The 133,935-nt window shown below is 45.1% G+C and overlaps 1 protein-coding gene and 1 pseudogene across 3 annotated transcripts; both read left to right on the forward strand.

Moving 5' to 3' along the window:
* The first annotated feature begins 64,845 nt into the window (after nucleotides 1-64,845).
* LOC148345681 (uncharacterized) lies at nucleotides 64,846-115,595 on the forward strand. Of its 3 annotated transcripts, XM_088325858.1 has the most exons (7): nucleotides 64,846-65,001; nucleotides 101,175-101,335; nucleotides 113,648-113,830; nucleotides 114,289-114,436; nucleotides 114,533-114,582; nucleotides 114,741-114,862; nucleotides 114,966-115,595. In XM_088325858.1, the coding sequence occupies exons 1-7, from the start codon at nucleotides 64,878-64,880 to the stop codon at nucleotides 115,057-115,059; spliced, it is 882 nt and encodes a 293-aa protein (XP_088181984.1). In that variant the 5' UTR covers nucleotides 64,846-64,877; the 3' UTR covers nucleotides 115,060-115,595. The 3 variants fall into 3 exon arrangements, with proteins under 3 accessions (XP_088181984.1, XP_088181982.1, XP_088181983.1); XM_088325856.1 differs by having other exon boundaries at nucleotides 114,741-115,595; XM_088325857.1 differs by having other exon boundaries at nucleotides 114,536-114,582; nucleotides 114,741-115,595.
* Nucleotides 101,348-104,538, forward strand: LOC148345682 (uncharacterized; annotated as a pseudogene).
* Nucleotides 115,596-133,935: the final 18,340 nt, after the last annotated feature.

A 133,935-nucleotide genomic window follows, 5' to 3' on the forward strand; every position in this document is an offset into this window, starting at 1 on the left:
CTGCATTGCCGCAAAAACGCCATCGGAGGGCACTCATTAAATCGGCGGCTGTTCATTTTCAACGGCTCATTGTATTTCCAATGGTAGCTGCGTTGCCACAAAAAACGCCACCGGAGACACTCATTAAATCGGCTGCCGTTCATTTCCAACGGCTGGATATATTTCCAATGGTAGCTGCATTGCCCCGAAAACGCCACCGGAGGGCACTCATCAAATCGGCGGCTGTTCATTTCGAACGGCTTGACGTATTTCCAATGGTAGCTTCATTGCCCCAAAAACGCTACTGGAGGGCAATCATTAAATCGGCGGCGGTTCATTGCGAACGGCTGGATTTATTTCCAATGGTTGCTGCATTTCCGCAAAAAACGCCACCGGAGGGCACTTATTAAATCAGTGGCTGTTCATTTCAAACGGCTGGATGTAATTCCAATGGTAGCTGCATTGCCGCAAATACGCCACCGAGGACACTCAAATAATCGGCAGCCGTTCATTTCCAACGGGACGAAGTATTTCCAATGGTAGTTGCATTGCCCGAAAAACGCCACCGGAGAGCACCTATTAAATCGGCAGCCGTTCATTTCAAACGGCTGGATGTATTTCCGATGGTAGCTCCATTGCCGCAAAAACTTCACCGGAGACACTCATTAAATCGGCTGCCGTTCATTTCCAACGGCTGGATGTATTTCCAATGGTAGCTGCATTTCCGCAAAAAACCCACAGGAGGGTACTTATTAAATCGGTGGCTGTTCATTTCAAACGGCTCGATGTATTTCCGATGGTACCTGCATTGCCGCAAATACGCCACCCAGGGCACTCATTTAATCGGCGGCCGTTCATTTCCAACGGCACGAAGTATTTCCAATGGTAGCTCCATTGCCGCAAAAACGCCACGGAGGGCACTCATTTAAATTGGCGGCCGTTCATTTCGAATGTTTGGATGTATATCCAATGGTAGCTGCATTGCCGTAAAAACGCCACCGGAGGGTTCTTAATAAATCAGTGGCTGTTCATTTCAAAGGGCTCAATGTATTTCCGATGGTAGCTGCATTGCCGCAAATACGCCACCCAGGGCACTCATTAAATCAGCTGCCGTTCATTTACAACGGCTCGATGTATTTCCAATGGTAGCTGCATTGCCGCAAAAACGCCATCGGAGGGCACTCATTAAATCAAATGCCGTTCATTTCCAACGGCTCGATGTATTTCCATTAGTAGCAGCATTGCCGCAATAACGCCACCGGAGGGCACTCATTAAATCGGCGGCCGTTCATTTCCAACGGCTGGATGTATTTCCAATGGTAGCTGCATTGCCGCAAGAACGCCACCGGAGGGCACTCATTAAATCGGCGGCTGTTCATTTCGAACAGCTTGACGTATTTCCAATGGGAGCTTCATTGCCCCAAAAACGCCACCGGAGGGCACTCATTAAATCGGCGGCGGTTAATTTCGAACGGCTCGATGTATTTCCAATGGCAGCTGCATTGCAGCAAAAACGCCACCGGAGGGAACTGATTAAATCGACGGCCGTTCATTTCCAACGGCTCATTGTATTTCCAATGGTAGCTGCATTGCCGCAAAAACGCCACTGGAGACACTCATTAAATCGGCTGCCGTTCGTTTCCAACGGCTGGATGTATTTCCAATGGTAGCTGCATTGCCGTAAAAACGCCACCGAGGGCACTCATTTAATCGGCGGTCATTCATTTCCAACTTCACGAAGTTTTTCAAATGGTGGTTGCATTGCCCCAAAAACGCCACCGGAGGGCACTCATTAAATTGGCGGCCATTCATTTCCAACGGCTCATTGTATTTCCAATGGTAGCTGCATTAACACAAAAACGCCACCGGAGACACTCATTCAATCGGCTGCCGTTCATTTCCAACGGCTGGATGTATTTCCAATGGTAGCTGCATTGCCGCTAAAACGCCATTGGAGGGCACTCATTTAATTGGCGGCCGTTCATTTCTAACGGCTCGATGTATTTCCATTGGTAGCTGCATTGCCGCAATAACGCCACCGGAGGGCACTCATTAAATCGGCGGCTGTTCATTTCGAACGGCTGGATGTATTTCCAATGGTAGCTGCATTGCCGCAAGAACGCCACCGGAGGGCACTCATTAAATCGGCAGCCGTTCATTTCCAACGGCTCATTGTATTTCCAATGGTAGCTGCATTGCTGCAAAAACGCCACCGGAGACACTCATTAAATCGGCTGCCATTCATTTCCAACGGCACGATGTATTTCCAATGGTAGCTGCATTGCCGCAAAAAGCGACCGGAGGGCACTCATTAAATCGGCGGCTGTTAATTTCCAACAGCTCGATGTATTTCCAATGGTAGCTGCATTGCCCAAAAAGGCCACCAGAGGGCATTCATTAAATCGGCGGCCGTTCATTTCGAATGATTGGATGCATGTCCAATGGTAGCTGCATTGCCGCAAAAACGCCACCAAGGCACTCATTAAATTGGTGGCGGTTCATTTCTAACGGCTCAATGTATTTTGAAAGTTAGCTGCATTCCCCCAAAAATGCAACCGGTGTGCATCATTAAATTGGTAGACGTTCATTTCGAACGGCAGGATGTATTTCCAATGGTAGCTGCATTGCCGCAAGAACGCCACCGGAGGGCACTCATTGAATTGGCGGCCGTTCATTTCCAACGGCTCATTGTATTTCGAATGGTAGTTGCATTGCTGCAAAAACGCCACCGGAGACACTCATTAAATCGGCTGCCGTTCATTTACAACGGCTCGATGTATTTCCAATGGTAGCTGCATTGCCGCAAAAACGCCATCGGATGGCACTCATTAAATCGAATGCCGTTCATTTACAACGGCTCGATGTATTTTCATTGGTAGCTGCATTGCCGCAAGAACGCCACCGGAGGGCACTCATTAAATCGGCGGCTGTTCATTTTCAACGGCTCATTGTATTTCCAATGGTAGCTGCATTGCCACAAAAAACGCCACCGGAGACACTCATTTAATCGTTTGCCGTTCATTTCCAACGGCTGGATGTATTTCCAATGGTAGCTGCATTGCCGTAAAAACGCCACCGAGGGCACTCATTTAATCGGCGGTCATTCATTTCCAACTTCATGAAGTTTTTCAAATGGTGGTTGCATTGCCCCAAAAACGCCACCGGAAAGCACTCATTAAATTGGCGGCCATTCATTTCCAACGGCTCATTGTATTTCCAATGGTAGCTGCATTAACACAAAAACGCCACCGGAAACACTCATTCAATCGGCTGCCGTTCATTTCCAACGGCTGGATGTATTTCCAATGGTAGCTGCATTGCCGCTAAAACGCCACCGGAGGGCACTCATTTAATTGGCGGCCGTTCATTTCTAACGGCTCGATGTATTTCCAATGGTAGCTGCATTGCCGTAAAAACGCCACCGAGGGCACTCATTTAATCGGCGGTCATTCATTTCCAACTTCACGAAGTTTTTCAAATGGTGGTTGCATTGCCCCAAAAACGCCACCGGAGGGCACTCATTAAATTGGCGGCCATTTATTTCCAACGGCTCATTGTATTTCCAATGGTAGCTGCATTGCCGCAAGAACGCCACCGGAGGGCACTCATTAAATCGGCGGCTGTTCATTTCGAACAGCTTGACGTATTTCCAATGGGAGCTTCATTGCCCCAAAAATGCCACCGGAGGGCACTCATTAAATCGGCGGCGGTTAATTTCGAACGGCTCGATGTATTTCCAATGGTAGCTGCATTGCCCCAAAACGCCACTGGAGAGAACTCATTAAATCGGCGGGCGTTCATTTCTAACGGCTCGATGTATTTCCAATGGCAGCTGCATTGCAGCAAAAACGCCACCGGAGGGAACTGATTAAATCGACGGCCGTTCATTTCCAACGGCTCATTGTATTTCCAATGGTAGCTGCATTGCCGCAAAAACGCCACTGGAGACACTCATTAAATCGGCTGCCGTTCGTTTCCAACGGCTGGATGTATTTCCAATGGTAGCTGCATTGCCATGAAAACGCCACCGAGGGCACTCATTTAATCGGCGGTCATTCATTTCCAACTTCACGAAGTTTTTCAAATGGTGGTTGCATTGCCGCAAAAACGCCACCGGAGGGCACTCATTAAATTGGCGGCCATTCATTTCCAACGACTCATTGTATTTCCAATGGTAGCTGCATTAACACAAAAACGACACCGGAGACACTCATTCAATCGGCTGCCGTTCATTTCCAACGGCTGGATGTATTTCCAATGGTAACTGCATTGCCGCTAAAACGCCACCGGAGGGCACTCATTTAATTGGCGGCCGTTCATTTCTAACGGCTCAATGTATTTTTAAAGGTACATGCATTGCCCCAAAAACGCAACCGGAGTGCACTCATTAAATCGGTGGGTGTTCATTTCGAACGGCTGGATGTATTCCAATGGAAGCTGCATTGCCGCAAGAACACCACCGGAGGGCACTCAGTAAATTGGCGGCCGTTCATTTCCAAAGGCTAAATGTATTTTTAAAGGTAGCTAGATTGCCCCAAAAACGCAACCGAAGTGCACTCATTAAATCGGTGAGCGTTAATTTCGAACGGCTGCATGTATTTCCAATGGTAGATGCATTGCCGCAAGAACGCCACCGGAGGGCACTCATTGAATCGGCGGCCGTTCATTTCCAACGGCTGGATGTATTTCCAATAGTCGCTGCATTGTCGCAAGAACGCCACCGGAGGGCACTCATTAAATCGGCGACTGTTAATTTCCAACGGCTCGATGTATTTCCAATAGTAGCTGCATTGCCGCAAAAACGCCACCGGAGGGTACTCATTAAATCGGCGGCCGTTCATTTCGAATGGTTGGATGTATGTCCAATGGTAGCTGCATTGCCGCAAGAACGCCACTGAAGGGCACTCATTAAATTGGCGGCCGTTCATTTCTAACGGCTCAATGTATTTTTAAAGGTAGCTGCATTCCCCCGAAAATGCAACCGGTGTGCACTCATTAAATTGGCAGGCGATCATTTCGAATGGCTGGATGTATTTCCAATGGTAGCTGCATTGCTGCAAAAATGCCACTGGAGTGCACAACTTTAAATCGGCAGCCGTTCATTTCCAACGGCTGGATGTATTTCCACTGGTAGTTGCATTGCCGCAAAAACGCCACCGGAGGGCACTCATTTAATCGGCGGCCGTTAATTTCTAACTGCTCGATGTATTTCCAATAGTAGCTGCATTGCCGCAAAAACGCCACCGGAGGGAACTCATTAAATCGGCGGCCGTTCATTTCGAATGGTTGGATGTATGTCCAATGGTAGCTGCATTGCCGCAAGAACGCCACTGAAGGGCACTCATTAAATCGGCGGCAGTTCATTTCGAACGGCTTGACGTATTTCCAATGGTAGCTACATTGCCTCAAAAATGCGCCTGGAGGGCACTAATTAAATCGGCGGGCCTTCAATTTGAACGGCTGTATGTATGGCCAATGGTAGATGCAATGGCGCAAAAAGCGACCGGAGGGCATTCATTAAATCGGCGGCCGTTCATTTCCAACGGCTGGACTTATTTCCAATGGTAGCTGCATTGGCGCAAGAACGCCACCGGAGGGCACCCATTAAATCGGCGGCTGTTCATTTCGAACAGCTTGACGTATTTCCAATAGTAGCTTCATTGCCCCAAAAACGCTACCGGAGGGCACTCAAACGGCGGAATGTATTTCCAATGGTAGCTGCATTGCCGCAAAAACGCCACGGGAGACACTCATTAAATCGGCTGCCGTTCATTTCCAACGGCTCGATGTATTTCCAATGGTAGCTGCATTGCCGCAAAAACGCCATCGGAGGGCACTCATTAAATCGAATGCCGTTCATTTCCAACGGCTCCATGTATTTCCATTGGTAGCTGTATTGCCGCAAGAACGCCACCGGAGGGCACTCATTAAATCGGCGTCTGTTCATTTCGAACTGCTTGATGTATTTCCAATGGTAGCTTCAGTGCCCCAAAAACGCTACCAGAGGACACTCATTAAATCGGCGGCGGTTCATTTCGAACGGCTGGATGTATTTCCAATGGTAGCTGCATTGCCGCAAAAACGCCACTGGAGAAACTCATTAAATCGGCTGCCGTTCATTTCCAACGGCTTATTGTATTTCCAATGGCAGCTGCATTGCCGCAAAAACGCCACCGGAGGCACTCATTAAATCGGCTGCCGTTCATTTCCAACAGCTGGATGTATTTCCAATGGTAGCTGCATTGCCCCAAAAACGCCACCGGAGGGCACTCATCAAATCGGCGGCTGTTCATTTCGAACAGCTTGACGTATTTCCAATGGTAGCTTCATTGCCCCAAAAACGCTACCGGAGGGCACTCATTTAATTGGCGGCCGTTCATTTCTAACGGCTCAATGTATTTTTAGAGGTAGCTGCATTGCCCCAAAAACACAACCGGAGTGCACTCATTAAATCGGTGGGTGTTCATTTCGAACGGCTGTATGTATGGCCAATGGTAGATGCAATGGCGCAAAAAGCGACCGGAGGGCATTCATTAAATCGGCGGCCGTTCATTTCCAACGGCTGGACTTATTTCCAATGGTAGCTGCATTGGCGCAAGAACGCCACCGGAGGGCACCCATTAAATCGGCGGCTGTTCATTTCGAACAGCTTGACGTATTTCCAATAGTAGCTTCATTGCCCCAAAAACGCTACCGGAGGGCACTCAAACGGCGGATTGTATTTCCAATGGTAGCTGCATTGCCGCAAAAACGCCACGGGAGACACTCATTAAATCGGCTGCCGTTCATTTCCAACGGCTCGATGTATTTCCAATGGTAGCTGCATTGCCGCAAAAACGCCATCGGAGGGCACTCATTAAATCGAATGCCGTTCATTTCCAACGGCTCCATGTATTTCCATTGGTAGCTGCATTGCCGCAAGAACGCCACCGGAGGGCACTCATTAAATCGGCGTCTGTTCATTTCGAACTGCTTGATGTATTTCCAATGGTAGCTTCAGTGCCCCAAAAACGCTACCAGAGGACACTCATTAAATCGGCGGCGGTTCATTTCGAACGGCTGGATGTATTTCCAATGGTAGCTGCATTGCCGCAAAAACGCCACTGGAGAAACTCATTAAATCGGCTGCCGTTCATTTCCAACGGCTTATTGTATTTCCAATGGCAGCTGCATTGCCGCAAAAACGCCACCGGAGGCACTCATTAAATCGGCTGCCGTTCATTTCCAACGGCTGGATGTATTTCCAATGGTAGCTGCATTGCCCCAAAAACGCCACCGGAGGGCACTCATCAAATCGGCGGCTGTTCATTTCGAACAGCTTGACGTATTTCCAATGGTAGCTTCATTGCCCCAAAAACGCTACCGGAGGGCACTCATTTAATTGGCGGCCGTTCATTTCTAACGGCTCAATGTATTTTTAAAGGTAGCTGCATTGCCCCAAAAACACAACCGGAGTGCACTCATTAAATCGGTGGGTGTTCATTTCGAACGGCTGGATGTATTTCCAATGGAAGCTGGATTGCTGCAAGAACACCACCGGAGGGCACTAATTAAATTGGCGGCCCTTCATTTCCAACAGCTAAATGTATTTTTAAAGGTAGCTAGATTGCCCCAAAAACGCAACCGGAGTGCACTCATTAAATCGTTGGGTGTTAATTTCGAACAGCTGCATGTATTTCCAATGGTAGATGCATTGCCGCAAGAACGCCACCGGAGGGCACTCATTAAATTGGCGGCCATTCATTTCCAATGGCTCCTCATTGTATTTCCAATAGTAGCTGCATTGCTGCAAAAACGCCACCAGAGACACTCATTTAATCGGCTGCCGTTCAATTCCAGCGGCTTGACGTATTTCCAATGGTAGCTTCATTGCCCCAAAAACGCTACCGGAGGGAACTCATTAAATCGGCGGTGGTTCATTTCGAACGGCTGGATGTATTTCCAATGGTAGCTGCATTTCTGCAAAAACGCCACCGGAGGGCATTTATTAAATCAGTGGCTGTTCATTTCCAACGGCACAAACTATTTCCAATGGTAGTTGCATTTGCCCCAAAAATGCCACCAGAGGGCACTTATTAAATCAGCAGCCGTTCATTTCCAACGGCTGGATGTATTTCCAATGGTAGCTGCATTGCCGCAAAAACGCCAGCGGACACACTCATTAAATTGGCTGCCGTTCATTTCCAACGGCTGGATGTATTTCCAATGGTAGCTGCATTGCCCCAAAAACGCCACCGGAGGGCACTCATTAAATCGGCGGCCGTTCATTTCCAACGGCTTGATGTATTCCCAATGGTAGCTGCATTGCCGCAAAAAACCCACAGGAGGGTACTTATTAAATTGGTGGCTGTTCATTTCAGACGGCTCGATGTTTTTCCGATGGTAGCTGCATTGCCGCAAATATGCCAACCAGGGCTTTCATTTAATCGGCAGCCGTTCATTTCCAACGGCACGAAGTATTTCCAATGGTAGCTCAATTGCCGCAAAAACGCCACGGAGGGCACTCATTTAAATTGGCGGCCATTCATTTCGAATGTTTGGATGTATTTCCAATAGTAGCTGCATTGCCGCCAAAAGCGACCGGAGGGCACTTATTCAATCGGCAGCTGTAAATTTCCAAAAGCTCGATGTATTTCCAATGGTAGCTGCATTGCCGCAAGAAGGCCACCAAAGGGCACTCATTAAATTGGCAGGCGTTCATTTCGAATGGCTGGATGTATTTCCAATGGTAGCTGCATTTCCGCAAAAATGCCACTGGAGGGCACAACTTTAAATCGGCAGCCGTTCATTTCCAACGGCTGGATGTATTTCCGATGGTAGTTGCATTGCCACAAAAACGCCACCGGAGGGCACTCATTAAATCGGCGGCCGTTAATTTCCAACGGCTCGATGTATTTCCAATGGTAGCTGCATTGCCGCACTAACACCATCGGAGGGCACTCATTAAATCAGCGGCAGTTCATTTCGAACGGCTTTTCGTATTTCCAATGGTAACTGCATTGCCTCAAAAACGCGCCTGGAGGGCACTAATTAAATCGGCGGGCCTTCATTTTGAACGGCTGGATGTATGGCCAATGGTAGCTGCATTGCCGCAAAAACGCCACCGGAGGGCAGTCATTCAATCGGCGGCCGTTCATTTTCAACGGCTCGATGTATTTCCAAGAATAGCTGCATCGCCCCAAAAACGCCACTGGAGGGCTCTTATTAAGTCGGGAGCCGTTCATTTCCAACGGCTGGATGTATTTCCAATGGTAGCTGCAATGCCGCAAAAAGCGACCGGAGGGCACTCATTAAATCGGCGGCCGTTCATTTCCAACGGCTGGACTTATTTCCAATGGTAGCTGCATTGCCTCAAGAACGCCACCGGAGGGCACCCATTAAATCGGCGGCTGTTAATTCCAAACGGCGGGATGTATTTCCAATGGTAGCTGCATTGCCGCAAAAACGCCACCGGTGACACTCATTTAATCGGCTGCCGTTCATTTCCAACGGCTCGATGTATTTCCAATGGTAACTGCATTGCCGCAAAAACGCCACTGGAGGGCACTTATTATATCGATGGCTGTTCATTTCAAGCGGCTGGGTTTATTTCCAATGGTAGCTGCATTGCCGCAAATAAGCCACCGTAGACACTCATTAAATCGGCTGCCATTCATTTCCAAACGGCTCATTTTATTTCCAATGGTAGCTGCATTGCTGCAAAAACGCCACCGGAGACACTCATTAAATCGGCAGCCGTTAATTTCCAACGGCTCGATGTATTTCCAATGGTAGCTGCATTGCCGCACTAACACCATCGGAGGGCACTCATTAAATCAGCGGCAGTTCATTTCGAACGGCTTTTCGTATTTCCAATGGTAACTGCATTGCCTCAAAAACGCGCCTGGAGGGCACTAATTAAATCGGCGGGCCTTCATTTTGAACGGCTGGATGTATGGCCAATGGTAGCTGCATTGCCGCAAAAACGCCACCGGAGGGCAGTCATTAAATCGGCGGCCGTTCATTTTCAACGGCTCGATGTATTTCCAAGAATAGCTGCATCGCCCCAAAAACGCCACTGGAGGGCTCTTATTAAGTCGGGAGCCGTTCATTTCCAACGGCTGGATGTATTTCCAATGGTAGCTGCAATGCCGCAAAAAGCGACCGGAGGGCACTCATTAAATCGGCGGCCGTTCATTTCCAACGGCTGGACTTATTTCCAATGGTAGCTGCATTGCCTCAAGAACGCCACCGGAGGGCACCCATTAAATCGGCGGCTGTTAATTTCAAACGGCGGGATGTATTTCCAATGGTAGCTGCATTGCCGCAAAAACGCCACCGGTGACACTCATTTAATCGGCTGCCGTTCATTTCCAACGGCTTGATGTATTTCCAATGGTAGCTGCATTGCCGCAAAAACGCCACTGGAGGGCACTTATTATATCGATGGCTGTTCATTTCAAGCGGCTGGGTTTATTTCCAATGGTAGCTGCATTGCCGCAAATAAGCCACCGTAGACACTCATTAAATCGGCTGCCATTCATTTCCAAACGGCTCATTTTATTTCCAATAGTAGCTGCATTGCTGCAAAAACGCCACCGGAGACACTCATTAAATCGGCAGCCGTTCATTTCTAACGGCTGGATGTATTTCCAATGGTAGCTGCATTGCCCCAAAAACGCCACCGGAGGGCACTCATTAAATTGGCAGCCATTCATTTCCAACGGCTTATTACATTTCCAATGGTAGCTGCTTTGCTGCAAAAACGCCACCAGAGACACTCATTAAAACGGCTGCCATTCATTTCCAACGGCTCGATGTAGTTCCAATGGTAGCTGCATTGCCGCAAAAAGTGACCGGAGGGCACTCATTAAATCGGCGACTGTTAATTTCCAACGGCTCAATGTATTTTTAAAGGTAGCTGCATTCCCCCGAAAATGCAACCGGTGTGCACTCATTAAATTGGCAGGCGATCATTTCGAATGGCTGGATGTATTTCCAATGGTAGCTGCATTGCTGCAAAAATGCCACTGGAGTGCACAACTTTAAATCGGCAGCCGTTCATTTCCAAAGGCTGGATGTATTTCCACTGGTAGTTGCATTGCCGCAAAAACGCCACCGGAGGGCACTCATTTAATCGGCGGCCGTTAATTTCTAACAGCTCGATGTATTTCCAATAGTAGCTGCATTGCCGCAAAAACGCCACCGGAGGGAACTCATTAAATCGGCGGCCGTTCATTTCGAATGGTTGGATGTATGTCCAATGGTAGCTGCATTGCCGCAAGAACGCCACTGAAGGGCACTCATTAAATCGGCGGCAGTTCATTTCGAACGGCTTGACGTATTTCCAATGGTAGCTACATTGCCTCAAGAACGCGCCTGGAGGGCACTAATTAAATCGGCGGGCCTTCAATTTGAACGGCTGTATGTATGGCCAATGGTAGATGCAATGGCGCAAAAAGCGACCGGACGGCATTCATTAAATCGGCGGCCGTTCATTTCCAACGGCTGGACTTATTTCCAATGGTAGCTGCATTGGCGCAAGAACGCCACCGGAGGGCACCCATTAAATCGGCGGCTGTTCATTTCGAACAGCTTGACGTATTTCCAATAGTAGCTTCATTGCCCCAAAAACGCTACCGGAGGGCACTCAAACGGCGGAATGTATTTCCAATGGTAGCTGCATTGCCGCAAAAACTCCACGGGAGACACTCATTAAATCGGCTGCCGTTCATTTCCAACGGCTCGATGTATTTCCAATGGTAGCTGCATTGCCAAAAAAACGCCACCGGAGACACTCATTAAATCGGCTGTCGTTCATTTCCAACGGCTCGATGTATTTCCAATGGTAGCTGCATTGCCGCAAAAACGCCATCGGAGGGCACTCATTAAATCGAATGCCGTTCATTTCCAACGGCTCCATGTATTTCCATTGGTAGCTGCATTGCCGCAAGAACGCCACCGGAGGGCACTCATTAAATCGGCGTCTGTTCATTTCGAACTGCTTGATGTATTTCCAATGGTAGCTTCAGTGCCCCAAAAACGCTACCAGAGGACACTCATTAAATCGGCGGCGGTTCATTTCGAACGGCTGGATGTATTTCCAATGGTAGCTGCATTGCCGCAAAAACGCCACTGGAGAAACTCATTAAATCGGCTGCCGTTCATTTCCAACGGCTTATTGTATTTCCAATGGCAGCTGCATTGCCGCAAAAACGCCACCGGAGGCACTCATTAAATCGGCTGCCGTTCATTTCCAACAGCTGGATGTATTTCCAATGGTAGCTGCATTGCCCCAAAAACGCCACCGGAGGGCACTCATCAAATCGGCGGCTGTTCATTTCGAACAGCTTGACGTATTTCCAATGGTAGCTTCATTGCCCCAAAAACGCTACCGGAGGGCACTCATTTAATTGGCGGCCGTTCATTTCTAACGGCTCAATGTATTTTTAGAGGTAGCTGCATTGCCCCAAAAACACAACCGGAGTGCACTCATTAAATCGGTGGGTGTTCATTTCGAACGGCTGTATGTATGGCCAATGGTAGATGCAATGGCGCAAAAAGCGACCGGAGGGCATTCATTAAATCGGCGGCCGTTCATTTCCAACGGCTGGACTTATTTCCAATGGTAGCTGCATTGGCGCAAGAACGCCACCGGAGGGCACCCATTAAATCGGCGGCTGTTCATTTCGAACAGCTTGACGTATTTCCAATAGTAGCTTCATTGCCCCAAAAACGCTACCGGAGGGCACTCAAACGGCGGATTGTATTTCCAATGGTAGCTGCATTGCCGCAAAAACGCCACGGGAGACACTCATTAAATCGGCTGCCGTTCATTTCCAACGGCTCGATGTATTTCCAATGGTAGCTGCATTGCCGCAAAAACGCCATCGGAGGGCACTCATTAAATCGAATGCCGTTCATTTCCAACGGCTCCATGTATTTCCATTGGTAGCTGCATTGCCGCAAGAACGCCACCGGAGGGCACTCATTAAATCGGCGTCTGTTCATTTCGAACTGCTTGATGTATTTCCAATGGTAGCTTCAGTGCCCCAAAAACGCTACCAGAGGACACTCATTAAATCGGCGGCGGTTCATTTCGAACGGCTGGATGTATTTCCAATGGTAGCTGCATTGCCGCAAAAACGCCACTGGAGAAACTCATTAAATCGGCTGCCGTTCATTTCCAACGGCTTATTGTATTTCCAATGGCAGCTGCATTGCCGCAAAAACGCCACCGGAGGCACTCATTAAATCGGCTGCCGTTCATTTCCAACGGCTGGATGTATTTCCAATGGTAGCTGCATTGCCCCAAAAACGCCACCGGAGGGCACTCATCAAATCGGCGGCTGTTCATTTCGAACAGCTTGACGTATTTCCAATGGTAGCTTCATTGCCCCAAAAACGCTACCGGAGGGCACTCATTTAATTGGCGGCCGTTCATTTCTAACGGCTCAATGTATTTTTAAAGGTAGCTGCATTGCCCCAAAAACACAACCGGAGTGCACTCATTAAATCGGTGGGTGTTCATTTCGAACGGCTGGATGTATTTCCAATGGAAGCTGGATTGCTGCAAGAACACCACCGGAGGGCACTAATTAAATTGGCGGCCCTTCATTTCCAACAGCTAAATGTATTTTTAAAGGTAGCTAGATTGCCCCAAAAACGCAACCGGAGTGCACTCATTAAATCGTTGGGTGTTAATTTCGAACAGCTGCATGTATTTCCAATGGTAGATGCATTGCCGCAAGAACGCCACCGGAGGGCACTCATTAAATTGGCGGCCATTCATTTCCAATGGCTCCTCATTGTATTTCCAATAGTAGCTGCATTGCTGCAAAAACGCCACCAGAGACACTCATTTAATCGGCTGCCGTTCAATTCCAGCGGCTTGACGTATTTCCAATGGTAGCTTCATTGCCCCAAAAACGCTACCGGAGGGAACTCATTAAATCGGCGGTGGTTCATTTCGAACGGCTGGATGTATTTCCAATGGTAGCTGCATTTCTGCAAAAACGCCACCGGAGGGCATTTATTAAATCAGTGGCTGTTCATTTCCAACGGCACAAACTATTTCCAATGGTAGTTGCATTTGCCCCAAAAATGCCACCAGAGGGCACTTATTAAATCAGCAGCCGTTCATTTCCAACGGCTGGATGTATTTCCAATGGTAGCTGCATTGCCGCAAAAACGCCAGCGGACACACTCATTAAATTGGCTGCCGTTCATTTCCAACGGCTGGATGTATTTCCAATGGTAGCTGCATTGCCCCAAAAACGCCACCGGAGGGCACTCATTAAATCGGCGGCCGTTCATTTCCAACGGCTTGATGTATTCCCAATGGTAGCTGCATTGCCGCAAAAAACCCACAGGAGGGTACTTATTAAATTGGTGGCTGTTCATTTCAGACGGCTCGATGTTTTTCCGATGGTAGCTGCATTGCCGCAAATATGCCAACCAGGGCTTTCATTTAATCGGCAGCCGTTCATTTCCAACGGCACGAAGTATTTCCAATGGTAGCTCAATTGCCGCAAAAACGCCACGGAGGGCACTCATTTAAATTGGCGGCCATTCATTTCGAATGTTTGGATGTATTTCCAATAGTAGCTGCATTGCCGCCAAAAGCGACCGGAGGGCACTTATTCAATCGGCAGCTGTAAATTTCCAAAAGCTCGATGTATTTCCAATGGTAGCTGCATTGCCGCAAGAAGGCCACCAAAGGGCACTCATTAAATTGGCAGGCGTTCATTTCGAATGGCTGGATGTATTTCCAATGGTAGCTGCATTTCCGCAAAAATGCCACTGGAGGGCACAACTTTAAATCGGCAGCCGTTCATTTCCAACGGCTGGATGTATTTCCGATGGTAGTTGCATTGCCACAAAAACGCCACCGGAGGGCACTCATTAAATCGGCGGCCGTTAATTTCCAACGGCTCGATGTATTTCCAATGGTAGCTGCATTGCCGCACTAACACCATCGGAGGGCACTCATTAAATCAGCGGCAGTTCATTTCGAACGGCTTTTCGTATTTCCAATGGTAACTGCATTGCCTCAAAAACGCGCCTGGAGGGCACTAATTAAATCGGCGGGCCTTCATTTTGAACGGCTGGATGTATGGCCAATGGTAGCTGCATTGCCGCAAAAACGCCACCGGAGGGCAGTCATTCAATCGGCGGCCGTTCATTTTCAACGGCTCGATGTATTTCCAAGAATAGCTGCATCGCCCCAAAAACGCCACTGGAGGGCTCTTATTAAGTCGGGAGCCGTTCATTTCCAACGGCTGGATGTATTTCCAATGGTAGCTGCAATGCCGCAAAAAGCGACCGGAGGGCACTCATTAAATCGGCGGCCGTTCATTTCCAACGGCTGGACTTATTTCCAATGGTAGCTGCATTGCCTCAAGAACGCCACCGGAGGGCACCCATTAAATCGGCGGCTGTTAATTCCAAACGGCGGGATGTATTTCCAATGGTAGCTGCATTGCCGCAAAAACGCCACCGGTGACACTCATTTAATCGGCTGCCGTTCATTTCCAACGGCTCGATGTATTTCCAATGGTAACTGCATTGCCGCAAAAACGCCACTGGAGGGCACTTATTATATCGATGGCTGTTCATTTCAAGCGGCTGGGTTTATTTCCAATGGTAGCTGCATTGCCGCAAATAAGCCACCGTAGACACTCATTAAATCGGCTGCCATTCATTTCCAAACGGCTCATTTTATTTCCAATGGTAGCTGCATTGCTGCAAAAACGCCACCGGAGACACTCATTAAATCGGCAGCCGTTAATTTCCAACGGCTCGATGTATTTCCAATGGTAGCTGCATTGCCGCACTAACACCATCGGAGGGCACTCATTAAATCAGCGGCAGTTCATTTCGAACGGCTTTTCGTATTTCCAATGGTAACTGCATTGCCTCAAAAACGCGCCTGGAGGGCACTAATTAAATCGGCGGGCCTTCATTTTGAACGGCTGGATGTATGGCCAATGGTAGCTGCATTGCCGCAAAAACGCCACCGGAGGGCAGTCATTAAATCGGCGGCCGTTCATTTTCAACGGCTCGATGTATTTCCAAGAATAGCTGCATCGCCCCAAAAACGCCACTGGAGGGCTCTTATTAAGTCGGGAGCCGTTCATTTCCAACGGCTGGATGTATTTCCAATGGTAGCTGCAATGCCGCAAAAAGCGACCGGAGGGCACTCATTAAATCGGCGGCCGTTCATTTCCAACGGCTGGACTTATTTCCAATGGTAGCTGCATTGCCTCAAGAACGCCACCGGAGGGCACCCATTAAATCGGCGGCTGTTAATTTCAAACGGCGGGATGTATTTCCAATGGTAGCTGCATTGCCGCAAAAACGCCACCGGTGACACTCATTTAATCGGCTGCCGTTCATTTCCAACGGCTTGATGTATTTCCAATGGTAGCTGCATTGCCGCAAAAACGCCACTGGAGGGCACTTATTATATCGATGGCTGTTCATTTCAAGCGGCTGGGTTTATTTCCAATGGTAGCTGCATTGCCGCAAATAAGCCACCGTAGACACTCATTAAATCGGCTGCCATTCATTTCCAAACGGCTCATTTTATTTCCAATAGTAGCTGCATTGCTGCAAAAACGCCACCGGAGACACTCATTAAATCGGCAGCCGTTCATTTCTAACGGCTGGATGTATTTCCAATGGTAGCTGCATTGCCCCAAAAACGCCACCGGAGGGCACTCATTAAATTGGCAGCCATTCATTTCCAACGGCTTATTACATTTCCAATGGTAGCTGCTTTGCTGCAAAAACGCCACCAGAGACACTCATTAAAACGGCTGCCATTCATTTCCAACGGCTCGATGTAGTTCCAATGGTAGCTGCATTGCCGCAAAAAGTGACCGGAGGGCACTCATTAAATCGGCGACTGTTAATTTCCAACGGCTCAATGTATTTTTAAAGGTAGCTGCATTCCCCCGAAAATGCAACCGGTGTGCACTCATTAAATTGGCAGGCGATCATTTCGAATGGCTGGATGTATTTCCAATGGTAGCTGCATTGCTGCAAAAATGCCACTGGAGTGCACAACTTTAAATCGGCAGCCGTTCATTTCCAAAGGCTGGATGTATTTCCACTGGTAGTTGCATTGCCGCAAAAACGCCACCGGAGGGCACTCATTTAATCGGCGGCCGTTAATTTCTAACAGCTCGATGTATTTCCAATAGTAGCTGCATTGCCGCAAAAACGCCACCGGAGGGAACTCATTAAATCGGCGGCCGTTCATTTCGAATGGTTGGATGTATGTCCAATGGTAGCTGCATTGCCGCAAGAACGCCACTGAAGGGCACTCATTAAATCGGCGGCAGTTCATTTCGAACGGCTTGACGTATTTCCAATGGTAGCTACATTGCCTCAAGAACGCGCCTGGAGGGCACTAATTAAATCGGCGGGCCTTCAATTTGAACGGCTGTATGTATGGCCAATGGTAGATGCAATGGCGCAAAAAGCGACCGGACGGCATTCATTAAATCGGCGGCCGTTCATTTCCAACGGCTGGACTTATTTCCAATGGTAGCTGCATTGGCGCAAGAACGCCACCGGAGGGCACCCATTAAATCGGCGGCTGTTCATTTCGAACAGCTTGACGTATTTCCAATAGTAGCTTCATTGCCCCAAAAACGCTACCGGAGGGCACTCAAACGGCGGAATGTATTTCCAATGGTAGCTGCATTGCCGCAAAAACTCCACGGGAGACACTCATTAAATCGGCTGCCGTTCATTTCCAACGGCTCGATGTATTTCCAATGGTAGCTGCATTGCCAAAAAAACGCCACCGGAGACACTCATTAAATCGGCTGTCGTTCATTTCCAACGGCTCGATGTATTTCCAATGGTAGCTGCATTGCCGCAAAAACGCCATCGGAGGGCACTCATTAAATCGAATGCCGTTCATTTCCAACGGCTCCATGTATTTCCATTGGTAGCTGCATTGCCGCAAGAACGCCACCGGAGGGCACTCATTAAATCGGCGTCTGTTCATTTCGAACTGCTTGATGTATTTCCAATGGTAGCTTCAGTGCCCCAAAAACGCTACCAGAGGACACTCATTAAATCGGCGGCGGTTCATTTCGAACGGCTGGATGTATTTCCAATGGTAGCTGCATTGCCGCAAAAACGCCACTGGAGAAACTCATTAAATCGGCTGCCGTTCATTTCCAACGGCTTATTGTATTTCCAATGGCAGCTGCATTGCCGCAAAAACGCCACCGGAGGCACTCATTAAATCGGCTGCCGTTCATTTCCAACGGCTGGATGTATTTCCAATGGTAGCTGCATTGCCCCAAAAACGCCACCGGAGGGCACTCATCAAATCGGCGGCTGTTCATTTCGAACAGCTTGACGTATTTCCAATGGTAGCTTCATTGCCCCAAAAACGCTACCGGAGGGCACTCATTAAATCGGCGGCGGTTCATTTCGAATGGCTGGATGTATTTCCAATGGTAGCTGCGTTTCCGCAAAAACCTCACCGGAAGGCATTTATTAAATCTGGCTGTTCATTTCAAACGGCTGGATGTATTTCCAATGGTAGCTGCATTGCCGCAAATACGCCACCGAGGACACTCATTTAATCGGCGGCCGTTCATTTCCAACGGCACAAACTATTTGAGACTGGGAGGTCGCTGGTTCGCGCCTCGGCCGAGACATACCTAATTGGTATAATGGCGGCGCCATCTGTTGGCTGCGGCTGCATCGACTCGCTACAACGGGTCAGGTGTATCGACATTTCGTTCTGTGTACATTGTTACAAAGAATGACAATACGAAGGAAATTATTATTATTATTATTATTTCCAATGGTAGTTGCATTGCCCCTAAAACGCCACTGGAGGGCACTCATTAAATCGGCAGCCGTTCATTTCCAACGGCTGGATGTATTTCCAATGGTAGCTGCATTGCCGCAAGAATGCCACCGGAGTGCACTCATTAAATCGGCGGCTGTTCATTTTGAACAGCTTGACGTATTTCCAATGGTAGTTTCATTGCCCCAAAATCGCCACCGGAGACACTCATTAAATCGGCTGTCGTTCGTTTCCAACAGCTCTATGTATTTCCAATGGCAGCTGCATTGCAGCAAAAACGCCACCGGAGGGAACTGATTAAATCGGCGGCCGTTCATTTCCAACGGCTCATTGTATTTCCAATGGTAGCTGCATTGCCGCAAAATTGCCACCGGAGACACTCATTAAATTGGCAGCCATCCATTTCCAACGGCTTATTGTATTTCCATTGGTAGCTGCATTGCTGCAAAAACGCCACCAGAGACACTAATTAAAACGGCTGCCATTCATTTCCAATGGCTCAATGTATTTCCAATGGTAGCTGCATTGCTGCAAAAAGCGACCAGAGAGCACTCATTAAATCGGCGGCTGTTAACTTCCAACGGCTCGATGTATTTCCAATAGTAGCTGCATTGCCGCAAGAAGGCCACTGAAGGGCACTCATTAAATTGGCGGCCGTTCATTTCTAACGGCTCAATGTATTTTTAAAGGTAGCTGCATTCCCCCAAAAATGCAACCATTGTGCACTCATTAAATTGGCAGGCGTTCATTTCGAATGGCTGGATGTATTTCCAATGGTAGCTGCATTGCCGCACAAACACCATCGGAGGGCACTCATTAAATCGGCGGCAGTTCATTTCGAACGGCTTGACGTATTTCCAATGGTAGCTGCATTGCCTCAAAAACGTGCCTGGAGGGCACCAATTAAATGGGCGGGCATTCATTTTGAACGGCTGGATGTATGGCCAATGGTAGCTGCAATGGCGAAAAAAGCGACCAGAGGGCACTCATTAAATCGGCGGCCGTTGATTTACAACGGCTGGACTTATTTCCAATGCTAGCTGCATTGCCGCAAGAACGCCACCGGAGGGCACCCATCAAATCAGAGGCTGTTCATTTCGAACAGCTTGACGTATTTCCAATGGTAGCTTCATTGCCCCAAAAACGCTACCGGAGGGCACTCATTAAATCGTCTGTCGTTCATTTCCAACGGCTCGATGTATTTCCAATGGTAGCTGCATTGCCGCAAAAACGTCATCGGAGGGCACTCAATAAATCGAATGCTGTTCATATCCAACGGCTGGATGTATTTCCATTGGTGGCTGCATTGCCGCAAGAACGCCACCGGAGGGCACTCATTAAATAGGCGGCTGTTCATTTCGAACTGCTTGTTGTATTTCCAATGGTAGCTTCAGTGCCCCAAAAACGCTACCGGAGGACACTCATTAAATCGGCTGCCGTTCAATTCCAACGGCTGGATGTATTTCCAATGGTAGCTGCATTGCCCCTAAAACGCCACCGGAGGGCACTCATCAAATCGGCGGCTGTTCATTTCGAACAGCCTGACGTATTTCCAATGGTAGCTTCATTGCCCCAAAAACGCTACCGGAGGGCACTCATTAAATCGGCGGCGGTTCATTTCAAACGGCTGGATGTATTTCCAATGGTAGCTGCATTTCTGCAAAAACGCCACCGGAGGGCATTTATTAAATCAGTGGCTGTTCATTTCAAACGGCTGGATGTATTTCCAATGGTAGCTGCATTGCCGCAAATACGCCACCGAGGACACTCATTTAATCGGCGGCCGTTCATTTCCAACGGCACAAACTATTTCCAATGGTAGTTGCATTGCCCCAAAAATGCCACCGGAGGGCACTCATTAAATCGGCGGCCGTTCATTTCCAACGGCTGGATGTATTTCCAATGGTAGCTGCATTGCCGCAAGAATGCCACCGGAGGGCACTCATTAAATCAACGACTGTTCATTTTGAACAGCTTGACGTATTTCCAATGGTAGCTTCATTGCCCCAAAAACGCCACCGGACGGCACTCATTAATTCGGCGGCGGTTAATTTCGAACGGCTCGATGTATATCTAATGGTAGCTGCATTGCCCCAAAACGCCACTGGAGGAAACTCATTAAATCGGCGGGCGTTCATTTCCAACAGCTCGATGTATTTCCAATGGCAGCTGCATTGCAGCAAAAACGCCACCGGAGACACTCATTAAATCAGCTGCCGTTCGTTTCCAACGGCTGGATGTATTTCCAATGGTAGCTGCATTGCCGTAAAAACGCCACAGAGGGCACTCATTTAATCGGTAGCCATTCATTTCCAACGGCACGAAGTTTTTCAAATGGTGGTTGCATTGCCCCAAAAACGCCACCGGAGGGCACTCATTAAATTGGCGGCCGTTCATTTCCAACGGCTCATTGTATTTCCAATGGTAGCTGCATTGCCACAAAAACGCCACCGGAGACACTCATTCAATCGGCTGCCGTTCATTTCCAACGGCTGGATGTATTTCCAATGGAAGATGAATTGCCGCTAAAACGCCACCGGAGGGCACTCATTTAATTGGTGGCCGTTCATTTCTAACGGCTCAATGTATTTCCAATGGTAGCTGCATTGCCGTAAAAACGCCACCGAGGGCACTCATTTAATCGGTGGCCATTCATTTCCAACGGCACGAAGTTTTTCAAATGGTGGTTGCATTGCCCCAAAAACGCCACCGGAGAGCACTAATTAAATCGACGGCCGTTCATTTCCAACGGCTCGATGTATTTCCAATAGTAGCTGCATTGCCGCAAAAACGCCACCGGAGCGCACTCATTAAATCGGCGGCCGTTCCTTTTGAATGGCTGGATGTATTTCCAATGGTAGCTGCATTGCCGCAAAATTGCCACCGGAGACACTCATTAAATCGGCTGCCGTTTGTTTCCAACGGCTGGATGTATTTCCAATGGTAGCTGCATTGCCGTAAAAACGCCACCGAGGGCACTCATTAAATTGGCGGCCATTCATTTGCAACTTCTCATTGTATTTCCAATGGTAGCTGCATTGCCACAAAAACGCCACCGGAGACATTCATTCAATCGGCTGCCGTTCATTTCCAACGGCTGGATGTATTTCCAATGGAAGCTGAATTGCAGCTACAACGCCACCGGAGGGCACTCATTTAATTGGAGGCCGTTCATTTCTAACGGCTCAATGTATTTTTAAAGGTAGCTGCATTGCCCCAAAAACGCAACCGGAGTGCACTCATTAAATCGGTGGGTGTTCATTTCGAACGGCTGGATGTATTTCCAATGGAAGCTGCATTGCCGCAAGAACACCACCGGAGGGCACTCATTAAATGGGCGGCCGTTCATTTCCAACAGCTAAATGTATTTTTAAAGGTAGCTGGATTGCCCCAAAAACGCAAGCGGAGTGCACTCATTAAATCGGTGGGTGTTAATTTCGAACAGCTGCATGTATTTCCAATGGTACATGCATTGCCGCAAGAACGCCACCGGAGGGCACTCATTAAATTGGCGGCCGTTCATTTCCAATGGCTCCTCATTGTATTTCCAATAGTAGCTGCATTGCTGCAAAAACGCCACCAGAGACACTCATTTAATCGGCTGCCGTTCAATTCCAGCGGCTGGATGTATTTCCAATGGTAGCTGCATTGCCCCAAAAACGCCACCGGAGGGCACTCATCAAATCGGCGGCTGTTCATTTCGAACAGCTTGACGTATTTCCAATGGTAGCTTCATTGCCCCAAAAACGCTACCGGAGGGAACTCATTAAATCGGCGGTGGTTCATTTCGAACGGCTGGATGTATTTCCAATGGTAGCTGCATTTCCGCAAAAACGCCACCGGAGGGCATTTATTAAATCAGTGGCTGTTCATTTCCAACGGCACAAACTATTTCCAATGGTATTTGCATTGCCCCAAAAATGCCACCAGAGGGCACTTATTAAATCAGCAGCCGTTCATTTCCAACGGCTGGATGTATTTCCAATGGTAGCTGCATTGCCGCAAAAACGCCAGCGGACACACTCATTAAATTGGCTGCCGTTCATTTCCAACGGCTGGATGTATTTCCAATGGTAGCTGCATTGCCCTAAAAACGCCAGCGGAGGGCACTCATTAAATCGGCGGCCGTTCATTTCCAACGGCTTGATGTATTCCCAATGGTAGCTGCATTGCCGCAAAAAACCCACAGGAGGGTATTTATTAAATTGGTGGCTGTTCATTTCAAACGGCTCGATGTTTTTCCGATGGTAGCTGCATTGCCGCAAATATGCCACCCAGGGCTTTCATTTAATCGGCAGCCGTTCATTTCCAACGGCACGAAGTATTTCCAATGGTAGCTCAATTGCCGCAAAAACGCCACGGAGGGCACCCATTAAATCGGCGGCTGTTAATTTCAAACGGCGGGATATATTTCCAATGGTAGCTGCATTGCCGCAAAAACGCCACCGGTGACACTCATTTAATCGGCTGCCGTTCATTTCCAACGGCTCGATGTATTTCCAATGGTAGCTGCATTGCTCCAAAAACGCCACTGGAGGGAACTCATTAAATCTGCGGCCGCTCATTTCCAACGGCTTGATGTATTTCCAATGGTAGCTGCATTGCCGCAAAAACGCCACTGGAGGGCACTTATTATATCGATGGCTGTTCATTTCAAGCGGCTGGGTTTATTTCCAATGGTAGCTGCATTGCCGCAAATACGCCACCGTAGACACTCATTAAATCGGCTGCCATTCATTTCCAAACGGCTCATTTTATTTCCAATGGTAGCTGCATTGCTGCAAAAACGCCACCGGAGACACTCATTAAATCGGCAGCCGTTCATTTCTAACGGCTGGATGTATTTCCAATGGTAGCTGCATTGCCCCAAAAACGCCACCGGAGGGCACTCATTAAATTGGTGGCCATTCATTTCCAACGGCTCGATGTATTTCTAATGGTAGCTGCATTGCCGCACAAACGCCACCGGAGTGCACTCATTCAATCGGCAGCAGTTCATTTCGAACGGCTTGACATATTTCCAATGGTAGCTGCATTGCCTCAAAAACGCGTCCGGAGAGCACTAATTAAAACGGCGGGCCTTCATTTTGAACGGCTGGATGTATAGCCAATGGTAGCTGTATTGCCGCAAAAATTGCCACGGGAGGGTAGTTATTAAATCGGCGGCCTTTCATTTCCAACGGCTCGATGTATTTCCAATGCTAGCTGCATTGGCCCAAAATTGCCACAGGAGGGCTCTCATTAAGTCGGCTGCCGTTCAATTCCAACGGCTGGATGTATTTCCAATGGTAGCTGCATTGCCCCTAAAACGCCACCGGAGGGCACTCATCAAATCGGCGGCTGTTCATTTCGAACAGCCTGACGTATTTCCAATGGTAGCTTCATTGCCCCAAAAACGCTACCGGAGGGCACTCATTAAATCGGCGGCGGTTCATTTCAAACGGCTGGATGTATTTCCAATGGTAGCTGCATTTCTGCAAAAACGCCACCGGAGGGCATTTATTAAATCAGTGGCTGTTCATTTCAAACGGCTGGATGTATTTCCAATGGTAGCTGCATTGCCGCAAATACGCCACCGAGGACACTCATTTAATCGGCGGCCGTTCATTTCCAACGGCACAAACTATTTCCAATGGTAGTTGCATTGCCCCAAAAATGCCACCGGAGGGCACTCATTAAATCGGCGGCCGTTCATTTCCAACGGCTGGATGTATTTCCAATGGTAGCTGCATTGCCGCAAGAATGCCACCGGAGGGCACTCATTAAATCAACGACTGTTCATTTTGAACAGCTTGACGTATTTCCAATGGTAGCTTCATTGCCCCAAAAACGCCACCGGACGGCACTCATTAATTCGGCGGCGGTTAATTTCGAACGGCTCGATGTATATCTAATGGTAGCTGCATTGCCCCAAAACGCCACTGGAGGAAACTCATTAAATCGGCGGGCGTTCATTTCCAACAGCTCGATGTATTTCCAATGGCAGCTGCATTGCAGCAAAAACGCCACCGGAGACACTCATTAAATCAGCTGCCGTTCGTTTCCAACGGCTGGATGTATTTCCAATGGTAGCTGCATTGCCGTAAAAACGCCACAGAGGGCACTCATTTAATCGGTAGCCATTCATTTCCAACGGCACGAAGTTTTTCAAATGGTGGTTGCATTGCCCCAAAAACGCCACCGGAGGGCACTCATTAAATTGGCGGCCGTTCATTTCCAACGGCTCATTGTATTTCCAATGGTAGCTGCATTGCCACAAAAACGCCACCGGAGACACTCATTCAATCGGCTGCCGTTCATTTCCAACGGCTGGATGTATTTCCAATGGAAGATGAATTGCCGCTAAAACGCCACCGGAGGGCACTCATTTAATTGGTGGCCGTTCATTTCTAACGGCTCAATGTATTTCCAATGGTAGCTGCATTGCCGTAAAAACGCCACCGAGGGCACTCATTTAATCGGTGGCCATTCATTTCCAACGGCACGAAGTTTTTCAAATGGTGGTTGCATTGCCCCAAAAACGCCACCGGAGAGCACTAATTAAATCGACGGCCGTTCATTTCCAACGGCTCGATGTATTTCCAATAGTAGCTGCATTGCCGCAAAAACGCCACCGGAGCGCACTCATTAAATCGGCGGCCGTTCCTTTTGAATGGCTGGATGTATTTCCAATGGTAGCTGCATTGCCGCAAAATTGCCACCGGAGACACTCATTAAATCGGCTGCCGTTTGTTTCCAACGGCTGGATGTATTTCCAATGGTAGCTGCATTGCCGTAAAAACGCCACCGAGGGCACTCATTAAATTGGCGGCCATTCATTTGCAACTTCTCATTGTATTTCCAATGGTAGCTGCATTGCCACAAAAACGCCACCGGAGACATTCATTCAATCGGCTGCCGTTCATTTCCAACGGCTGGATGTATTTCCAATGGAAGCTGAATTGCAGCTACAACGCCACCGGAGGGCACTCATTTAATTGGAGGCCGTTCATTTCTAACGGCTCAATGTATTTTTAAAGGTAGCTGCATTGCCCCAAAAACGCAACCGGAGTGCACTCATTAAATCGGTGGGTGTTCATTTCGAACGGCTGGATGTATTTCCAATGGAAGCTGCATTGCCGCAAGAACACCACCGGAGGGCACTCATTAAATGGGCGGCCGTTCATTTCCAACAGCTAAATGTATTTTTAAAGGTACCTGGATTGCCCCAAAAACGCAAGCGGAGTGCACTCATTAAATCGGTGGGTGTTAATTTCGAACAGCTGCATGTATTTCCAATGGTACATGCATTGCCGCAAGAACGCCACCGGAGGGCACTCATTAAATTGGCGGCCGTTCATTTCCAATGGCTCCTCATTGTATTTCCAATAGTAGCTGCATTGCTGCAAAAACGCCACCAGAGACACTCATTTAATCGGCTGCCGTTCAATTCCAGCGGCTGGATGTATTTCCAATGGTAGCTGCATTGCCCCAAAAACGCCACCGGAGGGCACTCATCAAATCGGCGGCTGTTCATTTCGAACAGCTTGACGTATTTCCAATGGTAGCTTCATTGCCCCAAAAACGCTACCGGAGGGAACTCATTAAATCGGCGGTGGTTCATTTCGAACGGCTGGATGTATTTCCAATGGTAGCTGCATTTCCGCAAAAACGCCACCGGAGGGCATTTATTAAATCAGTGGCTGTTCATTTCCAACGGCACAAACTATTTCCAATGGTATTTGCATTGCCCCAAAAATGCCACCAGAGGGCACTTATTAAATCAGCAGCCGTTCATTTCCAACGGCTGGATGTATTTCCAATGGTAGCTGCATTGCCGCAAAAACGCCAGCGGACACACTCATTAAATTGGCTGCCGTTCATTTCCAACGGCTGGATGTATTTCCAATGGTAGCTGCATTGCCCTAAAAACGCCAGCGGAGGGCACTCATTAAATCGGCGGCCGTTCATTTCCAACGGCTTGATGTATTCCCAATGGTAGCTGCATTGCCGCAAAAAACCCACAGGAGGGTATTTATTAAATTGGTGGCTGTTCATTTCAAACGGCTCGATGTTTTTCCGATGGTAGCTGCATTGCCGCAAATATGCCACCCAGGGCTTTCATTTAATCGGCAGCCGTTCATTTCCAACGGCACGAAGTATTTCCAATGGTAGCTCAATTGCCGCAAAAACGCCACGGAGGGCACCCATTAAATCGGCGGCTGTTAATTTCAAACGGCGGGATATATTTCCAATGGTAGCTGCATTGCCGCAAAAACGCCACCGGTGACACTCATTTAATCGGCTGCCGTTCATTTCCAACGGCTCGATGTATTTCCAATGGTAGCTGCATTGCTCCAAAAACGCCACTGGAGGGAACTCATTAAATCTGCGGCCGCTCATTTCCAACGGCTTGATGTATTTCCAATGGTAGCTGCATTGCCGCAAAAACGCCACTGGAGGGCACTTATTATATCGATGGCTGTTCATTTCAAGCGGCTGGGTTTATTTCCAATGGTAGCTGCATTGCCGCAAATACGCCACCGTAGACACTCATTAAATCGGCTGCCATTCATTTCCAAACGGCTCATTTTATTTCCAATGGTAGCTGCATTGCTGCAAAAACGCCACCGGAGACACTCATTAAATCGGCAGCCGTTCATTTCTAACGGCTGGATGTATTTCCAATGGTAGCTGCATTGCCCCAAAAACGCCACCGGAGGGCACTCATTAAATTGGTGGCCATTCATTTCCAACGGCTCGATGTATTTCTAATGGTAGCTGCATTGCCGCACAAACGCCACCGGAGTGCACTCATTCAATCGGCAGCAGTTCATTTCGAACGGCTTGACATATTTCCAATGGTAGCTGCATTGCCTCAAAAACGCGTCCGGAGAGCACTAATTAAAACGGCGGGCCTTCATTTTGAACGGCTGGATGTATAGCCAATGGTAGCTGTATTGCCGCAAAAATTGCCACGGGAGGGTAGTTATTAAATCGGCGGCCTTTCATTTCCAACGGCTCGATGTATTTCCAATGCTAGCTGCATTGGCCCAAAATTGCCACAGGAGGGCTCTCATTAAGTCGGCAGCCGTTTATTTCCAACGGCTGGATGTATTTCCAATGGTAGCTGCATTGCTGCAAAAAACGCCACCGGAGGGCATTTATTAAATCAGCGACCGTTCATTTCGAATGGCTGGATATATTCCGAACAGTAGCTGCATTGCCGCAAAAATGCCACTGGAGGGCACACCTTTAGATCGGCGGCCGTTCATTTCCAACGGCTGGATGAATTTCCAATGGTAGTTGCATACCCACAAGAACGCCATCGGAGAGCACTCATTAAATCGGCGATTGTTCATTTCGAAGGGCGAGATGTATTTCCAATTGTAGCTGCATTGCCGTAAAAACGCCACCGGAGGACACTTATTAAATTGGCGGCCGTTCATTTAGAATGGTTGGATGTATTTCCAATGGTAGTTGCATTGCCGCAAAAACGCCACTGGAGCAAACACCTTTAAATCGGTCACCGTTCATTTCGAATGGCTGGATGAATTTCCAATGGTAGCAACATTGTTCTACATTACTCCCCAAGCCTGCCTGCAAATGAAATGAGTCACAACACCTGGTAATATTTCTTACCTGGCGTTAATGTTTTAAATCAGGGAAAACTAACATCAAATTCGACAAACAAAATGAAATTAGGTCCAAACAGGTTTCTCCCATTACATGTGGTCCGTTACTTCCCAAGCCTGCCTGAGAATGAAATGAGTCGCCACTCCTGGTAATCTTTCTTACCTGGCGTTAATGTCTTTTAACTCCGGCAATACTAACATCAAATTTGACAGAAACAAAATGAAAATAAGTCCAAACCAGTTTTTACCTTTACATGTATTACGTTACTCGCCAAGCCTGCCTGCAAATTAAATGAGTCACAACACCTGGTAAACTTTCTCACCTGGCGTTGATGTCTTTCAACTACGGCAAAACTAACATAAAATTTGACAGAAACAAAATGAAAATAAGTCCAAACAGGTATTTACCGTTACATCTATTACGTTACTCCCCAAACCTTCCTTGCAAATAAAATGAGTCACAACACCTGGTAATATTTCTCACCTTGCATTAATCAACTCCGGCAAAACTAACATAAAATTCGACAGAAACAAAATGAAAATAAGTCCAAACAGGTTTTTACCGTTACATGTAGTCCGTTACTCCCCAAGCCCTCCTGCAAATTAAATGAGTCACCACACCTGGTAATCTTTCTTTCCTGGCGTTAATGTCTTTTAACTCTGGCAAAACTAACATCAAATATGACAGAAACAAAATGAAAATGAGTCCAAACCGGGATTTGCCGTTACATGTATTACATTACTCCCCAAGCCTGCCTGGTAATAGAATGAGTCACAAGACCTTGTAATCTTTCTTACCTGGCGTTAATGTCTTTCAACTCCGGCAAAACTAACATAAAATTTGACAGAAACAAAATGAAAATGAGTCCAAACAGGTTTTTACCGTGACATGTATTACGTTACTCCCCAAGCCCTTCAGCAAATGGAATGAGTCACAACACCTGGTAATCTTTCTCACCTGGCGTTGATGTCTTTCAACTCCGGCAAAACTAACATAAAATTCAACAGAAACAAAATGAAAATAGGTCCAAACAGGTTTTTACCGTTACATGTATTACGTTACTCCCCAAGCCTGCCTGCAAATGAAATGAGTCACCACACCTGGTAATCTTTCTTACCTGGCGTTAACGTCTTTTAAATCCGGCAAAACTAACATCAAATTTGACAGGAACAAAATGAAAATAAGCCCAAACCAGTATTTTCTGTTACATGTATTACAGTACTCCCCAAGCCTGCCTGCGAATGAAATGAGTCACAACACCTTGTAATCTTTCTTACCTGGCGTTAATGTCTTTCAACTCCGGCATAACTAACATAAAATTTGACAGAAACAAAATGAAAATGAGTCCAAACAGGTTTTTACCATGACATGTATTACGTTACTCCCCAAGCCCTTCAGCAAATGGAATGAGTCACAACACCTGGTAATCTTTCTCACCTGGCGTTGATGTCTTACAACTCCGGCAAAACTAACATAAAGTTCAACAGAAACAAAATGAAAATAAGTCCAAACAGGTTTTTACCGTTACATGTATTACGTTACTCCCCAAGCCTGCCTGCAAATGAAATGAGCCACCACACCTGGTAATCTTTCTTACCTGGCGTTAACGTCTTTTGAATCCGGCAAAACTAACATCAAATTTGACAGGAACAAAATGAAAATAAGCCCAAACCAGTATTTTCCGTTACATGTATTACAGTACTCCCCAAGCCTGCCTGCGAATGAAATGAGTCACAACACCTTGTAATCTTTCTTACCTGGCGTTAATGTCTTTCAACTCCGGCAAAACTAACATAAAATTTGACAGAAACAAAATGAAAATGAGTCCAAACAGGTTTTTACTGTGACATGTATTACGTTACTCCCCAAGCCCTTCAGCAAATGGAATGAGTCACAACACCTGGTAATCTTTCTTACCTGGCATTAATGTCTTTTAACTCCGGCAAAACTAACATAAAATTTGACAGAAACAAAATGAAAATAAGTCCAAACCGGTATTTACCGTTACATGTATTTCGTTACTTCCCAAGCCTGCCTGCTAATGAAATGAGTCACAACACCTGGTAATCTTTCTCACCTGGCGTTGATGTCTTTCAACTCCGGCAAAACTAACATAAAATTTGACAGAAACAAAATGAAAATGAGTCCTAACAGGTTTTTACCGTTACATGTATTATGTTACTCCCCAAGCCTGCCTGCAAATGAAATGAGTCACAACACCTGGTAATCTTTCTCACCTGGCGTTGAGGTCTTTCAACTCCGGCAAAACTAACATAAAATTCGACAGAAACAAAATGAAAATAAGTCCAAACCAGTATTTTCCGTTACATGTATTACGTTACTCCCCAAGCCTGCCTGCAAATGAAATGAGTCACAACACCTGGTAATCTTTCTTACCTGGCGTTAATGTCTTTTAACTCCGGCAAAACTAACATCAAATTTGACAGAAACAAAATGAAAATAAGTCCAAACCGGTATTTACCGTTACATGTATTACGTTACACCCCAAGCCTGCCTGCAGATGAAATTAGTCACAACACCTGGTAATCTTTCTTACCTGGCATTAATGTCTTTTAACTCCAGCAAAACTAACATCACATTTTACAGAAACAAAATGAAAATATGTCCAAACCAGTATTTACCATTCCATGTATTACGTTACTCCCCAAGCCTGCCTGCAAATGAAATGAGTCACAACACCTGGTAATCTTTCTCACCTGGCGTTGAGGTCTTTCAACTCCGGCAAAACTAACATAAAATTCGACAGAAACAAAATGAAAATAAGTCCAAACAGGTATTTACCGTTACATGTATTACCTTACTTCCCAAGCCTTCCTTGCAAATGAAATGAGTCACAACACCTGGTAATATTTCTTACCTGGCGTTAATGTCTTTTGAATCTGGCAAAACTAACATCAAATTTTACAGGAACAAAATGAAAATAAGTCCAAACCAGTATTTTCCGTTACATGTATTACAGTACTCCCCAAGCCTGCCTGCGAATGAAATGAGTCACAACACCTTGTAATCTTTCTTACCTGGCGTTAATGTCTTTCAACTCCGGCAAAACTAACATAAAATTTGACAGAAACAAAATGAAAATGAGTCCTAACAGGGTTTTACCGTTACATGTATTATGTTACTCCCCAAGCCTGCCTGCAAATGAAATGAGTCATCACACCTGGTAATCTTTCTTACCTGGCGTTAATGTCTTTTAACTCCGGCAAAACTAACATCAAATTTGACAGAAACAAAATGAAAATAAGTCCAAACCGGTATTTACTGTTACATGTATTTCGTTACTTCCCAAGCCTGCCTGCTAATGAAATGAGTCACAACACCTGGTAATCTTTCTCACCTGGCGTTGATGTCTTTCAACTCTGGCAAAACTAACATAACATTTGACAGAAACAAAATTAAAATAATTTCAAACAGGTATTTATCGTTACATGTATTACGTTACTCCCCAAGCCTTCCTTGCAAATGAAATGAGTCACAACACCTGGTAATATTTCTCACATGGCGTTAATCAACTACTGCAAAACTAACATAAAATTTGACAGAAACAAAATGAAAATAAGTCCAAACAGGTATTTACCGTTACATGTAGTCCGTTACTCCCCAAGCCCTCCTGCAAATTAAATGAGTCACCACACCTGGTAATCTTTCTTTCCTCGCGTTAATGTCTTTTAACTCCGGCAAAACTAACATTAAATTTGACAGAAACAAAATGAAAATGAGTCCAAACCGGTATTTACCGTTACATGTATTACGTTACTCCCCAAGCCTGCCTGCAAACGAAATGAGTTACAACACCTTGTAATCTTTCTTACCTGGCGTTAATGTATTTCAACTCCGGCAAAACTATCATAAAATTTGACAGAAACAAAATGAAAATGAGTCTCAACAGGTTTTTACCGTTACATGTATTACGTTACTCCCTAAGCCTTCCTTGCAAATGAAATGAGTCACAACACCTGGTAATCTTTCTTACCTGGAGTTAATGTCTTTTAACTAACATCAAATTTGATAAAAACAAAATGAAAATAAGTCCAAACCGGTATTTACCGTTACAAGGAATTACGTTACTCCCCAAGCCTGCCTGCAAATGAAATGAGTCACAACACCTGGTAATCTTTCTCACATGGCGTTAATCAACTCCGGCAAAACTAACATAAAATTCGACAGAAACAAAATGAAAATAAGTCCAAACAGGTTTTTACCGTTACATGTAGTCCGGTACTCCCCAAGCCTGCCTGCAAATTAAATGAGTCACCACACCTGGTAATCTTTCTTACCTGGCGTTAATGTCTTTTAACTCTGGTAAAACTAACATCACATTTGACAGAAACAAAATGAAAATAAGTCCAAACCGGTATTTATCGTTACATGTATTACGTTACTCCCCAATCCTGCCTGCAAATGAAATGAGTCACAACACCTTGTAATCTTTCTTACCTGGCGTTAATGTCTTTTAACTCCGGCAAAACTAACATAAAATTTGACAGAAACAAAATGAAAATGAGTCCAAACCGGTTTTTACCGTTACATGTATTACGTTACTCCCCAAGCCTATCTGCAAATGAAATGAGTCACAACACCTGGTAATCTTTCTTACCTGGCGTTAATGTCTTTTAACTCCGGCAAAACTAACATAAAATTTGACAGAAATAAAATGAAAATAAGTCCCAACAGGTATTTACCGTTACATGTATTATGTTACTCCCCAAGCCTGTTTATATATATATATATATATATATATATATATATATATATATATATAAATATACCGTAAATTCCTGACTATAGAGCGCACCTGATTATAAGTCGCACCCACCACATTTTAAGAGGAAAACCGATTTTGTACTTACACAAGCCGCACCTGTATACAAGCCGCATGCGAACCCAAACCCGACTTTAAGTCCCGCGATTGAGACTAAATGTCCTTCATTAAAGTACACAGTCCAAAAATCACAGCCAGCAAAATGAACGGAAAATGATACCCGTACTTAAGGTTTGATGCAGACCTGCAGAGTCCGGGTCCTGTCTAAAGTAATCCAAGGAAAAACATGTATATTTCCAAATTTAATTTAATCTTCCTCCTTAGAACTGAAGCCATCATGGGGCGGCAGTGGCTCAGGGGGTAGAGAGCTCACCTTGGGATCAAGAGATCGCAGTTCGAATCCCGGCTCCTCAGTGTTACATGTCGAAGTGTCCTTGGGTAAGACACTGAACCCCTAAAGCCCGCAATAAGCAGGTTAGCGCCTTATATGGCTGCACGGCCACTATTGGGAAAATGTGAAGCACACTGTAAAGTGCTTTTGACTTGAAAAGCGCTGTATAAATGCAGATCATTTCATCAAAGTCGTCTTCCTCGGTGTCGGAAAGAAACTTTGTCATTTAGACGTCGTCCCACGCTCCCTTATTCCAAAACACGCTAGCAACACGCTCGCAACACAGGAAACGGGTCTGGTAAAGTTTACGTGCAGTAGCTCTGTTTCCTTCTTTATCGGACTGCTCGATTGCTTTTAGCTTGAAAGCTGCGTCATGTGCCTTTCTTTTTGCATTTTGCATGATGAGGGTATGTTTACGCTAATTTAATTTGTGCAAAAGCCAAGAAGTTGCAGTCTTCCTCGGGGCATATATTATAACGGTCTAAATCTTACCTTTTGTACTCGAGCGTCGCTGGCAGCCGTTAGAAAAATTTCATAAATTGGCCGCATCACTGAATAAGCTGCAGGGTTGAAAGTTTGGGAAAAGAGTAGCAGCTTATATTCCGGAATTTACGGTATATATATATATATATATATATATATATATATATATAAATATATATATATATATATATATATATATATATATTTGGGGACTCCAGCAACTGTTGATATTAGGCTTCATTATTTAAAATAATTGAATAAATGTTATCAATACACAAAAGAGATGTAACACCAGAAGCATCTCTCAAAGAGAATAAAGCACCGCAGTGGATGCGCTTTATAACAGTCAACAGAGTTATGTGCATGACACAAGAACAGGAGCTTTACCAAGGGCGAAGGAGGTGCAAAGGCTGTGTCCCACCCACGGACTTGCTCTGACAACCCAAAAAAATATTTATGTAGTGGTGAGAGCAATTTGAAAAAAAGAAGAAAAAAAATCAATCAAAATAATAACAAAATTAAAAAGAAAGAAAAAGCTGGAAAAAAAACTAAGCAATAGAATAATTAAAAAAGAAGGCAAAAGAAAGGAGCTGAATAAAAACGTGAGAAGAATAGGAAAAAGCAAGAAAAGGTAAAATCTTGGGGAAAAAACATAAGACGGTCAGTTGGATGCTGACTCAATTAATTACTACGATGAGCACTTGAAAGCAGTGACCACCGACTATCCAGCGGAAGCTGTAAGCACCACATTTGGTCAGACCTGCCTTTACCTTGATTGGATTTTTTGATGTTGTCCTTTCTCCATTGGAGCACTTTATGTTCACCCCCCCATTAAAAAGAACTCAGGTTGTGTCCGCACCTGTGTCCTGTTGATGGCCACTCAGAGGTCGAGGGGCTACATAATACTCCTGGATATTTGAATGCATGGAGGGCGGGGTATGGTTGCAATGACTTTAAAGACACCCATCAATTCATGCTTCACAACAAGTTAGCTGGAGGGTCATTGTGTCGACCAGTCTGTTTACTCACCCTACAAGGGCATTGACTTTAATCCATGCAATTGTAAGTGCTACTTGTTGGGGTAATAGCACAGGCATGGAAGGTTATCAAGCTGAACAACATCAAACAGCACTACTCTCTTAATGCAACTGCATAACTTGGATAATGTTTTTAGCAAACTGTGATGTCCTCAAAAGTTGCACTGATGTTTTTTATTCTCATAAGTGCTTCATTTTGGGGTTGTCTCAGCTTTGCATGATCCTACGGGTGGGTTTTTTCGATTAAAGACAATCTTAAACCTTGTGTTGATGGCTTCTGCAGTTATTGCTATTGTTTATGTCATGTTGACGCACCAGTGCCTTGCCTAAGTGATGAAATCTCGGCTAAGCTTTCTTTTAATGAAGAATTACTCGCTATATGGAGCTGCATAACTTTTTTTTAGCAAACTTTGATGTTCTCAAAAGTTTCACTGATGTTTTGTAATCTCATAAGTGCTTCCTTTTGGGTTTCTCTCAGCTGCAAATGATCCAATGGGTGGGTTTCTCTGATTGACAACGATCAGAAAGAATCGTGTGGATGGCCACTCAATGTTTGAGGTGCTGCATAATACTCCTGGATATTTGTATGCATGGAGGGCGGGGCACGTTTCCCAGATTGATAATAATCTCACATGTTATTTTTGATGCCTTTTTATTTTTGAGGGACTTCAGATTACTCCTGGACATTTGTATACATGAAGGGCGGGGTAAGGTTGCAATGACTTTAAAGACAACCATCAGTTGCTACACAACAAGTTAGCTGGAGGGTCATTGTGTCGACCAGTCTGTTTACTCACCCTTCAAGGGCACTGACTTTAATCCATGCAAGTAACAAGTAAGTGCTACTTGTTGGGGTAATAGCACAGGCATGGAAGGTTATCGAGCCGAACAACATCAAACGGCACTACTGTCTAAATATAACTGCATCACTTGGATAATGTTTTTAGCAAACTGTGATGTCCTCAAAAGTTGCACTGATGTTTTTTTATTCTCATAAATGCTTCATTTTGGGGTTGTCTCAGCTTTGCATGATCCAACGGGTGGGTTTTTCCGATTAAAGACATTCTCAAACCTTGTGTTGATGGCCTCTGCAGTTATTTCTATTGTTTGTGTCATGTTGACGCACCAGTACCTTGCCTAAGTCATGAAATATCGGCTAAGCTGTATTTTAAGGAAGAATTACTCGCTAGATGGTGCTGCATAACTTGTTTTTAGCAAACTGATGTCCTCAAAAGTTGCACTGATGTTTGTAGTAACATAAGTGCAGTTGTCTCAGCTGTGCATGATCCAACGGGTGGTTTTTTTTTCAATTAATAACAATTTTAAAGCTTCGTGTTGATGGCCACTCAACGGTCGAGGGGCTGCATAATACTCCTGGATATTTGAATGCATGGAGGGCAACAGTGCCTTGTCTAAATCATTAAATCTCGGCTAAGCTTTCTTTTAACGACAAATTACTCGCTAGATGGAGCTGCATATCTTGTTTTTAGCAAATTCTGATGTTCTCAAAAGTTGCACTGATGTTTTGTATTCTCATAAGTGCTTTCTTTTGGGCATCAAACAGCAGTTGTAGAGGTTATTTAGCATGGAAATGCTTTAAATGTGTCCTTTTTGTTTTGTTTTATTTCAATTCCATTGGTTCATTTGTCACCAAAATTGCTCTGACAAAAGCACTTGTTTGTATTTTGAGAATAATAAGTGCTTCTTCTAGGGGTAGTTTTGTTGTCTTTGTACAAGGACTGGTCAGAAATGAAAATGTCTTCTTCTGTGACAGGTTTCAATTGACCACGAGTGAAGGTGTTCATCTCACAAGCTTTCCACATACTGCAGGGATTTCCAATGTGTAAGAGCTGATCTCATTTTTGATTACCACAACCCGACTGGAAACACTGACTTAAACTATTGCTGTGGTAATTGCTTTGGTTTAGGTCATATCTACGCACGAGTTCCTTCCGCCATTCATGAGAACTCGGGTAACCTGTCTTTTAAGGAAGAATTACTCGCTAGATGGAGCTGAATAACTTGTTTTTAGCAAACTCTGATGTTCTCAAAAACTGCATTGATGTTTTGTATTCTCATAAGTGCTTCCTTTTTGTTTTTTCTCAGCTGCAAATGATCCAAGGGGTGGGTTTCTCTGATTGACAACAATCACATTGCAATGACTTCAAAGACACCCATCAATTTATGCTACAAAACAAGTTAGCTGGAGGGTCATTGTGTCGACCAGTCTATTTACTCACCCTACAAGGGCACTGATTTTAATACATCAATTGTAAGTGCTACTTGTTGGGGTAATAACACAGGCTTGAGCTATGAACTGAACAACATCAAAAGGCAATACTTTCTAAATGCAACTGCATGACTTGGATAATGTTTTTAGCAAACTGTGATGTCATCAAAAGTTGCACTGATGTTTTGTTTTCTCAATAGTGCTTCTTTTTTAGGGTTATCTCAGCTGTGCATGATCCGACTGGCGGGTTTCTCAAATTGATAACAGTTTCACATTTTCGAGGGACTGCAGAATACTCTTGGACATTTTTGTGCATGGAAGGGGGGGGGGGGGGTAAGGTATCAATGCCTTTAAAGACACCCATCACTTCATGCTAAACAACGAGTAAGCTGGAGGAACATTGTGCAAACCAGTCTTTTTTTTTCACCCAACATGAGCACTGAATTGAAATTATGCAATACTAAGTGCTACTTGTTGGGGCAATAGCACAGACATGAGCTATGAGCTGAACAGCATCAAACAGCACTTGTAGAGGTCATTTAGCATGGAAATGCCTTAAATGTGTGCTTTCGGTTTTGTTTTTTTTCAATACCATTGGTTTATTTGTAACCAAAATTGCTCTGACAAAAGCACTCGTTTGTATTTTGAGAATAATAAGTTCTTCTTGTTGGGGTAGTTTTGTTGTCTTTGTACAAGGACTGGTCGGAAATGAAAATGTCTTCTTCTGTGACAGGTTTCAATTGACCACAAGTGAAGGTGTTCATCTCACAAGCTTTCCACACACTGCAGGGATTTCCTATGTGTAAGAGCTGATCTCATTTTTGATTACCACAACCCGACTGGAAGCACTGACTTAAACTATTGCTGTGGTAAGTGCTTTGGTTTAAGTCACTTTTACACACGACTTCCTTCCCCCATTCATGAAAACTCTGCTTTACTGTCTTTTAAGGAAGAACTACTCGCTAGATGCAGTTGCATATTTTGGATGTTTTAAGCAAACTGTGATGTCCTCAAAATATGCACTGATGTTTTGTAGTCTCATAAGTGCTTCTTTTTGGGGCTGTCTCAGCTGTGCATGGTCCAATGGGTTGTTTTTTTTTCAATTAATAACAATCTCAAAGCTTCGTGTTGATGGCCACTCAATGGTCGAGGGGCTGCATAATACTCCTGGATATTTGATTGCATGGAGGGCGAGTAAGGTTGCAATGACTTTAAAGACACTCATCAATTCATGCTACACACTAAGTTAGCTGGAAGGTCATTGTGTCGACCAGTCTGTTTACTCACCCTACAAGGGCACTGACTTTAATCCGTGCAATTGTAAGTGCTACCTGTTGGGGTCATAGCACAGGCATGGAAGGTTATCGAGCCCAACAACATCAAACGGCACTACTCTCTAAATGCAACTGCATAACTTGGATAATGTTTTTAGCAAACTGTGATGTCCTGAAAAGTTGCACTGATGTTTTTTATTCTCATAAGTGCTTCATTTTGGGGTTGTCTCAGCTTTGAATGATCCAACGGGTGGCTGTTTCCGATTAAAGACAATCTCACACCTTGTGTTGATGGCCTCTGCAGTTATTGCTATTGTTTATGTCATGTTGACGCACCAGTGCCTTGTTTTGGGTTTGTCTCAGCTGCAAATGATCCAATGGGTGGGTTTCTCTGATTGACAACAATCAGAAAGAATCGTGTGGATGGCCACTCAATGTTTGAGGGGCTGCATAATACTCCTGGACATTTGTATGCATGGAGGGCGGGGCACGTTTCTCAGATTGATAATAATCTCACATTTTATTGTTGATGGCCTCTTTATTTTTGAGGGACTTCAGATTACTCCTGGACATTTGTATACATGGAGGGCGGGGTAAGGTTGCAATGACTTTAAAGACACCCATCAATTCATTATACACAAAAAGTTAGCTGGAGGGTCATTGTGTCGACCAGTCTGTTTACTCACCCTACAAGGGCACTGACTTTAATACATGCAATTGTAAGTGCTACTTGTTGGGGTAATAACACAGGCTTGAGCTATGAACTGAACAACATCAAACCGCACTACTTTCTAAATGCAACTGCACAACTTGCACAATGTTTTTAGCAAACTGTGATGTCCTCAAAAGTTGCACTGATGTTTTGTTTTCTCAATAGTGCTTCTTTTTAGGGTTGTCTCAGCTGTGCATGATCCGACTGGCAGTTTCTCAAATTGATAACATTCTCACATGTTATTGTTGATGGCCTCTTTATTTTCGAGGGACTGCAGAATACTCCTGGACATTTGTATGCATGGAGGGCGGGGTAAGGTATCAATGCCTTTAAAGACACCCATCACTTTGTGCTAGTCAAGTCAAGTCAAATTTATTTAAATAGCCCTTAATGAAAAAAATGTCTCAAAGGACTGCACAGGATTACAGTTACAAAATTACACAATTACCTGATCTTAAACCAGCATGCGGGCAAGGAAAAACTCAAAAACCTCAGTGTGAGGAGAAAAGAGAAACCTTGAGAAAGGACCTCACATGTGGTAATCCCCCTTCCAGGATTGACCAGGGTGAATTACAATTAGTATTACTGTACACATAATAGTAAACATTAGGTAAGATGTTTAAAATGTCCGGAAAGTGCATGAAATCAACAACGCCCCCAGCCTGCAAACCAGTCCAGAAAGTCTATGACGGCCATGACGCTGCCTCCCGTCTCTGCCAGCTGGTAAATGCAGGGGTTGACATGCTGCATGTCAGACGCCGGTCCGCTGACCCATCCCCAATCATCCTTCTCCTTCGTATCAGCCAGGCAGGCGTCGGAAAAAGACAGGCCAATACAGAATATGAGGTGGGCATCAATCAAATGCTTTGGAATAGAAGTGTGTCTTAAGCCTCGATTTAAAAACTTCCGTTGAGGTTGCAGATCTTATCTCCAGAGGCAGGGCGTTCCATAACACCGGGGCCCGGATGGAGAACGCTCTCGAGCCCGCAGACTTCTTGGCTCTCGGAGTCACAATTAGACCGGCATTTTCCGAGCGCAGACTCCGTGCAGGAACATAGGGGGAAATCAAATCTGAGAGATAAGAGGGTGCAAGCCCATGCAAACATGTATATGTTAATAAGAGAACCTTAAAGTCACATCTTAAGTGGACTTGGAGCCAGTGAGAGTTGGCCAATACAGGAGTAATATGCTCAAACTTTTTGGTCTTAGTCAAAAGTCTACCTGCCGCATTCTGAACAACAAGTTAGGTGGAGGAACATTGTGCAAACCAGTCTGTTTATTCACCCAGCATAGTCACTGACATCTTTCCCAACACATTTCCAATGGTAGCTGCATTGCTGCAAAAACGCCACCGGAGACACTCAGTAAATCGGCTGCCGTTCATTTCCAACGGCTGGATGTATTTCCAATGGTAGCCGCATTGCCCCAAAAACGCCACCGGAGGGCACTCATTAAATCGGCGGCCGTTCATTTCCATCGGCTCGATGTATTTGCAATGGTAGCTGCATTGCCGCCAAAACGCCACCGGAGGGCACTCATTTAATTGGCGGCCGTTCATTTCTAACGGCTCAATGTATTTTTGAAGGTAGCTGCATTGCCCCAAAAACGCAACCGGAGTGCACTCATTAAATCGGTGGGCGTTCATTTCGAACGGCTGGATGTATTTCCAATGGTAGCTGCATTGCCCCAAAAACGCCACCGGAGAACACTCATTAAATTGGCGGCCGTTCATTTCCAACGGCTCGATGTATTTCCAATAGTAGCTGCATTGCCGCAAAAACGCCACCAGAGGGCACTCATTAAATCGGCGGACGTTTATTTCGAATGGCTGGATGTATTTCCAATGGTAGCTGCATTGCCGCGAAAAGCAACGGGAGGGCACTCAATAAATTGGTGGCATTTCATTTCCAACGGCTCGATGTATTTCCAATGGTAGCTGCATTGCCGCAAGAACGCCACCGAAGGGCACTCATTAAATTGGCAGCCGTTCATTTCCAACGGCTTATTGTATTTCCAATGGTAGCTGCATTGCTGCAAAAACGCCACCAGAGACACTCATTAAATCGGCTGCCATTCATTTCCAACGTCTCGATGTATTTCCAATGGTAGCTGCATTGCCGCAAAAAGCGACCGGAGGGCACTCATTAAATCGGCGGCTGTTAATTTCCAACGGCTCGATGTATTTCCAATCGTAGCTGCATTGCCGCAAAAACGCCACCGGAGGGCACTCATTAAATCGGCAGCCGTTCATTTCGAATGGTTGGATGTATGTCCAATGGTAGCTGCATTGCTGCAAAAACGCCACCGGAGACACTCATTAAATCGGCTCCCATTCATTTCCAACGTCTCGATGTATTTCCAATGGTAGCTGCATTGCCGCAAAAAGCGACCGGAGGGCACTCATTAAATCGGCGGCTGTTAATTTCCAACGGCTCGATGTATTTCCAATCGTAGCTGCATTGCCGCAAAAACGCCACCGGAGGGCACTCATTAAATCGGCGGCCGTTCATTTCGAATGGTTGGATGTATGTCCAATGGTAGCTGCATTGCCGCAAAAACGCCACCGAAGGGCACTCATTAAATTGGCGGCAGTTCATTTCTAACGGCTCAATGTATTTTTAAAGGTAGTTGCATTCCCCCAAAAATGCCACCGGTGTGCATCATTAAATTGGCAGGCGTTCATTTCGAACGGCTGGATGTATTTCCAATGGTAGCTGCATTGCCGTAAGAATGCCACCGGAGGGCACTCATCAAATCGGCTGCCGTTCATTTCCAACGGCTCATTGTATTTCCGATGGTAGCTGCATTGCCGCAAATACGCCACCCAGGGCACTCATTAAATCGGCTGCCGTTCATTTAAAACGGCTCGATGTATTTCCGATGCTAGCTGCATTTCCGCAAATACGCCACCCAGGGCACTCATTAAATCGGCTGCCGTTCATTTACAACGGCTCGATGTATTTCCAATGGTAGCTGCATTGCTGCAAAAACGCCATCGGAGGGCACTCATTAAATCAAATGCCGTTCATTTCCAACGGCTCGATGTATTTCCATTGGTAGCTGCATTGCCGCAATAATGCAACCGAAGTGCACTCATTAAATCGGTGGGCGTTAATTTCGAACGGCTGGATGTATTTCCAATGGAAGCTGCATTGCCGCAAGAACACCACTGGAGGGCACTCAGTAAATTGGCGGCCGTTCATTTCCAAAGGCTAAATGTATTTTTAAAGCTAGCTACATTGCCCCAAAAACGCAACTGAAGTGCACTCATTAAATCGGTGGGCGTTAATTTCGAACGGCTGCATGTATTTCCAGTGGTAGATGCATTGCCGCAAGAACGCCACCGGAGGGCACTCATTAAATTGGCGGCCGTTCTTTTCCAACGGCTGGATGTATTTCCAATGGTAGCTGCATTGCCGCAAGAACGCCACCGGAGGGCACTCATTAAATCGGCGGCTGTTCTTTTCGAACAGCTTGACGAATTTCCAATGGTAGTTTCATTGCCCCAAAAACGCCACCGGAGGGCACTCATTAAATCGGCGGCGGTTAATTTCAAACGGCTCGATGTATTTCCAATGGTAGCTGCATTGCCGCAAGAACGCCACCGGAGGGCACTCATTAAATCGGCGGTCGTTCATTTCCAACGGCTCGATGTAATTCCAACAGTAGCTGCATTGCCGCAAAAACGCCACCGGAGGGCACTCATTAAGTCGGCGGCCGTTCATTTTGAATGGCTGGATGTATTTCAAATGGTAGCTGCATTGCCGCAAGAACGCCACCGGAGGGCACTCATTCAATTGGCGGCCATTCATTTCCAACGGCTTATTACATTTCCAATGGTAGCTGCATTGCTGCAAAAACGCCACCAGAGACACTCATTAAAATGGCTGCCATTCATTTTCAACGGCTCGATGTAGTTCCAATGGTAGCTGCATTGCCGCAAAAAGCGACCGGAGGGCAGTCATTAAATCGGCAGATGTTCATTTCCAACAGCTCGATGTAATTCCAATAGTAGCTGCATTGCCGCAAAAACGCCAGGGGAGGGCACTCATTAAATCGGCGGCCGTTAGTTTTGAATGGCTGGATGTATTTCAAATGGTAGCTGCATTGCCGCAAAAAACAACCGGAGGGAACTCATTAAATTGGCGGCCGTTCATTTCCAACGGCTCGATGTATTTCCAATGGTAGCTGCATTGCCGCAAGAACGCCACCGGAGGGCACTCATTAAATTGGCGGGCATATTTTTCGAACGGCTGGATGTATTTCCAATGTTTGTACATGATTCAAATTGAATCGTTTCTCCGGCGCCGTCACGAATGGCAGCCACTCCAGCAGCTCCCGTGTTATTTTCGATTGTTCTCAGTTATTTTCGATTGTTCTCAGCTTAGGGATGCTGCTGGAAAAGTGAATTTCCCTTCGGGGATGAATAAAGTATCTATCTATCTATCTATCTATCTATCTGTCTATCTATCTATCTATCTAGTCGCTGCATTGTCGCAAGAACGCCACCGAAGGGCACTCATTAAATTGGCAGCCATTCATTTCCAACGGCTTATTACATTTCCAATGGTAGCTGCATTGCTGCAAAAACGCCACCAGAGACACTCATTAAAACGGCTGCCATTCATTTCCAACGGCTCGATGTAGTTCCAATGGTAGCTGCATTGCCGCAAAAAGCCACCGGAGGGCAGTCATTAAATCGGCAGATGTTCATTTCCAACAGCTCGATGTATTTCCAATGGAAGCTGCATTGCCGCAAAAACGCCACCGGAGGGCACTCACTAAATCGGCGGGAGTTCATTTCGAATGGCTGGATGTATATCCAATTGTACCTGCATTGCCGCAAAAACGCCACCGGAGAGCACTCATTAAATCGGCGGCTGTCCATTTCGGATGACTGGATGTATTTCCAATGGTAGCTGCATAGCTGCAAAAACGCCACCGGAGGGCACTCATTAAATCGGCGGGCGTTCATTTCCAACTGCTCGATGTATTTCCAATGGTAGCTGCATTGCTGCAAAAACGCCACCGGAGGGCACTCATTTAATCGGCGGCTGTTCATTTCGAACGGCTGGATGTATTTCCAATGGTAGCTGCATTGCCGCAAAAACAAAACCGGAGGGCACTCATTAAATCGGCGGCCGTTCATTTCGAACGGCTGGATGTATTTCCAATGGTAGCTGCATTGCCGCAAAATACCACTATAGGGAACACATTGAATGGGCAGGTGTTCATTTCGAAAGGTTGGATGTATTTCCAATGGTAGCTGCATTGCCACAAAAACGCCACCGGAGGGCACTCATTAATTCGGCGGCCGTTCATTTCAAATGGCTAGATGTATTTCCAATGGTAGCTGCATATCCGCAAAAACGCCACCGCAGGGAGCTTATTAAATCGGCGGCCGTTCATTTCCAACGGCTCAATGTATTTTTAACGGTGGCTGCATTGCCCCAACAACGCCACCGGAAGGCAATCTTTTAGTCAGCAGCCATTCATTTCGAACGGCTGGATGTATTACCAATGGTAGCTGCATTGCCCCAAAAACGCCACCGGAGGGCACTCATTAAATCGGCAGACGTTCATTTCCAACAGCTCGATGTATTACCAATGGTAGTTGCATTGCCCCAAAAACGCCACCGGAGGGCACTCATTAAATCAGCAGCGATTCATTTCCAACTCCTCGATGTATTTCCAATGGTAGCTGCATTGCCGCAAAAACAAAACCGGAGGGCACTCATTAAATCGGCGGCCGTTCATTTCGAATGGCTGGATGTATTTCCAATGGTAGCTGCATTGCCGCAAAAACGCCACCGGAGGGAACTCACTAAATCGGTGGGCGTTGATTTCGAATGGCTGGATGTATTTCCAATGGTAGCTGCATTGCCGCAAAAACGCCACCGGATGGAACTCACTAAATCGGCGGGCGTTCATTTCCAACGTCTCAATGTATTTTCAATGGTAGCTGCATTGCAGGAAAAAGGCAACCGGGGGGCTCTCATTAAATTGGCGGCCGTTCATTTCCAACGGCTGGATGTATTTCCATTGGTAGCTGCATTGCCGCATAAACGCCACCCGAGGGCACTCATTTAATCGGCGGGCGTTCATTTCGAACGGCTGCATGTATTTCCAATGGTAGCTGCATTGCCGCAAAAACGCCACCGGATGGAACTCACTAAATCGGCGGGCGTTCATTTCCAACGTCTCAATGTATTTTCAATGGTAGCTGCATTGCAGGAAAAAGGCAACCGGGGGGCTCTCATTAAATTGGCGGCCGTTCATTTCCAACGGCTGGATGTATTTCCATTGGTAGCTGCATTGCTGCATAAACGCCACCCGAGGGCACTCATTTAATCGGCGGGCGTTCATTTCGAACGGCTGGATGTATTTCCGATGATAGCTGCATTGACGCAAAAACTCCACCGGGGGGCAGTCATTAAATCGGCGGCCGTTATTTTCCAACTGAGGGGACTCATTAAACTGATGGCTGTTCATTTTGAATTGCTGGATGTATTTCAAACGGTAGCTGCAATGACGCAAAAACGCCACCTGAGGGCACTCATTAAATCGGCTGGCATTCATTTCCAACGGCTGGATGTATATCCAATGGTAGCTGCATTGCCACAAAAACGCCACCGAAGGGCAGTCATTAAATCGGCGGCCATTAATTTCCAACGGCTGGATGAATTTCCAATAGTAGCTGCATTGCCGCAAGAACGCCACCGGGGGGCACTCATTAAATCGGCGGCCGTTCATTTTGAACGGCTTGATGTATTTCCATATGTAGCTGCAATGCCGCAAAAACGCCACCGGAAGGCACTCTTTAAATCGGCGGCTGTTCATTTCCGACGGCTGGATGTATTTCCAATGGTAGCTGTTTTTGGGCAAAAATGCCAACGGATGGCACTCATTAAATGGCGGCCGTTCATTTCCATCGGCTCAATGTATTTTTAATGGTAGTTGCAATGCCCCAACAAAGCCACCGGAGGGCACTCATTAAATCGGCGGCTGTTCATTTCCGACGGCTGGATGTTTTCCAGTGGTAGCTGATTTGGGGCAAAAATGCCAACGGAGGGCAAACATTAAATGGGCGGTTGTTCATTTCCAAAGGCTGGTTGTTATTCCAATGGTAGCTGCATTGCCGCAAAACGCCACCGGAGGACACTCATTGAATTGGCGGTTGTTCATTTCGAACGGCGGGATGTACTTCCAATGGTAACTGCATTGCTGCAAAAACGCCACCTGAGGGAACTCATTAAATGGGCAGGCGTTCATTTCGAAAGATTGGATGTATTTCCAATGGTAGCTGCATTTCCCTAACAATGCCATAGAGGGCACTCATTATATAGGCGGCCATTTATTTCGAATGGCTGGATGTATTTCCAATGGTAGCTGCATTGCCGCAAAAACACCACGAAAAGGTCACTCATTAAATCAGCGGCCGTTCATTTCGAATGGCTAAGTGTATTTCCAATGGTAGCTGCATTGCCGCAAAAACGCCACCGGAGGGAGCTCATTAAATCGGCGGCCGTTCATTTCCAACAGCTCAATGTATTTTCAATGGTAGCTGCATTGCCCCAACAACACCACCGGAAGGCACTCTTTTAGTCGGCAGCCATCCATTTCGAACGGCTGGATGTATTTCCAATGGTAGCTGCATTGCCACAAAAACGCCAACTGAGGGGACTCATTAAATCGGTGGCCGTTCATTTTGAATGGCTGGATGTATTTCCAATGGTAGCTGCATTGCTGCGAAAACGCCACCGGAGGGAGTTCATTAAATCGGCGGCCGTTCATTTCCAACGGCTCTATGTATTTTCAATGGTAGCTGCATTGCCCAAACAACGCCACCAGAGGGCACTCTTTAAGTCAGCTGCCATTCATTTCGAACGGCTGGATGTATTTGCAATGGTTGCTGCATTGCCGCAAAAACGCCACCGGAGGGCACTCATTAAATTGGCGGCCGTTCAATTCCAACGGCTGGATGTATTTCAAATGGTTGCTGCATTTCCGCAAAAACGCCACCGGAGGATCCTCATTAAATCGGCGGCCGTTCATTTCGAACGGCTGGATGTTATTTCAATGGTAGCTGCATTGCCGCAAAACGCCATCGGAGGACACTCATTGAATTGGTGGTTGTTCATTTCGAACGGCGGGATGTACTTCCAATGGTAACTGCATTGCCGCAAAAATGCCACCTGAGGGAACTCATTAAATTGGCAGGCATTCATTTCCAACGGCTGGATGTATTTCCAATGGTAGTTCTATTTGGGCAAAAATGCCAACGGATGGCACTCATTAAATCGGAGCCGTTCATTTCCAACGGCTCAATGTATTTCCAATGGTAGCTGCATTGCCACAACAACGCCAACTAAGGGGACCCATTAAATCGGTGGCCGTTCATTTTGAATGACTGGATGTATTTCCAATGGTAGCTGCATTGCCGCAAAAAAGCCACTGGAGGGAGCTCATTAAATGGCGGCCATTCATTTCCAACGGCTCAATGTATTTTTAATGGTAGCTGCATCGCCCCAACAACGCCACCGGAGGGCACTCATTAATTCGGCTGCTGTTCATTTCCGACGGCTGGATGTATTTCCAATGGTAGCTGCATTGCCCTAACAACGCCACAGAGGTCAATCATGATATAGGCGGCCATTCATTTCGAATGGCTGGATGTATTCCCAATGGTAGCCACATTGCCGCAGAAACGCAACCGGAGGGCACTTATTAAATAAGCAGCCGTTCATTTCCAACGGCTGGATGTATTTTCAATGGTAGCTGCATTGCCCCAAAATACCACTGGAGGGAACACATTAAAAGGGCAGGCGTTCATTTCGAAAGGCTGGATGTTTTTCCAATGGTAGCTGCATTGCCGCAAAAACGCCACCGGAGGGCACTCATTAATTCGGCGGCTGTTCATTTCGAATGGCTAGATGTATTTCTAATGTTAGCTGCATTGCCGCAAAAACGCCACCGGAGGGAGCTCATTAAATCGGTGGCCATTCATTTCCAACGGCTCAATGTATTTTTAATGGTGGCTGCATTGCCCCAACAACGCCACCAGAGGGCACTCTTTAAGTCAGCTGCCATTCATTTCGAACGGCACGATGTAATTGCAATGGTTGCTGCATTGCCGCAAAAACGCCACCGGAGGGCACTCATTAAATTGGCGGCCGTTTAATTCCAACGGCTGGATGTATTTCAAATGGTTGCTGCATTTCCGCAAAAACGCCACCCGAGGGTACTCATTAAATTGGCGGCCGTTCATTTCGAACGGCTTGATAGATTACCAATGGTAGCTGCATTGCCGAAAAACGCCACCGTAGGACACTCAAAAAATTGGCGGTGTTTCATTTCGAACGGCGGGATGTACTTCCAATGGACGCTGCATTGCTGCAAAAACGCCACCTGAGGGCGCTCATTAAATTGGCAGGCATTCATTTCCAACGGCTGGATGTATTTCCGATGATAGCTGCATTGCCGCAAAAACTCCACCGGAGGACAGTCATTAAATTGGCGGCCGTTAATTTCGAATGGCTAGATGTATTTCCAATGGTAGCTGCATTGCCGCAAAAACGCCACCGGAGGGAGCTCATTAAATCGGCAGCCGTTCATTTCCAATGGCTCATTGTATTTTCAATGGTAGCTGCATTGCCCCAACAACACCACCGGAAGGCACTCTTTTAGTCGGCAGCCATCCATTTCGAACGGCTGGATGTATTTCCAATGGTAGCTGCATTGCCACGAAAACGCCAACTGAGGGGACTCATTAAATCGGTGGCCGTTAATTTTGAATGGCTGGATATATTTCCAATGGTAGCTGCATTGCTGCGAAAACGCCACCGGAGGGAGCTCATTAAATCGACGGCCGTTCATTTCCAACGGCTCTATGTATTTTCAATGGTAGCTGCATTGCCCAAACAACACCTCCAGAGGGCACTCTAAGTCAGCTGCCATTCATTGTGAACGGCTGGATGTATTTGCAATGGTTGCTGCATTGCCGCAAAAACGCCACTGGAGGGCACTCATTGAATTGGCGGCCGTTCAATTCCAACGGCTGGATGTATTTCAAATGGTTGCTGCATTTCCACAGAAACGCCACCGGAGGGTACTCATTAAATTGGCGGCCGTTCATTTTGAACGGCTAAATGTATTACCAATGGTAACTGCATTGCCGCAAAACGCCACCGTAGGACACTCAAAAAATTGGCGGTTGTTCATTTCGAACGGCGGGATGTACTTCCAATGGACGCTGCATTGCCGCAAAAACACCACCTGAGGGCACTCATTAAATTGGCAGGCATTCATATCCAACGGTTGGATGTATTTCCGATGATAGCTGCATTGCCGCATAAACGCCACCCGAGGGCACTCATTTAATCGGCGGGCGTTCATTTCGAACGGCTGCATGTATTTCCAATGGTAGCTGCATTGCCGCAAAAACGCCACCGGATGGAACTCACTAAATCGGCGGGCGTTCATTTCCAACGTCTCAATGTATTTTCAATGGTAGCTGCATTGCAGGAAAAAGGCAACCGGGGGGCTCTCATTAAATTGGCGGCCGTTCATTTCCAACGGCTGGATGTATTTCCATTGGTAGCTGCATTGCTGCATAAACGCCACCCGAGGGCACTCATTTAATCGGCGGGCGTTCATTTCGAACGGCTGGATGTATTTCCGATGATAGCTGCATTGACGCAAAAACTCCACCGGGGGGCAGTCATTAAATCGGCGGCCGTTATTTTCCAACTGAGGGGACTCATTAAACTGATGGCTGTTCATTTTGAATTGCTGGATGTATTTCAAACGGTAGCTGCAATGACGCAAAAACGCCACCTCAGGGCACTCATTAAATCGGCTGGCATTCATTTCCAACGGCTGGATGTATATCCAATGGTAGCTGCATTGCCACAAAAACGCCACCGGAGGGCAGTCATTAAATCGGCGGCCATTAATTTCCAACGGCTGGATGAATTTCCAATAGTAGCTGCATTGCCGCAAGAACGCCACCGGGGGGCACTCATTAAATCGGCGGCCGTTCATTTTGAACGGCTTGATGTATTTCCATATGTAGCTGCAATGCCGCAAAAACGCCACCGGAAGGCACTCTTTAAATCGGCGGCTGTTCATTTCCGACGGCTGGATGTATTTCCAATGGTAGCTGTTTTTGGGCAAAAATGCCAACGGATGGCACTCATTAAATGGCGGCCGTTCATTTCCATCGGCTCAATGTATTTTTAATGGTAGTTGCATTGCCCCAACAAAGCCACCGGAGGGCACTCATTAAATCGGCGGCTGTTCATTTCCGACGGCTGGATGTTTTCCAGTGGTAGCTGATTTGGGGCAAAAATGCCAACGGAGGGCAAACATTAAATGGGCGGTTGTTCATTTCCAAAGGCTGGTTGTTATTCCAATGGTAGCTGCATTGCCGCAAAACGCCACCGGAGGACACTCATTGAATTGGCGGTTGTTCATTTCGAACGGCGGGATGTACTTCCAATGGTAACTGCATTGCTGCAAAAACGCCACCTGAGGGAACTCATTAAATGGGCAGGCGTTCATTTCGAAAGATTGGATGTATTTCCAATGGTAGCTGCATTTCCCTAACAATGCCATAGAGGGCACTCATTATATAGGCGGCCATTTATTTCGAATGGCTGGATGTATTTCCAATGGTAGCTGCATTGCCGCAAAAACACCACGAAAAGGTCACTCATTAAATCAGCGGCCGTTCATTTCGAATGGCTAAGTGTATTTCCAATGGTAGCTGCATTGCCGCAAAAACGCCACCGGAGGGAGCTCATTAAATCGGCGGCCGTTCATTTCCAACAGCTCAATGTATTTTCAATGGTAGCTGCATTGCCCCAACAACACCACCGGAAGGCACTCTTTTAGTCGGCAGCCATCCATTTCGAACGGCTGGATGTATTTCCAATGGTAGCTGCATTGCCACAAAAACGCCAACTGAGGGGACTCATTAAATCGGTGGCCGTTCATTTTGAATGGCTGGATGTATTTCCAATGGTAGCTGCATTGCTGCGAAAACGCCACCGGAGGGAGTTCATTAAATCGGCGGCCGTTCATTTCCAACGGCTCTATGTATTTTCAATGGTAGCTGCATTGCCCAAACAACGCCACCAGAGGGCACTCTTTAAGTCAGCTGCCATTCATTTCGAACGGCTGGATGTATTTGCAATGGTTGCTGCATTGCCGCAAAAACGCCACCGGAGGGCACTCATTAAATTGGCGGCCGTTCAATTCCAACGGCTGGATGTATTTCAAATGGTTGCTGCATTTCCGCAAAAACGCCACCGGAGGATCCTCATTAAATCGGCGGCCGTTCATTTCGAACGGCTGGATGTTATTTCAATGGTAGCTGCATTGCCGCAAAACGCCATCGGAGGACACTCATTGAATTGGTGGTTGTTCATTTCGAACGGCGGGATGTACTTCCAATGGTAACTGCATTGCCGCAAAAATGCCACCTGAGGGAACTCATTAAATTGGCAGGCATTCATTTCCAACGGCTGGATGTATTTCCAATGGTAGTTCTATTTGGGCAAAAATGCCAACGGATGGCACTCATTAAATCGGAGCCGTTCATTTCCAACGGCTCAATGTATTTCCAATGGTAGCTGCATTGCCACAACAACGCCAACTAAGGGGACCCATTAAATCGGTGGCCGTTCATTTTGAATGACTGGATGTATTTCCAATGGTAGCTGCATTGCCGCAAAAAAGCCACTGGAGGGAGCTCATTAAATGGCGGCCATTCATTTCCAACGGCTCAATGTATTTTTAATGGTAGCTGCATCGCCCCAACAACGCCACCGGAGGGCACTCATTAATTCGGCTGCTGTTCATTTCCGACGGCTGGATGTATTTCCAATGGTAGCTGCATTGCCCTAACAACGCCACAGAGGTCAATCATGATATAGGCGGCCATTCATTTCGAATGGCTGGATGTATTCCCAATGGTAGCCACATTGCCGCAGAAACGCAACCGGAGGGCACTTATTAAATAAGCAGCCGTTCATTTCCAACGGCTGGATGTATTTTCAATGGTAGCTGCATTGCCCCAAAATACCACTGGAGGGAACACATTAAAAGGGCAGGCGTTCATTTCGAAAGGCTGGATGTTTTTCCAATGGTAGCTGCATTGCCGCAAAAACGCCACCGGAGGGCACTCATTAATTCGGCGGCTGTTCATTTCGAATGGCTAGATGTATTTCTAATGTTAGCTGCATTGCCGCAAAAACGCCACCGGAGGGAGCTCATTAAATCGGTGGCCATTCATTTCCAACGGCTCAATGTATTTTTAATGGTGGCTGCATTGCCCCAACAACGCCACCAGAGGGCACTCTTTAAGTCAGCTGCCATTCATTTCGAACGGCACGATGTAATTGCAATGGTTGCTGCATTGCCGCAAAAACGCCACCGGAGGGCACTCATTAAATTGGCGGCCGTTTAATTCCAACGGCTGGATGTATTTCAAATGGTTGCTGCATTTCCGCAAAAACGCCACCCGAGGGTACTCATTAAATTGGCGGCCGTTCATTTCGAACGGCTTGATATATTACCAATGGTAGCTGCATTGCCGAAAAACGCCACCGTAGGACACTCAAAAAATTGGCCGTGTTTCATTTCGAACGGCGGGATGTACTTCCAATGGACGCTGCATTGCTGCAAAAACGCCACCTGAGGGCGCTCATTAAATTGGCAGGCATTCATTTCCAACGGCTGGATGTATTTCCGATGATAGCTGCATTGCCGCAAAAACTCCACCGGAGGACAGTCATTAAATTGGCGGCCGTTAATTTCGAATGGCTAGATGTATTTCCAATGGTAGCTGCATTGCCGCAAAAACGCCACCGGAGGGAGCTCATTAAATCGGCAGCCGTTCATTTCCAATGGCTCATTGTATTTTCAATGGTAGCTGCATTGCCCCAACAACACCACCGGAAGGCACTCTTTTAGTCGGCAGCCATCCATTTCGAACGGCTGGATGTATTTCCAATGGTAGCTGCATTGCCACGAAAACGCCAACTGAGGGGACTCATTAAATCGGTGGCCGTTAATTTTGAATGGCTGGATATATTTCCAATGGTAGCTGCATTGCTGCGAAAACGCCACCGGAGGGAGCTCATTAAATCGACGGCCGTTCATTTCCAACGGCTCTATGTATTTTCAATGGTAGCTGCATTGCCCAAACAACACCTCCAGAGGGCACTCTAAGTCCGCTGCCATTCATTGTGAACGGCTGGATGTATTTGCAATGGTTGCTGCATTGCCGCAAAAACGCCACTGGAGGGCACTCATTGAATTGGCGGCCGTTCAATTCCAACGGCTGGATGTATTTCAAATGGTTGCTGCATTTCCACAGAAACGCCACCGGAGGGTACTCATTAAATTGGCGGCCGTTCATTTTGAACGGCTAAATGTATTACCAATGGTAACTGCATTGCCGCAAAACGCCACCGTAGGACACTCAAAAAATTGGCGGTTGTTCATTTCGAACGGCGGGATGTACTTCCAATGGACGCTGCATTGCCGCAAAAACACCACCTGAGGGCACTCATTAAATTGGCAGGCATTCATATCCAACGGTTGGATGTATTTCCGATGATAGCTGCATTGCCGCAAAAACTCCACCGGAGGACAGTCATTAAATCGGCGGCCGTTAATTTCCAAAGGCTGGATGAATTTCCATAGGTAGCTACATTGCCGCAAAAACGCCACCGGAGGGCACTCATTAAATCGTCGGCCGTTCATCTTGAACGGCTGGATGTTTTTCCAATGGTAGCTGCATTTCCTCAAACACGCCACCGAAGTGAACTCATTAAATCGGCAGCTGTTCATTTCCGACGGCTGGATGTATTTCCAATGGTACCTGTATTGGGGCAAATATGCCAACAGAGGGCACTCATTAAATCGATGGCCGTTAATTTCCAACGGCTCAATGTATTTCCAATGGTAGCTGCATTGCCACAAAAACGCCAACTGAGGGGACTCATTAAACTGGTGGCCGTTCATTTTGAATGGCTGGATGTATTTCCGATGGTAGCTGCATTGCTGCAAAAACGCCACCTGAGGGCACTCATTAAATTGGCGAGCATTCATTTCCAACGGCTGGATGTATATAATAATAATAATAATAATAATAATTTCCTTGTATTGTCATTCTGTGTAACAATGTACACAGAACGAAATGTGGATTGCACCTGACCCGTTGTAGCGAGCCGATGCAGCCGCAGCCAACAGAGGGCGCCGCCGACCACGTTATCCAATGGTAGCTGCATTGCCACAAAAACGCCACCGGAGGAGACTCTTTAAATCGGCGGCTGTTCATTTCCGACGGTTGGATGTATTTCCAATGGTAGCTGTATTGGGGCAAAAATGCCAACGGATGGCACTCAATAAATCGGAACCGTTGATTTTCAACGGCTCAATGTAATTCCAATTGTAGCTGCATTGCCACAAAAACGCCAACTGAGGGGACTCATTAAATCGGTGGCCGTTCAATTCGAATGGCTGGATGTATTTGCAATGGTTGCTGCATTGCCGCAAAAACGCCACCGGAGGGCACTCATAAAAATGGCGGCCGTTTAATTCCAACGGCGGGATTATTTCAAATGGTTGCTGCATTTCCGCAAAAACGCCACCGAAGGGTACTCATTAAATCGGCGGCCGTTCATTTCGAACGGTTTGATATATTACCAATGGTAGCTGCATTGCCGCAAAACGCCACCGTAGGACACTCAAAAAATTGGCGGTTGTTCATTTCGAACGGCGGGATGTACTTCCAATGGACGCTGCATTGCCGCAAAAACGCCACCTGAGGGCACTCATTAAATTCGCAGGCATTCATTTCCAACGGCTGGATGTATTTACGATGATAGCTGCATTGCCGCAAAAACTCCACCGGAGGACAGTCATTAAATCGGCGGCCGTTAATTTTCAAAGGCTGGATGAATTTCCAAAGGTAGCTACATTGCCGCAAAAACGCCACCAAAAGGTCACTAATTAAATCAGCGGCCGTTCATTTCGAATGGCTAGATGTATTTTCAATGGTAGCTGCATTGCCCCAACAACACCACCGGAAGCCACTCTTTTAGTCGGCAGCCATCCATTTCGAACGGCTGGATGTATTTCCAATGGTAGCTGTATTGGGGCAAAAATGCCAACGGATGGCACTCATTAAATCGGAACCGTTGATTTTCAACGGCTCAATGTAATTCCAATGGTAACTGCATTGCGGCAAAACGCCACCGTAGGACACTCAAAAAATTGGCGGTTGTTCATTTCGAACGGCGGGATGTACTTCCAATGGACGCTGCATTGCCGCAAAAACGCCACCTGAGGGCACTCATTAAATTGGCAGGCATTCATTTCCAACGGCTGGAAGTATTTCCGATGATAGCTGCATTGCCGCAAAAACTCCACCGGAGGACAGTCATTAATTTGGCGGCCGTTAATTTCCAAAGGCTGGATGAATTTCCAAAGGTAGCTACATTGCCGCAAAAACGCCACCGGAGGGCATTCATTAAATCGGCGGCCGTTCATTTTGAACGGCTGGATGTATTTCCAATTGTAGCTGCATTTCCGCAAACACGCCACCAAAGTGCACTCATTAAATCGGCAGCTGTTCATTTCCGACGGCTGGATGTAATTCCAATGGTACCTGTATTGGGGCAAAAATGCCAACAGAGGGCACTCATTAAATCGGTTGCCGTTAATTTCCAACGGCTCAATGTATTTCCAATGGTAGCTGCATTGCCACAAAAACGCAACCGAAGGGCACTCATTAAATCGGCGGCCGTTCATTTTGAACTAATTAAATAAGCAGCCGTTTATTTCCAACGGCTGACTGTATTTCCAATGGTAGCTGCATTGCCCCAAAATACCACTGGAGGGAACACATTGAATGGGCAGGCGTTCATTTCCAACGGCTGGATGTATTTCCAATGGTAGCTGCATTGCTGCAAAAACTCCACCGGAGGGCACTCATTGAATTGGGCGCTGTTCATCTCCAAAGGATCGATTTATTTCCAATGGTAGCAGTGTGGCCGCAAAAACGCCACCAGAGGGCACTCATTAAATAGGCGGTTGTTCATTTCAAACGGCGGGATGTACTTCCAAGGGTAGCTGCACTGCCGCAAAAACGCCACCTGAGGGCACTCATTAAATTGGCGGGCGTTCATTTCCAACGGCTGGATGTATTTCCAATGGTAGCTGCATTGCCGCAAAAACGCCACCGGAGGGAGCTCATTAAATCGGCAGCCGTTCATTTCCAACGGTTCAATATATTTCCAATGGTAGCTGCATTGCCCCATCAACGCCAACAGAGGGAACTCTTTAAGTCAGCTGCCATTCATTTCGAAACGGCTGGATGTATTTGCAATGGTAGCTGCATTGCCACAAAAATGCCACCGGAGGGCACTCATTAAATTGGCGGTCGTTCAATTCCAACGGCTGGATGTTTTTCCAATGGTTGCTGCATTTCCGCAAAAACGCCATCAGAGGGCACACATTAAATGGGCGGGCGTTCATTTCGAAAGATTGGATGTATTTCCAATGGTAGCTGCATTGCCCCAACAACACCACAGAGGGCACTCATTATATGGGCGGCCATTCATTTCGAATGGCTGGATGTATTTCCAATGGTAGCTGCATTGCCCCAAAAACGTCACCGGAGGGCACTCATTAAATAAGCAGCCGTTCATTTCCAATGGATGGATGTATTTCCAATGGTAGCCTCATTGCCCCAAAATACCACTGGAGGGACCACATTAAATGGGTAGGCGTTCATTTCGAAAGGCTGGATGTATTTCCAATGGTAGCTGCATTGCCGCAAAAACGCCACCGAAAGGCACTCTTTTAGTCGGCAGCCATTCATTTCGAACGGCTGGATGTATTTCCAATGGTAGCTCTATTGCCACAAAAATGCCAACTGAGGGGACTCTTTAAATCGGCGGCTGTTCATTTCCGACGGTTGGATGTATTTCCAATGGTAGCTGTATTGGGGCAAAAATGCCAACGGATGGCACTCATTAAATCGGAACCGTTGATTTTCAACGGCTCAATGTAATTCCAAATGTAGTTGCATTGCCACAAAAACGCCAACTGAGGTGACTCATTAAATCGGTGGCCGTTCATTTCGAATGGCTGGATGTATTTGCAATGGTTGCTGCATTGCCGCAAAAACGCCACCGGAGGGCACTCATTAAAATGGCGGCCGATTAATTCCAACGGCTGGATGTATTTCAAATGGTTGCTGCATTTCCGCAAAAACGCCACCGGAGGGCACTCATTAAAATGGCGGCCGATTAATTCCAACGGCTGGATGTATTTCAAATGGTAGCTGCATTGCCGCAAAAACACCTCCGGAGGGCACACATTAAATGGGCGGGCGTTCATTTCCGAAGGCTGGATGTATTTCCAATGGTAGCTGCATTGCCGCAAAACGCCACCGTAGGACACTCAAAAAATTGGCGGTTGTTCATTTCGAACGGCGGGATGTACTTCCAATGGACGCTGCATTGCCGCAAAAATGCCACCTGAGGGCACTCATTAAATTCGCAGGCATTCATTTCCAACGGCTGGATGTATTTACGATGATAGCTGCATTGCCGCAAAAACTCCACCGGAGGACAGTCATTAAATCGGCGGCTGTTAATTTTCAAAGGCTGGATGAATTTCCAAAGGTAGCTACATTGCCGCAAAAACGCCACCAAAAGGTCACTCATTAAATCAGCGGCCGTTCATTTCGAATGGCTAGATGTATTTTCAATGGTAGCTGCATTGCCCCAACAACACCACCGGAAGGCACTCTTTTAGTCGGCAGCCATCCATTTCGAACGGCTGGATGTATTTCCAATGGTAGCTGTATTGGGGCAAAAATGCCAACGGATGGCACTCATTAAATCGGAACCGTTGATTTTCAACGGCTCAATGTAATTCCAATGGTAACTGCATTTCCGCAAAACGCCACCGTAGGACACTCAAAAAATTGGCGGTTGTTCATTTCGAACGGCGGGATGTACTTCCAATGGACGCTGCATTGCCGCAAAAACGCCACCTGAGGGCACTCATTAAATTGGCAGGCATTCATTTCCAACGGCTGGATGTATTTCCGATGATAGCTGCATTGCCGCAAAAACTCCACCGGAGGACAGTCATTAAATCGGCGGCCGTTAATTTCCAAAGGCTGGATGTATTTCCAAAGGTAGCTACATTGCCGCAAAAACGCCACCGGAGGGCATTCATTAAATCGGTGGCCGTTCATTTTGAACGGCTGGATGTATTTCCAATGGTAGCTGCATTTCCGCAAACACGCCGCCGAAGTGCACTCATTAAATCGGCAGCTGTTCATTTCCGACGGCTGGATATATTTCCAATGGTACCTGTATTGGGGCAAAAATGCCAACAGAGGGCACTCATTAAATCGGTTGCCGTTAATTTCAAACGGCTCAATGTATTTCCAATGGTAGCTGCATTGCCACAAAAACGCAACCGAAGGGCACTCATTAAATCGGCGGCCGTTCATTTTGAACGGCTTGATGTATTTCCAATGATAGCTGCATTGCCGCAAAAATGCCACTGGAGGAGACTCTTTAAATCGGCGGCTGTTCATTTCCGACGGCTGGATGTATTTCCAATGGTAGCTATATTGGGGCAAAAATGCCAACGGATGGCACTCATTAAATCGAAACCGTTGATTTTCAACGGCTCAATGTAATTCCAATTGTAGCTGCATTGCCACAAAAACGCCAACTGACTGGACTCATTAAATCGGTGGCCGTTCATTTCGAATGGCTGGATGTAATTCCAATGGTAGCTGCATTGCCGCAAACAGGCCACCGGAGGGAGCTCATTAAATGGCGGCCGTTCATTTCCATCGGCTCAATGTATTTTTAATGGTAGCTGCATTGCCCAAACAAAGCCACCGGAGGGCACTCATTTAATCGGCGGCTGTTCATTTCCGATGGCTGGATGTATTTCCAATGGTAGCTGTATTGGGGCAAAAATGCCAACGGAGGGCACTCATTAAATCGGTGGCCGTTACTTTCTAACGGCTCAATGTATTTCCAATGGTAGCTGCATTGCCACAAAAACGCCAACTGAGGGGATTCATTAAATCGGTGGCCGTTCATTTCGAATGGCTGGATGTATTTCCAATGGTAGCTGCATTGACCCAAAAACGCCACCTGAGAGCACTCATTAAATGGGCGGCTGTTCATTTCGAATGGCTGGATGTATTTCCAATGGTAGCTGCATTGCCGCAAAAACGCCACCGGGGGGGTATCATTCAATCGGCTGCCGTTCATTTCCAACGGCTGGATGTATTTCCAATGGTAGCTGCATTGCCCCAAAATACCACTGGAGGGAACACATTGAATGGGCAGGCGTTCATTTCCAACGGCTGGATGTATTTCCAATGGTAGCTGCATTGCCGCAAAAACTGCACCGGAGGGCACTCATTGAATTGGGCGCTGTTCATCTCCAAACGCTCGATTTATTTCCAATGGTAGCAGTGTGGCCGCAAAAACGCCACCAGAGGGCACTCATTAAATAGGCGGTTGTTCATTTCAAACGGCGGGATGTACTTCCAAGGGTAGCTGCACTGCCGCAAAAACGCCACCTGAGGGCACTCATTAAATTGGCGGGCGTTCATTTCCAACGGCTGGATGTATTTCCAATGGTAGCTGCATTGCCGCAAAAACGCCACCGGAGGGAGCTCATTAAATCGGCGGCCGTTCATTTCGAATGGCTGGATGTATTTCCAATGGTAGCTGCATTGACCCAAAAACGCCACCTGAGAGCACTCATTAAATGGGCAGCTGTTCATTTCGAATGGCTGGATGTATTTCCAATGGTAGCTGCATTGCCGCAAAAACGCCACCGGGGGGGTATCATTCAATCGGCTGCCGTTCATTTCCAACGGCTGGATGTATTTCCAATGGTAGCTGCATTGCCCCAAAATACCACTGGAGGGAACACATTGAATGGGCAGGCGTTCATTTCCAACGGCTGGATGTATTTCCAATGGTAGCTGCATTGCCGCAAAAACTGCACCGGAGGGCACTCATTGAATTTGGCGCTGTTCATCTCCAAAGGCTCGATTTATTTCCAATGGTAGCAGTGTGGCCGCAAAAACGCCACCAGAGGGCACTCATTAAATAGGCGGTTGTTCATTTCAAACGGCGGGATGTACTTCCAAGGGTAGCTGCACTGCCGCAAAAACGCCACCTGAGGGCACTCATTAAATTGGCGGGCGTTCATTTCCAACGGCTGGATGTATTTCCAATGGTAGCTGCATTGCCGCAAAAACGCCACCGGAGGGAGCTCATTAAATCGGCGGCCGTTCATTTCCAACGGCTCAATATATTTCCAATGGTAGCTGCATTGCCCCATCAACGCCAACAGAGGGCACTCTTTAAGTCAGCTGCCATTCATTTCGAAACGGCTGGATGTATTTGCAATGGTAGCTGCATTGCCCCATCAACGCCAACAGAGGGCACTCTTTAAGTCAGCTGCCATTCATTTCGAAACGGCTGGATGTATTTGCAATGGTAGCTGCATTGCCGCAAAAACGCCACCGGAGGGCACTCATTAAATAAGCAGCCGTTCATTTCCAACGGATGGATGTATTTCCAATGGTAGCTGCATTGCCCCAAAATACCACTGGAGGGAACACATTAAATGGGCAGGCGTTCATTTCGAAAGGCTGGATGTATTTCCAATGGTAGCTGCATTGCCGCAAAAACGCCACCGAAAGGCACTCTTTTAGTCGGCAGCCATTCATTTCGAACGGCTGGATGTATTTCCAATGGTAGCTGCATTGCCACAAAAATGCCAACTGAGGGGACTCATTAAATCGGTGGCCGTTCATTTTGAATGGCTGGATGATTTCCAATGGTAGCTGCATTGCTGCGAAAACGCCACCGAAGGGAGTTCATTAAATCGGCTGCCGTTCATTTCCACCGGCTCAATGTATTTTCAATGGTAGCTGCATTGCCCCAACAACGCCACCAGAGGGCACTCTTTAAGTAGCTGCCATTCATTTCGAACGGCTGGATGTATTTGCAATGGTTGCTGCATTGCCGCAAAAACGCCACCGGAGGGCACTCATTAAATTGGCAGCCATTCAATTCTAACGGCTGGATGTATTTAAAATGGTTTCTGCATTTCCGCGAAAACGCCACCGGTGGGTCCTCATTAAATCGGCGGCCGTTAATTTCGAACGGCTGGATGTATTACCAATGGTAGCTGCATTGCCGCAAAAACGCCTCCGGAGGACACACATTAAATGGGCGGGCGTGTATTTCCAATGGCTGGATGCATTTCCAATTGTAGCTGCATTGCCGCAAAATGCCACCGGAGGGCACTCATTAAATTGGGGGTTGTTCATTTCGAACGGCGGGATGTACTTCCAATGTTAGCTGCATTGCCGCAAAAACGCCACCTGAGGGCACTCATTAAATTGGCGCGCAATAATTTCCAACGGCTGGATGTATTTCCAATGGTAGCTGCATTGCTAAAAACGCCACCGGAGGGCAGTCATTAAATCGGCGGCCGTTAAATTCCAACGGCTGGATATATTTCCAATGGTAGCTACATTACCAGAAAATACGCCACCGGAGGGCACTCATTAAATCGGCGGCTGTTCATTTCCGACGGCTGGATGTATTTCCAATGAAGCTGTATTGGGGCAAAAATGCTAACGGAGGGCACTCATTAAATCGGTGGCTTATAATTTCCAACGGCTCAATATATTTCCAATGGTAGCTGCATTGCCACAAAAACGCCAACTGAGGGCACTGATTAAATCGGTGGCCGTTCATTTCGAACGGCTGGATGTATGCTAATGGTAGCTGCATTGCCGCAAAAACGCCACCGGAGGGCACTCATTAAATCGGCGGCCGTTCATTTTGAATGGCTGGATGTCTTTCCAATGGTAGCTGCATTGCCGCAAAAACGCCACCGGAGGGAACTCATTGGTGGCCGTTGTTTGCCCAATTCCGACTCCCGTACAGAATCCCACCTCTCGCGTGAACGCACATTCTGCTCCGCTTCCAACAAAAGCGATCGTATTCTATATAAAACGCTTATTAAAACAATAAAGCGAGCTATTCATAACAATGGGGGTTGTCTAGATAACGCGTTTATTTAAACATTAAAGCGTGATCGTATTCTACAAAATGCGTTTGTTCATGCGGATGAAAAAGTCACCAACGTCAATGGACGCTTCCGACAAATGCAATCGTATTCTATATAATACGCTTTTTAAAAAAATAAAGCGAGCTAATTGTAATAATTGGGAGATCCTAGTCTATATAACGCGTGTATTCAAATAATAAAGTGCGATCGTATTCTACAAAATGCGATTGTTATCGTGGATGAAAAATTCGCCAACGTCAATGTACGCTATGATTTCCGCAATCACAACTAATTGTACACAAATAGCATTTATTTGATGTACTATAATAGCCTTATGTAATGTCTTTTTTATTGTGAATGAAACCGTGGTTGCATTGGATCCCGCGGTGTAAACAAATGGTTGTTGTTTTTTTCATTTAAAATTGGACTTCCCTGCCTATACTGTTTGCAAAATAAGACACGCTTTAAACCTTATGTTTTGGGGTTTTGGGATCCAACTACAGAGGAATACCTCCACTTTGCGATGTGTTACTGAATAGGTGTTCGACAGATCTAGTTCGTTTTTATTACTACTATTAATAATAATAATAGTAGTATTATGAGAAACGTCTGAAAGTTTTCAAATTCACTGTGCTGACATATTGATGCCACAGAAGGTTACTCTACAAGTTACAAGTCTGTATCTCCAACAGAGTCTATTTTAGCAAGGTAGTCAGATTTTTGCCTGCCCAAATTCCCCCCGCTAACTCCTGAATAAAAACTCCAAATGACCACAAATTCACTGTGATGACTTATTGATGCCACAGGAGGTTGCTCTTGAAAGTACAAGTCTGTATCTCCAACAGAGTCTATTTTAGCAGGGGAGTCAGATTTTGGTGGGTATGATGCCTGCCCATCCCCCCCCCCCTGCTAACTCCTGAATTAAAACTCCAAATGACCCCAAATTCACTGTGCTGACTTATTGATGCCACAGAAGGTTACTCTAGAAATTACAAGTCTGTATCTCCAACAGAGTCTATTTTAGCAGGGGAGTCAGATTTTGGTAGGTAAGATGCCTGCCCATCCCCCCCCCTGCTAACTCCTGAATTAAAACTCAAAATGACCCCAAATTCACTGTGCTGACTTATTGATGCCACAGAAGGTTACTCTAGAACAGGGGTCGGGAACCTATGGCTGGCGAGCCATATATGGCTCTTTCTATGAGTATCTGTGGCTCAGAGACCAATTTGATTGCATGCAAAATTTCTCCATCTTGTTCAAAACCGGAGTTGTCTATCCTATTCAGGTACACGTAGACCAAATCAAAACTAAATCCGAAGGTAACACTTCACAGTATATATAGGGCACGTTTTTCACTACAATTTACAGTCAAAGTGTCACACAAAAAAAGGGGGAAAAAAAACTCGTTTTGGCTGTACAACGCTAAAGAATCCTTTATTTAAAAGTTCACAATACAATCTGTGTTCAGTGTTCAGATACTTTATGATGAATCCACAGAACTGTAAATACGCCAAAACACCGGAAGAGAACTTAGTCATTTGATTGGGTGAGTGGGAGGGATGGGTGGAGCTATGCAAAAAGTACAAGCATTCCCTCCCATCTCTCGCCAAAGGTAAGCACATAAGGCTCCCTATTCTCAGAATGTTGTGACGTTTTTACAAAATAAATGCTTGCATCTGGTTTTGAAACCAATATGTATGAAAAAAAAAGGTCAAAAGGAGTTGAACCGATCTTGAGTAATTGCAAGAAAGAGACAAGTTTAAAGTGGTCTGTTTTTTGAATTTGGGACAGGGGCTCTGGCATTATTCTCTTTTCATAATTTTTATCAAATCATCAAAAATAAATGTGCTGAAGACTAAGCTTTTGTCTGGGGCGCCGGTTTAGCAATTTAGTAAATTTGTCTTATAATATATGGTGTGGCTCTTTCCCAAAATAAAATTAATATTTTTTGCTTTTATGGCTCTTTGAGTCAAAAAGGTTCCCGACCCCTGCTCTAGAAGTTACAAGTTTGTATCTCCAACAGAGTCTATTTTAGCAGGGGAGTCAGATTTTTTTGCCTGCCCAAATCCTACCACCAATGCTAACTCCTGACTAAAAACTCCAAATGACCCCAAATTCACTGTGCTTACTTATTTATGCCACAGAAGGTTACTCTTCAAGTCACAAGTCTGTATCTCAAACAGGATCTATTTTAGCAGGGGAGTCAGATTTTGGCAGGTAAAATGCCTGCCCAATTTCTCCCCCCCCATGCTAACTCCTGAATTAAACCTCGGAATGACCCCAAGTGTGGTGTCGTGTAATACACTTCCTTTCCTGCGGTGTCGCTGTATACTAATGTGCAGCCTTGTACTTGTGCTTGAGAACTACCGAGGAAGAAGTTAAGTAGACACTCTATGAATGTACCGTCCGTGCCTGTCCTGAATCTATTACTACAATCCTACTACATAAACAACATATCGGCGACGAAGATGACTTGGATCAGAATCTCACAACCACTTGCTTTGCTTGAAACCCCAGGTGAGCGTACAATGTTGTACATCACGTGGATTTAGATGTTCGAAAATTAGCTGCTAGCATTGACTGCAAACAACATACCGGACAAACGAAAACGTGAACTACTGCTGCACTGTTCAGGCACAGAAGGTCAGAGAATTTTTCTTTCCCTTCCCGACACTGGCACTTCTTACAAATCCGCCTGTGATGCGCCAGAAAACTTTCTTTGTACCGAAGATGAATGTCGTGGCTGAGAGTAGCAAGTTCCGTCAGCGTGCTCAGAGACCGGGCGAGACGACTGGTCAGTTCATTGCTGCATTGAGGGAATTAATTACAAACTGTGACTTGGCACGTTTGCTGATGATATGATTAGGGATCAATTCATTGATCGAGGATCAGAGAACGCTTGCATTGCAGCAAAAACGCCACCGGAGGGCACTCATTAAATCGGCAGCCATTCATTTCCAACGGCTGGATCTATTTCCAATGGTAGCTGCATAGCAGCATAAACGCCACCGGAGGGATCTCATTAAATCGGTGGCCATTCATTTCAAACGGCTGGATGTATTTCCAATGGTAGCTGGCATGCCGCAAAAACGCCACCAGAAGGCACTCATCAAATTGGGCGCCATTGATTTCCAGAGGCTCGATGTATTTCGAATGGTAGCTGCATTGCCGCAAAACGCCACCGAAGGGCACTCATTAAATCCGCGGTTGTTCATTTCGAACGGCGGGATGTACTTTCAATGGTAGCTGCATTGTAGCAAAAACGCCACCTGAGGGCACTCATTAAATCAGCGGTTGTTCATTTCCAGCGGCTGGATGTAATTCCAATGGTAGCTGCATTGCCGCAAAAACGCCACCGGAGGGCACTCATTAAATCGGCGGTTGTTCATTTCGAACGGCGGGATGTACTTCCAATGGTAGCTGCATTGCCGCAAAAACGCCACCTGAGGGCACTCATTAAATTGGCGGGCATTTATTTCCAACGGCTGGATGTATTTCCAATGGTAGCTGCATTGCCGCAAAAACGCCACCGGAGGGCAGTCATTAAATCGGAGGCCGTTAATTTCCAACGGCTGGTTGAATTTCCAATTGTAGCTGCATTGCCGCAAAAACACCACCGGAGGGTACTCATTAAATTGGTGGCCATTCATTTCCAACGGCTGGATCTATTTCCAATGGTAGCTGCATAGCAGCATAAACGCCACCGGAGGGATCTCATTAAATCGGTGGCCATTCATTTCGAATGGCTGGATCTATTTCCAATGGCAGCTGCATTGCCGCAAAAACGTTACCGGAGGGCATTCATTAAATCGGCGGCCGTTCATTTCGAACGGCTGGATCTATTTCCAATGGTAGTTGCATTGCCGCAAAGACGCCACCGGAGGGCATACATTACATGGGCGGGCGTTCATTTCGAAAGATTGGATGTATTTCCAATGGTAGCTGCATTGCCCCAAAAATGCCACCGGAGGTACCTCATTATAGAGGCGGCCGTTCATTTCGAATCGCTGGATGTATTTCCAATGGTAGCTGTATTGCCAAAAAACGCCACCGGAGGGCACTCATTAAATAGGCGGCCGTTCATTTCGAAAGCCTGGATGTATTTCCAATGGTAGCTGCATTGCCTCAAAAACGTCACCGGAGGGCACTCATTAAATTGGTGGGTGTTCATTTCCAACAGCTCAATGTAGTTCCAAAGGTAGCTGCATTGCTGCAAAAACGCCACCGGGGGGTCTCATTCAATCGGTTGCTGTTAGTTTCCAACGGCTTGATGTATTTCCAATTGTAGCTGCATTGCAACAAAAACGCCACCGGAGGGAACTCATTAAAACGGCAGCTGTTCATTTCCAACGGCTGGATGTATTTCCAATGGTTGCACAGCATTGCCGCAAAAACTCCACCGGAGGGAACACATTAAATAGGCGGGCGTTCATTTCGAATCGCTGCATGCATTTCCAATGGTAGCTGCATTATCGCAAAAACGCCCCCGAAGGGCACTCATTAAATCGGCGGCCGTTCATTTCGAATGGCTGGATGTATTTCCAATGGTAGCTGCATTGCTGCAAAAATGCCACCGGAGGGCACTCATTAAATCGGCTGCCGTTCATTTCCAACGGATGGATGTATTTCCAATGGTAGCTGCATTGCCGCAAAAATGCCACCGGAGGAAACTGATTAAATTGACGGCCGTTCATTTCGAACGGCTGGATGTATTTCCAATGGTATCTGCATTGCTTCAAAAACGCCAACAGAGGGCACTCATAAAATCGACGGCTGTTTATTTCCAGCGGCTGGATGTATTTCCAATGGTCGCTGTATTGCCACAAAACGCCACCGGAGGGCACTCATTAAATCGGCGGTTGTTCATTTCGAACGGCGGGATGTACTTCCAATGGTAGCTGCATTGCCGCAAAAACGCCACCTGAGGGCACTCATTAAATTGGCGGTTGTTCATTTCCAACGGCTGGATGTATTTCCAATGGTAGCTGCATTGCCGCAAAAACACCACCGGGGGCACTAATTAAATCGGCGGCAGTTCATTTTGAATGGCTGGATGTATTTCCAATGGTGGCTGAATTGACGCAAAAACGCCACCTGAGGGCATTCATTAAATCGACGGTTGTTCATTTCCAACGGCTCAATGTGTTTCCAATGGTAGCTGCATTGCCGCAAAAACGCCACCGGAGGGTTATCATTAAATCGGTGGGCATTCATTTCCAAATTCTGAATGTATTTCCAATGTTAACTGCATTGCCGCAAAAACGCCACTGAGGGCAATCATTAAATTGGCGGCCGTTCATTTCCAACGGCTCAATGTATTTCCAATGGTAGCTGCATTGGCGCAAAAATGCCACCGGAGGGGACTCATTAAATCGGCAGCCTTTCATTTCCAAAGGTTAGATATATTTTCAATGGTAGCCTCATTGCAACAAAAACGCCACCGGAGGCACTATTAAATCGGCAGCTGTTCATTTCGAACGGCTGGATGTATTTCCAATGGTAGCTGCATTGCCGCAACAACGCCACCGGGGGCACTCATTAAATCGGCGGCAGTTCATTTTGAATAGCTGGATGTATTTCCAATGGTGGCTAAATTGCCACGAAAACGTCACCGGAGGGCACTCGTTAAATCGGCAGCCGTTCATTTCGAACGGCTGAATGTATTTCCAATGGTAGCTGCATTGCCGCAAAAACACCACCAGAGAGCACTCATTAAATCGGTGGGCGTTCATTTCCAACGGCTCAATGAATTTCCAATGGTAACTGCATTGCCACAAAAATGCCACCAGGGGGCACTCATTCAATTGGCTGCCGTTCATTCCGAACGGCTGGAGGTATTTCAGTTGGTAGCTGCATTGCCGCATAATGCCACCGGAGGGCACTCATTAAATCGGCGGTTGTTCATTTCGAACGGCGGGATGTACTTCCAATAATAATAATAATAATAATAATTTCCTTGTATTGTCATTCTGTGTAACAATGTACACAGAACGAAATGTCGATTGCACCTGACCCGTTGTAGCGAGCCGATGCAGCCGCAGCCAACAGAGGGCGCCGCCGACCACTTTTTAAGTCTTAGGAATGACTCGGCCGGGGCGCGAACCAACGACCTCCCAGTCTCAAAGCGGGCGCCTTACCATCTAGGCTACTGAGCTGGTATAGCTGCATTGCCGCAAAAACGCCACGGGAGGGCACTCATTAAATCGGCGGGCGTTCATTTCAAGCGGCGGGATGTACTTCCAATGGTAGCTGCATTGCCGCAAAAACGCCACCGGAGGGCACTCATTAAATTGGTGGGTGTTCATTTCCAACAGCTCAATGTAGTTCCAAAGGTAGCTGCATTGCTGCAAAAACGCCACCGGGGGGTCTCATTCAATCGGTTGCTGTTAGTTTCCAACGGCTTGATGTATTTCCAATTGTAGCTGCATTGCAACAAAAACGCCACCGGAGGGAACTCATTAAAACGGCAGCTGTTCATTTCCAACGGCTGGATGTATTTCCAATGGTTGCACAGCATTGCCGCAAAAACTCCACCGGAGGGAACACATTAAATAGGCGGGCGTTCATTTCGAATCGCTGCATGCATTTCCAATGGTAGCTGCATTATCGCAAAAACGCCCCCGAAGGGCACTCATTAAATCGGCGGCCGTTCATTTCGAATGGCTGGATGTATTTCCAATGGTAGCTGCATTGCTGCAAAAATGCCACCGGAGGGCACTCATTAAATCGGCTGCTGTTCATTTCCAACGGATGGATGTATTTCCAATGGTAGCTGCATTGCCGCAAAAATGCCACCGGAGGAAACTGATTAAATTGACGGCCGTTCATTTCGAACGGCTGGATGTATTTCCAATGGTATCTGCATTGCTTCAAAAACGCCAACAGAGGGCACTCATAAAATCGACGGCTGTTTATTTCCAACGGCTGGATGTATTTCCAATGGTCGCTGTATTGCCACAAAACGCCACCGGAGGGCACTCATTAAATCGGCGGTTGTTCATTTCCAACGGCTGGATGTATTTCCAATGGTAGCTGCATTGCCGCAAAAACACCACCGGGGGCACTAATTAAATCGGCGGCAGTTCATTTTGAATGGCTGGATGTATTTCCAATGGTGGCTGAATTGACGCAAAAACGCCACCTGAGGGCATTCATTAAATCGACGGTTGTTCATTTCCAACGGCTCAATGTGTTTCCAATGGTAGCTGCATTGCCGCAAAAACGCCACCGGAGGGTTATCATTAAATCGGTGGGCATTCATTTCCAAATTCTGAATGTATTTCCAATGTTAACTGCATTGCCGCAAAAACGCCACTGAGGGCATTCATTAAATTGGCGGCCGTTCATTTCCAACGGCTCAATGTATTTCCAATGGTAGCTGCATTGGCGCAAAAATGCCACCGGAGGGGACTCATTAAATCGGCAGCCTTTCATTTCCAAAGGTTAGATATATTTTCAATGGTAGCCTCATTGCAACAAAAACGCCACCGGAGGCACTATTAAATCGGCAGCCGTTCATTTCGAACGGCTGGATGTATTTCCAATGGTAGCTGCATTGCCGCAACAACGCCACCGGGGGCACTCATTAAATCGGCGGCAGTTCATTTTGAATAGCTGGATGTATTTCCAATGGTGGCTAAATTGCCACGAAAACGTCACCGGAGGGCACTCGTTAAATCGGCAGCCGTTCATTTCGAACGGCTGAATGTATTTCCAATGGTAGCTGCATTGCCGCAAAAACACCACCAGAGAGCACTCATTAAATCGGTGGGCGTTCATTTCCAACGGCTCAATGAATTTCCAATGGTAACTGCATTGCCACAAAAATGCCACCAGGGGGCACTCATTTAATTGGCTGCCGTTCATTCCGAACGGCTGGAGGTATTTCAGTTGGTAGCTGCATTGCCGCATAATGCCACCGGAGGGCACTCATTAAATCGGCGGTTGTTCATTTCGAACGGCGGGATGTACTTCCAATAATAATAATAATAATAATAATTTCCTTGTATTGTCATTCTGTGTAACAATGTACACAGAACGAAATGTCGATTGCACCTGACCCGTTGTAGCGAGCCGATGCAGCCGCAGCCAACAGAGGGCGCCGCCGACCACTTTTTAAGTCTTAGGAATGACTCGGCCGGGGCGCGAACCACCGACCTCCCAGTCTCAAAGCGGGCGCCTTACCATCTAGGCTACTGAGCTGGTATAGCTGCATTGCCGCAAAAACGCCACGGGAGGGCACTCATTAAATCGGCGGGCGTTCATTTCAAGCGGCGGGATGTACTTCCAATGGTAGCTGCATTGCCGCAAAAACGCCACCGGAGGGCACTCATTAAATCGGTGGCCGTTAATTTCCAACGGCTCAATGTATTTCCAATGGTAGCTGCATTGCCGCAAAAACGCAAATTGAGGGCACTCATTAAATTGGTGGCCGTTCATTTCGAATGGCTGGATGTATTTCCATGGTAGCTGCATTGCCGCAAAGACACCACCGAGGGCACTCATTAAATAGGCAGGCGTTCATTTCCAACAATTCAATGTATTTCCAATGGTATCTGCATTGCCGCAAAAACGCCACCGGAGGGAACTCATTAAATCGGCGGCCGGTCATTTCCAACGACTCAATGTATTTCCAACGGTAGCTGCATTGCCGCAAAGACGCCACCTGAGGGCACTCATTAAATCGGTCGCCGTTCTTTTCGAACGGCTCAATGTGTTTCCAAACGTAGCTGCATTGCCGCAAAAACGCCACCTAAGGGCACTCATTAAATCGGCGGTTGTTCATTTCCAACGGCAGGATGTATTTCCAATGGTAGCTGCATTGCCGCAAAAACGCCAATGGAGGGCAGTCATTAAATCGGCAGCCGTTCATTTCCAACGGCTCAATGTATTTCCAATGGTTGCTGCATTGCCCCAAAAACGCCAACTGAGGGAACTCATTAAATCGGCAGACGTTCATTTCGAATGGCTGGATGTATTTCAGATGGTAGCTACATTGCCGCAAAAACGCCACCTGAGGGAGCTCATAAGTCGGCAGATGTTCATTTCCTACGGCTCAATGTATTTTCAATGGTAGCTGCATTGCCTCAAAAACGCCATCGGAGGGCACTCATTAAATAGGCGGCTGTTCGGTTTCAAACGGCTGGATGTATTTCCAATGGTAGCTGCATTGCTGCAAAAATGCCACCGGAGAGCACTCATTAAATCAGTGGGCGTTCATTTCCAACAGTTCAATGTATTTCCAATGGTAGCTGCATTGCCACAAAAACTTCACCGGGGGGCACTCATTCAATTGGCTGCCGTTCATTTCGAACGGCTGGAGGTATATCAGTTGGTAGCTTCATTGCCGCAAAATGCCACCGGAGGGCACTCATTAAATCGGCGGTTGTTCATTTCGAACGGCGGGATGTACTTCCAATGGTAGCTGCATTGCCGCAAAAACGCCACCTGAGGGCACTCATTAAATTGTCGGTTGTTCATTTCCAGCGGCTGGATGTATTTCCAATGGTAGCTGCATTGCCGCAAAAACGCAACGGAGGGCATTTATTTAATTGGCTGTCATTGATTTCCAACGGCTCAATGTGTTTCCAATGATAGCTGCATTGCCGCAACAAGGCCACCGGGGGGCACTCATTAAATCGGCGGCCGTTCATTTCCAACGGCTCAATGTATTTCCAATGGTAGCTGCATTGCCACAAAAACGCCACCGGAGGGCACTTATTAAATCGGCCGCCCTTCATTTCCAAAGGCTCGATATATTTCCAATGGTAGCTGCATTGCAACAAAAACACCACCGGAGGCACTATTAAATCGGCAGCCGTTCATTTCAAACGGCTGGATGTATTTCCAATGGTAGCTGCATTGCCGCAAAAACGCCAATGGAGGGCAGTCATTAAATCGGCAGCCGTTCATTTCCAACGGCTCAATGTATTTCCAATGGTAGCTGCATTGCCCCAAAAACGCCAACTGAGGGAACTCATTAAATCGGCAGACGTTCATTTTGAATGGCTGGATGTATTTCAGATGGTAGCTACATTGCCGCAAAAACGCCACCTGAGGGAGCTCATAAGTCGGCAGACGTTCATTTCCTACGGGTCAATGTATTTTCAATGGTAGCTGCATTGCCTCAAAAACGCCATCGGAGGGCACTCATTAAATAGGCGGCTGTTCGGTTTCAAACGGCTAGATGTATTTCCAATGGTAGCTGCATTGCTGCAAAAATGCCACCGAGAGCACTCATTAAATCAGTGGGCGTTCATTTCCAACGGTTCAATGTATTTCCAACGGTAGCTGCATTGCCACAAAAACTTCACCGGGGGGCACTCATTCAATTGGCTGCCGTTCATTTCGAACGGCTGGAGGTATATCAGTTGGTAGCTGCATTGCCGCAAAATGCCACCGGAGGGCATTTATTTAATTGGCTGTCATTGATTTCCAACGGCTCAATGTGTTTCCAATGATAGCTGCATTGCCGCAACAAGGCCACCGGGGGGCACTCATTAAATCGGCGGCCGTTCATTTCCAACGGCTCAATGTATTTCCAATGGTAGCTGCATTGCCACAAAAACGCCACCGGAGGGCACTCATTAAATCGGCCGCCTTTCATTTCCAAAGGCTCGATATATTTCCAATGGTAGCTGCATTGCAACAAAAACACCACCGGAGGCACTATTAAATCGGCAGCCGTTCATTTCAAACGGCTGGATGTATTTCCAATGGTAGCTGCATTGCTGCAAAAACGCCACCGGGGGCTCTCATTAAATCGGCGGCAGTTCATTTTCAATGGCTGGATGTGTTTCCAATGGTAGCTGCATTGCCTCAAAAACGCCACCGGAGGGTTCTCATTAAATCGGTGGGCATTCATTTCCAAAAGCTGAATGTATTTTCGATGTTAGCTGCATTGCCGCAAAAACGCCACCGAGGGCATCTATTAAATTGGCGGCCGTTCATTTCCAACGGCTCAATGTATTTCCAATGGTAGCTGCATTGCCGCAAAAATGCCACCGGAGGGCACTGATTAAATCGGCCGCCTTTCATTTCCAAAGGTTAGATATATTTCCAATGGTAGCAGCATTGCCCCAACAACGCCACCGGAGGGCACTCTTTAGGTCAGCGGCTATTCATTTCGAGCGGCTGGATGTATTTCCAATGGTAGCTGCATTGCCGCAAAAACACCACCGGAGATTAATCATTAAATCGGCAGCCGTTCATTTCGAACGGCTGAATGTATTTCAAATGGTAGCTGCATTAGCGCAAAAACGCCACCAGAGAGCACTCATTAAATCGGTGGGCGTTCATTTCCAACGGCTCAATGTATTTCCAATGGTAGCTGCATTGCCACAAAAATGCCACCAGGGGGCTCTCATTCAATTGGCTGCCGTTCATTTCGAACGGCTGGAGGTATTTCAGTTGGTAGCTGCATTGCCGCTTAATGCCACCGGAGGGCACTCATTAAATCGGCGGTTGTTCATTTCGAACGGCGGGATGTACTTCCAATGGTAGCTGCATTGCCGCAAAAACGCCACCGGAGGGCACTCATTAAATCGGCGGGCGTTCATTTCAAGCGGCGGGATGTACTTCCAATGGTAGCTGCATTGCCGCAAAAACTTCACCGGAGGGCACTCATTAAATCGGTGGCCGTTAATTTCCAACGGCTCAATGTATTTCCAATGGTAGCTGCATTGCCGCAAAAACGCAAACTGAGGGCACTCATTAAATTGGCGGCCGTTCATTTCGAATGGCTGGATGTATTTCCAATGGTAGCTGCATTGCCGCAAAGACGCCACCTGAGGGCACTCATTAAATCGGTCGCCATTCTTTTCGAACGGCTCAATGTGTTTCCAATGGTAGCTGCATTGCCGCAACAACGCCACCGGGGGGCACTCATTAAATCGGCGGCCGTTTATTTTGAATGGCTGGATGTATTTCAGATGGTAGCTACATTGCCGCAAAAACGCCACCTGAGGGAGCTAATAAGTCGGCAGACGTTCATTTCCTACGGCTCAATGTATTTTCAATGGTAGCTGCATCGCCGCAAAAACGCCATCGGAGGGCACTCATTAAATAGGCGGCTGTTCGGTTTCAAACGGCTGGATGTATTTCCAATGGTAGCTGCATTGCTGCAAAAATGCCACCGGAGAGCACTCATTAAATCAGTGGGCGTTCATTTCCAACGGTTCAATGTATTTCCAATGGTAGCTGCATTGCCACAAAAACTTCACCGGGGGGCACTCATTCAATTGGCTGCCGTTCATTTCGAACGGCTGGAGGTATATCAGTTGTTAGCTGCATTGCCGCAAAATGCCACCGGAGGGCACTCTTAAATCGGCGGTTGTTCATTTCGAACGGCGGGATGTACTTCCAATGGTAGCTGCATTGCCGCAAAAACGCCACCTGAGGGCACTCATTAAATTGGCGGTTGTTCATTTCCAACGGCTGGATGTATTTCCAATGGTAGCTGCATTGCCGCAAAAACGCCACCTGAGGGTACTCATTAAATCGACGGTTGTTCATTTCCGACGGCTGGATGTATTTCCAATGGTAGCTGAATTGCCGCAAAAACGCAACCGGAGGGCACTCATTAAATTGGCGGCCGTTCATTTCGAAAGGCTGGATGTATTTCCAATGGTAGCTTCATTGCAGCAAAAACGCAACGGAGGGCATTTATTTATTTGGCTGTCATTGATTTCCAACGGCTCAATGTGTTTCCAATGATAGCTGCATTGCCGCAACAAGGCCACCGGGGGGCACTCATTAAATCGGCGGCCGTTCATTTCCAACGGCTCAATGTATTTCCAATGGTAGCTGCATTGCCGCAAAAACGCCACCTGAGGGCACTCATTAAATTGGCGGTTGTTCATTTCCAACGGCTGGATGTATTTCCAATGGTAGCTGCATTGCCGCAAAAACGCCACCTGAGGGTACTCATTAAATCGACGGTTGTTCATTTCCGACGGCTGGATTTATTTCCAATGGTAGCTGAATTGCCGCAAAAACGCAACCGGAGCGCACTCATTAAATTGGCGGCCGTTCATTCCGAACGGCTGGAGGTATTTCAGTTGGTAGCTGCATTGCCGCATAATGCCACCGGAGGGCACTCATTAAATCGGCGGTTGTTCATTTCGAACGGCGGGATGTACTTCCAACAATAATAATAATAATAATAATTTCCTTGTATTGTCATTCTGTGTAATAATGTACACAGAACGAAATGTCGATTGCACCTGACCCGTTGTAGCGAGCCGATGCAGCCGCAGCCAACAGAGGGCGCCGCCGACCACTTTTTAAGTCTTAGGAATGACTCGGCCGGGGCGCGAACCACCGACCTCCCAGTCTCAAAGCGGGCGCCTTACCATCTAGGCTACTGAGCTGCTATAGCTGCATTGCCGCAAAAACGCCACGGGAGGGCACTCATTAAATCGGCGGGCGTTCATTTCAAGCGGCGGGATGTACTTCCAATGGTAGCTGCATTGCCGCAAAAACGCCACCGGAGGGCACTCATTAAATCGGTGGCCGTTAATTTCCAACGGCTCAATGTATTTCCAATGGTAGCTGCATTGCCGCAAAAACGCAAATTGAGGGCACTCATTAAATTGGTGGCCGTTCATTTCGAATGGCTGGATGTATTTCCATGGTAGCTGCATTGCCGCAAAGACACCACCGAGGGCACTCATTAAATAGGCAGGCGTTCATTTCCAACAATTCAATGTATTTCCAATGGTATCTGCATTGCCGCAAAAACGCCACCAGAGGGAACTCATTAAATCGGCGGCCGGTCATTTCCAACGACTCAATGTATTTCCAACGGTAGCTGCATTGCCGCAAAGACGCCACCTGAGGGCACTCATTAAATCGGTCGCCGTTCTTTTCGAACGGCTCAATGTGTTTCCAAACGTAGCTGCATTGCCGCAAAAACGCCACCTAAGGGCACTCATTAAATCGGCGGTTGTTCATTTCCAACGGCAGGATGTATTTCCAATGGTAGCTGCATTGCCGCAAAAACGCCAATGGAGGGCAGTCATTAAATCGGCAGCCGTTCATTTCCAACGGCTCAATGTATTTCCAATGGTTGCTGCATTGCCCCAAAAACGCCAACTGAGGGAACTCATTAAATCGGCAGACGTTCATTTCGAATGGCTGGATGTATTTCAGATGGTAGCTACATTGCTGCAAAAACGCCACCTGAGGGAGCTCATAAGTCGGCAGACGTTCATTTCCTACGGCTCAATGTATTTTCAATGGTAGCTGCATTGCCTCAAAAACGCCATCGGAGGGCACTCATTAAATAGGCGGCTGTTCGGTTTCAAACGGCTGGATGTATTTCCAATGGTAGCTGCATTGCTGCAAAAATGCCACCGGAGAGCACTCATTAAATCAGTGGGCGTTCATTTCCAACAGTTCAATGTATTTCCAATGGTAGCTGCATTGCCACAAAAACTTCACCGGGGGGCACTCATTCAATTGGCTGCCGTTCATTTCGAACGGCTGGAGGTATATCAGTTGGTAGCTTCATTGCCGCAAAATGCCACCGGAGGGCACTCATTAAATCGGCGGTTGTTCATTTCGAACGGCGGGATGTACTTCCAATGGTAGCTGCATTGCCGCAAAAACGCCACCTGAGGGCACTCATTAAATTGTCGGTTGTTCATTTCCAGCGGCTGGATGTATTTCCAATGGTAGCTGCATTGCCGCAAAAACGCAACGGAGGGCATTTATTTAATTGGCTGTCATTGATTTCCAACGGCTCAATGTGTTTCCAATGATAGCTGCATTGCCGCAACAAGGCCACCGGGGGGCACTCATTAAATCGGCGGCCGTTCATTTCCAACGGCTCAATGTATTTCCAATGGTAGCTGCATTGCCACAAAAACGCCACCGGAGGGCACTCATTAAATCGGTCGCCATTCTTTTCGAACGGCTCAATGTGTTTCCAATGGTAGCTGCATTGCCGCAACAACGCCACCGGGGGGCACTCATTAAATCGGCGGCCGTTTATTTTGAATGGCTGGATGTATTTCCAATGGTGGCTGAATTGCCGCAAAAACGCCACCAGGGGCACTCATTAAATAGGCAGGCGTTCATTTCCAACAATTCAAAGTATTTCCAATGGTATCTGCATTGCCGCAAAAACGCCACCGGAGGGAACTCATTAAATCGGCGGCCGGTCATTTTGAATGGCTGGATGTATTTCAGATGGTAGCTACATTGCCGCAAAAACGCCACCTGAGGGAGCTAATAAGTCGGCAGACGTTCATTTCCTACGGCTCAATGTATTTTCAATGGTAGCTGCATCGCCGCAAAAACGCCATCGGAGGGCACTCATTAAATAGGCGGCTGTTCGGTTTCAAACGGCTGGATGTATTTCCAATGGTAGCTGCATTGCTGCAAAAATGCCACCGGAGAGCACTCATTAAATCAGTGGGCGTTCATTTCCAACGGTTCAATGTATTTCCAATGGTAGCTGCATTGCCACAAAAACTTCACCGGGGGGCACTCATTCAATTGGCTGCCGTTCATTTCGAACGGCTGGAGGTATATCAGTTGTTAGCTGCATTGCCGCAAAATGCCACCGGAGGGCACTCTTAAATCGGCGGTTGTTCATTTCGAACGGCAGGATGTACTTCCAATGGTAGCTGCATTGCCGCAAAAACGCCACCTGAGGGCACTCATTAAATTGGCGGTTGTTCATTTCCAACGGCTGGATGTATTTCCAATGGTAGCTGCATTGCCGCAAAAACGCCACCTGAGGGTACTCATTAAATCGACGGTTGTTCATTTCCAACGGCTGGATGTATTTCCAATGGTAGCTGAATTGCCGCAAAAACGCAACCGGAGGGCACTCATTAAATTGGCGGCCGTTCATTCCGAACGGCTGGAGGTATTTCAGTTGGTAGCTGCATTGCCGCATAATGCCACCGGAGGGCACTCATTAAATCGGCGGTTGTTCATTTCGAACGGCGGGATGTACTTCCAACAATAATAATAATAATAATAATTTCCTTGTATTGTCATTCTGTGTAACAATGTACACAGAACGAAATGTCGATTGCACCTGACCCGTTGTAGCGAGCCGATGCAGCCGCAGCCAACAGAGGGCGCCGCCGACCACTTTTTAAGTCTTAGGAATGACTCGGCCGGGGCGCGAACCACCGACCTCCCAGTCTCAAAGCGGGCGCCTTACCATCTAGGCTACTGAGCTGGTATAGCTGCATTGCCGCAAAAACGCCACGGGAGGGCACTCATTAAATCGGCGGGCGTTCATTTCAAGCGGCGGGATGTACTTCCAATGGTAGCTGCATTGCAACAAAAACACCACCGGAGGCACTATTAAATCGGCAGCCGTTCATTTCAAACGGCTGGATGTATTTCCAATGGTAGCTGCATTGCCGCAAAAACGCCAATGGAGGGCAGTCATTAAATCGGCAGCCGTTCATTTCCAACGGCTCAATGTATTTCCAATGGTAGCTGCATTGCCCCAAAAACGCCAACTGAGGGAACTCATTAAATTGGCAGACGTTCATTTCGAATGGCTGGATGTATTTCAGATGGTAGCTACATTGCCGCAAAAACGCCACCTGAGGGAGCTCATAAGTCGGCAGACGTTCATTTCCTACGGGTCAATGTATTTTCAATGGTAGCTGCATTGCCTCAAAAACGCCATCGGAGGGCACTCATTAAATAGGCGGCTGTTCGGTTTCAAACGGCTAGATGTATTTCCAATGGTAGCTGCATTGCTGCAAAAATGCCACCGAGAGCACTCATTAAATCAGTGGGCGTTCATTTCCAACGGTTCAATGTATTTCCAACGGTAGCTGCATTGCCACAAAAACTTCACCGGGGGGCACTCATTCAATTGGCTGCCGTTCATTTCGAACGGCTGGAGGTATATCAGTTGGTAGCTGCATTGCCGCAAAATGCCACCGGAGGGCATTTATTTAATTGGCTGTCATTGATTTCCAACGGCTCAATGTGTTTCCAATGATAGCTGCATTGCCGCAACAAGGCCACCGGGGGGCACTCATTAAATCGGCGGCCGTTCATTTCCAACGGCTCAATGTATTTCCAATGGTAGCTGCATTGCCACAAAAACGCCACCGGAGGGCACTTATTAAATCGGCCGCCTTTCATTTCCAAAGGCTCGATATATATCCAATGGTAGCTGCATTGCAACAAAAACACCACCGGAGGCACTATTAAATCGGCAGCCGTTCATTTCAAACGGCTGGATGTATTTCCAATGGTAGATGCATTGCCGCAAAAACGCCACCGGGGGCTCTCATTAAATCGGCGGCAGTTCATTTTCAATGGCTGGATGTGTTTCCAATGGTAGCTGCATTGCCTCAAAAACGCCACCGGAGGGTTCTCATTAAATCGGTGGGCATTCATTTCCAAAAGCTGAATGTATTTCCGATGTTAGCTGCATTGCCGCAAAAACGCCACCGAGGGCATCTATTAAATTGGCGGCCGTTCATTTCCAACGGCTCAATGTATTTCCAATGGTAGCTGCATTGCCGCAAAAATGCCACCGGAGGGCACTGATTAAATCGGCCGCCTTTCATTTCCAAAGGTTAGATATATTTCCAATGGTAGCAGTATTGCCCCAACAACGCCACCGGAGGGCACTCTTTAGGTCAGCGGCTATTCATTTCGAGCGGCTGGATGTATTTCCAATGGTAGCTGCATTGCCGCAAAAACACCACCGGAGATTAATCATTAAATCGGCAGCCGTTCATTTCGAACGGCTGAATGTATTTCAAATGGTAGCTGCATTAGCGCAAAAACGCCACCAGAGAGCACTCATTAAATCGGTGGGCGTTCATTTCCAACGGCTCAATGTATTTCCAATGGTAGCTGCATTGCCACAAAAATGCCACCAGGGGGCTCTCATTCAATTGGCTGCCGTTCATTTCGAACGGCTGGAGGTATTTCAGTTGGTAGCTGCATTGCCGCTTAATGCCACCGGAGGGCACTCATTAAATCGGCGGTTGTTCATTTCGAACGGCGGGATGTACTTCCAATGGTAGCTGCATTGCCGCAAAAACGCCACCGGAGGGCACTCATTAAATCGGCGGGCGTTCATTTCAAGCGGCGGGATGTACTTCCAATGGTAGCTGCATTGCCGCAAAAACTTCACCGGAGGGCACTCATTAAATCGGTGGCCGTTAATTTCCAACGGCTCAATGTATTTCCAATGGTAGCTGCATTGCCGCAAAAACGCAAATTGAGGGCACTCATTAAATTGGTGGCCGTTCATTTCGAATGGCTGGATGTATTTCCATGGTAGCTGCATTGCCGCAAAGACACCACCGAGGGCACTCATTAAATAGGCAGGCGTTCATTTCCAACAATTCAATGTATTTCCAATGGTATCTGCATTGCCGCAAAAACGCCACCGGAGGGAACTCATTAAATCGGCGGCCGGTCATTTCCAACGACTCAATGTATTTCCAACGGTAGCTGCATTGCCGCAAAGACGCCACCTGAGGGCACTCATTAAATCGGTCGCCGTTCTTTTCGAACGGCTCAATGTGTTTCCAAACGTAGCTGCATTGCCGCAAAAACGCCACCTAAGGGCACTCATTAAATCGGCGGTTGTTCATTTCCAACGGCAGGATGTATTTCCAATGGTAGCTGCATTGCCGCAAAAACGCCAATGGAGGGCAGTCATTAAATCGGCAGCCGTTCATTTCCAACGGCTCAATGTATTTCCAATGGTTGCTGCATTGCCCCAAAAACGCCAACTGAGGGAACTCATTAAATCGGCAGACGTTCATTTCGAATGGCTGGATGTATTTCAGATGGTAGCTACATTGCCGCAAAAACGCCACCTGAGGGAGCTCATAAGTCGGCAGACGTTCATTTCCTACGGCTCAATGTATTTTCAATGGTAGCTGCATTGCCTCAAAAACGCCATCGGAGGGCACTCATTAAATAGGCGGCTGTTCGGTTTCAAACGGCTGGATGTATTTCCAATGGTAGCTGCATTGCTGCAAAAATGCCACCGGAGAGCACTCATTAAATCAGTGGGCGTTCATTTCCAACAGTTCAAGGTATTTCCAATGGTAGCTGCATTGCCACAAAAACTTCACCGGGGGGCACTCATTCAATTGGCTGCCGTTCATTTCGAACGGCTGGAGGTATATCAGTTGGTAGCTTCATTGCCGCAAAATGCCACCGGAGGGCACTCATTAAATCGGCGGTTGTTCATTTCGAACGGCGGGATGTACTTCCAATGGTAGCTGCATTGCCGCAAAAACGCCACCTGAGGGCACTCATTAAATTGTCGGTTGTTCATTTCCAGCGGCTGGATGTATTTCCAATGGTAGCTGCATTGCCGCAAAAACGCAACGGAGGGCATTTATTTAATTGGCTGTCATTGATTTCCAACGGCTCAATGTGTTTCCAATGATAGCTGCATTGCCGCAACAAGGCCACCGGGGGGCACTCATTAAATCGGCGGCCGTTCATTTCCAACGGCTCAATGTATTTCCAATGGTAGCTGCATTGCCACAAAAACGCCACCGGAGGGCACTTATTAAATTGGCCGCCCTTCATTTCCAAAGGCTCGATATATTTCCAATGGTAGCTGCATTGCAACAAAAACACCACCGGAGGCACTATTAAATCGGCAGCCGTTCATTTCAAACGGCTGGATGTATTTCCAATGGTAGTCGCATTGCCGCAAAAACGCCAATGGAGGGCAGTCATTAAATCGGCAGCCGTTCATTTCCAACGGCTCAATGTATTTCCAATGGTAGCTGCATTGCCCCAAAAACGCCAACTGAGGGAACTCATTAAATCGGCAGACGTTCATTTCGAATGGCTGGATGTATTTCAGATGGTAGCTACATTGCCGCAAAAACGCCACCTGAGGGAGCTCATAAGTCGGCAGACGTTCATTTCCTACGGGTCAATGTATTTTCAATGGTAGCTGCATTGCCTCAAAAACGCCATCGGAGGGCACTCATTAAATAGGCGGCTGTTCGGTTTCAAACGGCTAGATGTATTTCCAATGGTAGCTGCATTGCTGCAAAAATGCCACCGAGAGCACTCATTAAATCAGTGGGCGTTCATTTCCAACGGTTCAATGTATTTCCAATGGTAGCTGCATTGCCACAAAAACTTCACCGGGGGGCACTCATTCAATTGGCTGCCGTTCATTTCGAACGGCTGGAGGTATATCAGTTGGTAGCTGCATTGCCGCAAAATGCCACCGGAGGGCATTTATTTAATTGGCTGTCATTGATTTCCAACGGCTCAATGTGTTTCCAATGATAGCTGCATTGCCGCAACAAGGCCACCGGGGGGCACTCATTAAATCGGCGGCCGTTCATTTCCAACGGCTCAATGTATTTCCAATGGTAGCTGCATTGCCACAAAAACGCCACCGGAGGGCACTTATTAAATCGGCCGCCTTTCATTTCCAAAGGCTCGATATATATCCAATGGTAGCTGCATTGCAACAAAAACACCACCGGAGGCACTATTAAATCGGCAGCCGTTCATTTCAAACGGCTGGATGTATTTCCAATGGTAGCTGCATTGCCGCAAAAACGCCACCGGGGGCTCTCATTGAATCGGCGGCAGTTCATTTTCAATGGCTGGATGTGTTTCCAATGGTAGCTGCATTGCCTCAAAAACGCCACCGGAGGGTTCTCATTAAATCGGTGGGCATTCATTTCCAAAAGCTGAATGTATTTCCGATGTTAGCTGCATTGCCGCAAAAACGCCACCGAGGGCATCTATTAAATTGGCGGCCGTTCATTTCCAACAGCTCAATGTATTTCCAATGGTAGCTGCATTGCCGCAAAAATGCCACCGGAGGGCACTGATTAAATCGGCCGCCTTTCATTTCCAAAGGTTAGATATATTTCCAATGGTAGCAGCATTGCCCCAACAACGCCACCGGAGGGCACTCTTTAGGTCAGCGGCTATTCATTTCGAGCGGCTGGATGTATATCCAATGGTAGCTGCATTGCCGCAAAAACACCACCGGAGAGCACTCATTAAATCGGTGGGCGTTCATTTCCAACGGCTCAATGTATTTCCAATGGTAGCTGCATTGCCACAAAAATGCCACCAGGGGGCTCTCATTCAATTGGCTGCCGTTCATTTCGAACGGCTGGAGGTATTTCAGTTGGTAGCTGCATTGCCGCTTAATGCCACCGGAGGGCACTCATTAAATCGGCGGTTGTTCATTTCGAACGGCGGGATGTACTTCCAATGGTAGCTGCATTGCCGCAAAAACGCCACCGGAGGGCACTCATTAAATCGGTGGCCGTTAATTTCCAACGGCTCATTGTATTTCCAATGGTAGCTGCATTGCCGCAAAAACGCAAACTGAGGGCACTCATTAAATTGGCGGCCGTTCATTTCGAATGGCTGGATGTATTTCCAATGGTAGCTGCATTGCCGCAAAGACGCCACCTGAGGGCACTCATTAAATCGGTCGCCATTCTTTTCGAACGGCTCAATGTGTTTCCAATGGTAGCTGCATTGCCGCAACAACGCCACCGGGGGGCACTCATTAAATCGGCGGCCGTTTATTTTGAATGGCTGGATGTATTTCCAATGGTGGCTGAATTGCCGCAAAAACGCCACCAGGGGCACTCATTAAATAGGCAGGCGTTCATTTCCAACAATTCAATGTATTTCCAATGGTATCTGCATTGCCGCAAAAACGCCACCGGAGGGAACTCATTAAATCGGCGGCCGGTCATTTTGAATGGCTGGATGTATTTCAGATGGTAGCTACATTGCCGCAAAAACGCCACCTGAGGGAGCTAATAAGTCGGCAGACGTTCATTTCCTACGGCTCAATGTATTTTCAATGGTAGCTGCATCGCCGCAAAAACGCCATCGGAGGGCACTCATTAAATAGGCGGCTGTTCGGTTTCAAACGGCTGGATGTATTTCCAATGGTAGCTGCATTGCTGCAAAAATGCCACCGGAGAGCACTCATTAAATCAGTGGGCGTTCATTTCCAACGGTTCAATGTATTTCCAATGGTAGCTGCATTGCCACAAAAACTTCACCGGGGGGCACTCATTCAATTGGCTGCCGTTCATTTCGAACGGCTGGAGGTATATCAGTTGTTAGCTGCATTGCCGCAAAATGCCACCGGAGGGCACTCTTAAATCGGCGGTTGTTCATTTCGAACGGCGGGATGTACTTCCAATGGTAGCTGCATTGCCGCAAAAACGCCACCTGAGGGCACTCATTAAATTGGCGGTTGTTCATTTCCAACGGCTGGATGTATTTCCAATGGTAGCTGCATTGCCGCAAAAACGCCACCTGAGGGTACTCATTAAATCGACGGTTGTTCATTTCCGACGGCTGGATGTATTTCCAATGGTAGCTGAATTGCCGCAAAAACGCAACCGGAGGGCACTCATTAAATTGGCGGCCGTTCATTTCGAAAGGCTGGATGTATTTCCAATGGTAGCTGCATTGCAGCAAAAACGCAACGGAGGGCATTTATTTAATTGGCTGTCATTGATTTCCAACGGCTCAATGTGTTTCCAATGATAGCTGCATTGCCGCAACAAGGCCACCGGGGGGCACTCATTAAATCGGCGGCCGTTCATTTCCAACGGCTCAATGTATTTCCAATGGTAGCTGCATTGCCGCAAAAACGCCACCGGAGGGCACTCATTAAATCGGCCGCCTTTCATTTCCAAAGGCTCGATATATTTTCAATGGTAGCTGCATTGCAACAAAAACACCACCGGAGGCACTATTAAATCGGCAGTCGTTCATTTTAAACGGCTGGATGTATTTCCAATGGTAGCTGCATTGCCGCAAAAACGCCACCGGGGGCACTCATTAAATCGGCGGCAGTTCATTTTGAATGGCTGGATGTGTTTCCAATGGTAGCTGCATTGCCTCAAAAACGCCACCGGAGGGTTCTCATTAAATCGGTGGGCATTCATTTCCAAAAGCTGAATGTATTTCCAATGTTAGCTGCATTGCCGCAAAAACGCCAACGAGGGCATCTATTAAATTGGCGGCCGTTCATTTCCAACGGCTCAATGTATTTCCAATGGTAGCTGCATTGCCGCAAAAATGCCACCGGAGGGCACTGATTAAATCGGCCGCCTTTCATTTCCAAAGGTTAGATATATTTCCAATGGTAGCAGCATTGCCCCAACAACGCCACCGGAGGGCACTCTTTAGGTCAGCGGCTATTCATTTCGAGCGGCTGGATGTATTTCCAATGGTAGCTGCATTGCCGCAAAAACACCACCGGAGATTAATCATTAAATCGGCAGCCGTTCCTTTCGAACGGCTGAATGTATTTCCAATAGTAGCTGCATTAGCGCAAAAACGCCACCAGAGAGCACTCATTAAATCGGTGGGCGTTCATTTCCAACGGCTCAATGTATTTCCAATGGTAGCTGCATTGCCACAAAAATGCCACCAGGGGGCTCTCATTCAATTGGCTGCCGTTCATTTCGAACGGCTGGAGGTATTTCAGTTGGTAGCTGCATTGCCGCTTAATGCCACCGGAGGGCACTCATTAAATCGGCGGTTGTTCATTTCGAACGGCGGGATTTACTTCCAATGGTAGCTGCATTGCCGCAAAAACGCCACCAGAGAGCACTCATTAAATCGGTGGGCGTTCATTTCCAACGGCTCAATGTATTTCCAATGGTAGCTGCATTGCCCCAAAAACGCCAACTAAGGGGACCCATTAAATCGGTAGACGTTCATTTCGAATGGCTGGATGTATTTCAGATGGTAGCTACATTGCCGCAAAAACGCTACCTGAGGGAGCTCATAAGTCGGCAGACGTTCATTTCCAACAGCTCAATGTATTTTCAATGGTAGCTGCATTGCCACAAAAATGCCACCGGAGGGCACTCATTAAATAGGCGGCTGTTCGGTTTCAAACGGCTGGATGTATTTCCAATGGTAGCTGCATTGCTGCAAAAATGCCACCGGAGAGCACTCATTAAATGAGTGGGCGTTCATTTCCAACGGTTCAATGTATTTCCAATGGTAGCTGCATTGCCACAAAAACTTCACTGGGGGCACTCATTCAATTGGCTGCCGTTCATTTCGAACGGCTGGAGGTATATCAGTTGGTAGCTGCATTGCCGCAAAATGCCACCGGAGGGCACTCATTAAATCGGCGGTTGTTCATTTCGAACGGCGGGATGTACTTCCAATGGTAGCTGCATTGCCGCAAAAACGCCACCTGAGGGCACTCATTAAATCGGCGGTTGTTCATTTCCAACGGCTGGATGTATTTCCAATGGTAGCTGCATTGCCGCAAAAACGCCACCTGAGGGTACTCATTAAATCGACGGTTGTTCATTTCCGACGGCTGGATGTATTTCCAATGGTAGCTGAATTGCCGCAAAAACGCAACGGAGGGCATTTATTTAATTGGCTGTCATTGATTTCCAACGGCTCAATGTGTTTCCAATGATAGCTGCATTGCCGCAACAAGGCCACCGGGGGGCACTCATTAAATCGGCGGCCGTTCATTTCCAACGGCTCAATGTATTTCCAATGGTAGCTGCATTGCCGCAAAAACGCCACCGGAGGGCACTCATTAAATCGGCCGCCTTTCATTTCCAAAGGCTCGATATATTTCCAATGGTAGCTGCATTGCAACAAAAACACCACCGGAGGCACTATTAAATCGGCAGCCGTTCATTTCAAACGGCTGGATGTATTTCCAATGGTAGCTGCATTGCCGCAAAAACGCCACCGGGGGCACTCATTAAATCGGCGGCAGTTCATTTTGAATGGCTGGATGTGTTTCCAATGGTAGCTGCATTGCCGCAAAAACGCCACCGGAGGGTTCTCAATAAATCGGTGGGCATTCATTTCCAAAAGCTGAATGTATTTCCAATGTTAGCTGCATTGCCGCAAAAACGCCACCGAGGGCATCTATTAAATTGGCGGCCGTTCATTTCCAACGGCTCAATGTATTTCCAATGTTAGCTGCATTGCCGCAAAAACGCCACCGAGGGCATCTATTAAATTCTCGGCCGTTCATTTCCAACGGCTCAATGTATTTCCAATGGTAGCAGCATTGCCCCAACAACGCCACCGGAGGGCACTCTTTAGGTCAGCGGCTATATTCATTTCGAGCGGCTGGATGTATTTCCAATGGTAGCTGCATTAGCGCAAAAACGCCACCAGAGAGCACTCATTAAATCGGTGGGCGTTCATTTCCAACGGCTCAATGTATTTCCAATGGTAGCTGCTTTGCCACAAAAATGCCACCAGGGGGCTCTCATTCAATTGGCTGCCGTTCATTTCGAACGGCTCGAGGTATTTCAGTTGGTAGCTGCATTGCCGCTTAATGCCACCGGAGGGCACTCATTAAATCGGCGGTTGTTCATTTCGAACGGCGTGATGTACTTCCAGTGCTAGCTGCATTGCCGCAAAAACGCCACCGGAGGGCACTCATTAAATCGGCGGGCGTTCATTTCAAGCGGCGGGATGTATTTCCAATGGTAGCTGCATTGCCGCAAAAACTTCACCGGAGGGCACTCATTAAATCGGTCGCCTTTCTTTTCGAACGGCTCAATGTGTTTCCAATGGTAGCTGCATTGCCACAAAAATGCCACCAGGGGGCTCTCATTCAATTGGCTGCCGTTCATTTAAACGGCTGGAGGTATTTCAGTTGATAGCTGCATTGCCGCTTAATGCCACCGGAGGGCACTCATTAAATCGGCGGTTGTTCATTTCGAACGGCGGGATGTACTTCCAATGGTAGCTGCATTGCCGCAAAAACGCCACCGGAGGGCACTCATTAAATCGGCGGGCGTTCATTTCAAGCAGCGGGATGTACTTCCAATGGTAGCTGCATTGCCGCAAAAACTTCACCGGAGGGCACTCATTAAATCGGTGGCCGGTAATTTCCAACGGCTCAATGTATTTCCAATGGTAGCTGCATTGCTGCAAAAACGCAAACTGAGGGCACTCATTAAATTGGCGGCCGTTCATTTCGAATGGCTGGATGTATTTCCAATGGTAGCTGCATTGCCGCAAAGACGCCACCGGGGGACACTCATTAAATCGGCGGCCGTTTATTTTGAATGGCTGGATGTATTTCCAATGGTGGCTGAATTGCCGCAAAAACGCCACTGAGGGCACTCATTAAATAGGCAGGCGTTCATTTCCAACAATTCAATGTATTTCCAATGGTATCTGCATTGCCGCAAAAACGCCACCGGAGGGAACTCATTAAATCGGCGGCAGGTCATTTCCAACGACTCAATGTATTTCCAATGGTAGCTGCATTGCCACAAAAACGCCACCGGGGGGCACTCATTCAATTGGCTGCCGTTCATTTCGAACGGCTGGATGTATTTCAGTTGGTAGCTGCATTGCCGCAAAATGCCACCGGAGGGCACTCATTAAATTGGAGGTTGTTCATTTCCAATGGCTGGATGTATTTCCAATGGTAGCTGCATTGCCGCAAAAACGCCACCAGAGAGCAGTCATTAAATCGGTGGGCGTTCATTTCCAACGGCTCAATGTATTTCCAATGGTAACTGCATTGCCACAAAAATGCCACCAGGGGGCACTCATTCAATTGGCTGCCGTTCATTCCGAACGGCTGGAGGTATTTCAGTTGGTAGCTGCATTGCCGCATAATGCCACCGGAGGGCACTCATTAAATCGGCGGTTGTTCATTTCGAACGGCGGGATGTACTTCCAATGGTAGCTGCATTGCCGCAAAAACGCCACCGGAGGGCACTCATTAAATCGGCGGGCGTTCATTTCAAGCGGCGGGATGTACTTCCAATGGTAGCTGCATTGCCGCAAAAACGCCACCGGAGGGCACTCATTAAATCGGTGGCCGTTGATTTCCAACGGCTCAATGTATTTCCAAGGGTAGCTGCATTGCCGCAAAAACGCAAACTGAGGGCACTCATTAAATTGGTGGCCGTTCATTTCGAATGGCTGGATGTATTTCCATGGTAGCTGCATTGCCGCAAAGACGCCACCTGAGGGCACTCATTAAATCGGTCGCCTTTCTTTTCGAACGGCTCAATGTGTTTCCAATGGTAGCTGCATTGCCACAAAAATGCCACCAGGGGGCTCTCATTCAATTGGCTGCCGTTCATTTAAACGGCTGGAGGTATTTCAGTTGGTAGCTGCATTGCCGCTTAATGCCACCGGAGGGCACTCATTAAATCGGCGGTTGTTCATTTCGAACGGCGGGATGTACTTCCAATGGTAGCTGCATTGCCGCCAAAACGCCACCGGAGGGAGCTCATTAAATCGGCGGGCGTTCATTTCAAGCGGCGGGATGTACTTCCAATGGTAGCTGCATTGCCGCAAAAACTTCACCGGAGTGCACTCATTAAATCGGTGGCCGGTAATTTCCAACGGCTCAATGTATTTCCAATGGTAGCTGCATTGCTGCAAAAACGCAAACTGAGGGCACTCATTAAATTGGCGGCCGTTCATTTCGAATGGCTGGATGTATTTCCAATGGTAGCTGCATTGCCGCAAAGACGCCACCTCAGGGCACTCATTAAATCGGTCGCCGTTCTTTTCGAACGGCTCAATGTGTTTCCAATGGTAGCTGCATTGCAGCAACAACGCCACCGGGGGGCACTCATTAAATCGGCGGCCGTTTATTTTGAATGGCTGGATGTATTTCCAATGGTGGCATAATTGCCGCAAAAACGCCACCGAGGGCACTCATTAAATAGGCAGGCGTTCATTTCAACAATTCAATGTATTTCCAATGGTATCTGCATTGCCGCAAAAACGCCACCGGAGGGAACTCATTAAATCGGCGGCCGTTTATTTCCAACGACTCAATGAATTTCCAATGGTAGCTGCATTGCCACAAAAACGCCACCGGGGGGCACTCATTCAATTGACTGCCGTTCATTTCGAACGGCTGGATGTATTTCAGTTGGTAGCTGCATTGCCGCAAAATGCCACCGGAGGGCACTCATTAAATTTGAGGTTGTTCATTTCCAATGGCTGGATGCAATTCCAATGGTAGCTGCAATGCCGCAAAACGCCACCGGATTGCACTCATTAAATCGGCGGTTGTTCATTTCGAACGGCGGGATGTACTTCCAGTCGTAGCTGCATTGCCGCAAAAACACCACCTAAGGGCACTCATTAAATCAGCGGTTGTTCACTTCCAACGGCAGGATGTATTTCCAATGGTAGCTGCATTGCCGCAAAACGCCACCGGAGGGCACTCATTAAATGGGCGGGCGATCATTTTGAGCGGCGGGATGTACTTCCAATGGTAGCTGCATTGCCGCAAAAACGCCACCGGAGGGAACTCATTAAATCGGTGGCCGTTAATTTCCAACGGCTGAATGTATTTCCAATGGTAGCTGCATTGCCGCAAAAACGCCAACTGAGGGAACTCATTAAATCGGTGGCCCTTCATTTCGAATGGCTGGATGTTTTTCCAATGGTAGCTGCATTGCCGCTAAAACGCCACCTGAGGGAGCTCATAAGTCGGCGGCCGTTCATTTCCAACGGCTCAATGTATTTTTTAATGGTAGCTTCATTGCCGCAAAAACGCCACCGGAGGGCACTCATTAAATCGTCGGCCGTTAATTTCCAACAGCTGGATGTATTTCCAATGGTAGCTGTATTTCCGCAAAAACGCCATCGGAGGGCACTCATTAAATAGGCGGCTGTTCGGTTTCAAACGGCTGGATGTATTTCCAATGGTAGCTGCATTGCTGCAAAAATGCCACCGGAGGGCATTCATTAAATCGGTGGCCGTTAATTTCCAACGGCTCAATGTATTTCCAATGGCAGTTGCAGTGCCGAAAATCCCCAACTGAGTGCACTCATTAAATTGGCGGCTGTTCATTACCAACGGCTCAATGTATTTTCAATGGTAGCTGCATTGCCCCAACAATGCCACCGGAGGGCACTCTTTAAGTCAGATGCCATTCATTTCGAACGGCTGGATGTATTTTCAATGGTAGCTGCATTGCCGCAAAAACGCCACCGGAGGGTTCTCATTAAATCGGCGGCCGTTCATTTCGAACGGCTGGATGGATTTCCAATGCTAGCTGCATTGCCGCAAAAACGCCACCGGAGGGCACTCATAAATCGGTGGCCGTTCATTTCCAACGGCTGAATGTATTTCCAATGTTAGCTGCATTGCCGCAAAAACGCCACCAAGGGCATTTCTAAATTGGCAGCCGTTCATTTCCAACGGCTCAATGTGTTTCCAACGGTAGCTGCATTGCCGCAAAAAACGCCACCGAGGGGCACTCATTAAATTGGCGGCCGTTCATTTTGAATGGCTGGATATATTTCTTATGGTGGCTGAATTGCTGCAAAAACGCCACCGAGGGCACTCATTGAATTGGCAGGCGTTCATTTCCAACAATTCAATGTATTCCCAATCGTAGCAGCATTGCCGCAAAAACGCCACCGGAGGGAACTCATTAAATCGGTGGCCGGTAATTTCCAACGGCTCAATGTATTTCCAATGGTAGCTGCATTGCTGCAAAAACGCAAACTGAGGGCACTCATTAAATTGGCGGCCGTTCATTTCGAATGGCTGGATGTATTTCCAATGGTAGCTGCATTGCCGCAAAGACGCCACCTCAGGGCACTCATTAAATCGGTCGCCGTTCTTTTCGAACGGCTCAATGTGTTTCCAATGGTAGCTGCATTGCAGCAACAACGCCACCGGGGGGCACTCATTAAATCGGCGGCCGTTTATTTTGAATGGCTGGATGTATTTCCAATGGTGGCATAATTGCCGCAAAAACGCCACCGAGGGCACTCATTAAATAGGCAGGCGTTCATTTCAACAATTCAATGTATTTCCAATGGTATCTGCATTGCCGCAAAAACGCCACCGGAGGGAACTCATTAAATCGGCGGCCGGTCATTTCCAACGACTCAATGTATTTCCAATGGTAGCTGCATTGCCACAAAAACGCCACCGGGGGGCACTCATTCAATTGGCTGCCGTTCATTTCGAACGGCTGGATGTATTTCAGTTGGTAGCTGCATTGCCGCAAAATGCCACCGGAGGGCACTCATTAAATTGGAGGTTGTTCATTTCCAATGGCTGGATGCAATTCCAATGGTAGCTGCATTGCTGCAAAACGCCACCGGATTGCACTCATTAAATCGGCGGTTGTTCATTTCGAACGGCGGGATGTACTTCCAATGGTAGCTGCATAGCCGCAAAAACGCCACCTAAGGGCACTCATTAAATCGGCGGTTGTTTATTTCCAACGGCAGGATCTATTTCCAATGGTAGCTGCATTGCCGCAAAAACGCCACCGGAGGGCACTCATTAAATCGGCGGGCGATCATTTCGAGCGGCGGGATGTACTTCCAATGGTAGCTGCATTGCCGCAAAAACGCCACCGGAGGGCATTCATTAAATCGGTGGCCGTTAATTTCCAACAGCTCAATGTATTTCCAATGGTAGCTGCATTGCCGCAAAAACGCAAACCGAGGGCACTCATTAAATTGGCGGCCGTTCATTTCGAATGGCCTGATGTATTTCCAATGGTAGCTGCATTGCCGCAAAGACGCCACCCGAGGGCACTCATTAAATCGGTCGCCGTTCATTTAGAACGGCTCAATGTGTTTCCAATGGTAGCTGCATTGCCGCAAAGACGCCACCTGAGGGCACTCATTAAATCGGTCGCCGTTCATTTAGAACGGCTCAATGTATTTCCAATGGTGGCTGAATTGCCGCAAAAACGCCACCGAGGGCACTCATTAAATAGGCAGGCGTTCATTTCCAACAATTCAATGTATTTCCAATGGTATCTGCATTGCCGCAAAAACGCCACCGGAGGGAACTCATTAAAACGGCGGCCGTTTATTTCCAACGACTCAATGAATTTCCAATGGTAGCTGCATTGCCACAAAAACGCCACCGGGGGGCACTCATTCAATTGACTGCCGTTCATTTCGAACGGCTGGATGTATTTCAGTTGGTAGCTGCATTGCCGCAAAATGCCACCGGAGGGCACTCATTAAATTTGAGGTTGTTCATTTCCAATGGCTGGATGCAATTCCAATGGTAGCTGCAATGCCGCAAAACGCCACCGGATTGCACTCATTAAATCGGCGGTTGTTCATTTCGAACGGCGGGATGTACTTCCAGTCGTAGCTGCATTGCCGCAAAAACACCACCTAAGGGCACTCATTAAATCAGCGGTTGTTCACTTCCAACGGCAGGATGTATTTCCAATGGTAGCTGCATTGCCGCAAAACGCCACCGGAGGGCACTCATTAAATCGGCGGGCGATCATTTTGAGCGGCGGGATGTACTTCCAATGGTAGCTGCATTGCCGCAAAAACGCCACCGGAGGGAACTCATTAAATCGGTGGCCGTTAATTTCCAACGGCTGAATGTATTTCCAATGGTAGCTGCATTGCCGCAAAAACGCCAACTGAGGGAACTCATTAAATCGGTGGCCCTTCATTTCGAATGGCTGGATGTTTTTCCAATGGTAGCTGCATTGCCGCTAAAACGCCACCTGAGGGAGCTCATAAGTCGGCGGCCGTTCATTTCCAACGGCTCAATGTATTTTTTAATGGTAGCTTCATTGCCGCAAAAACGCCACCGGAGGGCACTCATTAAATCGTCGGCCGTTAATTTCCAACAGCTGGATGTATTTCCAATGGTAGCTGTATTGCCGCAAAAACGCCATCGGAGGGCACTCATTAAATAGGCGGCTGTTCGGTTTCAAACGGCTGGATGTATTTCCAATGGTAGCTGCATTGCTGCAAAAATGCCACCGGAGGGCATTCATTAAATCGGTGGCCGTTAATTTCCAACGGCTCAATGTATTTCCAATGGCAGTTGCAGTGCCGAAAATCCCCAACTGAGTGCACTCATTAAATCGGCGGCTGTTCATTACCAACGGCTCAATGTATTTTCAATGGTAGCTGCATTGCCCCAACAATGCCACCGGAGGGCACTCTTTAAGTCAGATGCCATTCATTTCGAACGGCTGGATGTATTTTCAATGGTAGCTGCATTGCCGCAAAAACGCCACCGGAGGGTTCTCATTAAATCGGCGGCCGTTCATTTCGAACGGCTGGATGGATTTCCAATGCTAGCTGCATTGCCGCAAAAACGCCACCGGAGGGCACTCATAAATCGGTGGCCGTTCATTTCCAACGGCTGAATGTATTTCCAATGTTAGCTGCATTGCCGCAAAAAAGCCACCAAGGGCATTTCTAAATTGGCAGCCGTTCATTTCCAACGGCTCAATGTGTTTCCAACGGTAGCTGCATTGCCGCAAAAAACGCCACCGAGGGGCACTCATTAAATTGGCGGCCGTTCATTTTGAATGGCTGGATATATTTCTTATGGTGGCTGAATTGCTGCAAAAACGCCACCGAGGGCACTCATTGAATTGGCAGGCGTTCATTTCCAACAATTCAATGTATTCCCAATCGTAGCAGCATTGCCGCAAAAACGCCACCGGAGGGAACTCATTAAATTGGCGGCCGTTCATTTCCAACGGCTCAATGTATTTTCAATGGTAGCTGCATTTCCCCAACAACGCCACTGGAGGGCACTCTTTAAGTCAGCGGCCATTCATTTCGAACGGCTGGATGTATTTCCAATGGTATCTGCATTGCCCCAACAACGCCACCGGAGGGCACTCTTTAGGTCAGCGGCCATTCATTTCGAACAGCTGGATGTATTTCCAATGGTAGATGCATTGCGGCAAAAACGCCACCGAAGGGCATTCATTAAATCGGCAGCCGTTCATTTCGATTGGCTGGATGTATTTTCAATGGTAGCTGCATTGCCGCAAAAACGCCACCGGAGGGTTCTCATTAAATCGGTGGGCCTTCATTTCCAACGGCTGAATGTATTTCCAATGTTAGCTGCATTCCCGCAAAAACGCCACCGAGGGCATTCATTAAATTGGCGGCCGTTCATTTCCAACGGCTCAATGTTTTTCCAATGGTAGCTGCATTGCCGCAAAAACGCCACCAGAGGGCACTCATTAAATCGGCCGCCTTTCATTTCCAAAGGTTCGATGTATTTCCAATGGTAGCTGCATTGCCGCTAAAACGCCACCGGGGGGCAGTCATTAAATCGGCGGCCCTTCATTTTGAATGGCTCGATGTATTTCCAATGCTGGCTGAATTGCCGCAAAAACGCCACCGGAGGGCACTCATTGAATTGGCAGGCGTTCATTTCCAACAATTCAATGTATTTCCGATGGGTAGCTGCATTGCCGCAAAAACGCCACCGGAGGGAACTCATTAAATCGGTGGCCGTTCATTTCCAACGGCTCAATGTATTTTCAATGGTAGCTGCATTGCCCCAACAACGCCACTGGAGGGCACTCTTTAAGTCAGCGGCCATTCATTTCGAACGGCTGGATGTATTTCCAATGGTAGCTGCATTGCCGCAAAAACGCCACCGGAGGGCATTCGTTAAATCGGCAGCCGTTCATTTCGAACGGCTGGATGTATTACCAATGCTAGCTTCATTGCCGCTGTAGGAGAAAATGTAGGTTCGATAATCTTTTAAGTCTTCTTTCGTGATTGAATTAAGTACATCGGAAACCAGCCATGAGGGGGAGCCTTTTATTTCGTCATCCCAAAAGAACTCAGAGAACTCCAGACATAACAATGCTTTTATAGCTTCAGTTTGAGTACAACCCATAAGCGGCCCTAGTCCTCAGTAATCAACAAGGAAGATGCTGTCGTACCCTTATTAGGACATGTTGTTCGCCTCAGTTTGCTCAGAGAGTCCTTGAAGAAGGGCCTTGCAGGTCTCATGCCCTTTTAGGGAAACTCAACTGTCTTGCCAAGGATCTTCTCGAATGATGTCAACATTCCCTCACTACTGTAAGCAATGTAAGCAAGTCTTTCTACATTTCTAAATGTAAGCAACTCTATTCTACAAATGCAAGTCTATTTTCCACAACACCGCAAAAATGCCACCGGAGGGCACTCATTAAATCGGCGGCTGTTCATTTCCAACGGCTGGATGTATTTCCAATGGTAGCTGCATTGCCGCAAAAATGCCACCGCAGGGCACTCATTAAATCGGTGGCCGTTAATTTCCAACGGCTCAATGTCTTTCCAATGGTAGATGCATTGCCACAAAAACGCCAACTGAGGGGACACATTAAATCGGTTGCCGTTCATTTCCAACGGCTGGATGTATTTCCAATGGTAGTTGCATTGCCGCAAAAACGCCACCTGGGCGCTGTTCATTTCGAACGGCTTGATGTATTTCCAATGGTAGCTGCATTGCTGCAAAAACGCCACCGGAGGGTACTCATTAAATCGGCGGCTGTTCATTTCCAATGGGCGGATGTATTTCCAATGGTAGCTGCCTTGCTGCAAAAACGCCATCGAGGGCATTCATTAAATAGGCGGCCGTTCATTTCCAACTTCTCATTGTATTTCCAATGGTAGCTGCATTGCTGCAAACACGCAACCGGAGACACTCATTAAATCGGCTGCCGTTCATTTCCAACGGCTCGATGTAGTTCCAATGGGTGCTGCATTGCCCCAAAAACGCCACTGGAGGGAACTCGTTAAATTGGCGACCGTTCATTTCCAATGACTCATTGTATTTCCAATGGTAGCTGCATTGCTGCAAAAACGCAACCGGAGACACTCATTAAATCGGCTGCTGTTCATTTCCAACAGCTTGATGTATTTGTTAGCCCATTTGTAGCAATGACAATAAAGGTATGTTCTATTCTATTCTATTCTATTTCCAATGGTAGTTGCATTGCCGCAAAAAGCGACCTGAGGGATCTCATTAAATCGGCGGCCGTTCATTTCCAACGGCTCGATGTATTTCCAATGCTAAGTGCATTGCTGCAAGAATGCCACCGGAGGGCACTCATTAAATCGGCGGCTGTTCATTTCGAACAGCTGGATGTATTTTAGCTGCATTGCCGCAAAAACGCCACCGGAGGGCACTCATTAAATCAGCGGCCGTTCATTTCGAATGGCTGGATGTATTTCCAACGGTAGCTGCATTGCCGCAAAAATGCCACTGGAGGGCACACCTTTTAATCGGCGGCCGTTCATTTCCAACGGCTGGATGTAGTTCCAATGGTAGTTGCATTGCCGCAAATACGCCACCTGGGCGCTCATTAAATCTGCGGCTGTTCATTTCGAACGGCTTGATGTATTTCCAATGGTAGCTGCATTGCTGCAAAAACGCCACCGGAGGGTACTCATTAAATCGGCGGCTGTTCATTTCCAATGGGCGGATGTATTTCCAATGGTAGCTGCCTTGCTGCAAAAACGCCATCGAGGGCATTCATTAAATAGGCGGCCGTTCATTTCCAACTGCTCATTGTATTTCCAATGGTAGCTGCATTGCTGCAAAAACGCAACCGGAGACACTCATTAAATCGGCTGCCGTTCATTTCCAACGGCTCGATGTAGTTCCAATGGGTGCTGCATTGCCCCAAAAACGCTACTGGAGGGAACTCATTAAATTGGTGACCGTTCATTTCCAATGATTCATTGTATTTCCAATGGTAGCTGCATTGCTGCAAAAACGCAAGCGGAGACATTCATTAAATCGGCTGCCGTTCATTTCCAACAGCTTGATGTATTTCCAATGGTTGTTGCATTGCCGCAAAAAGCGACCGGAGGGATCTCATTAAATCGGCGGCTATTCATTTCCAACGGCTCGATGTATTTCCAATGCTAAGTGCATTGCTGCAAGAATGCCACCGGAGGGCACTCATTAAATCGGCGGACGTTCATTTCCAACAGCTCATTGTATTTCCATTGGTAGCTGCATTTCCTCAAAAACGCCACCGAGGGCACACATTTATTCGGCGGCCGTTCATTTCCAACGGCACGAAGTATTTCCAATGGTAGTTGCATTGCCCCAAAGACGCCACCGGAGGGCATTCATTAAATCGGTGGCTGTTCATATCCAACGGCTCATTGTATTTCCAATGGTAGCTGCATTGCCGCAAAAACGCCACCGGAGACAGTCATTAAATCGGCTTCCGTTCATTTTCAACGGCTGGATGTATTTCCAATGGTAGCTGCATTGCCGCAAAAACGCCACCGGAGGGAACTCATTAAATCGGCAGCTGTTCATTTCGAACAGCTTGACGTATTTCCAATGGTGACTTAATTGCCGCAAAAACGCCACCGGTGGGCACTCATTAAATCGGCGGCCGTTCATTTCCAACGGCTCGATGTATTTCCAATGGTAAGTGCATTGCCGCATGAACGCCACCGGAGGGCACTCATTAAATCGGGGGCTGTTCATTTCGAACAGCTCGATGTATTTCCAATGGTAGCTAAATTGCCGCAAGAACGCCACCGGAGGGCACTCATTAAATCGGCGGCTGTTCATTTCGAACAGCTTGACATATTTCCAATGGTGGCTTCATTGCCCCCAAAACGCCACCGGAGAGCACTCATTAAATCGGCGGCGGTTCATTTCCAACGGCACGAAGTATTTCCAATGGTAGTTGCATTCTCCCAAAAACGCCACCGGAGGGCACTCATTAAATCGGTGGCTGTTCATATCCAACGGCTCATTGTATTTCCAATGGTAGCTGCATTGCCGCAAAAACGCCACTGGAGACAGTCATTAAATCGGCTTCCGTTCATTTTCAACGGCTGGATGTATTTCCAATGGTAGCTGCATTGCCGAAAAAACGCCACCGGCGGGCACTCATTAAGTAGGCGGCAGTTGTTGTGCCCAAATCCGACTCCTGTGCAAATTCCTCCCCCCCTTCGCGTGAACGCGCATTCTGCTGCGCTTCCAACAAAAGCGATCGTATTCTATATAAAACGCTTATTAAAACAATAAAGCGAGCTAATTATAACAATTGGGAGATCCTTGTCAATATAACGCGTTTATTTAAACAATAAAGCGCTATTGTATTCTACAAATTGCGTCCGTCAACGCGGATGCAAAAGTTACAATTGTAAATGTACACTTCCGACAAAAGCGATCGTATTCTATATAATACGCTATTTTAAAAAATAAAGTGAGCTAATCATAACAATTGGGAGATCCTAGTCTATATAACGTGTTTATTCAAACAATAAAGTGCGATCGTATTCTACAAAATGCGTTTGTTAACGCAGATGAAAAATTCACCAACGTCAATGTACGCCAGACCTGGGCACTCCGGTCCTGGAGGGCCATATGTTCTGCATGATTTTTGAGGTTTCTCTGATCCAATACAGGGGATTCCAATCACCAGTATCGTTAACGAGCACTTGCTAGCTTGCTAACGAGGTTATAATTTGTATCACCTGAGTTAAAGAAGAGCAAACTTCAAAATCTGGCAGGACGTATGCCCCTCCAGGACCGGAGTGCCCAGGTCTGATATACGCTCACATTTAGGCCAATCCCCTAAAATAGTTTAAAAAAACTGTAGGAGCTAAGAATCACACTATCACAGCAAAGACACTCCGCAATCATTTTGTCTCGGGCTTAAAATGACACAAAGATTTCCCTTTCCATTTCTGAGTTCCGTCCAAAATGTTCCCTTTTTTTTTTGTCCAAGCAATTTGTACTGAAAAAATATTTGACCAAAAAGACCAACATTTAGCACTTTTGAGGTAAAATATTTTATTTAAGTTTATAAGTGCTCCATATGTGTATGTAGATAGATGGATAGACTGGCTGGCTGGCTGGCTGGCTGGCTGGCTGCTAGACAGACAGATAGAAAGACAGACAGATAGAAAGACAGATGGACAGACGGACAGACGGACGGACGGATGGACAGGCACATAGATTGACAGACATATACAAAGATTGACGGACAGACAGACACAAAATAGCCCTTCTAGAGGGACGTGTCCCTGAGCTAGAGCAGTTTAAAAGGAAAATGTTAGGTGCCGCGGACACCACTGCTAGCGTGGGTTGTAGCGAACCTGCTAGTCCGGTTAGCATTAGCCCTAAACGGCATGCTAATCGAGGTTAGCCAATCCAGTCACATAATAAGTTCAGCCCCCTAGCTAGTCCCACTCCACCCCGGTCTACTGGAGCCCGCACCCTAGTTATAGGTGACTCCATCACCCGTAACATAAAGATTAGCACCCCAGCCACAATTATGTGTATATCTGGGGCCAGAGCACCCGACATTGAGGCTAATTTGAGGGAGCTGACATGCAAATCTAGACACCAGGACAGGGCTAGCTACACCGATATAGTCATTCACGTCGGCTCTAATGATACTAAAATGAGGCAATCTGAGATTACAAAGGAAAATATTGCTAGGACCTGTAATCTCGCCAGAAAGATGACTCTGCATCTGTAATTGTCTCTGGCCCCTTGCCTGCGAGAGGCAATGATGAGAGGTTTAGCAGACTAGTCTCACTAAACCGGTGGCTGGCAAGTTTCTGTTGTCAGCAGGGATTTAGGTATGTGGATAACTGGCCTGCTTTCTGGGGCCGACCTGACCTGCTTAGGAGAAACGGCCTTCACCCTAACTGGGAAGGTGCTCTCACTCTTTCTAAAAATATATTACTGTTTAAGCCTTCCATGACAGGGTACACTAGTGCAGGCCAGGTCACAGGTGATGAACCTGAGTGAACCTGTGATCACGGGTGTGGAGTCTGTATTGCTAGGGCTAACTAGCGCTATGCTAGATTCACATAGTTTTTGTAGTTTAGAGCGTTCCATTGCCTGCACCACACACCCTGAACTGTACTGTGTTCAATAGCATCTTCTTCTGTGCTTCTTACCTCTGATTTTCCCTTGTTAGGTGAGGAGGGAGAAGAAATAACATTATTTTCTACCACTAGTCATCCTGCTACTCCACCTGTCAACAATATTCCTGTGGTATGGAATTCGGGCCGCATCTGCCGCCATGCAAAGCACAAGACGCAGGACTGGCAGTATAATCCTGTGGAGGTTACCACCAAGGTAACCATAAGGTTCAAAACTCGGGAAAGTGCTCAGCTCAGTCCACAGTGCTGAAGCTTGGCCTTCTGAATATTAGATCACTAGCCTCCAAAGCTTTACTTGTCAACGACCTTATTAATGAAAACAATCATAAACTTGTTGGCCCTTGTGAGACCTGGTTAAAACCAAATGAGTTTGTAGTGTTAAATGAGGCTTCTCCCTCTAACTTTGTCGGAAAGTAAGTTGAAATTTACTCCTGGTACCCCTACTGTTATTAAAACGTTTTAAGCACTTGTTATGAGGTCTTTTATGTCAACACCAATTTATGTAGTTGTTGTGTATCGCCCACCCTGACCATACTTAAATTTTTTGGATGAATTTTCGGAACTGTTAGTAACTTATGCGGACAATGTTGTAATTATTGGTGATTTTAATGTTCACATAAAATCAAATTCACTTGCAAATTCTTTTAAGTCACTGATTGATACATTTGGTTTCAATCAAATAGTTGATGTGCCCACTCATAAAGATGGGAACACTCTAGATCTTGTTCTGACCCGGGGCGTAGTAGCCTCAAATGTTACAGTGTTACCTTATCCTAATGCCATCTCTGATCACGATCTTGTTAAGTGAGAGGTGCTGTTCAATGTTTACAGTAATAAGGAAAATTTAGGTTTTAGCAGTCGCAATATCCGCCCTGCAATGGGATTAACTTTAAAAGAACTATTACCTACGGTAACTGCAGCCTTCCCTTCGTACACTGGGTCTGTTGACTCACTCACAAACAACTTTAATACTGCTTTGGTTAATGTTCTTGTTTCTGTGGCGCCCCTAAGGCATACATTTCGACCTAAGAAGCATACACCTTGGTTTACTGAAGAAACCAGGTCACTCAAACAAGGTTGCAGGAAACTTAAACGAAATTGACGCACTACAAAGCTGGAGGTCTTCCGACTGGCCTGGTGTGACAGCTTGCTGAAATATAAAGTAGCTCTTGCCTCAGCTAAAGCATCGTTTTTCTCTAAGATTATCGTTATACATAAGAGTAATCTGAAATTTTTGTTTGTCACAATTGCGAAACCTTCCAGACAACAACTTAACCCAAATAGCTCTACTTATTCTGCTGATGACTTTATGGAATGTTTTAATAGAAATATTCAACTCATTAGGAATGAAATTTTAAATGTACGCTCTACAACCTCATCCTACCTCAAAAATGTGGAGGTGTTAAGAAAGGAATGTGTCGGCGGTTGTTTAGAAACATTCTCCAGTTTCAATGATTTGTCCTTTGATAGTCTAACACAGATGGTTAGTAGGGCCAAACAAACTACTTGCCTGCTTGATCCGTTTCCAGTTTCATTGGTGAAGGATCTGTTTGGGATCTTAGGACCATCAGTTTAAAATATTATTAATATATCGCTATCCTTGGGTATTATTCCTTTAGCTTTCAAGTCTGCCGTCATTAAACCCTTGCTTAAGCAACCTAACCTTGATCCAGAAAGCCTAGGTAATTATAGGCCAGTGTCAAATCTGCCATTTTTACTTGAAAAGGTCGTTGCACAGCAGCTAAATGACTTTGTGTCAGAAAATACCCTCTTTTGAACTGGCCAGTCAGCATTTAGGGCAAATCACTCTTCTGAGACAGCCCTGGCTAAAGTAACCAATGATCTCCTTTTAGCAATATATTCCGGTGCCTCATCAATGTTACTGCTACTGGATCTCAGTGCTGCTTTTGATACTGTCGACCACAACATATTGCTTGTTCGTCTGGAATGCATTGGTATCTCAGGAACTGTACTCTGGTGTTTTAGGTCCGACCTGTCAGACAGGATGCAACGTGTTAACTAAGGCAATCTGACCTCTAAACACTCTGATGTCCCCTGTGGAACACCACTTGGTGACATTATCTGCAAGTATAATCTTAGTTTCCATTTCTATGCAGATGGCACTCAACTGTATGTGCCACTGGAGACAACTGGACAGTTAAATTTTCAAAATCTGGAGGCTTGCCTTACTGAGATTCAAAGATGGATGTCACTTATTTTTTTGCGCCTTAACCGAGAAAAAAACTGAAATGTCGATTATTGGTCCAGCTCACTGTTGTGAGTTTTTTTTTCAAACACTGCCCTGAACCTAGACAAATGTAATATCACCCATAGTGACTCGGGTCAAAAATCTAGGTGTTATATTTGATCCTAATCCGTCGTTTCAGTCACACGTGAAAAATATTACTAGAATAGTTTTCTACCACCTCCGTAATATTGCGAAGATTCGTTTGATGCTGTCCAAATCAGATGCAGAGGTTTTAATTCATGCTTTTATTACTTCTCGGCTTGATGACTGTAATGCAGGGGTCGGGAACCTTTTTGACTCAAAGAGCCATAAAAGCAAAAAATATTAATTTTATTTTGGGAAAGAGCCACGCCATATATTATGAGACAAATGTACTAAATTGCTAAACCCGCACCCCAGACAAAAGCTTAGTCTTCAGCACATTTATTTTTGATGATTTGATAAAAATTATGAAAAGAGAATAATGCCAGAGCCCCTGTCCCAAAATCAACAAACATACCACTTGTCTCTTTCTTGCAATTACTCAAGATCGGTTAAACTCCTTTTGACCCTTTTTTTCATATATATTGGTTTCAAAACCAGATGCAAGCAGTTATTGTGTAAAAACGTCACAACATTCTGCAAATAGGGAGCCTGATGAGCTCACTTTTGGCGCAGACAGCGTAGGGCGAGAGATGGGAGGGAGTGCTTGCACTTTTTGCATAGCTCCACCCATCCCTCCCACTCACCCAATCAAATGACTAAGTTCTCTTCCGGTGTTTTAGCGTATTTACAGTTCTGTGGATTCATCATAAGGTATCTGAACACTGAACACAGATTATATAGTGAACTTTTATATAAAGGATTCTTTAGCGTTGTAAAACCAAAACGAGTTTTTTTTCCCCCTTTTTTTGTGTGTTACTTGACTGTAAATTGTAGTGAAAAACGTGCCCTATATATACTGCAAAGTAATATCCTGTTATTTAGCTTTGGTTTGGCTTTGCGTGTATCAGAATAGGATAGACAACTCAAGTTTTAAGCAAGATGGAGAAATTTTGCATGCAATCAAATTTGTCTCTGAGCCACAGATACTCATAGAAAGAGCCATATATGGCTCGTGAGCCATAGGTTCCCGACCCCTGCTGTAATGTATTGCTTTCTGGTCTCCCCATGTCTAGGTTCAGAATGCGGCAGCTAGACTTTTGACTAAGACGAAAAAGTTTGAGCATATTACTCCTGTATTGGCCAACTTACACTGGCTCCCAGTCCACTTAAGATGTGACTTTAAGGTTCTCTTATTAACATACAAATGTTTGCATGGACTTGCACCCTCTTATCTGATTTGATTTCCCCCTATGTTCCTGCACGGAGTCTCCTCTCGGAAAATGCCGGTTTACTTGTGACTCCGAGAGCCAAGAAGTCTGCAGGCTTGAGAGCGTTCTCCATCCGGGCCTCGGTGCTATTGAATGCCCTGCCTCCGGAGATAAGATCTGCAACCTCAATGGAAGTTTTTAAATCAAGGCTTAAGACACACTTCTTTTCCAAAGCTTATGATTGATGCCCACCTCATATTCTGTACTGTCCTGTCTTTTTCCGACTGCCTGGCTGGTGGTGATACGAAGGAGAAGGACGATTTGAGATGAGTCAGTGGACCAGCGTTTGACCTGAAGCATGTCAACGCCTGCATTGACCAGCTGGCAGAGATGGGAAGCTGCGTCGTGGCCGTCATAGACTTTCTGGACTAATTTACAGGCTGGGGGCGTCGTTGCTGTCATGCACTTTCCGGACAAATTTTCAACATGTTACCTAGTGTTTACTATGTTTGTGTACTGTAATGCTAAATCTAATTCACCCTGGTCATCCTGAAAGGGGGATTACCACTTGTGAGGTCCCATCTCAAGGTTTCTCTTTTTCCTCACGCTGAGGTTTTGAGTTGTTCCTTGCCCGCATGTTGGTTTAAGATCAGGTAATTAGTTTTGATTGCTTCAGCAAGGCACGATTACATTGCCAAGTGCTGTAAGCACAGGGCAATGTAGTTGTGCTTGCAACTATTATAATCCTCCGAGATATTATTATTATATCTATCTTCTTCCGCCGACTTTTAACGGGGAACTCCTCCCAGAGCTTTTAGAATACCCCATCGATTCATATATCAAAAATTTCGGCCCGACCGGGACTCTTGTTGTGTGTCTATTCACAGCGATAGGAGTCCCCATCCGGAATAATGGGTTTTGAAATTCTCCCATCCGTAATACATGGGCCCATTCATTTCTATGGGTAGTCATGGAAACGAGGGCTTTTCCAGACGGTAGTCATAGTAAGCAGGGACTGTCCAGGGTGGCCCGACCCAAATTTCCTTTAACCATGGGTAAATGGTGAATTCCAAAGAGTGGATGCTAGCGAGAGGATGCTAACTATGTGCGCCGCTAGCAAAGTGTTGGGCTGGCATAGCCAGCCACAACATTAGCGCAAGCTAGCTGTAAACACTGTTGGTGATCAGTTGCCAGCCCAAGTATTAGCGATGAGAGGTTGATGCTATGCTTACTAATGCTAGCAGTAAAAACTGTTGGTGACAAGTTGGGCTGGCTAAGCCAGCCCAAGTATTCGCTCAAGCTAGCTGTAAACACTGCCAGCAATGGGTTAGGCTGGCACAGCCAGCCCAAGTATTAGCGCAAGCTAGCTGTAAACACTGTCGGCAATGCTAACTTCTTCATAGTAAAATTTTTTGGTAATTTTGGCTACATTTTAACGACTTCATATTTACAACTTATGCTAATGGCCTCATGTTAATGAGTTATGCTAACAGGTACATTTTAAAAAGTGATGCTAACGGCTAAATGCTAACTTTTTCATGCTAAAATTTTTTGGTAAAGGCAATATTTTAATGACTTCATATTTACAAATTATGCCAATGGTCTCATGTTCACTGCAAAAATTGAAAGTATGGACTAGTGTAATTTACTTGAATTCAGTGTATTTATCTGATCACAATTTTTTGGGACTTATTTACTTATTCAGGCTGAAGATAGTTAAGATACTATCACTTGTTTCAAGAAAATTAATATTGTGCCAACTAACTTATATTATTCAAGTAATTGTAAGCAAATGTATCTTAAATTGTCGAAGAGATAGCCTAGAGGCATATTAACAACTCAGCTTAAGGATATTTTTTACTTGTTTCAAGACTCACATCAACTTGTTTTAAGAATGGAACCCAACTCATTGAGATAATGTAAGAATTGATTTTATGAATCATCATATGTATTCATTTACTCAGGTACAATTCAATGTCGCAGTGTGAATGGTTGTTTGTCTGTTTGTGTTAGCCATGTGATGAGGTGGCGACTCAACCAGGGTGTACCCTGCCTTACGCCCGAGGTAAATGGGATAGGCTCCAGCCCTCCCACCCGTGACCCCGAAAGGGACAAAGCGGTAGAAGATGGGTGGATGGATGGACAATTTAGTGTTCAATATTAAACCTTTTACTCTTGGTACGATGTTTTAAGAATAGACATTAGCCAGTTAAGGTAGCAGGTGTAGCCTTAACTATAAAGCAATGTGGGAAACAATGTCTAGTCTGTAAATGTCACTAAACTTAAACATGATTTTATCAATTTAGTCGACCATTAACAATAACAAAGCATGAACTTTTCTCAAAACACTGTGGGGAATACCTCAACTACTTTAAGTTATAGCTATGGTTACATGTTTGGTAGACGCCTTCATCCAACATGACATACCCATCAAAACACCAATATAATGTTAAAAAAAAAATAATCAGGAGATTTGTGTAAGAGGTCCTTAAGTTTGATTGGCTTGTAGGCACAACAGCACTCATGCAGTTTCCATCTTAATCCCCAGCTCTGCATTTCACCACATGTTTTTTTCACATATTTACATTGTATCCGCTTGGCAGGGGCTAAACACACACAAATATCTTGCCAATCACATGCACAAAGTGGCAACATAGAACGAACATGTTAAAATTGCATAGAATCACATTTAATTCTGCGTCCAAAGTCCGGAGCCAGCTAGGCCTTGCTCATACAGATAGCCCCCACAAACCTCAGTCCAAATATCAAATATATTTAGTGTTTGTCAAAATGTAAACTCATGCATAAATGAGCACAATTTCTGCCGTTCATAATGTGTCATTTTAAACACTCGAATTCAAGAGCACACCAGTTAAGTCATATTTTCTAAAAACGTATATCTTTTCATTAAATGGTGCAAAGTGGTATGCAGTGTAATCAGCTAATTTCTCCAAATCTATGAACTCTGTTGCCAGGGCAGCATTTGGTACAGCGATTTCATAAGACAATAAATCTCGAATGAAATCCAATGTATCATATATTTGATATTCGCAACAAAAAAAAGATGAATCTACAACAAAAATATTATTTATCAAACCTAAAAGTAAGAAGCGTGTCTTTTGAATCCGTGATGATGAAAGTATTATTATTTAGTTATTGCGGTTAATGGGGACCAAAACCACCCCCAAAAATTGAAAATCCGCGAAGTAGCGACGCCCCTTCCAAAATGCTTGAAAAAATAAAAATAAAATAATATATATATTTTTTTATTATTTTATTTTATTATTATTTTTTTGACCTGCAAAGCTCTGAACCTGCGAACGTGGAACCACGAAGTAGCGACGCCCCTTCAAAAATGCTTTAAAAAAAATATATATATATATATATATATATACATATATATATATATATATATATATATAGATATATAGATATATATATATAGATATACACGGGGGGACAGACATCTCACTCGCTCATTCACACCTAGGGACAATTTGGACTGGCCAATTCACCTGAAATGCATGTTTTTGGAATGTGGGAGGAAACCGGAGTGCCCGGAGGAAACCCACGCAAGCAGTGGGAGAATATACAAACTCCGCACAGGAAGTCTGGAGCTGGATTTGAACCCACGCAGGAGGTTCCCATGACTTGCCGCGCATATATATATATATATATATATATATATATATATATATATACCGTATTTTCCGCACTATAAGGCACGATGTGTTAAGAATAGACATTTAAGCCTTTATTTTTTTTTAAAGCTGACCATGCGCCTTATAATACAGTGCGCCTTATTTATTGATCAATATTAGTTCGCAAAGTCTTGCAACTAATTTGCAGCCGCCAACTAGTTTTCCCCCGAACATCAAGTAGTCCGCGGTGTATGCTGAGATTTATTTACCGGCGTTTCATTGGCTAACCAATGTGTCAATCGTCATTTGAATCGATCACTATTGGCCAAAGTTATTCGGAGGTCTAGGGGCGGATCCTTTTTATCATTTACAGGCTAGCATTGGCTTAAACGGCAAAACAAAGCCTGCAATTGGCCAAAAAAGATGCGTCAATCATCAGTTGAATCGATCACTATTGGCTAAAGTTATTCGGAGGTCAAGAGGCGGATCCTTTTTATCATTTACAGGCTGGCATTGGCTTTCACGGCTGAACAAAGCCTGCATTTGGCCGAAAAAGATGAATTTGTATAGCACGTGGCTGACGGCATACAGAAAGCATTTTTTACTATACTGTATTTGTAAATATTTTATTCTGGATTTACTACATTCACGGATATAAGAGGACCACGGCTGCACATTATCATGAACACAACGACTTCGGTGAGCTACTCCGGCTATATATCTTGTTTCAGACTGAACTAGATTTTTCTGTGATAAGCGGTGCAGATAATGGATGGAATAGAGTGTCTATTTTTAAATTAAACTCAATTCCAAGTGTTTATTGTCATATGCACAGTAAAGTTGCGAGTGAAAAAGAAAATATAAACTAGGGAATGGTTGGCATTTCTTGAATCCCAAGACTTTAACCTTCTGAATGATGGAACGATGCATTTGAGTGACATCGTACGGACACAGCATCCGCACGTGTTCTCGACACGTATTTGCGTCTTTGCAAGCTTTGGGAATATTAAGGGGGTAATAAGTTGGACTGAACTATCTGACTGTTTTGTCCACGTTCCCATTGTAGCGCCTTATAATCGGGTGCGTCTTATGTATCTCAAAAATAGGACCAAAAACTATTTTTTCGGGGTGCACCCTATAACCCGGTGCGCCTTATAGTGCGGAAAATACGGTATATATAAATACAGTGCATCCGGAAAGTATGCACAACGCTTCACTTTTTCCACATTTTGTTATGTTACAGCCTCATTCCAAATTGTATTAATTTAATCTCTTATCTAAAAATTCTACACAAAACTTTTTTTTAAAACTTTTTTTGAATTTTTTAAAAATAGAAATCTCAGAAATCACATTTACATAAGTATTCACAGCCTTTGCCATGAAGCTCAAAATTGAGCTCAGGTGCATCTTTTTTCGACTGATCATCCTTGAGATCTTTCTACAGCTTAATTGGAGTCCACCTGCAGTAAATTCAGTTGATTGGACATGATTTGGAAAGGCACACACCTGTCTATATAAGGTCCCACAGTTGAGTGTGCATGTCAGAGCACAAACACCAAGCATGAAGTCAAAAGAACTGTCTGTAGACCTGCGAGACAGGATTGTCCTGAGGCACAAATCTGGGGAGGGATACAAAAAAAATTCTGATGCTTTGAAGGTCCCAATGAGCACAGTGGCCTCCATTTTTTGTAAATGAAAGACATTTGGAACCACCAGGACTCTTCCTAGAGCTGGCCGGCCTTTCTAAACTGAGCGATCGGGGAAGAAGGGCCTTAGTCAGGGAGGTGACCAAGAACCCGATGGTCACTCTGTCAGAGCTCCAGCGTTCCTCTGTGGAGAGAGGAGAGCCTTCCAGATGGACAACCATCTCTGCAGCAATCCACCAATCAGGCCTGTATGGTAGAGTTGCCAGACGAAAGCCACTCTTTAGTAAAAGAAACATGGAAGCCCGTCTGGAATTTGCCAAAAAGCACCTGAATGACTCTCGGACCATGGGAAACAAAATTGTCTGGTCTGATGAGACAAAGATTGAACTCTTTGGTGTGAATGCCAGGCGCCATGTTTGGAGGAAACCAGGCACCGCTCATCACCAGGCCAATACCATCCCTACAGTGAAGCATGGTGGTGGCAGCATCATGCTGTGGGGATGTTTTTCAGAAGCAGGAACTGGCAGACTAGTCAGGGTAGAAGGAAAAATGAATGCATATAGAGATATTCTGGATGAAAACCTGCTCCAGAGCGCTCTTGACCTCAGGCTGGGGCGAAGGTTCATTTTTCAGCAGGACAACGACCCAAAGCACACAGCCAAGATCTCAAAAGATTGGCTTCAGAACCACTCCGTGAATGTCCTGGAGTGGCCCAGCCAGAGTCCAGACTTGAATCCGATCGAACATCTCTGGAGAGATCTGATAATGGCTGTGCACAAACGTCTCCCATCCAACCTGACTGAGCTTGAGACTGTATTTGCTGCCAAAGGTGGATCAACAAAGTATTAAGCAAAGGCTGTGAATACTTATGTAAATATGATTTCTTAGTTTTTCTATTTTTAATAAATTCAAAAAAAAACTTTTTCACATTGTCATAATGGAGTATTTTGTGTAGAATTTTGAGATAAGAGATTAAATTAATACAATTTGGAATGAGGCTGTAACATAACAAAATGTGGAAAAAGTGAAGCACTGTGAATACTTTCCGGATGCACTGTACATATATGCTTTATATATATAAAGCACGGTGGGGCAGTGGTTAGCGCATGTGCGGCACAGTTCAAGTCATGGGAACCTCCTGCGTGGGTTCAAATCCAGCTCCAGACTTCCTGTGCGGAGTTTGTATGTTCTCCCCCTGCTTGCGTGGGTTTCCTCTGGGGACTCCGTTTTCCTCCCACATTCCAAAAACATGCATTTCATGTGAATTGGTCCAAATTGTCCCTAGGTGTGAAAAGAGCGAGTGAGATGTCTGTCCCCGTGTGCCCTGCGATTGGCTGGCAACCAGTTCAGGGTGACCCCTGCCCACTGCCCGGAGATGGCTGGGATGGGCTCCAGCCCCCCCGCGACCCTAATGAGGATAAGCGGTACGGCTAATGAGATGAGATGAGATATATATATATATATATATATATATATATATATATATATATATATATATATATATATATATATATATATATATATATATATACAAATATAATTTGTATTATTTTTTTAGACCCGCGAAGCTCTGAACCCGCGAACGTCAAACCGCGAGTAGTAGTAAGTAAGTAGCGAGGTCCCACTGTACTCTAATCAAATCGAGTTTGGTTGTGTTGATGGTGTCGTCGTCGTTAAGTCACTCAAGGCGCATAAGGTAATCCATAGTAGCGCCAGACTCGCTCGTGGGAGGCTCCGTAGTTCTCCGAAGGAGAGGGGGCTGCAACTGTCCTGTGCCGCCAGGCCTGACGGGGTGCGACCCAAGCAAACCAAGCAGACGAAGCCTCTAAAGTCCTTAGTACGTTCGGACAGGGCGGTGCATGATTTATGGAAGCCCCTTGGGCAGATAGCACAGGTGATTGGGGTGTGGTCGGAGTGAATGGTTCGAAAGCACCACTGGCATTTGGACTGGAGGCCAGGATTGCTCTCGAAGTCGCCCGCCCTAAGAAGAACAGAGAGAGGAGAGTAGAAGAGAGAGAAAGAGAGGGACAGATAGAAAGAGAGAAAGACAGACAGAGTAAAACGCAAAAAGGGGGAAAAGAGAGTGAGAGAGGTGGGGAGAGAGTAGGAAAGAGAGGGATAGAGAAAATGAGAGACAAGAGTGTAAAGGGGGAAGAGAGAAAAGGAGAGACAAAGAAGGAGAGAGGACCAAGAAAGAAAGAAAGAGCGAGTCTGAGTGGACTGAGTTGGATTCGTAAGGCTCCCCCTGGAGAGAGCCCTTCGCAGGACACCACGGGAAGGTTCCTAGTCTTTGTCCTCTGTTGATGGTGTTGCACACGTTAGGTGCTAGTTTCCGCCTTTTTCGCGCTGGAGAATTTTATATCAAAACAATAGGGATGCCATTTTCAATGCAAGTGACTGACCCGTACAGTGTTCTAACTAAAACTGGATAGTCTTTACTTCGAAACACAAATGTAATATTTATAAATGAGAACACTATATTTTTCCCCTGAGATAGTTCATAGATTTTGTTTAATAATTGTATATTGCGTTCCTTTATATGGTTCCGCCCATTTATTCAGACCTACTTGGACTCGCTTATACAACCCCAACGTTCGACGAACTCCATTCGGTATTTTGACTTCGAGAGAAGTGAAAACACTTTTACAATTAAAAGGTTTGTATTGTCTTAACATTTAACAAGAAACAATGTGATTAAAAATAAAATATTATACTTAACGGTATTTATGCAAAGTTAACGGTTTAAATCAATGATCGTTTTGTAAGGGGTTAGCTCGAGTTTTAAGCTAACCCCTTAAAAAACGGTCGTTGATTTAAACCGTTAACTATGGAATTGAGCTAACCCCTTACAAAATGGTCGTTGATTTAAACTGTTAACTATAATATATAACGTTAAAACTAGTCCACATTACGACAAGAGCCTGTACTAATCTAAGCGACCAGGATTACATGTTACACAGTTTCTCTCTTTGTTCAGCATGAATATAAATTCATATACAGTATCCAGACATGCATATTCTGATTTTGCAAAACATCAGGACTCCACGCAAAACGCAGGGGGCTACACCGGCAAGGGGAAAAAAAGAGACGCCTTGAGTTTGGCATCACAGAGAAAGAAGATGAGGGGGATTTTGACTCCAGCATTTTCACTGTCATTGTCTCCCCAATCTGAAGTAGCACCATCAGCAGCCCAGAAAGTGAAGGGGACCCCCAAGTCATAACCAGCACTCCAGCAAAACAAGCTGATGCTCTCTGTAATTTTATAAAACAAAATGTAGCATTCACAATGGAGTAGACCCATTCATTGAAATTACACAAAATACAAGATAAATCAGCACTGCACATAGTTCTACTTCTTTTAGGAGGGCACAGACAACATCTCCAGCTTTTATTGAAATTTTCAACTGGTGGGCTGAACAGAAACAAGAAAAAGCAGAAAAGGACAAGGCCAGGCACCACAAAACTCTCATAAATACTATTGTTTTACAGGGGGGTGAAAATGTTGACCTTGTAATGTTTGCCTTTTCCTGTTTCTAATCAAGTAATATTAATGAATGTCTTCATTAGCTGTAGTGGACATTTTGTCTTTGTTCCAGTAGAAACAATAGCATGAATAACATTAGCAAGAAGCAAATAATTTTGACCTCAACTGTGTTGTGATATTTTCTTTTACCTTTTTAGAATGTAGGCAGGACAGCCGCATGGCCATATCGCAATACCAAACAGAACAGAGCTGATGTGGCACAACTTCTTGACCTTGAGTTTGAGGGGAAGAGGGCCTTCATTGATTCGGACACAATAAGGGAACAAGACAGACCGGCAAAAATATTGAAGGCATATTCATGCTTTCGAGATATTGATCATGTAAGTATGATCACAATTCACACTTTGATTCAGTTGAACAGTGAAATTGTTCTTTTGAACATTGGGTGCATACTGCTTTGATACATTAAATAGCTGTTTCAGACCCCATTTCCATGCAGGAAAACCTTTCATGTATTTTCTCTGAAAAATGAAAATGAGCAATCTGGTTTTATTTCTGCATGGAGACAGGGAAAACAGCATTTATGCATTGTGGTGTGATTTTTCCTTCTTTAGAATATCTGATAGTCCATCTGTTTCGCATGTTATTTGCAACACACCTGTCTATTAGCGTTTTATCATCAGTGTGAATAGAATTATTTTCACAAATGGAGGAGGGGAAGGGGAACATAGTTTTTCAGAATACCTCTCTACATATAATTGTTGTTTTCAAGTGATGCTTTAACTACTATGTGTTGGATATTTCCATACAACACTTCTTTGTGTCTTCCCCACCAAAGGTTCTTGATGAACTAAGACGAATAATAGACAACAACAACTCCAACTACGTGCAAGAGCTGAGGGAGCGGTGGCTCGAATTCAAATCTAGATTATGCCTCTATGGGGTTTACAAGAGGGCAATGAAACCTCCAATGTCACTTTCAGCTGGTAAGAACAGCCAACATAATACCAATAGAATCTGTATCCTTGTTTGTTTCTGTATACTGAGAGACAAATATTTGATTTGATTTTTTTTTTTTTTAGAAGAGCAAGCAATAAACCTCTTGACCATGCTGCTCATTCATGTTCTTCTGGTAAGTCACAAACTTTTACATAAGTGCATACTAAACTTTCTCAAATATGGCTGCTCCTTTTGTTGGTCCTCTATTCTGTTCATACTAAATTGTCATGTTTAGTCGGGGAATGGAGGGATGTGATTGCTGTCCTACTGATGTTGTGTTTTTCTGTTAAGCCCACAGAGGACCCCGAGACGTTCCTGAACAGAAGGCCACTCACCACACCACTCCTTTTGGTGGATGAAAATCTCGACTCCTTTCTCTGCCTTGGAACCGAAGCAATCCCATCACCCAAAAGGTACCTAGGGGATGCAGTATTCTACATAATTGCATACTATTATGTATTAAATATGACCTACCCTAAATGTGTGGCCTCTGTTCTTTCCCTTCTACAAACTGAGGTCCTGGGGGACTCAATCCATGACAAAGATGCCACACCAGCTTTCAAACGAGCAAGAAGTGATTGGATGGCCTTTTTTGCATAACTTTGTATAATGCTGCCTCCCCTCGGGAACACACCCACACACACATCCATGGACGTACTTTGAGAACTTTTTCTGTTATAAACATTTGTGACCCCTTACGCTTTGGCCTCTCAGTCTCCCTGTAAGTGTGTGTTTTAATTGCCTTGTTTTGAGTTTAAGCATTGATTTAAAAAAAACAACCCAACTGATGTTCTTAAAATTAGACAAAAAAGAATGTTTGCAGTTCTCTTTTAGAAATTGGTAACTTGCACTCTATATTCTGTAGGCAAAAAAATGTGTTGTCTGTTTGACAGTTCACTGATACATGTGTAAGTGATAACTTTGATTTAGATTCAGATTCAGATCTACTTTATTGTCATTCTAGTACACGTGTATACAGAACGAAATGTCGATGCATCTGACCCCCACAGATTTACAGTTCGCCAACAAACGTTTCAAGATCTTGTCAAGAAAATGAGTATTTTTGTTACTGGTATGTCAATTGTGTTTTGTGATAATGACAAAGGTTTGTGGTTTGCCAATAAAATGGTAATTTTCACATTAAAACTATTTTTGCATTTGTATAGTATATCGAAACGTAGAGAATTTCTTGAAACAAGACTTCCTCGCCTAAGATTTTTATTACTTATTACAAGCAAATGTATCTTGTTTTTGACCCATTTTCTAATTTATTTTCAACTTAATACAAGAATATTGATCTTGTTGTAACCTTCATGCTAACTACTTTTGAGCAATCCTGGCTTAAACCCAGTTTGTTTCTAAACAATAATTCTCCAAAACAAGCACAAATATCTTAAAATGAGACAAAAAAAAAACTTGACAAGTACACTTAATAGTATTACTGCATATAATAACATTTTTAGGTATCTTATTTTCTTTTTTTTTTTTTCTTGTTTCAAGAAAACTTTATGAGTCGGATTTTCTTGCTGCACTGGCAGATAATTTTGCTTGAAACAAGTAAATTTCCTGCAATAGTGGCTAGATTTTCTTGTTTTTTTAGAGGCAGTTTTTGCAGTGTTGACGAGTTATGTTAATGGGTAACTGCTAAAGAGTGATTCTAACGGCTAAATGCTAACTTCATGCAAAAAGATTTTGGTAATGGCAATATTGTAACGAATTAATATTTAAAAATTATGCTAATGGCCTCATTTGATGAGTTATGTTAACGGATACATGCTAAAAAGTGATGCTAAAGGCTAAATGCTAACTTCTTCATGCTGCAAAATTATTCTAATGCTAACATGCTAACGACTCAGCAAATTGAATGGGCTCAATGCATTCCGGATGGGCCAATTAAAATCGAACGGCCCATTCTATTTGAACATGTATATTTCAAAAGTTTTTAAAGTGTAATAACAGTGTTATTACTATGGTTTTTACCATGAATGTGTTTTTTAGACCTCCACAAGGCATATCCTTGTTGCTAACGGTTGTGGGCCCATCTCAAATGAACTTGCCAGTACCGGTGTGGGGGGGCAGAGTCCCCCCACATAACCAAGTAAAAAATAACAGAAACATCTCTCTGAGCTAAAAACTTTATGCTAACTCATAATGCTAACAACCGGGGTTATATATACATACCGGGATCATCTTCCAGATCAATCACAACTCTTACAATTGCCGCGGGAATTGTCTAGTTGTGTAATTGTAATCCTGTGCAGTCCTTGTCATGATTGCCGAAGTGAAGACACCTGTGGCAATCGTTTGGCACGCCGGAGCGCGCTCTCTAATTTGCCGACGTTCACTTCTTAACCAGTCAGCGTCCAGACAAGGACGTCCGATTGTACTCCTGTGTTCCTGTGTGTTTCGCCAGATTAGCAAGTACCAAAGACTACTCTCCTGTTTTGATTCCTGCCTTCGGTTCCGACCTGTTTCTGCCCCATGTTTACGAGCTACTCTCCTGCCCTGGCCATCGACCTCCCCGCTAAGACGTATTGATTCTGCCCACCTGTCACGGGACTGCCGTCCGTCCAATCGCTGCGAGCCTTCAGCTCCCGCTAAGAGAAGTGCGACTTCCGCATCACGAAGCGACCTGCTCCCCACAATCAACGATCACTGGATCGTGGGTGCCAGCTTACATCTCTTTTCAAATAAAACTTAGAAACTAACGCAATTGGGTTCCCGTCTCCGTTCCTGGTTCCTGACAGTCCTTTGAGACATTTTTGTGATTAAGGGCTTTATAAATGAATCTGACTTGACTCGACAAGGCTTAAAACACACTTATATTATAAATTATAAGAATGACCTATATACCATTTTGACAGTATCTGTGTACTGTTTGTTAATGCTACATCCATTGCAACCCGGTCAACCTTTTTATTTTAAATTTTTATTCTTCATTATATATTGTACTTTTCTTTTTTTAAATAAAAAAAAATTAACGTGACAATTTGTTAATGCAACATCCATTACAGCCTCGTCATTCTGGAAGGGGGATTACCTCATTTGCGGTACCTTCTCAAGGTTTCTTCATTTTCCTCATGCTGAGATATTTGAGTTTTTCCTTGCCCTAATGGATGTTTAAATCAGATGGTGCAATGATAGTCTGTATTTTGCAATAGTCTGATCTCTGCAGCCCTTTGAGACTACTTATGATTAAGGGATATACAAAAAACATTACTTGGCCAGCCATCTCCGGGCAGTGGGCAGGAGACACCCTGAACTGGTTGCCAGCCAATCACAGGGCACACAGGGACAGACAACTCATTCGCTCATTCACACCTAGGGACAATTTGGACCGGCCAATTCACCTGAAATGCATGTTTGGGTGTAAATTACTGTTCGATTACATTCCCAACAAATACAAAGACTGAATGGTTTAAGTTGTATTACATTCCCAAAAAATGAAGACGAAGTGGTTTTGGTAAATCGAAATGACGGTTAAACCCGGAGCAGTCGAGGCGACGTAGGTACACCCCCATTTCATGTTTTCCCTTTATTTTTTAGATTTGTTGGGTTGGTGATCGTTTATATGTGATTTATTGATCGAATCATATGACAGATGTATCGCAAAATAGTCAGTAGAACAACGCAGACACATCTGGGTCATGCTCAGACCTGAGTCTCATAGGAGCAGTGTCATTTGGGTGCCCTAAGCACAAATGCTTTATGGTGCCCCCCATCACCACCACACAAAAAAATTGAAATTGAAGTTCTCAGTGCAATTTTTTTATTCACAAAACACCGCAACAAACACGAGAATTAAATGAGAAATGTTCCTTGTGTTTCTTTTGGATTAATAGGGTGAGGACGTTTTCATTTGTTATTTTTAAAATATTGTTTTAACATGCTTTGTATGTGATTTGTGTTAGTAATTTAGTGCTGTTAAAATAACGCCCAACTATCTGAGTTTGAGAGCTTTGTTTAGAAAAATGTGATTACCAAACTGTTTAATCTTTTTTTAAATTTCTGTTTTGTTTTTACAATTCGGTTGTATTCTTGCTTTAAAAAAAAAAATCTAATACGCAGAATAGTTTTCATATTATAGGGCGGTCGCGTGAGACCCGCATCTAAGAGGCCAGTGCGCCGGAGCGGTCACATCTAATAGGCCATATGAGCCAGTGTTATGCCGAGAAATGCATCCCTGCCGAGATTTGCATCCTCTCGCTACCATATCCATTTTTACCTCGTTTTATCTCACTTTTATATCACTTTTCGGGAATGTAGTGGCGAATATATAACCAAAACCTCTTTGTCTTGCATTTGTTGGGAATGTAATACAACTTAAAGCATTCCGTCTTTGTGTTTGTTGTGAATGTAATCGAACGGTAATGCACACCGTATACAATACACTTTTGAGCAGGTAACATGTTTATTTTGCCTTTTTCTATTCAAATCGCTTGTATTTAAACTGTTATGCCCTCTATTATGAAGCTTATTTCAGCATAATAAGCTTTACTGTAGAGTGCATAACAGTTCTCAAAAGTGACTCAAAAGTACCAGGGTTGCTGGGGTGCTCGAACCCCCCCCAACTATCTTTTAGTAGTGGGCAGAGAAAACTATGAACTGATGGCTAGCCAAATTGCATGTCACAGAATCAAGAAACTCACTCACTCATTTACATCTAGGGACAATTTGGACCGGCGAACTAACTATGCATGCATGTCTTTGGAATATGGGAAACCAGAGTGCCTAGGGAGAATATGCAAACCCCGCGGCACCTGGACTTGAACCCTAAATCTCCGCACTGTGGGTTGTACGCTAACCGCCCACTTGCTGTGCCGCCTCTAAAAAAAAAAAAACTGCGCTGATTAAACATTCCACTTGTCATGGTCGCCTTGGCGACCGGTCTGCCCCGCCCCCTGGGCCCAGCTGAAGCAGTTCAACTAATCGAGTGTCTGCTATTTAAGGCTGGATTGTGGGCTTTGCGGGTGCGGGCTCATTACATATACACACTCCCGGTCTGTTATGCCTTGTCCTGTTTTAGTTTAAAACATTGTCCGTTCTGTTATGCCTTGTCCTGTTTAGTTGGGTTGGAAGAATCAACTGTTTTTTTCGTCATGTCCCAGAGTTTTGGACAACTTTTATTTTGTTAAATAAAACTTTTGGATCGTTACGCAATTGAGTTCTCCCTTCCTGCCTCCTGCCTCCGTTCTGGTCCGATCATTCCTTCCACTCCACTCCGTCTCGTGACAGAATGAGCCCGCCAACATTTGAACTCAGCGAACGATCCCTGCGCGATTTGGGGAGAGCTGGAGGACGCCGTTTGGCAAGCAGAGGTAACCTTCCCTGCCCGTTCGAACCACGGCCCGCCCGTCGTGGCCATTGCTGTGCCTCGAATGGGGTCCCGGGAAGAATTGACGCCTGCCTGTTCGATTCTCATTGCTGCCTGCCCGACTCCCGTGCCGATTGCCTGCTATTCCGTCTCCCCTGCGTGCCAGTCCGACTCCGACTCCGCGGCCTGCCAGTCCGACTCCGACTCCGTGGCCTGCCAGTCCGACTCCGACTCCGCGGCCTGCCAGTCCAACTCCGACTCCGCGGCCTGCCAGTCCGACTCCGACTCCGCGGCCTGCCAGTCCGACTCCGACTCCGACGCCTGCCAGTCCGACTCCGACTCTGCCGCCTGCCAGTCCGACTCCGACTCTGCCGCCTGCCAGTCCGACTCCGACTCTGCCGCCTGCCAGTCCGACTCCGACTCTGCCGCCTGCCAGTCCGACTCCGACTCTGCTGCCTGCCAGTCCGACTCCGTCTCTGCTGCCTGCCAGTCCGACTCCGACTCCGCGGCCTGCCTGCCTGTTCGACTCTCCGGTCTGCCTGCCTGTTCGACTCTCCGGCCTGCCTGCCTGTTCGACTCCCTTGTTTGTCTGTCTGTTTTCGCCTGTCCAGTTTGCCCGCCGGACCCCCCCTGCCGAGCGCCGATTCCGATCCGCCCGACGCAGATGGCGCCTGCCTCTCCCCGTTCCTGCGTGTTCGGAGGAGGGAGCGGGGTTGCCCCAATCGTGAGCGTCGAACCATTCCGGGGCGCGAGGTAGTAATTTTTTTTTTCTTTTTGGGACCTCGGGAGCTGTCCCTTAAAGGGGGGGCTCTGTCATGGTCGCCTTGGCGACCGGTCTGCCCCGCCCCCTGGGCCCAGCTGAAGCAGTTCAACTAATCGAGTGTCTGCTATTTAAGGCTTGATTGTGGGCTTTGCGGGTGCGGGCTCATTACATATACACACTCCCGGTCTGTTATGCCTTGTCCTGTTTTAGTTTAAAACATTGTCCGTTCTGTTATGCCTTGTCCTGTTTAGTTGAGTTGGAAGAATCAACTGTTTTTTTCGTCATGTCCCAGAGTTTTGCACAACTTTTATTTTGTTAAATAAAACTTTTGGATCGTTACGCAATTGAGTTCTCCCTTCCTGCCTCCTGCCTCCGTTCTGGTCCGATCATTCCTTCCACTCCACTCCGTCTCGTGACACCACTGGTCCTGTCCCCTAGATGTTGCTGTCATGTGTAGTGCAGACAGAAATGAGTCCCAGGAAGACTACAAACTACGTAGAAGGAATGGGAGCAAAAAAACACCTATTTTCTTTCAGCATTTCTCAAGGAAAGTCAAAAAGTAGGGAATATATATATTAGACATATTTTTTGTACCACTCGTTTGGTGAGTGAGTCCCTTAAGCACACCATTGCATCATTTCCTGAGATTCGGCCTGCAACCTCAGTGGAACTGTTTAAATCTAGTTTTAAACACACAATTCTATTCTCTAGTTTATGAATGACCTTTTTATCCTGTTGACAACTTCAGTGTATTATTTGTTATTGCAACATCCATTGCGGCCTGGTCATCCTGGAAGGGGGATTACCTCATGTGCAGTATCTTCTCAAGGTTTCTTTATTTTTGAGTTTTTCCTTGCCCTCATGTAGGTTTTAGATCAGGGGATGGTGTCGTAATAGTCTGGTTTGCAATAATCGGTGGTCTGTGCAGCTCTTTGAGACTCCTTATCATCATAGATCAAGGGTTATACAAACAAACATGACTTGAGTTGACTATGTTCTGTCTTGGGTAAGTACAGCTTGAGCGCGCCCGTCCATCTCTCTCCAGACCAACAGGTGTTTCCACCAAGCAGTAAATATTACACACTGTCCCTTTAAAATATTTCAAAAAGGTAATCACCTTTTGGCTGACAAAGCATTGACTTTTCTGTACTTTCGGGTTGAGTGCCATCTTGTGGGATTTTTCCCGTACTGCAGGTCTGATTGTAAATACATTGAGCCTTTGAAATGGATGGGCGTCTTAACGAGTGCCCTCCGGTGGCGTTTTTGCGGTACTGCCGCTCACAGAAACACTTTAAGACAATGGAGTTGAATGTGTCTCAAGTTTTTTCACACTGTCCCTTTAAGTTCTGACTAAACGTGACTGTTTTCAACGGTTCCGAGGGCTGCAATTAAAAATGCTTAGAGTCAATTTACGTAAAATTACTTCTTTTTATTTACAGATTGTCCCTTTATGTCCGAGGCAAGCAGGGGCATTTCTGAGGCACTGCAACCTGAAATTTGAAAAAACGCTTTGAGCCAAAGTCATTAAATGGGTTTCACGTTTTTCCACTCACTGTGCCTTTAATTTTTGACAAAACTTGGCTGTTTCAACTGTTCTGCAGGCAGTAATAAAAACAAAACCCTATGAGTCAATTTAAATAAAAATACTTTTTTCAATTTAAACATTGTCTCTTTATGGCTGACAAAGCATTGACTTTTCTGATACAAATTCTCCCATACAAATGAATTGGCACCTATTTAACAGTGTTGCACTTTTGGGTTGAGTGCCATCTTGTGGGATTTTTGCCGTACTGCAGCTCCCGTTGTAAATACATTGAGCCGTTGGAAAAGAATGGGCGCCTATTTAACGAGGGCCTTCCGGTGGCGATATTGCGGTGCTGCAGCTCACATTAGAAAAATGCTTTGAGACAATGGAGTTAAATGTGTCTCAAGTTTTTTCACACACTGTCCCTTTAAATTCTGACAAAACTTGGCTGCTTTTAAGGGTTCTGTGGGCACAAATTAAATACAATTTGAGTCAATATAATTTCATGGGACTCAGGTTTGTTCACACGGTGTCCCTTTATGGATAACACCCTTGTGCCCGCCAATAGTGGATGTTCCCGGCTTGTGTTTGGGAACTTGTCGGCCGAACTCCGGAGCTTGTGTTTGCGGACTTGTGCCCGCCACTAGTGAATGTAGACCTGGCTTGTGTTTGGGGACGAGTGGGCCGAGCACCGGGTCTTGAGTTTGGGGACTGGTGCCCGCCACCAGTGGATGTTTTCCCGGCTTGTGTTTGGGGACTAGTGGGCCGAACCCCAGGCTAGTGTTTGCCCGCCACTTGTGGATGTTTTATTATGCATTTCTCAGCCTGAAACGCTCAAAGAAACAATAATTTAATAATGACAATAACTTTGTAACCATACATACTAAAATCATAAATCTTGCTTTCCCGGAAAACTTGTGAATTGTATGTATTTAGTGCAGGGATGGTGGAAAATTTCAACTCTTTTCCTTATGCAAACTTTTAAAAAAGTGTGTCTGGCATCCTAAATACCGCTTTATTATGCGTTTCTCAGCTTGAAACTTCGAAAATAACATCATTTAATAATGACAACAACTTTGTAACCATACATGCCAGAATCATAAAACTTGCTTTCCTGGGTAGGAAAACCTGAAAATGGTATATATTTAGTGCAGGAATTTTTTTGGTTTGAACAAATTTATTGACACTAAAAACAGAAAACAATCATGACAATCTCAACAGCAATTAAGCACATTCACAATATTATATTCCAATATTACGTTTTTAACAGCAAACACAAAGTGAGGTTTGAACAAACCTTCTCGAAAATCAAACATATTCACAATTTCATTATACAACATCTTTGTTAGTGTCAATAGATCCGTCCAGGCCAAAGTCGATTGTCCTCGGTCTGAACAAATCCACTGACACCAACAGCAGCAAAACACAGCCATCAAGCATATTCACAATTTAGTGCAGGAATGGTGGAAAATTTTAACTTTTTTCGTTATGCAAACTTTTAATAATGTGTGACTGGCATCCTAAATACCTCTTTATAATGCGTTTTTCAGCTTGAATCTCCAAAAATAACATCATTTATAATGACAATAACTTTGTAACCGTACAAGCTAGAATCATTGAACTTGCTTTCCCGGGTTGGAAAACTTGTGAATTTTATATATTCTGTGCAGGAATGGTGTAAAAAGTTCAACTTTTTAGTTATGCAACTTTTAAAAAAATGTGACTGGCAAACTAAATACTGCTTTATTATGCGTTTCTCAGCCTAAAATGTTTTAAAATATCATCATTTAATAATGACGATAACTTTGTAACCGTTGTGACTTTTTTTCAAAATCCCCCGATAGAAATGAATTGGCACCTTAACGGTGTTGTACTTTCGGGTTGATTGCCATCTTGTGGGATTTTTCCCGTACTGCAGGTCCTATTGTAAATACATTGTGCCTTTGGAAATGAATGGGTGTCTATTTAACGAGTTCCCTCCGGTGGCGTTTTTGCGGTACTGCAGCTCACAGAAACACTTTAAGAAAATTGAGTTGAATGTTTCTCAAGTTTTTTTGGACTGTCCCTTTAAGTTCTGATTAAACTTGACTGTTTTCAACGGATCTGAGGGCTATAATTAAAAATGCTCAGAGTCAATTTACGTAAAATTACTTCTTTTTATATAAACATTGTCCCTTTATGTCGAGGCAAGCAGGGGCATTTCTGAGGCACTGCAACCTGAAATTTGAAAAAACGCTTTGAGCCAAAGTCATTAAATGGGTTTCACGTTTTTTCACTCACTGTGCCTTTAATTTTTGACAAAACGTGGCTGTTTCAACTGTTCTTCATGCAATAGTAAAAACAAAACCTTATGATTCAATGTAAATAAAAAGACTTTTTTTAAAAATTTAAACACTGTCTCTTTATGGCTGACAAAGCATTGACTTTTCTGATACAAATGCTCCGATACATATGAATTGGCACCTATTTGACGGTGTTGTCTTTTTGAGTTGAGTGCCATCCTGTGGGATTTTTGCCGTACTGCAGCTAACGTTGTAAATACATTGAGCCATTGGAAATGAATGGGCGCCTATTTAACGAGGGCCCTCCGGTGGCGATATTGTGGTACTGCAGCTCACATTAGAAAAATGCTTTGAGACAATGGAGTTGAATGTGTCTCAAGTTTTTTCACACTCTGTCCCTTTAAATTCTGTCAAAACTTGGCTGCTTTTAAGGGTTCTGTGGGCACAAATTAAATACAATTTGAGTCATTATAATTAATATAACTTTTTGAGTTATGCAAGTTTTCATACAAGTGTGACTTGCAAGCTGAAAAGCTCTCTTTTAAGCTTATCTGCGCCTGAAACGTCCGAAAAAGCAATCATAATAATGACAATAACTTTTGAACCATGCATGCTAGAATCATAATTCTTGCTTTCCTGGGTTGGAAATCTTCTGAATTTTCTATATTTAGTGCAGATTTGGTGAAAAAAGCTCAACTTTTCGAGTTATGCAAGTTTTCATACAAGTGTGACTTGCAGGCTGAAAAGCTCTCTTTTAAGCTTATCTGCGCCTGAAACGTCCGAAAAAGCAATCATTTAATAATGACAATAACTTTTGAACCATGCATGCTAGAATCATAATTCTTGCTTTCCTGGGTTGGAAATCTTCAGAATTTTCTGTATTTAGTGCAGATTTGGTGAAAAAAGCTCAACTTTTTGAGTTATGCAAGTTTTCATACAAGTGTGACTTGCAGGCTGAAAAGCTCTCTTTTAAGCTTATCTGCGCCTGAAACGTCCGAAAAAGCAATCATTTAATAATGACAATAACTTTTGAACCATGCATGCTGGAATCATAATTCTTGCTTTCCTGGGTTGGAAATCTTCTGAATTTTTTATATTTATTACAGATTTGGTGAAAAAAGCTCATCTTTTTGAGTTATGTTAGTTTTCCTACAAGTGTGACTTGCAGGCTGAAAAGCTCTCTTTTAAGCTTATCTGTGTCTGAAACGTCCGAAAAAGCAATCATTTAATAATGACAATAACCTTTGAACCATGCATGCTAGAATCATAATTCTTGCTTTCCTGGGTTGGAAATCTTCTGAATTTTCTATATTTAGTGCAGATTATGTGAAAAAAGCTCAACTTTTTGAGTTATGTAAGTTTTCATACAAGTGCGACTTGCTGGCTGAAAAGCTCTCTTTTAAGCTTATCTGCGCCTGAAACGTCCGAAATAGCAATCATTTAATAATGACAATAACTTTTGAACCATGCATGCTAGAATCATAATTCTTGCTTTCCTGGGTTGGAAATCTTCTGAATTTTCCATATTTAGTGCAGATTTCGTGAAAAAAGCTCAACTTTTTGAGTTATGCAAGTTTTCATACAAGTGTGACTTGCAGGCTGAAAAGCTCTCTTTTAAGCTTATCAGCGCCTGAAACGTCCGATAAAGCAATCATTTGATAACGACAATAACTTTTGAACCATGCATGCTAAAATCATAATTCTTGCTTTCCTGGGTTAGAAATCTTCTGAATTTTCTATATTTAGTGCAGATTTGGTGAAAAAAGCTCAACTTTTTGAGTTATGCAAGTTTTCATACAAGTGTGACTTGCAGACTGAAAAGTTCTCTTTTACGCGTACCTGCACCTGTAACGTCCAAAAAAGCAATCATTTAATAATGACAATAACTTTTGAACCATGCATGCTAGAATCATAATTCTTGCTTTCCTGGGTTGGAAATCATCTGAATTTTCTATATATAGTGCAGATTCGGTGAAAAAAGCTCAACTTTTTGAGTTATGCAAGTTTTCATACAAGTGTGACTTGCAGGCTGAAAAGCTCTCTTTTACGCGTATCTGCGGCTGAAACGTCCGAAAAAGCATTATTATTATTTTTATTATTATTATTTAATAATGACAATAACTTTTGAACCATGCATGCTAGAATCATAATTCTTGCTTTCCTGGGTTGGAAATGTTCTGAATTTTCTATATTTAGTGCAGATTTGGTGAAAAAAGCTCAACTTTTTGAACTATGTAAGTTTTCATACAAGTGTGACTTGCAGGCTGAAAAGCTCTCTTTTACACGTATCTGCGCCTGAAACGTCCGAAAAAGCAATCATTTAATAATGACAATAACTTTTGAACCATGCATGCTAGAATCATATTTCTTGCTTTCCTGGGTTGGAAATCTTCTGAATTTTCTATATTTAGTGCAGATTTGGTGAAAAAGCTCAACTTTTTGAGTTATGCAAGTTTTCATACAAGTGTGACTTGCAGTCTGAAAAGCTCTCTTTTAAGCTTATCTGCGCCTGAAACGTCCGAAAAAGCAATCATTTAATAATGACAATAACTTTTGAACCATGCATGCTAGAATCATAATTCTTGCTTTCCTGGGTTGGAAATCATCTGAATTTTCTATATTTAGTGCAGATTTGGTGAAAAAAGCTCAACTTTTTGAGTTATGCAAGTTTTCATACAAGTGTGACTTGCAGGCTGAAAAGCTCTCTTTTAAGCTTATCAGCGCCTGAAACGTCCGATAAAGCAATCATTTGATAATGACAATAACTTTTGAACCATGCATGCTAGAATCATAATTCTTGCTTTCCTGGGTTGGAAATACTCTGAATTTTCTATATTTAGTGCAGATTCGGTGAAAAAAGCTCAACTTTTTGAGTTATGCAAGTTTTCATACAAGTGTGACTTGCAGGCTGAAAAGCTCTCTTTTACGCGTATCTGCGCCTGAAACGTCCGAAAAAGCATTATTATTATTTTTTATATTATTATTTAATAATGACAATAACTTTTGAACCATGCATGCTAGAATCATAATTCTTGCTTTCCTGGGTTGGAAATGTTCTGAATTTTCTATATTTAGTGCAGATTTGGTGAAAAAAGCTCAACTTTTTGAATTATGTAAGTTTTCATACAAGTGTGACTTGCAGGCTGAAAAGCTTTCTTTTACACGTATCTGCGCCTGAAACGTCCGAAAAAGCAATCATTTAATAATGACAATAACTTTTGAACCATGCATGCTAGAATCATATTTCTTGCTTTCCTGGGTTGGAAATCTTCTGAATTTTCTATATTTAGTGCAGATTTGGTGAAAAAGCTCAACTTTTTGAGTTATGCAAGTTTTCATACAAGTGTGACTTGCAGTCTGAAAAGCTCTCTTTTAAGCTTATCTGCGCCTGAAACGTCCGAAAAAGCAATCATTTAATAATGACAATAACTTTTGAACCATGCATGCTAGAATCATAATTCTTGCTTTCCTGGCTTGGAAATCTTCTGAATTTTCTATATTTAGTGCAGATTTGGTGAAAAAAGCTCAACTTTTTGAGTTATGCAAGTTTTCATACAAGTGTGACTTGCAGGCTGAAAAGCTCTCTTTTAAGCTTATCTGCGCCTGAAACGTCCGAAAAAGCAATCATTTAATAATGACAATAACTTTTGAACCATGCATGCTAGAATCATGATTCTTGCTTTCCTGGGTTGGAAATCTTCTGAATTTTCTATATTTAGTGCAGATTTGGTGAAAAAAGCTCAACTTTTTGAGTTATGCAAGTTTTCATACAAGTGTGACTTGCAGGCTCAAAAGCTCTCTTTTACGCGTATCTGCGCCTGAAACGTCCGAAAAAGCAATCATTTAATAATGACAATAACTTTTGAACCATGCATGCTAGAATCATGATTCTTGCTTTCCTGGGTTGGAAATCTTCTGAATTTTCTATATTTAGTGCAGATTTGGTGAAAAAAGCTCAACTTTTTGAGTTATGCAAGTTTTCATACAAGTGTGACTTGCAGGCTCAAAAGCTCTCTTTTACGCGTATTTGCGCCTGAAACGTCCGAAAAAGCAATCATTTAATAATGACAATAACTTTTGAACCATGCATGCTAGAATCATGATTCTTGCTTTCCTGGGTTGGAAATCTTCTGAATTTTCTATATTTAGTGCAGATTTGGTGAAAAAAGCTCAACTTTTTCAGTTATGCAAGTTTTCATACAAGTGTGACTTGCAGGCTCAAAAGCTCTGTTTTACGCGTATCTGCGCCTGAAACGTCCGAAAAAGCAATCATTTAATAATGACAATAACTTATGAACCATGCATGCTAGAATCATAATTCTTGCTTTCCTGGGTTGGAAATCTTCTGACTTTTCCATTTTTAGTGCAGATTTCGTGAAAAAAGCTCAACTTTTTGAGTTATGCAAGTTTTCATACAAGTGTGACTTGCAGGCTGAAAAGCTCTCTTTTAAGCTTATCTGCGCCTGAAACGTCCGAAAAAGCAATCATTTAATAATGACAATAACTTTTGAACCATGCATGCTAGAATCATAATTCTTGCCTTCCTGGGTTGGACATCTTCTGAATTTTCTATATTTAGTGCAGATTTGGTGAAAAAAGCTCAACGAGTGGATGTTTTCCCGGCTTGTGTTTGGGGACTAGTGGGCCGAACGCCAGGCTGGTGTTTGCCTGCCACTTGTGGATGTTTTATTATCCATTTCTCAGCCTGAAACGCTCAAAGAAACAATAATTTAATAATGACAATAACTTTGTAACCATACATACTAAAATCATAAATCTTGCTTTCCCGGAAAACTTGTGAATTGTATGTATTTAGTGCAGGGATGGTGGAAAATTTCAACTCTTTTCGTTATGCAAACTTTTAAAAAAGTGTGTCTGGCATCCTAAATACCGCTTTATTATGCGTTTCTCAGCTTGAAACTTCGAAAATAACATCATTTAATAATGACAACAACTTTGTAACCATACATGCCAGAATCATAAAACTTGCTTTCCTGGGTAGGAAAACCTGAAAATGGTATATATTTAGTGCAGGAATTTTTTTGGTTTGAACAAATTTATTGACACTAAAAACAGAAAACAATCATGACAATCTCAACAGCAATTAAGCACATTCACAATATTATATTCCAATATTACGTTTTTAACAGCAAACACAAAGTGAGGTTTGAACAAACCTTCTCGAAAATCAAACATATTCACAATTTCATTATACAACATCTTTGTTAGTGTCAATAGATCCGTCCAGGCCAAAGTCGATTGTCCTCGGTCTGAACAAATCCACTGACACCAACAGCAGCAAAACACAGCCATCAAGCATATTCACAATTTAGTGCAGGAATGGTGGAAAATTTTAACTTTTTTCGTTATGCAAACGTTTAATAATGTGTGACTGGCATCCTAAATACCTCTTTATAATGCGTTTTTCAGCTTGAATCTCCAAAAATAACATCATTTATAATGACAATAACTTTGTAACCGTACAAGCTAGAATCATTGAACTTGCTTTCCCGGGTTGGAAAACTTGTGAATTTTATATATTCTGTGCAGGAATGGTGTAAAAAGTTCAACTTTTTAGTTATGCAACTTTTAAAAAAATGTTTTAAAATATCATCATTTAATAATGACGATAACTTTGTAACCGTTGTGACTTTTTTTCAAAATCCCCCGATAGAAATGAATTGGCACCTTAACGGTGTTGTACTTTCGGGTTGAGTGCCATCTTGTGGGATTTTTCCCGTACTGCAGGTCCTATTGTAAATACATTGTGCCTTTGGAAATGAATGGGTGTCTATTTAACGAGTTCCCTCCGGTGGCGTTTTTGCGGTACTGCAGCTCACAGAAACACTTTAAGAAAATTGAGTTGAATGTTTCTCAAGTTTTTTTGGACTGTCCCTTTAAGTTCTGATTAAACTTGAGTGTTTTCAACGGATCTGAGGGCTGCAATTAAAAATGCTCAGAGTCAATTTACGTAAAATTACTTCTTTTTATCTAAACATTGTCCCTTTATGTCGAGGCAAGCAGGGGCATTTCTGAGGCACTGCAACCTGAAATTTGAAAAAACGCTTTGAGCCAAAGTCATTAAATGGGTTTCACGTTTTTTCACTCACTGTGCCTTTAATTTTTGACAAAACGTGGCTGTTTCAACTGTTCTTCATGCAATAGTAAAAACAAAACCTTATGATTCAATGTAAATAAAAAGACTTTTTTTTTAAATTTAAACACTGTCTCTTTATGGCTGACAAAGCATTGACTTTTCTGATACAAATGCTCCGATACATATGAATTGGCACCTATTTGACGGTGTTGTCTTTTTGAGTTGAGTGCCATCTTGTGTGATTTTTGCCGTACTGCAGCTCCCGTTGTAAATACATTGAGCCATTGGAAATGAATGGGCGCCTATTTAACGAGGGCCCTCCGGTGGCGATATTGTGGTACTGCAGCTCACATTAGAAAAATGCTTTGAGACAATGGAGTTGAATGTGTCTCAAGTTTTTTCACACTCTGTCCCTTTAAATTCTGTCAAAACTTGGCTGCTTTTAAGGGTTCTGTGGGCACAAATTAAATACAATTTGAGTCATTATAATTAATATAACTTTTTGAGTTATGCAAGTTTTCATACAAGTGTGACTTGCAAGCTGAAAAGCTCTCTTTTAAGCTTATCTGCGCCTGAAACGTCCGAAAAAGCAATCATTTAATAATGACAATAACTTTTGAACCATGCATGCTAGAATCATAATTCTTGCTTTCCTGGGTTGGAAATCTTCTGAATTTTCTATATTTAGTGCAGATTTGGTGAAAAAGCTCAACTTTTTGAGTTATGCAAGTTTTCATACAAGTGTGACTTGCAGGCTGAAAAGCTTTCTTTTAAGCTTATCTGCGCCTGAAACGTCCGAAAAAGCAATCATTTAATAATGACAATAACTTTTGAACCATGCATGCTAGAATCATAATTCTTGCTTTCCTGGGTTGGAAATCTTCTGAATTTTCTATATTTAGTGCAGATTTGGTGAAAAAAAGCTCAACTTTTTGAGTTATGCAAGTTTTCATACAAGTGTGACTTGCAGGCTGAAAAGCTCTCTTTTAAGCTTATCTGCGTCTGAAACGTCCGAAAAAGCAATCATTTAATAATGACAATAACTTTTGAACCATGCATGCTAGAAGCATAATTCTTGCTTTCCTGGGTTGGAAATCTTCTGAATTTTCTATATTTAGTGCAGATTCGGTGATAAAAGCTCAACTTTTTTAGTTATGCAAGTTTTCATACAAGTGTGACTTGCAGGCTGAAAAGCTCTCTTTTAAGATTATCTGCGCCTGAAACGTCCGAAAAAGCAATCATTTAATAATGACAATAACTTTTGAACCATGCATGCTAGAATCATGATTCTTGCTTTCCTGGGTTGGAAATCTTCTGAATTTTCTATATTTAGTGCAGATTTGGTGAAAAAAGCTCAACTTTTTGAGTTATGCAAGTTTTCATACAAGTGTGACTTGCAGGCTGAAAAGCTCTCTTTTAAGCTTATCAGCGCCTGAAACGTCCGATAAAGCAATCATTTAATAACGACAATACCTTTTGAACCATGCATGCTAAAATCATAATTCTTGCTTTCCTGGGTTGGAAATCTTCTGAATTTTCTATATTTAGTGCAGATTTGGTGAAAAAAGCTCAAGTTTTTGAGTTATGCAAGTTTTCATACAAGTGTGACTTGCAGGCTGAAAAGTTCTCTTTTACGCCTATCTGCACCTGTAACGTCCAAAAAAGCAATCATTTAATAATGACAATAACTTTTGAACCATGCATGCTAGAATCATAATTCTTGCTTTCCTGGGTTGGAAATCTTCTGAATTTTCTATATTTAGTGCAGATTTGGTGAAAAAAGCTCAACTTTTTGAGTTATGTAAGTTTTCATACAAGTGTGACTTGCAGGCTGAAAAGCTCTTTTTTACGCGTATCTGCGCCTGAAACGTCCGAAAAAGCAATCATTTAATAATGACAATAACTTTTGAACCATGCATGCTAGAATCATAATTCTTGCTTTCCTGGGTTGGAAATCTTCTGAATTTTCTATATTTAGTGCAGATTTGGTGAAAAAGCTCAACTTTTTGAGTTATGCAAGTTTTCATACAAGTGTGACTTGCAGGCTGAAAAGCTCTCTTTTAAGCTTATCTGCGCCTGAAACGTCCGAAAAAGCAATCATTTAATAATGACAATAACTTTTGAACCATGCATGCTAGAATCATAATTCCTGCTTTCCAGGGTTGGAAATCTTCTGAATTTTCTATATTTAGTGCAGATTTGGTGAAAAAAGCTCAACTTTTTGAGTTATGCAAGTTTTCATACAAGTGTGACTTGCAGGCTGAAAAGCTCTCTTTTAAGCTTATCTGCGTCTGAAATGTCCGAAAAAGCAATCATTTAATAATGACAATAACTTTTGAACCATGCATGCTAGAAGCATAATTCTTGCTTTCCTGGGTTGGAAATCTTCTGAATTTTCTATATTTAGTGCAGATTCGGTGATAAAAGCTCAACTTTTTTAGTTATGCAAGTTTTTATACAAGTGTGACTTGCAGGCTGAAAAGCTCTCTTTTAAGCTTATCTGCGCCTGAAACATCCGAAAAAGCAATCATTTAATAATGACAATAACTTTTGAACCATGCATGCTAGAATCATAATTCTTGCTTTCCTGGGTTGGAAATCTTCTGAATTTTCTATATTTAGTGCAGATTTGGTGAAAAAAGCTCAACTTTTTGAGTTATGCAAGTTTTCATACATGTGTGACTTGCAGGCTGAAAAGCTCTCTTTTAAGCTTATCTGCGCCTGAAACGTCCAAAAAAGCAATCATTTAATAATGACAATAACTTTTGAACCATGCATTCTAGAATCATGATTCTTGCTTTCCTGGGTTGGAAATCTTCTGAATTTTCTATATTTAGTGCAGATTTGGTGAAAAAAGCTCAACTTTTTGAGTTATGCAAGTTTTCATACAAGTGTGACTTGCAGGCTGAAAAGCTCTCTTTTAAGCTTATCAGCGCCTGAAACGTCCGATAAAGCAATCATTTAATAACGACAATACCTTTTGAACCATGCATGCTAAAATCATAATTCTTGCTTTCCTGGGTTGGAAATCTTCTGAATTTTCTATATTTAGTGCAGATTTGGTGAAAAAAGCTCAACTTTTTGAGTTATGCAAGTTTTCATACAAGTGTGACTTGCAGGCTGAAAAGTTCTCTTTTACGCCTATCTGCACCTGTAACGTCCAAAAAAGCAATCATTTAATAATGACAATAACTTTTGAACCATGCATGCTAGAATCATAATTCTTGATTTCCTGGGTTGGAAATCTTCTGAATTTTCTATATTTAGTGCAGATTCGGTGAAAAAAGCTCAACTTTTTGAGTTATGTAAGTTTTCATACAAGTGTGACTTGCAGGCTGAAAAGCTCTTTTTTACGCGTATCTGCGCCTGAAACGTCCGAAAAAGCAATCATTTAATAATGACAATAACTTTTGAACCATGCATGCTAGAATCATAATTCTTGCTTTCCTGGGTTGGAAATCTTCTGAATTTTCTATATTTAGTGCAGATTTGGTGAAAAAGCTCA

The sequence above is a fragment of the Urocampus carinirostris genome, unplaced genomic scaffold (genome assembly GCF_059441175.1).
Source record: "Urocampus carinirostris isolate Australia breed hairy pipefish unplaced genomic scaffold, RoL_Ucar_1.0 HiC_scaffold_34, whole genome shotgun sequence".
NCBI lineage: Eukaryota > Metazoa > Chordata > Actinopteri > Syngnathiformes > Syngnathidae > Urocampus > Urocampus carinirostris.

Bases quoted from the DNA above. Each gene is read 5' to 3' on its own strand.
- LOC148345681 (XM_088325856.1), top strand. From the start codon at position 64,878: ATGAATGTACCGTCCGTGCCTGTCCTGAATCTATTACTACAATCCTAC. The intron at 113,831-114,288 runs GTAAGTATGATC...TCCCCACCAAAG, and splicing joins GCTTTCGAGATATTGATCAT to GTTCTTGATGAACTAAGACG. The intron at 114,583-114,740 runs GTAAGTCACAAA...TTTTCTGTTAAG, and splicing joins TGCTCATTCATGTTCTTCTG to CCCACAGAGGACCCCGAGAC.